The sequence below is a fragment of the Lampetra fluviatilis genome, chromosome 38 (genome assembly GCF_964198595.1).
Source record: "Lampetra fluviatilis chromosome 38, kcLamFluv1.1, whole genome shotgun sequence".
Taxonomy (NCBI): Eukaryota; Metazoa; Chordata; class Hyperoartia; order Petromyzontiformes; family Petromyzontidae; genus Lampetra; species Lampetra fluviatilis.
The window spans coordinates 5,522,589-5,641,165 of record NC_136312.1 but is presented as its reverse complement, the minus strand read 5'-3'; the positions used below and the strand labels follow the sequence as shown (position 1 = coordinate 5,641,165).

The 118,577-nt window shown below is 51.0% G+C and overlaps 2 protein-coding genes across 2 annotated transcripts; both read left to right on the top strand.

Moving 5' to 3' along the window:
* The first annotated feature begins 6,409 nt into the window (after positions 1-6,409).
* LOC144945685 (SRSF protein kinase 3-like) lies at positions 6,410-62,887 on the top strand. Its single transcript, XM_078874252.1, has 14 exons — positions 6,410-6,621; positions 25,637-25,863; positions 31,996-32,104; positions 34,870-34,957; positions 36,077-36,164; positions 36,871-36,977; positions 38,445-38,597; positions 39,284-39,547; positions 39,950-40,028; positions 41,352-41,452; positions 43,225-43,332; positions 44,013-44,082; positions 46,659-46,751; positions 57,164-62,887. Exons 1-14 carry the CDS (start codon positions 6,575-6,577, stop codon positions 57,349-57,351), a joined length of 1,722 nt encoding a protein of 573 aa, XP_078730378.1. The 5' UTR covers positions 6,410-6,574; the 3' UTR covers positions 57,352-62,887.
* On the top strand, positions 27,128-29,174 carry LOC144945718 (uncharacterized). The gene has a single exon (XM_078874287.1). The coding sequence runs from the start codon at positions 27,300-27,302 to the stop codon at positions 29,145-29,147; it is 1,848 nt and encodes a 615-aa protein (XP_078730413.1). The 5' UTR covers positions 27,128-27,299; the 3' UTR covers positions 29,148-29,174.
* Positions 62,888-118,577: the final 55,690 nt, after the last annotated feature.

The window sequence follows — 118,577 nt, the reverse complement described above, 5'->3', positions numbered from 1 at the left end:
AAACACATTTTAGGTTTCGCGTCTTTGACAACGGTGACAATCTTACCGGGTGGGAGCGGGTGGGGGGAGCGGGGGGGGGTTTATTGACCGAGAAATTTTGGTCGCCATTAGTTTTTGTATGCTGCTCCGGTTTCGGGGTCTTCACGACTCTTCGCTTCACTCGGCCGGACTTTTACACATTTACCAACAGCTTCGTCCATCGCGGATCATCTTCATGAGAATCACGGTGACCTTGTATAATTCACCCCCTCTCCCCCCGTCATCTTCTAGCCCGGCACCTGAGCCCCCTCTCCGGTCCTTAGTACCTTAGCCTGGCTCTCTCAGTCAGGCTAAGGTGGTATTCTTCGAGAGTGTAAGGTAGCCCTCTCAGTCAGGCTCAGAGGTCGCAACCGGATACCCGTACCCTACCCGATACCCGGCTACCCGTACCCGGCCTGGTATGGGTACGGGTAGCCGTTTGCGACCCTGGTGAGGCCGGGTACGGGTATGGGTAGGCCGTGAGTCACTGGTGAGTCACCGTTTGTCACTCATTTCGGGTAGGGTACGGGTAGGGAATGGCTACCCGTACCCGGCCGGGTACGGGTAGCCATTTGCGACCCTGGTGCGGCCGGGTACGGGTAAGGAATCAAAACCCGTTTGCGACCTCTGGTCAGGCTTAGTTGCGCCGCCTGCACGATCGATAGCTACGCACGACATCGATTTCACGTGGCCCGCCAACACGTGCATTATTTTGGCTTGACGCTTTGCCGAACGGACACATTCCGAGGTCGCACTCGTCGCGCGCGCAGTGCTTGGCCACAGATGAAACACCAATGGCCTCGCTGCTGATCACGTCAAGTAGCATAAACCATCATCACGCGAACTCTGGTCATCCTCGGAGCAGCGGATGTTGGCTGACCATCGATTAAAGACGGCGGCCGCCGCTTTGCACGCTTTCGGATGCCCTTCTGCGGCCGTCTGGAACGCCCTTCCTTCTGATGTTAGGAAGCCACTGGAGCTATGCACTTTTATACGTAGCTTGAAAAGTCTTTTCTTTAGAACTCCTTTTTGTGTTTAGTTCGCTGTCCTTCCCCCGCACCTCCGATTAGCGCGGTTGGCTACGTACGGTGCGAAAGACGTTCAACATACGTACATACATACGTAGCTGAAGAACCCTGCATTGCATCACGTGTAGTGAGGTTGATGACCAGGGTGTTTTATCTTTGTACTATTTTATAACGTCTGTCGCTGGTTAATTTGCCACGTTGCTGGGCAATTTACCCGGCTATTGCCTTGCATGGTTTTTTATTTTATAACGCTCGCAAATTTTTTTTTTAAACAACGAATTTTATCGCACCCGTTCACTATGAGATAACCTCGGTTTTGTACGATACGCGCGACGGTGCATGATCACGGCCCTTTTTTGCCATTCCACTGGTGGATGATTGTGCGGTGGGGGGTGAGGGCTTACGTGAGCGTACTTTGTCGCGCCGTTCAGTGTGGGGCGGTAGAGGCGGTGGGAGCGTGGAAGTTGACGACGAGGGTGGATTTTAGATTTGAAGCTTTCGTGACTGCAAGGATTCATATTCTTAGGGTTTTTTCGGTAAAGTCACGTAGGTAAAAATTTAAATTAATAAAAATAAAATAATAATAAAATACATTTTTCTTACTTTTTTTTTACTTTTAAAACATTAAAATTAATAAAAGTAAAATTAAATAATAAAATACATTTATTTTATTTTTATTTTACTTTTAAAAAATTAAAATTAATAAAAGTTAAATAAAAATTAAATAATAAAATTATTTTATTTTACTTTTATGAATTTAAATTTTTTACCTACGTGACTTTACCGAAAAAATCCTAAGAATATGAGGGTGGATTTCTTTTGCCGCCGGTGCCTTCTGCCAGCCGCGGCGTTTGCTCCGCGCCAGGGGGCAGGCAACCTAAAACAACAAGGAGAGACATGTTTTTCTTTCGAGTTCGGTAAACAACAACAACAACAATATTTCAAGGGCACGTGGTTAATATGAGACGGTCCTTAAAGAATAACATGACGAATCAGTCCTTATTGACCCTCGTGTTTGCTTCGGAGCAGCAGGCTTTGCCGACCCCTGGCCAAGTTCAATTTGAACTTCATTGGTGAACTGGACTCCCACTATTAATAGGGTTTTTCCACTTTTTTCTGGCAACCAAACTGACACCTTTTGCAAGGAATCATGTTTACATTAACCTACAATACTTGCAGTCAAATGCAAACAAAAAACAATGCTCTGATAATTTATGCATTGTCCTTGGACCAATCAGTTTCAAGGACAATGCATAAATTATCAGAGTATTGTTTTTTGTTTGCATTTGACTGCAAGTATTGTAGGTTAATGTAAACATGATTCCTCGCAAAAGGTGTCAGTTTTGTTGCCAGAAAAAAGGGGAAACCCCTATTAGTATATTTTGGTACTGGCAAAGGAGGTCCCATGATGGACTCCCACTAGTAAACTGGACTTTCGAGAAGGGGAATTTTTTGTTTACGAATTTCAAGAGCCGCCACCGCCCCGCGGGTTGGCTGACCCCTGCCCCATAACAACGGAGTCCGTCCGACCTCATCGGATCTTGGAAGCTGGGCAGGATTGAGCTTTGCCGGGCGACCGGCCGCGCATCATAACCTGGCGTTGTGGGCCACGGCGGGTCTACGTAGGGAGCATGCGGAGGGGCAGGACTGTGCTCCCAGATCCACGCTTCCCGCCTTTACCAACCCGCACTGCAGAGGTCGCGAACGGGTTTTGATTCCTTACCCGTACCCTGCAGAGGTGGGAAACGGGTTTTGATTCCTTACCCGTACCCGGCCGCACCAGGGTCGCAAATGGGTACCCGTACCCTACCCGAAATGAGTGACAAACGGTTACTCACCAGTGACTCACGGCCTACCCGTACCCGTACCTGGCTGCACCAGGGTTGCAAACGGGTACGGGTAGCCGGGTATCGGGTAGGGTACGGGTATCGGGTACCCGGTTGCGACCTCTGACGCACTGAAGCAGTGTGTAGGGCTGAACGATTTGGGGAAAATATCCAATTGCGATTTTTCTGACAGATATTGTGATTTGATTTGCGATTGCATTTTTTAAAAGTCAAGCCTTCAGTTCAAAATTCACTGTGTAATAGATTTTAAACACGTGATGGAGCATTACCACGTGATACCATCAAAATATGAACTGCTCTATATATTATAATGCAAGGATGAGGACTTTAAAGATATGAATTGCTTCCAACATGTTTTTATTACAATGTTTTAATTGAAATAGAATAAGTTGAATAAATGAAGTTATTATAATAATAAAATAATAAATCAATTCCAATAAGAAAGTCAAAGGACTTTTCAAATCTCAAAAAATCGCAGCCTTTGTTTAAAATTTTAAATCGATGAATTGGTCAGGCCTACCAGTGTGGTCATGACATACGGTCGGATTACCCCCCGCGCCCTCATCCAGCAGGGCAATAATAATTAGTAATAAAACATTTACAATAACGGGTGTTTTTTTTTTTATCTTTCGTGCAACTGTCTGTGAGAGATCGGATTTGTTTAATTTAACATGCGGACTCCAAATGTACAGCAGGCGTCGGGGTCGGGGATCGAACCCCCGACCTTCTGCGTACCAGCCGAGGAGGGTAACGTCACATCCACCATGTCGCTTGTGGGAGCTGCAATTTGAAACGCATTCCTGCGGAGGGAGCTGGTAGGAACGTTGGACTGCTCGGTCAATGGCCTGCAGGGTCAACGGCGGCGTGGTGTATTCCGCAAATATGGCCGACTGTGAGAGCGAGCACAAGCCGGCGTGAGTAGGTTAAACGTTGAGTTTTATAAGGGCACCACGGGGTGACCAGCCCCTCACCACCCAGCCCCACCCAGCCCACCCAGCCCCTCCCCATCCTCCCCACCCAGCCCCTCCCTCCCCACCCAGCCCCTCCCTCCACGACGGACGGACGGACACAATAATCCCCTGTGGGATGGTGTAACCAGGAGGTTCCTTCCAGTATAATCAAACAGCCAAGAAGCAGCAGAAGACGCTCAGTCTCTGAGAAAGTGAAAGCAAAATTAAACGGCCAATTCTGAACGTAACGTTACATCCAAGAGAAAGGATTAAAGATGAAATGTCCCCGTGAGAGTACGGACCTCTTATCTAGCGGAACACGCAGTAACAACCGTTCCGTCCCTCGTCTCATTAACATACGGAGTATGATGATGATGGTGATGATTTGTGTGCTGCCCACGGTATGGGAACTGACAGCTAAAGGTGCAGCCCTGCAATTCCTCGCCCACGTAACTGCCGGCGAAAGGGGCTGTCCACTCGATGGTGTTCGTGGGCCGACTTCTCCACGCCAGTCAGACGCGTTGGGAAGAAGTCGGAGTGCTGCCCACACACTACCGCAACCATCACGCGGCCTTGCCCATTGACTCAACGTGGTTGTGCAGTAGCTCATTTACACCGCTCGGGGGACACTGCCGTACCGGGAGATCGAACCGGGGCGACCTGGCGATTAAACAACGGCAGCATAGAGGCAACAGTACAACATCGGGGGGATCCGCTGCACTGCTCACAACAGCTCCGCAAGAGTCGATAACAGTCGGTCACACGCCACATCAAGCAAACTAAACTCAACACTATCAAAGCTATTGTTTTATGTTACCAGGTAAAGGCCTGCTGAGCTTAAATAGCTCTTTTTCAGAAGCGACCTGGCCACAAATGATAGCTCAGCCAAGTGCCTTGTCACGCGGACATGTATTATAGCAACCAAATATTCTGAACGCGTAGTGATGTTGATTCTGAATGCGGAGGGAAAAAAACCCGAGGACCCGGAGAAAAAGCTACGCGGCCATCACGAAGAGAGAGAGAGACACGCAAACTCCAAATATACAGCAGGCGTCATCTAGCCACCGTGATGATGATGAGACAGAGACGCAAACTCCAAATATACAGCAGCAGGCGTCAGGGTCGGAGTCGAACCCACGACCTGCACACCAGGCGAGGTAGTTAATATCTAGCCACCGTGACGATGATGAGAGAGAGACGCAAACTCAAAATATACAGCAGCAGGCGTCAAGTTCGGGATCGAACCCAAGACTTCCTGTATACCAGGCGAGGTAGTTAACATCTCCTAGCCACCGTGTTCATGATGAGAGGGAGACACACAAACTCCAATTATACAGTAGGCATCAGGGTCAGGATGGAACCCACGACCTCCTGTACACCAGGCGAGGTAGTTAACATCTCCTAGCCACCGTGTTCATGATGAGAGGGAGACACACAAACTCCAATTATACAGTAGGCATCAGGGTCAGGATGGAACCCACGACCTCCTGTACACCAGGCGAGGTAGTTAACATCTCCTAGCCTCCGCAGCGTCCAGGCTGAGCCGTGCTTAGCTCCCGAGGTGTCACGAGAGAGACGCCTTTGGTGAATTGGATCCCAGGCGGAACAATGTTAGCGGATTAGCGAAATCCTGAGGGGGGTTGGAGGGCACGGGACAGGTGGTGGTGCTGCTGCTGTACGAGCCCCGACTGCGAGAAACCACCCCATCGCCCCCTCCCCCCCCATGTCTGTTCCTCACTTTCTCTCTCCCGAACTCTCTCTTTATTTTACGATCAGAGGAAACAAGAAGATGCTCGGTTTAGTCGGCACTTTGCTTCGTTTATTATTTAGTTGTTGTTTTTCATTGCTCCCCCCCCCCCCCTTTTTAAATGAAAGATTTTACGTGTTTTACCATTGGGCAACAAAATCAATCTGTGCTAATTTCTTTGTCGACACAAACATCAACACGAAGAAGCACGCTCTGATCCTCCCCGTTACCCCTATCCCCTTTCTCTCTACCCCCTCTCTCTCTACCCCCTCTCTCTCTCTACCCCCTCTCGCTCTAACCCCTCTCTCTATCCCCTCTCTCTACCCCCTCTCTCTACCCCCTCAATCTCTACCCCTCTCTCTCTACCCCCTCTCTCTCTACCCCCTCTCTCTCTATCCCCTTTCTCTACCCCCTCTCGCTCTATCCCCTCTCTCTACCCCCTCTCGCTCTACCCCCTCTCTCTCTACCCCCTCTCTCTCTACCCCCTCTCTCTCTCTCTACTCCCTATCTCTACCCCCACTCTCTGTCTACCCCCTCTCTCTTTCTACCCCCCCCCCTCTCTCTCTGTCTACCACCTCTCTCCCTACCACCTCTCCCTCTCTCCCCTTGCCTCTCTCCAAAGCTCTCCACCGACCCACCCACCCACTCCCCCCCGCCCCCCACCCCCCGGCAGGTATTTTTAGCTGTGTGAGTGTCCCCAGGGGGAGGGGGGAGGGGGTGCGAGGCGGGCACCACATCGCCAACTGCGAGGCCAGTAGCACCCCAAAGGCCACAGCGCCAGTCACGAGCCGCCCCCCCCGTTACACCGAGTGTGTTCCCTACTCTCTATCGGTTAGCCCCCCCCACACCTCCCAGGATAAGTTAGAACCTGGGTCCATTAGTCGCCGGGACGGTGCCCACAATCACTAATTTCCTCGGGCTCCCCCTCCCAAAACCTCGCTGGTTGCGACTCACCCCGTCCCCTCCCCCCAGCAAGCGAGACTCATGGAGCTGAACGGCCACTTCTCGTCCTGGTACCGGCTGTCGGCCTGGTGAGTGAGTGGGTGAGTGCGTGGGTGGGTGGGTGGGTGAGTGGGTGGGTGGGTGAGTGGGTGAGTTTGTGGGTGAGTGGGTTAGTTTATTGAGTGAGCGGGTGAGTACGTGAGTAGGTGAGTTTGTTGAGTGAGCGGGTGAGTATGTGGGTGGGTGGGTGAGTGGATGGGTGGGTGAGTTTGTTGAGTGAGCAGGTGAGTACGTGGGTGAGTGGATGGGTGAGTGGGTGAATGGGTGAGTAGGTGGGTGAGTTTGTTGAGTGAGTGGGTGTGTGTTTGTATGACTGAGTGAGTGGGTGGTTAAATAAGTGGGTGAGTCATCGAGTGAGTAAATGGTCGAGTGAGTGGGTGGTTGAGGGAGTGAGCGGCAAGGGGGCGAGTGAGTGAATAAGCAGTTAAATGGGTGAGTGGTTAAGTAGGTGAGTGGTTAAACGAGTGAGTGGTTAAGTAGGTGAGTGGGTCGGTGAGTGGTTAAATGAGTGAGTGGTTAAACGAACGGATTAGAGACCAGTGAGTGAGATAGTGAGTGGGTGAGTGAGTGAGTGGGTGAGTGGATGCTTTACTGGGTGAGTGAGTGGATGCGTTATTGGGTGAGGGAGTGGGTGAGTGGATACGTTACTGGGTGAGTGAGTGGGTGATTGAGTGGGTGAGTGAGTGGGTGAGTTAGTGGGTGAGTGAGTGAGTGAGTGGATGCGTTATTGGGTGAGGGAGTGGGTGGGTGGATGCGTTATTTGGTGAGTGAGTGGTTGAGTGGATGCGTTAGTGAGTGAGTGAGTGGGTGAGTGGATGCGTTATTTGGTGAGTGAGTGGGTGAGTGGATACGTTACTGAGTGAGTGAGTGGGTGAGTGGATGCGTTATTGGGTGAGTGAGTGGGTGAGTGGATACGTTACTGAGTGAGTGAGTGGGTGAGCGGATGCGTTAGTGGGTGAGTGGATGCGTCATTGGGTGAGTGAGTGGGTGAGTGGATGCGTTACTGGGTGAGTGGTTGAGTGGATGCGTCATTGGGTGAGTGGTTGAGTGGATGCGTCATTGGGTGAGTGAGTGGGTGAGTGGATGCGTGAGTGTTTGAGTGGGTGGGTGAGTGGATGCGTCATTGGGTGAGTGAGTGGATGCGTTAGTGGGTGAGTGAGTGGGTGAGTGGATGCGTCATTGGGTGAGTGAGTGTGTGAGTGAGTGTGTGAGTGGGTGAGTGGATGCGTTACTGGGTGAGTGAGTGGGTGAGTACATGCATTATTGGGTGAGTGGGTGGGTGGGTGGTTGAGTGGGCAAGCAAGCGAGTAAGCTGGTGAGTGAGTTCACAAGCAGTGGATTAAGCGACGAGTCAGTATTCGCGTTCGTTCCGATCAACAGCTCCCTTTCTTGCGACGCAGCTTTAGCCGCGCTAAATGACAAAATAAATAAGCGGGCAAAGTCGCCGTCAAATATCTCCATCTCTGCACATGCCTTACATAACCCCAATTAGCCGTTCGGCCGCACTTCTGAGACCGCACACCATCAGAGGAATTTTTGATTTGAAGCTTTCGTGACTGCAGGAATCCATTCTCTCTGGTTCTTTGGGTAAAGTCACGTTGGTAAAAAAATACAAATTGTGATATATTATTATATTTTTTTATTTGAAGCTTTCGTGACTGCAGGAATCCATACTCTTTGGTTCTTTCGGTAAAGTCACGTTGGTAGAAAAATACAAAATAAATATTGTGATATATTATTTTCTTTTTCGATTTAAAGCTTTCGTGACTGCAGGAATTCACATTTTTGGTTCTTTCGATAAGGTCACGTAGAAGGGAAATAATGAAATAAAAAATAAAATAAATAAGAATTAAATAAAAATATATAAAACAATAAAATAAATTATTTCCCTTCTACGTGACTTCACCGAAAGAACCAAGAATATATATATATTATTTTTTGTTTTATTTTACCTTTCTGCCTACGTGACTTTACCGAAAGAACCACAGAGTATCGGAGGGAATTGAATCAGGACCAGCAGAAACGTCTGTCCCTGTTGTGTAAACGAACGCGGCGTGGTCGTCCCATCAGCGCGATGTTGACGACTGGGCGATCTTCCAGGGCGAGGAACCATCTCGGGACGACATGGGGACAGAGTTGAGCAACAGAACGACGTAAACGCATCACTCGAAGACAGAAAGTATGAAGAGGGTCACTGTCTGCGACTTATATTTTACACACACACACTGCTCGAGGATTAGGAGGGGGTAGATGCGGCCATCCAGGGCGGTGCGGGCACATCATTGATAGCCCACGGGGTACGGGAGTTTCACAAGGACATCTGTGTGTGATCCACCAATCCTAACTGCCGCTGCACCGGATGCACTACAGGCAGCCCGCGTGCAGCAGCAGCAGTAGTAGCCACCATCATCATCAGCAGCAGCATCATCATCAGCACCATCATCAGCAGCATCATCACCACCATCATTATCACAATCATCATCACCATCAGCAGCAGCAGCACCCTCATCATCACCACCATCATCACCATCATCACCACCCCCACCATCACCACCCCCATCATCACCATCATCACCACCATCATCACCACCATCATCATCACCACCATCATCACCATCATCACCACCATCATCATCATCATCACCATCATCACCATCATCATCACCACCATCATCATCACCACCATCATCACCATCATCACCACCCCCACCATCACCACCACCATCATCACAATCATCATCATCACCATCATCATCACCACCATCATCACCATCATCACCACCATCATCATCATCACCATCATCACCACCATCATCATCATCACCATCATCACCACCATCATCGCCACAATCACCACCACCATCACCACCATCACCACCACCACCACCACCACCATCATCACCACCGCCACCATCAACACCATAACCACCATCATCACCATCACCACAATCACCACCACCATCACCACCACCATCACCACCATAATCATCAGCACCATCATCAGCACCATCATCATCATCACCATCATCATCACTACCATCATCACCATCACCACCACCATCACCACCATCACCACCACCACCATCACCACCATCACCACCACCATCACCACCATCACCACCCCACCACCATCACCATCACCACCACCATCACCCCCCCCCCCCACCACGCGAGGCAAATTCATTTAGTTCCCCAAATCGGTTCTTCCCGTGCGCCTTCACGATGTCGCTGCCGGCGCCGTGAGCCACTGTGGGCGATGGTGACACCACGCAGATCGCCCCCGTCTCTCAAGTCGCCCTGGGTACAGGGGAGGGTGGACCTTCTTCAGTCCACCCACAGTTGCAGCGACGCGCAGGGAGAGATTTCGGATGGCCTAGTCATAGGAGGAAGTCGAGAAGAAAAGTGTTGACGAATGACCGGCGAATTCACAATTGACCGCACGCACGAGCCAGGCACGAGCCAGGCACGCACCAAGGCCACAAAGGCAAAGATCCCCCCCACACAGTGTAGCACTGAACAGACTTTTGGGGCAAGTGCTGTTCACGAGTAAGCACCGTATGAAGGCCGGCACTGTGTCACATGATGGGGTGGGGGGGGCAGCACCACGCCCGGCCACCTTTGTCTCCCCAGTGGCGATGCTTACACACGCACACCGAAACCGGATGCTCCATTTGAGGCTGAGCCGACCTAGTGGAGGGCCCAGGACCGATTTTAAATAATCGTGATTGGTGTTGGTGGCCGTGAACGGGAGTCGAACTCGGGACGCCGCGTTCGTAGCGCAGTCCCGCTAACAACCGCTGCACCACCGCTCCTCTCACGATGGTCACACAGGCGCGCACACAGGTACACACACAGGTACACACAGGCACACACACACACAGGCACACACACACAGGCACTCACAGGCACACACAGGCACACACACACAGGCACACGCACACAGGCACACACACACAGGCACACACACAGGTACGCACACAGGCACACACACACAGGCACACAAGCACAGACACACAGACACACACACAGGCACAGACACAGGCACACACACAGGCACACACAAACAGACACACACACACACAATCACACATACAATCACACACACACACAGGCACATACACACAAAGGCACACAGACACACAATCACACACACAATCACACACACACAGGCACACACACACACACAATCACACAGACACAGGCACACACACAGGCATACACAGGCACACACACACATACAGGCACACACACAGGCGTGTGACCCCTCTCCCCGGTCAACACCCGCCCGATGGGAGGTCACTCCTTCTCTGCTGCTGCTCTCCCCACCCCTCCCGCGTCTCGCCGTGACGTAGATTCAAGTCTCGACAACAAACGCTATCACGGGCTCGTGACTCTGTTGTAAAAACACGCGCACACGCATCTCAAAAACAGTGAGCAGCAAACTCTTCTTCAACCGAGCAAGGCTACGGGAGGCTTGGGAACTTTAAAGACAACATATAGAGCCGTCAACCCACACGGTTTACCACGTGTTCTCGTGCAGGGAAATTGAGTTTTCAGGTCCATACGGCAACAGCCGTTTCAATACGGGCAACACATTTTTTTGTGTCTATTTGTTCGTGTTTCTGCCGTGTGATGGGGCTTTGCAGGATGAATCTTGAGATAGATAAGGGCACGACGGGTGACCAATACTGTCTGAACGGGTCTGTAACGTGGTAGGGCACTGATAAGGGGTTGACAGGTGAGTGTGTGGGTTAGTGGGTGGGTGGGTGTGTGTGTGGGTGAGTGAGTGAATGATTGGGTGAGTGTGTGGGTGAGTGAGTGGGTGAGTGTGTGGGTGAGTGTGTGGGTGAGTGAGTGGGTGAATGTGTGGGTGAGTGAGTGTGTGTGTGGATGAGTAAGTGGGTGGGTGTGTGGGTGAGTGTGTGAGTGGGTGGGCGTGTGGGTGAGTGTGTGGGTGAGTGAGTTGGTGAGTGAGTGGGTGAGTGAGTGTGTGAGTGAGTGTGTGAGTGTGTGTGTGAGTGAGTGTGTGAGTGAGTGTGTGGGTGAGTGTGTGGGTGAGTGAGTTGGTGAGTGAGAGGGTGAGTGTGTGGGTGGGTGAGTGTGTGAGTGGATGAGTGATTGGTGAGTGAGTGAGTGTGTGGGTGAGTGAGTGGGTGAGTTTGTGGGCGAGTGTGTGTGTGATTGGGTGAGTGTGGAAGAGGTCACACCCTGTGAGTGGCTGGCTGAGGTACCAGCTGTTGAGGAAGTACTGAGGGCGATCCGGAGTCTGAGACCAGGGAAGGCACCGGGCAGAGATGATCTCCCAAGCGAAATGCTGAGGGAGGGTGGCGTTTGTGCACAGACTGCCCTATATGACATCATAACAACAGTCTGGACCACTGGACGGGTTCCGCAGGACTGGAAGGATGCCCTGGTGGTCCCCCTCTTTAAGAAGGGGGACCGTACCGACTGTAACAACTACAGGGGCATCTCACTCCTCAGTGTGCCGGGTAAGGTCCTGGCAAGGATTATTCAACATCGCCTTGCTAGGCACGCTGAGGAGAGGCTTGCGGAGCCCCAATGCGGTTTCAGGAAAGGGCGGTCCTGCACAGATGCCATATTTTCTGTCCGTCTGCTACAGCAGAGGTGTAGGGAATTCCAAAAAGACCTACATCTCTGCTTTATTGACCTGGTCAAGGCCTATGATACCATCAGTAGGACTGGGCTCTGGGTTGTTCTTCGTGCTTTCGGAGTCCCTGACCCTCTGCTCGCGATCATTAAGGACCTTCATGATGGTGAGCGGGCCCGCGTAAAACTACGTGGCCGGGAGTCGGAGCCTTTCCCTGTACACCTTGGGGTGCGACAGGGATGTCCTCTGGCTCCCACATTATTTAACATCTATTTCGAGAGCGTAGTTCGTGAAGCCTTCAATAGCTGTACCGGGGGAATTACCATTTGGTACAGATATAATGGGAGGCTGATCGACGCCCGGGTGCGATCAAGGGATGGCTCCCTATTGGTCAACCACGTTATGTATGCCGATGATTTGGTAATAGCTGCTCATTCAGAAGAGGAGTTGGAGACGCTGCTGCTGAGACTGGAGCGTGCCACTAAGAGGTGGGGCCTTACCATCAGCCCCACCAAAACTAAGCACCTGCCTGGGTATTTTGTACCATCGGGCACTTCACCCCCACAACTCCCAATCGGTGATGGGGCAGTTGTGGAGAGAGTGGAGAGTTTCCCATACCTGGGCAGTGTGCTTATGACCGGCTCCAGTTTATCAGCAGAGGTCTCACTCCGAATCAGTCGAGCGGCAATATCTTTTCATCGGTTGCGTAACGCTGTGTGGAAGCTACCTGGTCTGTCGCTCCGCACGAAGCTTCAGGTCTTCTCGGCCACGGTCATTCCCTCCCTTCTCTACGCTTGCGAAACGTGGACCCCCCTAGTGGAGCACCTTCGCCGGTTGGAAACATTTAGGCTAGCCTGCCTACGATCCATCCTGGGTTTAACCAGGCTGGATTGTGTGAGGAGCTCACAAGTCCTTGAAAGATCTGGGCAAAGTCCCATCAGTGAGCTCCTCCGGCAGGCAAGGCTGCGTTGGCTGGGTCATGTAGCCCGCATGCCCAGCCACCGCATGCCTAAACAGCTTTTGTTCGGCCGGATCGAGGGGGCTAAACGGGCGCGGCACGGGCTAGAGAAGAGATGGAGTGATGTGGTACAGGAGGACGTGGAGCTGAGTGGACTTGCCGATGACTGGTACCAGCGGTGTCAAGATCGACCTCAGTGGAGGAGGCTCGTGAAGGACGCTACTGGGCAGTTGGAGGCAGTCGCCCTCCAACAACAACGGAGGGCGGAGGAGCGACGCTCACAACAACGAGCGGAGCGCCGGGTGGCTAAAGCACAGCAAGTTGGCACAGTAGGGGGCACAGGTGGTGCATCAGCCAGTCATCTCGGTCATCTCCGTCAGTCGACCCGTGGCACTTGGGTCTGCCCCGTGACCTCCTGCCAGCGGGCGTTCGACACTTCACGTGGCCTCAGGGTGCACATGGCCTGGCACAAGCGTCGTGGTGACGTCACCGCCACTTAGTGGCGAATGGCGGTTGTTGTGTTGTTGTTGTTGTTGTTGTGTGAGTGAGTGAGTGTGTGGATGAGTGATTGGTGAGTGAGTGTGTGGGTGAGTGTGTGGGTGAGGGATTGGTGAGTGAGTGTGTGAGTGTGTGAGTGAGTTTGTGAGTGAGTGGGTGAGTGAGTGAGTGTGTGAGTGAGTGTGTGAGTGAGTGAGTGGGTGGGTGAGTGTGTGGGTGAGTGAGTGGGTGAGTGTGTGGGTGAGTGTGTGAGTGAGTGGGTGAGTGAGTGAGTGTGTGAGTGGGTGAGTGAGTGTGTGGGTGAGTGAGTGTGTGGATGAGTGTGTGAGTGAGTGAGTGTGTGAGTGTGTCGGTGAGTAAGTGGGTGAGTGAGTGGGTGAGTGTGTGAGTGAGTGGGTGAGTGTGTGAGTGAGTGGGTGAGTGTGTGAGTGTGTGAGTCAGTGTGTGAGTGTGTGTGAGTGAGTGGGTGAGTGGGTGAGTGAGTGAATGTGTGAGTGAGTGAGTGGGTGAGTGTGTGTGTGAGTGAGTGAGTGTGTGAGTCTGTGAGTGAGTGAGTGTGTGGATGAGTGAGTGTGTGGGTGAGTGTGTGAGTCAGTGTGTGAGTGTGTGTGTGTGTGTGAGTGAGTGTGTTAGTGAGTGTGTGAGTGAGTGAGTGTGTGAGTGAGTGTGTGTGAGTGAGTGTGTTAGTGAGTGTGTGAGTCAGTGTGTGAGTGTGTGTGTGTGAGTGAGTGTGTGAGTGAGTGTGTGAGTGTGTGAGTGAGTGAGTGTGTGAGTGAGTGGGTGAGTGTGTGAGTCAGTGTGTGAGTGTGTGTGAGTGTGTGTGAGTGAGTGAGTGTGTGAGTCTGTGAGTGAGTGAGTGAGTGTGTGGATGAGTGAGTGTGTGGGTGAGTGGGTGAGTGTGTGAGTCAGTGTGTGAGTGTGTTAGTGAGTGTGTGAGTGAGTGAGTGTGTGAGTGAGTGGGTGAGTGAGTGTGTGAGTGTGTGAGTGAGTGAGTGTGTGAGTGAGTGGGTGAGTGTGTGAGTCAGTGTGTGAGTCAGTGTGTGAGTGTGTGAGTGGGTGAGTGGGTGAGTGTGTGAGTGAGTGTGTGAGTGTTAGTGAGTGTGTGAGTGTGTGAGTGGGTGAGTGGGTCAGTGTGTGAGTCAGTGTGTGAGTGTGTGAGTGGGTGAGTGGGTGAGTGTGTGAGTGAGTGTGTGAGTGTTAGTGAGTGTGTGAGTGTGTGAGTGGGTGAGTGAGTGAGTGTGTGGGTGAGTTCGCGGGGGGCGACGCGAAACCGCGCGGGGGACGTTCTACGCTTCCCGTGTGCAGGCGAACTTCACGCCACGGAACTCGTCGTGAGCAGTTCGCCCCCCCACCCTCCCCCCCTTACATCCACTTCCCCGGCGGAACGAACAAGAGGTCCCATTGGGGATGGATTCGGTGCCGACGACGATGTCCCCGGCTGGGCATCTACGACCCGAGCTGACGTTGCCAATGTTTTCGCGATTGACTTTGCGATGGACAAAGTGCCTGAAGTCAACAGCCCCCATCTCTCTCTCTCTCTCGAGTCTCTTCCACTCTCGAACATCGCCACATACCAGGACGCAGCTGCCACCTGCAGTGCCGGATTATCCTTAGGAGCAAAAGTAGCTCCATGTGTAGTAGCTACACGTGTAGTAGCTACACAAGTAGCTACTACACATGTAGCTACTACACGTGTAGTAGCTACACGTGTAGTAGCTACTACACGTGCAGCTACTACACGTGTAGTAGCTACTACACATGTAGCTACTACACGTGTAGTAGCTGCACGTGTAGTAGCTACTGCACGTGTAGTAGCTACTACACGTGCAGCTACTACACGTGTAGTAGCTGCACGTGTAGTAGCTACTACACGTGTAGTAGCTACACGTGTAGTAGCTACACGTGTAGTAGCTACACGTGTAGTAGCTGCACGTGCAGTAGCTACACGTGTAGTAGCTACACGTGTAGTAGCTGCACGTGTAGTAGCTACTACACGTGTAGTAGCTGCACGTGTAGTAGCTACTACACGTGTAGTAGCTACACGTGTAGTAGCTACACGTGTAGTAGCTGCACGTGTAGTAGCTACTACATGTGTAGTAGCTGCACGTGTAGTAGCTACTACATTTGTAGTAGCTGCACGTGTAGTAGCTACACGTGTAGTAGCTACGTGTAGTAGCTACACGTGTAGTAGCTACACGTGTAGTAGATACATGTGTAGTCGCTACATGTATAGTAGCTACATGTGTAGTAGCTGCACGTGTAGTAGCTACGGGCCCCGCACTTTCAAGGGCCCCGCGCTAAATGCTTTCACGCTATCAATTCCGGTTCAGTGATTCTACACTTGCTCTATTACTATAGTACTATACCGCCTTCAACTTTTACGAGCGACTGGGTATTTAAGGTTAGCGATTTGTCGTATTACCGACTGTATAGCAAATTCAAAAATACAATTACTTTACCAACGAACTCGTTTTGTTTTATTGCAGCATTGCTATTAATTACGATGCCACCTTAAACGACTGTGTCATCAAAGTTCGGTGACTACTTTTTGTAATCCCTTGCTAGGGGCCGTCCATAAATGACGTCACGCACCTAGGGGAGAAGGGGGGTTAGACATTTGTGACGATGTGTGACGAGAGGGGGATGAGAAATGTGACCTCACGTCAAAATGCGCAACTTTAAATAAATATATAATAGTTATAACAACACTAATTGCTATAGCAACACTCCTACAACATCAGAGTGCAGCGCCACATTAAATATGCACTACAATGACAATAGTTTAAAGCGATTTGAAGCATGTTTAATTTTAAAAATGGAAATATGGTTTTGGGGGGGGGGGGGGGCAGAGCTTTGTGACGTCATATTTGAGAGGGGAGGTCTGACTTTTTGTGACGCCGTGTGACGAGGGGGGGGGATCAAAAATAGTCCAAAATCGCGTGACGTCATTTATGGAAGGCACCTTATTAAATATTTTCCAACGTCAAATTGGCATTACCTGAACGGGGAAGTTTATAGCGAGATTACACAATATTGTGCAAATGTGGCACTCATGCGGTTTACATATTACGCGAGTCTGGTTGACACGTTAAGTGACTTTATTAAATCCTTCATCAGTCCCTCCAGAAAAACGCGATTATGCGATCGCAAGATTTCACGCAAAATCAGCCAAAGTCCGCATATTTATGCGGGGGGCGCGTTTTTTCAAATACGCCGCACTTTCGCCGCATAAATTGCAGATTTCCGCGCGCAAAATATGCGGGCTTGCATGATTTCATAATCCCCGCATTTTCGTTGCAAAAAGTCACATATATCTTAGCAGAAAGTTGAAAAATGTTGCGTTTACTTCACACAAGCGCAGCCATTTCCCCTGTTGCCATGGGAACGTTATGAAGTGACGTCACTCATTACGCGACATCATTGAAAAGCTGCAAACCCCGCGATGCCAATGAAACCATGATGAAGCCCGCAAATCTTTCTCATTTGCCAACAAACATAAGCGCAAAAGACCGCGCAAAGCAGTTTCCCAGTGTGTTACATGACAGTGGGGGCAAATTATTTTGCATAGCTACCTCTGTAAAACAGGAAGCACACATTTTATTTTATAATATTTTATTTATTCATTTTTACAGAAGTTGTAGCATATTCATTTTGTAAAGCTACAGAACTTGTTCGACTCAATGTTTTGTAAGTTTGAGCCATCTGTTTGTTAAGGTCTGAAATAAAACAAGATGAGAACTTAAATATTCCCAGCACTTTCTGTGATGTAGTATGCTTGCTTATCATAGGAAGTAATAAGAAATGACTCTTTACATTAAAGTAGTAGCCTAGTGAATAGGGTGTTGGGGGAATCACTTTTTTTCTCTTTTTCATCAAACCGCAGTTTTTGCAAGTTCCCGCAATTTTTGCAAGTTCCCGCAATTTAATCGCATAAAATTGCATAAATATCCCGCATATTCCATCGCATTTTTTAAGAAAACGTGCCGCATAATCAACGATTTTTGCCCGCAACAATCACCAAAAAACTCCGCGTTTTTCTGGAGGGACTGCTTTATATTAAGTTCGCTTGCTTGCTGCTTGCGTGCTTGCGTGCTTGCTTACGACCGTGCAAATTTTTCGGTCGTTTTTTAACCCACTTCCCGTGATCCAATCGAGCTGACATTTTTCACACAGACTCGTTGTCCGTGACAATTAATTTTCATGAAAATTTTTTTCAAAATTTTACACTGTTTAGGGAAATTTTTTTAAATATTTAATTACCAATTGCTTAATGCTGGCAGACAATCATCTGACCCATAGGTGGCAGCCATCTCAAGCCAGAGGACGAGAGGACTCTAGCCGCCACGCATATAAAGGATTTAGAGTGAAAAACTTTGTTTTTACGGGTTAATTTTTTAAGCTATTGAAGATTGCATGCCTGAGGTTGATGTCAGTTGTGGTGAAAGTGGCAGTCTCACAAGATACAATTGAAGCCTTGCGAATGATTCACAACCGCACAATGATTCGTGAAAGCTGACCGGCTCGTGACGTTCTTGTTGTTGAATCTTTTATTTGACCATTCACAGTTTCATGAGCACAAGAAGCAGGTAACGGTTCCGTAGCGCCGTTCCATGGCGAGCAATGTTTGTTGGACAGTATGTTGGACGTACTGCGCTTGGGGGGCGGGGGGGGGAATAATAAAAAAAAATAAAGTTAAGACGTGGACTGGAAAAGAGAGAGAGTAGGGAGAGAGGGGGTAGAGAGAGAGGGGGGGGGTAGAGACTTTTGACTTTTAAACAACTTTTATTGCCGCCAGCAGCAAGAGCACTGGAGGCGATTCCGATATGAAATACACAAAGTCACAGGCAAACAAATGAAAACAAACGCTGTAAATCCACGCGCTGTGGCGCTAAATGCACCGCGCGAGAGGGAAGGGGGTAAGAAGGAGGAGAGCGGAGCGTGAAATATGTTGTGAAATATTTCATTTAAAAAGGGGGGGGGACGTAAAGCAGAGCATTGAAAAACTAACGAGACGATGAACGAAGCAAAGTGCCGGCTACACCGATAATGTTCTTGTTTCTAGATTTGAAGCTTTCGTGACTGCAAGGATTCATATTCTTAGGTTTTTTTCGGTAAAGTCACGTAGGTATAAAATTAAAATTCATAAAAGCAAAATAAAAATAAAATAAAAATCACGACGTTTCGGAGGCAACACAAGCTGTATCAAGTGATACAGCAAGCGTGCTGTGACCGTTCCACCTGAAGACGGAAGCTTGTGTTGCCTCCGAAACGTCGTGATTTTTATTTTACTTTTATTAATTTAAATGTTTTACCTACGTGACTTTACCGAAAAAACCTAAGAATATGAACTCTTGTTTCCTCTGATCGTAAACAAAGAGAGAGAAAGAGAGTTGACCCCACTCCCTCGACGTGACCGACACGTGGGAGCGTCGCCATTGGCCGGTGCCGGCGCCACGTGACCGTGACGCTGCTTTATACTGAGACGGGAACAATGGTGGCGTGGGGGAGGAGAAACCCGGAGTGGCACGTGGGGAGGGGAGGGGTGGGGTGGGGAGGGGAGGGGTGGGGAGAGGGGAGGGGTGGGACAAACAGCTGCGGGAAGAGACTCCCTCGTACGGGAATCAGACCAACCTGCCAACCCCCCCCCCCCCCCCACTTTACCCCCCCGCACTCTTTCCCCCACCTCACATCACCTCCCCCCACTGTGACCCCCCAGCCCCACTTCAGACCCCCCTCCCCCACGCTGTCCCCCCACCCTTACTTCATCCCCACTCATCTCCCCCCTATTTCACCCCTCCCATTCACCTCCCTCCCACTTCACCCCCCCACCCTGTCCCCCCCTTCACCTCCCCCCCACTTAGCCCCCCCCCACCCTGTCCCCCCCCTTCACCTCCCCCCCCCCACTTCACCCCCCCACCCTGTCCCCCCCTTCACCTCCCCCCCACTTAGCCCCCCCCCCCCACCCTGTCCCCCCCTTCACCTCCCCCCCACTTTACCCCCCCACCCTGTCGCCCCCTTCACCTCCCCCCCCCCACTTCACCCCCCCACCCTGTCCCCCCCCTTCACCTCCCCCCCCACTTAGCCCCCCCCCCCACCCTGTCCCCCCCCTTCACCTCCCCCCCCCACTTCACCCCCCCACCCTGTCCCCCCCTTCACCTCCCCCCCACTTCACCCCACCCCCTGTCCTCCCCTTCACCTCCCCCCCCCTTCACCTCCCCCCCACTTTACCCCCCCACCCTGTCCCCCCCTTCACCTCCCCCCCACTTCACCCTCCCACCCTGTCCCCCCCTTCACCTCCCCCCCACTTCACCCCACCCCCTGTCCCCCCCTTCACCTCCCCCCCACTTCACCCCACCCCCTGTCCCCCCCTTCACCTCCCCCCCACTTCACCCCACCCCCTGTCCTCCCCTTCACCTCCCCCCCACTTCACCCCCCCATCCTGTCCCCCCCCTTCACCCCACCCCCTGTCCCCCCCTTCACCTCCCCCCCACTTACCCCCCCCACCCTGTCCCCCCCACCCTGTCCCCCCCTTCACCTCCCCCCCCACTTACCCCCCCCCCCACCCTGTCCCCCCCCACCCTGTCTCCCCCTTCACCTCCCCCCCACTTCACCCCCCCCACCACCACCACACACGGCAGAGTTGAGCTAAAACAACACAGAGGGGCGGGGGTGCTGCTGAACCTCGGGCGAGGGCAACTTGAATGAAGCGGGCAATGTCTCTTCCTGGCCCTCCACGCAAAATACAAACCATAATATACAAACTGTAGCAAAGCGTTCCCAAGCACAACCCCATCGCGGCGAGCGTGGCGTTTCAGCGTAAAAAAACAACACAGACAATTTTTTTTTTCGATTTAAAGCTTTCGTGACAGCAGGGATACATCTTCTTGGTTCTTTCGGTAAAGTCACGTAGAAGGGAAATAATAAAATAAGAAAAATTAAAACATTAAATAATTATCACGACGTTTCGGCCACAACGCAAGCAGCCGTCCTCAGGTGAAGAACAGGTCTGTCGGGAAGACAGCGTCTGAATGAAACACCACCAGGCTTGGAGCGTATATTTAAGCTGGGTTGGAGGTGGAAGAGCGCCTTGACAAAAGAATTTGCATATCAAGAGGAATTTAGCATATTTATGGGAAATGCAGATATGGGATTAGTCACTACTTGTGAAATGCGTAGGAGGTGGGCGGGGGGTTTCACACAGACAACAACAAAGACATTGAATCAACGCTGGTGGCCTGCCAGATGTTTATATCGTCAAAGATATGGGGTTGGTCCTAGATTGACGGACAATTACACTGCGTGACGATGTGAAAACGGGATCGAGTGTTTCCCCCTCGACCCGCGTCGGTTTTTCTCCGGGCGCTCCGGTCCCTTCTACCAAGTTGAACGCCCCATTAATTGAGCCGTCGACACCTTCATATGTAGGGGACCGCCAGAGCTTGGGGCAATCGTTGGTTACCGCCGGCTCATCGGCGGCCGCTGCCGCTGCCCGACTCTTCCCACCTCCACGCAACGAGCCCAGAGCGGAAAACCGCGTGCGCGCGTTACAAGTTGAAGTCATCATCATCGTCACTATCATCACCGTCACTATCATCGTCATCATCATCGTTACTATCATCATCGTTACTATCATCATCGTCACTATCATCATCGTCATCATCACCATCCTTCACCACCGTCACCATCGTCATCATGATCATTGTCATCATCATCGTCACTATCGTCACCATCATCATCGTCATCATCATCGTCACTATCGTCACCATCATCATCATCGTCCGTGACTCCGCAAAAATCTGTTGTGGGTTATTTTTTGTGCTCAGTTCCGTTCCGTTCCCGCACCCCGCGGGCTCGCAGTGCCACCCGCACACCCACATACACACACACACACCCACATACACCCACATACACATACATACACACACCCACACACACACACCTACATACATACACCCCCACACACACACACCACCACACACATATACCCCCACACACACACCACCACCACACACACACCACCACACACATACACACACCCATACACACACCCCCACACACACACCCACATACCCCCAACATACACACACCCACACACACCCCCACATACACACCTACACACACACCCCGCACACCCCCACACACTCACACACACACTCCCACACACCCCCACACACTCACACACACACTCCCACACACCCCCACACACTCCCACACACACACACCCACACACACACACACCCCCACACACACACACCCCCACATACACACACCCCCACATACACACACACCCCCCCACACACACACACCCCTACTCCCCCCACAAACCCCACCCCATCCACGGCTATTTGTGGATAGCGGCGGCGGGCAATGGGAGTAGCAAGCTGGGCCTGCCAGGTCGTTAAGTGAGCTGCTCCCCACCCCCTCCCCACTCCCCCTTCGTGGTGGTTGTGTATGTGGTGGTGTGTATGTGTGTATGTTCATATACTGTCGGACCGTATGTAACCAACCGTGAGTGTGTGGGTGAGTGAGTGGGTGTGTGGGTTAGTGAGTGGGTGAGTGTGTGGGTGAGTGAGTGGGTGAGTGAGTGGGTGAGTGAGTGGGTGAGTGTGTGAGTGAGTGTGTGGGTGAGTGAGTGGGTGGGTGAGTGAGTGGGTGAGTGAGTGTGTGAGTGTGTGGGTGAGTGATCGGGTGAGTGGGTGAGTGAGTGTGTGGGTGAGTGAGTAGGTGGGTGAGTGGGTGGGTGAGGGTGTGAGTGGGTGAGTGGGTTAATGTGTGGGTCAGTGGGTCAATGCGTGGGTGGGTGAGTGTATGTGTGTATGTTGAACTTATTTCGGACTGTACGTAGCCAACCGTGAGTGGGTGGGTGAGTGAGTGAGTGGGTGAGTCAGTGGGTGAGTGAGTGGGTGAGTCAGTGGGTGAGTGTGTGGGTGAGTGTGTGAGTGGGTGAGTGGGTGGGTGAGTGTATGTATTTTGAACTTCTTTTGCACCCTACATAGCCAACCGCGCTAATCAAAGTTGCGGGGGACTGACAATTAAACTAAACATAAAATGTTATGTAGTTCTAAACAATCAGTGGTGTCTGACTGGGTTCGAACACCGCGTGTCTGGGGCCGTCCATAAATGACGTCAATCACCGGGGGGGGGGGGGTCAGACATTTGTGACAATCTGTGACGAGGGGGGGGGTTCAGAAATGTGACGTCACATCAAAATGCGCCACTTTAAATAAATATAGACAACACGTTCTACTTAATTAAATAGACTTTTTAATAAATGTTTTCTCCTACAACATCAGAGTGCAGCGCCACATTAAATACGCACTACAATGACAATAGTTTAAAGCGATTTGAAGCATGTTTTATTTTTGGGGGGGCGGGGGGACAGAGCTTTGTGACGTCATATTTGAGGGGGGGGGTTTGACTTTTGTGACGCCGTGTGACGAAAGGGGGGGGGAGGGCAAAAATCGTCCAAAATCGCGTGACGTCATTTATGGACGGCCCTCTCTCGCGCCCGTGACTGTGATGACGACACATGATTCAACTCGGGTGGTCAGAGTCAGGTGACTCATCATCTTCGTACGTGCGCACGTTGAATTTCTTTCGCACCGTACGTAGCCGAGCGTGCTCATCAGATGGTGCGAGGGTTGGACGTCAGGCTACACGCAAAAAGCACTTCTCAATAAACGAATTCTCAATGTCTAGTGGTGTCGCGGTGTACGGTAGTGTCGTGTGTAGTGCGCTATATAGCGTAGTGTAAAGAAGTGGAGCGTGTGTAGTAGTTCATAGTGTAGTCGTTTAATGTATCGGAGTGCATTGTAAGGTCGTGTGTTGTGTAGTAGTTTGTTCTGTACGTTGAACTTCTTTCGCACCGTACGTAGCCGAGCGTGCTAATCGGAGGTGCGGGGGAAGGACAGCAAACTAAACTACAAACAGCAGTTCTAAAGAAATGAGTTGGTCAATCTGGACGATGATTTACAAGTGCATCGCTCCAGTGGCTTCCTAATACCGGAAGCAAGAGCGTTCCAGACGGCCATGGAAGAGGCGCATCTCAGAGGTCGCAACCGGGTACCTGATACCCGTACCCTACCCGATACCCGGCTACCCGTACCCGGCCGGGTACGGGTACGGATAGCCGTTTGCGACCCTGGTGCGGCCAGGTACGGGTACGGATCGGCCGTGAGTCACTGGTGAGTCACCGTTTGTCACTCATTTCGGGTAAGGTACGGGTAGGGAACGTACCCGGCCGGGTACGGGTATCCGTTTGCGCCCCTTGTGCGGCCGGGTACGGGTAAGGAATCAAAACCCGTTTGCGACCTCTGGCGCATCTGAGAAATTAAAAAGGACCACGACCTGAACACCAAACGCAGTTCTATGGAAATGAGTTTTCCTCGGGATCCATAGGCGTACATAGAGACGCAGATATAGAACGGCAACACATTTTAACCTCTTCTTGGTTCTTTCGGTAAAGTCACGTAGAATGGAAATAATAAAATAATACAAATAAAACATAATAAAATAATTCTCACGACGTTTCGGCCATAACGCAAGCAGCCGTCCTCAGGTGAAGAATAGGTCTGTCGAGAAGACAGAGTCTTTACTTAATGGAGCTTTATGCCCCGCTTATGAGAAATTAATACGTATCGGGGGGGGGGGGGGGTTGATTGCCATGTGATGAATACCTCCCACACGACAGGGCATGTGAGAAGATGGCTCTGGTCCCGTGGTGAGGATTAGGGGTGATTTAAGGGACCTTGGAAGAATGTCCATCACCTCATTAGTAGAGTTTGTACTGCCCTTAAATGAGCTCAATTCCCACTCTGATGCTGGCGAATGGCACGTGACCCAGCGCTGTGCGGGCAGTAGCGAGGGTTGGTGGGTCACCGCAAACTCAGATGTTTGTCGTAGGAGAAGGCAGTGACCACAATGCCTTGCCAGCTGGTAAAATACTAAATAGTTTACTTTAAGTTTCGATTTAAAGCTTTCGTGACTGCAGGGATTCATCTTCTTGGTTCTTTCGGTAAAGTCACGTAGAATGGAAATAATAAAATAATAAAAATAAAATATGACAAAAATTATTCTCACAACGTTTCGGCCACAACGCAAGCAACCATCCTCAGGTGGAGAACAGGTCTGTCGGAAAGACAGAGTCTGAATGACACACCCCAGGCTTGGAGCGACTACCACCTGAGGACGGCTGCTTGCGTTGTGGCCGAAACGTCGTGAGAATTATTTTATTATATTTTATTTTTATTATTTTATTATGTTTTGTTTTTATTATTTTATCATTTCCATTCTACGTAGTTTAGTTGAAGTTTAGAACCACGATTCGCCGCTTTATTGAGCTTATCCAATTGTGGCCGGTCGCTTCTGAAAGAATAAGAGCTACAGTACGTAGCTCGGTGGTGGAATTTCAAGTAGTTTAGTTTTAGTTTAGAACGACGATAAGCCACTTTGGGTCTTTCGGTAAAGTCACGTAGATAGGTTCAATCGAAACATCGTGAGAATTGTATTGTTTTATATTTTCTTATTTCCCTTCTACGTGACTTTACCGAAAGAACCAAGAATATGAATTTATGCAGTCACGAAAGCTTTAAGTCAAGAGATAAGCCATTTAGTTGAGCTATTATCTGTTGACAGGTGGCTTAAAAAAAAAACTTTCCAGCTCAGTAGGGTCATGCCTGGTAAGTTAAAAACAACGGTGAAATGATAATTGGTTTTTTACCCTTCTATCTGGCAACAAAACTGACACCTTTTTTACAAGGAGTCATGTTTGCATAGACCACAATACCTGCAGTCATAATGCAAACAAAAAACATAACTCTGATAATGTGCACTGTCCTTGAAGTTGATTGGTCCACACCCGAGACAGCTTTCCTTAGAGCCTAGCCTCACATGGGTTGGACCAGATGACGCCAAAAGGCGGTGAAATGGTCAAGAGTTTAACAAACATTTGCGCCCCCCCCCCCCACCCCCGGCGTTGCAGGCCGGAGCTGGAGAGCGGCGACGGCTCGCCGGGCCCCACCGCAGAAGAGGAGTGCGGCCACAACGGCGGCGGCGGCAAGGAGCAGGAGAAGGATGACTCCGAGGGGCGTCACGGTGGCAAGGAGGAGCAGGAGGAGGAGGACCCACGCCGCCGGCCCAAGGACTCGAGCGGCCACGGCGACTCGGACTTTGGAGACGGCCAAGAAGATCCGCAGGATTACTGTCCCGGTGAGGGATCCGCTGCCCGTCTGCCAGAGGTCGCAAACGGGTTTTGATTCCTTACCCGTACCCGGCTGCACCAGGGTCGCAAACGGCTACCCGTACCCATACCCAGCCGGGTACGGGTAGCCCGGTTTCGGGTAGGGTACGGGTATCGGGTACCCGGTTGCGACCTCTGCCATCCGCAGGATTCAATGGGAGGAGGGACAAATCGTCGTCGTCGTGAATTGTTAGAACAGACCGTGGCGCGCGTAACACGTTCCCTTCGGAGTGTGCAGGTAGGAACTTGATTAGACAGCGCATTCGTGCGATCCGTGTCACGCGGCGCAAGCTGCGTGGCAAAACTCGAGGGCGTGGCTCTATGCACGACAGACAGACAAATCATCCCTGGTGGGCAGTGTGGAACTGTTGTTCCTGCCTGTATAACGACGCAATTGCCCGATCCACAAACGCAAAGGAGAAACAACGCGGCGGTCACACCGCCCCGCGCTGTCTCCTGACGCGGCTGTCTGATGGGCTTCACCGCCTGGATGTGGAGTTGTCGTCGCTGCTCTGCGTCTACACCAGCAGCAGTCGTACGAAAGATGAAGATCGTTCGAAAGAAGTTTTGCTGGCTGGCTGGCTGGTTTGTTGGCTCATTGGATGTTACGCCCGGAGGGAGGGAGGGAGGGAGAGAGACGCGTTCACCCAGAGCTCCGGCCTTTACCTCTAAAAACTTTATTTTTCTCACCCTTTTTTCGGGATTTATTTTCACCAACAGTAAGTGTCTTGCTTTATACACATCTGTGATCAGTTTGTTTGTTAATTTAGACTTCCTTTCTCTTTCTTTCTTTGTTCTTTTCTGTTGTTTTCACTGTTCAGTGCGCGGCTGCGCTCACTGCAGTGGAAAGGTGTGTTTGTTTGTTTTTCCGCACAATCCTCTACTTTTATTTTGATAGTTGATTTCATAATCACGCTTTTCTTTGCTTTCTTTTCGATCTTGAGTTCCTTTAGTAATCTTTGAGTTTTGTGATTCTTTTTCGTGTCTTTTTTCGTTCCTTTGTCTGGTGTGCTCCCACGTGTTTCACACCCGTGTTCGCACTGTACCACACCGGCCGGTGTGGGTGCAGGGCAGACATCCCCTTTAGAATCCCCTCTTGTTTATTGCTGCGAGCGTGTTTACATTATTTTATTTTTATTGGTGTGCTTTTTTTCCTACGTTTTCGTTTTTTTTCTTCCGCTTGTAAAAAAAAAAACCAAGGACTTAAAATAATTGTACTCTCTCCAGGGGAGCTTTGGGTGGGCAGCAGTAACAATAATCAGCAGAAGGTGGTCATAACACAGATTTGACCATCTTTATATGGAATTTTTGTTACGTTTCTTGTTTTTTTGGTAATTTTTTCCTGACTTTAGAAAGTAGAGAGGTTTGCTTTCGTAGTTGTGTGTGACATCTCACACACGTGAAGATGTCCACCCGACCCGCAACAACGTACGCGAAAGCTACCGCACCAACGCAAGACCCGTCTCTGGGGTCTGCAAGGCGCCTGCAGCAGCACCCAGAGCCTCCACGGGAGGCTGGGATCCGCTGCCCGGCTTCTCACGATGTTCCGATTGAAGTTTACGTGGATGCGCTGTGCGCCATCGTGCCAGGGGGCTCGATAAGGTACGCCTCCAAGGTGAGCGGAAGAGTGGTTTTCTTCATGGAGTCTGAAAAGGTGGCAAATGCCGCCATGGAGGAGGGGATGACGGTTGGCGATTGGCACCTTACCTTGGAGCCAATGTCATCACCGTCGGTACGCGTGATCGTATCCAACGTCCCCCCCTACATTCCCGATAAAGACATCCAAGATCACCTGGCTAAGTTGGGCACGCTGACTTCCAACCTTCAGCGTGTGCCTCTGGGCCTCAAAAATCCTGCCTTGAGGCATGTCTTGTCTTTTAGAAGGCAGGTCTACATGCTGGTGCCCAATGGGCAGCTTGAAGAGGGCTCCTTTGTGGTCATGAATGGAGGAAGGGCCCATAGGCTGTTTTACTGCAAGGACGTGCTAAAATGCAACCTTTGCAAAGCAGAGGGGCATGTTAAAAAACACTGCCCGATGACAGCAAATGCCCAATCTACCAGCGAGACAACGGTGGAAAAGGGTGATAAAGAGGCACACCCAACAAGTGACTCAGGAGAGGGTCCCTCACCACGGAGATCACACGAGGTGGCGGTAGACCCCGCTCCAACCCCAGCTACTGCCATGGAGACTGAGGCTCAGCCAGCCACCCAGTCATCATCGACAGCCGGACCTCTGAAGAGGAAATTTACGGAAGACTCGGCTTCATTATCTCCAGAGACCAGTGGGGATGAGGTCAGTCCCTTTAAAGATCTCCCAGAGTTGGAGTCGGACATCGCACCGACGCCTGGGGGAGATGCGGAGAGCACTGGTGGCAAGGACGGGGTCTTCGCCATCCCAGATGCCCCTAAAAGTGGGATACGCAGAGGGAAGAAGCCCCGTGCAAGAACCAAGCTCAAGCGCAAGACGCCTGATGAAAATATGGAGCCTGAGATGGAAGCGGAGGAAACCGCAATCTGCGAAGTGGCGAAGGACACAAGTGAAGAGGGTCGCACTTCAGACCTCGACGACGCGCCCAGCAAGGGGGCCGAGGCCTCCCAGGAAACGCGAGCAGCCAAGAGCGCGGAGGAGCCCAAACAGGACCCCGGCGAGGCAGCAGCGGGGACCAGGAAGAAGAATGAAGCAGCAGCACAGGAGGATAAAGGCAAGCTGTTTGCAGGCGACATTTGCGACGTTTGCAGACAGCGGTACAAGAACCGCCCTGGGCCGGGCTGTCATTACACGCACAGCCGCTTAGTGGATGAGGAGGGCGAGGACAAGGACTCGCGGCCCGCCACACCTGTCACGCGCCGCTCGGAGGACCTCAAAGCCAAAAAAGGTCCTGATGGGCTGGCAAACCCTAGCAACTACTGCGATTTGGAGAACAAGGAGACGGGACAACCGGAAGAATTGGTTTCCTGCTCCGACTGTGGACGTCCTGCACACCCGTCCTGTTTGGAGTACACTTCAAACATGATCACCGCCATCAAGACTTACCGTTGGCAGTGCATTGAGTGCAAGCGCTGCAACATTTGCGGCGCCGATGAGAATGACGACCAGCTGCTGTTTTGCAATGACTGCGACCGTGTTTATCACATGTATTGTTTCAGCCCTGCCATGTCTGAGTACCCAGGGAAAGGCTGGAGTTGCCACCTTTGCCTGGACTTACTCAAAGTAAAGGCATCTAAACCAACCAGTCATAAGATGGGATCCTAGATGCCAACATCCTTGAATGATGACTTAATTCTCAAGGGCATACCCAATTAGTAAACTCAAGTTTGAGCTACGGTTGTCTCCTGTTGCAATTGGTATATTAGTGGAGTATTTTATATCACAGAGGACAATATAATCTGAGTAGACCTAATGTACAACAACCAGATCCTATGTAATTTGTGTGCGTATGCGCCGAATTTTGAGAATGTTTGTAGATTTTATTTTTATGCTGTGTACCTGCTTGTGGAAAAGAGAGAGCAGTACTTTCCGCGGGGTTTTTCTTTTGTTAGTTTTTTTTACTGTTTGGCGTCGGGTTGGCTCCCCATGAGGGTGTGCTCACTGCCATTGCTTACCTAGGTACTACATGTTTTGGGTACCGACCATCCCCGTGTGCTGGCTGTTTACTCAGTGCTGTGTTTGGTCACCTGATATGCTACACGGTCTGCAGTAAGTAGTTACTGTGTACTGCAGCTGATGTTCTTTTTAATTATTGTAATGTTCAAGCTTGCTTAGGGATTTAGAAGACATTTAATAAAAGAATGGTAAAAAGAGGAGGGGAGGGGGGGGAGGGGAGGGGAGGGAGGGGAGGGGAGGGATGGGAGGGAGGTCAGGCAGGTGCCTTCGCCGCTATGGTGCTGCTAGCGCAGCAGCAGCAGGGGATCTGGTGATGGGTATTTTGAGGGTGAATTGTTTTCTTATTGGTGTCAATGAACACCGTAACACATAATGGGACTAATGTTACACGGGAAACTCGCATTAAATCATTGATTAAAAAAAATACAAACAAACGACATGATGAACGAAGTAAAGTGCCGAAAGACTGAGCATCTTTCTCGTCTGATCGTTTAAAAAAAAAGGAGGGAGGGGAGGGAGGGGAGGCAGTTGCCTTCGCCGCTATGGTGCTGGTAGCGCAGCAGCAGGTGATCTAATGATAGGTTTTTGAGGGTGATTTGTGTTTCTTGTTGGTGTCTATGAACACAGTAACACACAACGGGACTAATGTCACACGGGACACCCGCGTTAAATCTTTGATTAAAAAAGGGAGCACATAAGCAAACAAAAAAATACAAAAAAACGACAAGACGAACGAAGTAAAGTGCCGAAAGACCGAGCATCTTTCTCGTCTGATGGTTTTAAAAAAGAAGGAGGGAGGGATGTGCTCGTTCATATAATGTACGGTACCATCATGCTAGATGAGGAAAAAAGTATTCCTGGCTGGCTTTCTGGCTGGATATCACATCCGGAGGGAGGAAGGGAACGAGAGACGGACAGACGGTGACATCCAAAGGACGTGGCGCGCTGATGTCATATTCTACATTAGATTAGGACAAAAAGTTTTGCTGCCTGGCTGGACGTCACGTCCAATAGACGTGCTGGTTGCTAGCTGTTGTTGTTGTTGTTCCTATTGTTGTTGTGCTTGTTTACACGGGGAAGCCTCGCACCGAGTCACGTGATTCACTTTCAGGAGGGTCCTGCCAAGTTTTGCGTTTGCAGGATGGGGAGGGGAGCAATGCTCGTTATGTGTGCGTGTGTGCGCGTGTATGTGCGTGTGTTCTTTCGGTAAAGTCCTGTAGGTAAAAAATGAAATTAAAATTAATAAAACAATAAAATCAAGTGATGCAGCAAATCTGGCTGTGACGGTCCCACCTGATGACGGAGACTTGTGTTGCCTCCGAAACGTCGTGATTTTATTGTTTTATTTTTATTAATTTTAATTTAATTTTTTACCTACGTGACTTTACCGAAAGAACTAAGAGTATCTCTCTCATCTCTCTCCCCTCTGTCTCTCTCATCTGTCTCTCATCTCTCTCTCCTCTGTCTCTCTCCTCTGTCTCTCTCCTCTGTCTCTCTCCTCTGTCTCTCCTCTGTCTCTCTCATCTGTCTCTCATCTCTCTCTCCTCTGTCTCTCATCTCTCTCCTCTGTCTCTCCTCTGTCTCTCTCCTCTGTCTCTCCTCTGTCTCTCTCATCTGTCTCTCATGTCTCTCTCATCTGTCTCTCATCTCTCTCTCCTCTGTCTCTCATCTCTCTCCTCTGTCTCTCCTCTGTCTCTCTCCTCTGTCTCTCCTCTGTCTCTCTCCACTGTCTCTCTCCTCTGTCTCTCCTCTGTCTCTCTCATCTGTCTGTCATGTCTCTCTCATCTGTCTCTCATCTCTCTCTCCTCTGTCTCTCATCTCTCTCCTCTGTCTCTCCTCTGTCTCTCTCCTCTGTCTCTCTCCACTGTCTCTCTCCTCTGTCTCTCTCCTCTGTCTCTCCTCTGTCTCTCTCCACTGTCTCTCTCCTCTGTCTCTCCTCTGTCTCTCTCCACTGTCTCTCTCCTCTGTCTCTCATCTCTCTCCTCTGTCTCTCCTCTGTCTCTCCACTGTCTCTCTCCTCTGTCTCTCCTCTGTCTCTCTCCTCTGTCTCTCTCCTCTGTCTCTCCTCTGTCTCTCTCCTCTGTCTCTCCTCTGTCTCTCCTCTGTCTCTCTCATCTCTCTCTCCTCTGTCTCTCCTCTGTCTCTCCTCTGTCTGTCTCCTCTGTCTCTCCTCTGTCTCTCTCCACTGTCTCTCTCCTCTGTCTCTCCTCTGTCTCTCCTCTGTCTCTCTCCTCTGTCTCTCCTCTGTCTCTCTCATCTCTCTCTCCTCTGTCTCTCCTCTGTCTCTCCTCTGTCTGTCTCCTCTGTCTCTCCTCTGTCTCTCTCCACTGTCTCTCTCCTCTGTCTCTCCTCTGTCTCTCCTCTGTCTCTCCTCTGTCTCTCCTCTGTCTCTCTCCTCTGTCTCTCCTCTGTCTCTCCTCTGTCTCTCTCCACTGTCTCTCTCCACTGTCTCTCTCCTCTGTCTGTCTCCTCTGTCTCTCCTCTGTCTGTCTCACAGGCGGCTACCACCCCGTGCGGAAGGGGGACCTCTTTGACAGCCGCTACCACGTGGTCCGCAAACTCGGCTGGGGACACTTCTCCACCGTGTGGCTCTGCTGGGACACGCGGTGAGTGCCCCGAGATGTCAACCACCTCGCCCGGTGCGCAGGAGGTCGTGGGGGGTTCGATCCGGACCCTGGTGACGCCTGCTGTATACAGGCTGTTTAAAAGAGATGGACCCAATTTCAAAGCAGTATATTTTCACGATGGCAACATGGTACAATTACACGAAAAGTTACAAACGGTTTAATGAGTTATCAAGTTTTACTAACCATTTTATAAATGCTCTATGTGCCCTCCGCCGGCTGTACGGACAACATCGAGACGATAGTTGAATTCGTCCCAAACGCCTCTCAAAGTGTCTTCTTCCACTGAGGTCACCGCTGCCGTGATTCTGTTTTTGAAGTCATCCAGATTATTCGCTAATGGTGGCACAAAAAAACCACAATCTTTTGTGCGACCACGCTCTTTGACATTGTAGGATCAATGCCAAAACGCCGTTGAAACGCACGCTGCAACGCAATTACGGATTCAGTCTTGCTGAACTGCAGAAAGCAAAACGCCCCTTGTGTGTTGCGGGGTCACCGTCTTGCGAATGACTGAGGCGAGGGGCTGTTTGTGCGCTGGGAGAGGCATCGAGCGGTAATCATTTGAAACTCTATGCCCCTCCCACTCTATGCCCCTCCCACTCTATGCCCCTCCCACTCTATGCCCTGCCCTCTATAAGCCCCTCCCTCTCTGTGCCCCTCCCTCTCTGTGCCCCTCCCTCTCTATGCCCCTTCCCCTCTACGCCCCTCCCTCTCCATGCCTCACCCTCTCCATGCCCCTCCCTCTCTGTGCTCCTCCCTCTCTATGCCCCTCCCCCTTTACGCCCCTCCCTCTCTAAGCCCCTCCCTCTCCATGCCCCGCCCTCTCTACGCCCCTCCCTCTCTATGCCCCGCCCTTTCAAGTGGTAAGAGTTTCATTAATGGGCGGTTCGTGGTTGCAGAGATATAGCGATTTCAAATCGGGTCCATCTTTTTCAAACACCCAGTATTTGGAGTTTGAATGTTATGTACGCACGTTGAACTTCTTTCACACCCCGTTACGTAGCCAACCCCGCTGATTTCAGGTGCGGGGGAAGGACAACAAACTGAACACAAACAGAAGTTCTAAATAAATTAGTCTTCGTGTCTCTCTCTCTCTCTCCCCGTAGTCGCGTGGATTTTTCTCCAGGTCCTCCGGTTTTTCCCTCCGCGTTTAGAATCAACGTCACGCCTTTAGAGTATTTGGCTGCTGTACATTTCCACATCACGAGCCACTTCGTCGAGCTAAGATTGACGATGGCCAGGTCACTTCTGAAAAGAGCCTCACCTGGTCAAATTAAACATCGTTTAGTTTTCGTTATCATCCCCGTCATCTTTAAATCTCTCCCTCCTTGCACCCAACCACCGCAAATAAACTTCCCCTGTGCATTAATCAGTCCTTCACCTCCTTCACTTTCCTCTCTCAAAGTCCTTATCACCTCTTCATCATCGCCCATTCCCTTCCCTCTCCCCTCGCCCCTCCACCCCTTCCCGTCCCTCCCCTACAGCCAGAGGTCGCAACCGGGTACCCTATACCCGTACCCTACCCGATACCCGGCTACCCGTACTCGGCCAGGTACGGGTACGGGTACCCGTTTGCGACCCTGGTGCGGCCGGGTACAGGTACGGGTAGACCGTGAGTCCACTGGTGAGTAACCGTTTGTCACTCATTTCCCAACGTCTTGTCTCTTCTCACAATTCAAGTTCCTAGAATCAACCCACCCGCGCCTGCAAGATGGCTTCATCCCAGAGGTCGCAATCAGGTACCCGATACCCGTACCCTACCCGTACCCGGCCGGGTATGGGTAGGGTACGGGTACGGCCGGGTACGGGTACCCGTTTGCGACCCTGGTGCGGCCGGGTACGGGTACGGGTACGGAATCAAAACCCGTTTGCGACCTCTGCCTACAGCCCATCCGTGACCCCCACGTGCCCTCACGGTCACCGATTCCTCGGCCCTTGCACCGGCCCTGCCATCTAAATCGCTCGATATTTGGTCTCACGCTTTTTAGACTCTGCACGGAGCTCCTTGAGCTTAGGCGCTCTGCGTTGCAGAAAGAACAAGATCACGATCAGGGTCATCATCATCCTCACGGTCTTCTTGTCGTCGCAGGCGTCATCATCGTCACCGTCGGAACGTTGTTACCATCATCACAATCGTCATCATCAACGTCATAATCATTGTCATCATCATCGTCGCAATCACGTCACCGTCATCATCGTCATCATCGCCGTCGCCAACAATCGTCGCCATAGTCAACACCATCGTCATCATCATCGTCGTCATCATCATAAGTGTTGTCATCATCGCGATCGTCATCATTGTTGTATCGTCATTGGCATCATCATCATTACCGTCATCATCATCACCGTCGTCAGCATCATCATCATCATCGCGATCGTCATCATTGTTGTATCGTCACTGGCATCATCATCATCATCATTGCCCTCATCGTCGTCATCATCGTGGTCATAATCATCGTCGTCATCGTTGTCATCACCATGACGACTTCTCTGCCTCTCACCCTCAACTGCGATGGTTGCTCACGTCGCGCTGATGAGTGGTGATGAGCGGCGATGAGCGGCGATGAGCGGCGATGAGCGGCGATGAGCGGCGATGAGCGGCGATGAGCGGCGATGAGCGGCGATGAGCGGCGATGAGCGGCGATGAGCGGCGATGAGCGGCGATGAGCGGCGATGAGCGGCGATGAGCGGCGATGAGCGGCGATGAGCGGTGCCGAGCGGTGCGTTGCGTTTGCCGCGTCCAGGGCCAAGCGCTTCGTGGCGCTCAAGGTGGTGAAGAGCGCCCTGCACTACGCGCAGGCAGCTCAGGACGAGGTCAGCATCCTGCAGCGGGTGAGTGGCGGCGACACTCCGGCACCCGGCGCGGTCTGTGTCGCGCGGAAAGCGTTCCACCTCGCGGAGGGTGAACAGGAACCGCTGAACGAGGACACCCCAGCCACCCCCATCCACACCCCCATCAACACCCACTCCCACCCTCCCCTACCCACCCACCAACATGCACCCCCCACCCACCCACTCCCACCGACCCCCACCCACCCCCCGACCACCCCTACCCACCCACCCCAATACACCCCCCCCCACACCCACCCCCCCCACCCACCCACCAACCACCCACCCACCACCCCAACCCACCCCCCCACCCACCCCCACGCACCCCACCCACCCCCACCCCCCCACCCACCAACCACCCACCAACCACCCACCAACCACCCCTACCCACCAACCCCAACCCACCCCCCCCCTACCAACACCCACCCACCCCCACCCCCCCACCCACCCCCACCCTACCCACCCCCACGCACCCCACCCACCCCCACCCCCCCACCCACCAACCACCCACCAACCACCCACCCACCACCCCTACCCACCAACCCCAACCCACCCCCCCCTACCAACACCCACCCACCCCCACCCCCACCCTCCAACCATCCACCACCCCTACCCACGCACCCCAATACACCCCCCCACACCCACCCCCCACACCCACCAACCACCCACCAACCACCCCTACCCACCCACCCCAACCCACCCCCACCCACCCTCCCCTACCCCCACCTACATGCACCCACCCCCCCCCCACACCTACCCCCACCCACCCACCCAACCCACCAACCACCCACCCACCACCCCTACCCACCCACCCCAATACACCCCCCCACACCCACCCCACCCACCCCATCCACCCCCACCCACCCCATCCACCCCCACCCACCCAACCCACCAACCACCCACCCACCACCCCTACCCACCCACCCCAATACACCCCCCCACACCCCCCTACCAACACCCACTCACCCCCACCCCCCCACCCACCACCCACCCACCACCCCTACCCACCCCAATACACCCCCCCACACCCACCCCCCACCCACCCCGACCCACCAACCACCCACCACCCCTACCCACCCCCCCCCACCCACCCCCTCCCATTCACCGGCGTGTCGCTCACAGATACGGGAGGCGGACTTCGAAGATCCGTACCGGGAACGAGTCGTCGCTCTGCTCGACAACTTCAAAGTGTCCGGGCCGAACGGAATCCGTATCCCTCCGCAGGGTGGGGCGGTGGTGGGGTCGGGGTCTCTACTTTAGGTTGATGTGCCTGGCGCCCTCAGGTCCAGCAGTTCGTGAAATGGCACGTCAGATGGGAGTGGTGGGGTTGTTGTTGTTTGTATTAAAGTGGTGGAGTAGTTATGGTGACAGTTAAGAGGACAGGTGGGAGTGGTTAAGGATGGGATGGGGTAGGGGTGGTGATGAGGGCAGGTGAGTGAGTGGGTAAGTGAAGGGGTGAGTGAGTGGGTCAGCGAGCGGGTGGGTGAGTGAGTGGGTGAGTGAGTGAGTGAGTGGGTCAGCGAGCGGGTGAGTGAGTGGGTGAGTGAGTGGGTCAGCGAGCGAGTGAGTGAGTGGGTGAGTGAGCGGGTCAGCGAGCGGGTGACTGGGTGAGTGAGTGAGTAAGTGAGTGGGTGAGTGAGTAGGTGTGTGAGTGAGTGTGTGAGTGAGTGAGCGGGTGAATGGGTGAGTGAGTGAGTGGGTGAGTGAGTGGTTAAGTGAGTGGGTCAGCGAGTGAGTGAGTCAGCGAGCGAGCGAGTGAGTGAGCGATCGAGGCTGGGCGCAGGTTCGAGGGAGGCATAGAGACGGACGACTGCGAGCGTAGCGCACGGGATGGCACAGAGCTAGTGACGTGGCGATTGGTGCGAGGATCAGAGGGTAGGTGCAAAACCGTCGGGCTTCCCTTGACGTCACGGTGGACATGTGCATGGTGTTCGAGGCGTTGGGGCAGCAGCTGCTGCTGTGGATCGTCAGGGCCAATTACAGCGGCATCCCCATCCCCTGCGTCAAGACCATTATCCGCCAGGTGGGGCCCGTCGTCACCATCGTCACGCAATATTTTCATCGTCAGCGTCATCCATTAAGGGGCCGTCCGTAAATGACGTCACGCGATTTTGGACGATTTTTCACCTTCCCCCCCCCTCGTCACACGGCGTCACAAAAAGTCAGACCCCCCCCCTCTCAAATATGACGTCACAAAGCTCTGCCCCCCCCCCCCCCCCGCCAAAACCATATTGAATTATTTTAATAAAAACATGCTTCAAATCGCTTTAAACTATTGTCATTGTGGTGCGTATTTAATGTGGCGCTGCACTCTGATGTTGTAGGAGTGTTGTTATAACAATTAGTGTTGTTATAACAATTATATATTCATTTAAAGTTGCGCATTTTGACGTGACGTCACATTTCTCAACCCCCCCCCCCCTCGTCACACATCGTCACAAATGTCTGAACCCCCCCCTAGGTACGTGACGTCATTTATGGACGGCCCCTTTGAGTTGCAAAAGAACTAAACGCGTTCGTCAATGACACCGCGGCGCCTTGAAGCGGATGAACATGTGGAGCACAGCTGACGGATTTCAGGCAATGGGGGCCTTCTTCGTAGCGTGCGTGCAATGAAGAAGGGTCATTGCCCGAAACGTCGCCTATATATTTTTTAGTAATATTTTGTGAACAGAAAAGGCTTATGTCACAGATGTCCCGTCGGGGCAGGTCAGAACGTCGCAACAACAAATACTAAATCGCAAACACGGCGGGAGTGCAAAGTCTCGTTCAAGTAAACAAATCACTTTTTTTTTAAATACAAATAAAACTAAAACAATGTTTATATCTCGGCAGGCAAAACCCCACCATCGATTCGTTTTCACAAGCGACGACTCGACGGAAGCGGGCGGCTTTCCGTCGAACCCGTTTAATTTTATTTTGCGAAAGAGACGCGCAATTTGCGGTGTGTGAGCGACAGTCTGCCGTCATCCCTGTCACGTGTCCCCCACGTGTCCCCCACGTGTCCCACCGCGTGTCCCCCCGCGTGTCCCTCCGCGTGTCCCCCACGTGACCCCCCACGTGTCCCCCACGTGTCCCTCCGCGTGTCCCCCCACGTGTCCCATCACGTGACCCCCCACGTGTCCCCCACGTGTACCCTCACGTGTCCCACCACGTGTCCCCCACGTGTCCCACCACGTGTCCCCCACGTGTCCCACCACGTGTCCCCCGCGTGTCCCCCACGTGTCCCCTCACGTGTCCCCCCACGTGTCCCCCCACGTGTCCCCCGCGTGTCCCCCCACGTGTCCCCCACGTGTCCCCCCACGTGTCCCCCACGTGTCCCACCACGTGTCCCCCACGTGTCCCCTCACGTGTCCCCCCACGTGTCCCCCCACGTGTCCCCCGCGTGTCCCCCCACGTGTCCCCCACGTGTCCCCCCACGTGTCCCCCACGTGTCCCACCACGTGTCCCCCCACTTGTCCCCCACGTGTCCCCCCACGTGTCCCCGCAGGTGCTGCAGGCCCTGGAGTACCTGCACGCGCGCTGCGGGGTCATCCACACGGACATCAAGCCCGAGAACGTGCTGCTGTGCGTCGGGGACGACTACCTGAGCAGGCTGGCCGCTCACGCCACGGCAGGCCGGCGCGCAGCTGTGCCGCTGCAGGTGTGCGCGCACCTCCACCGCCCCCCCCACCAACCCCCCACCAACCAACCCACCCACCAAACCCACCCACTACCCCCCCCCCTCAACTACCACCTACCCCCAGGCTGAGTCGATCTAGGGGAGGCCCGGGACCGGTTCAGATAATCGTCACCGATCTCGGCCGTGAGCGGGAATGGAATTCGGGTCGCCGGATTTGTAGCGCAGCGTAGCGCTAAGCCGCTACACTCCCACCCCACCCGCCTCCCCACCAACCCCCAACAACAACAACCGGCATTCGCCGCTAAGTGGCGGTGACGTCACCACTGCGCTTGTGCCAGGCTATGTGCACCTTGAGGCCACGTGAAGTGTCCCAGGTGCCATGGGTCGACTGACTGAGATGAGTGGCCGATGCACCACCTGTGCCCCCTACTGTGCCAACTCGCTGTGCTATAGCCACCCGGCGCTCCGCTCGTTGTTGTGAACGTCGCTCCTCCGCCCCACCCGCCTCCCCGACCATCCACACACTCACCTCCCCACCCACCCCGCCTTCCCATCATCCGCCTTCCCATCGTCTAAGCAGGATGACCGCGAATCGCAAAATCACCGCTAGATCCACCGGGCACTGGATCGCGAGCGCGCACCGGAGCGTCGTCTCCCCAGCCGTAACAGACGGCGCCCGTCGTTCCGCTCCTCGCAATCATCCGCAGGAACCTCCGCGCAGGTGGAGGGAGCAATCGTACGGCAGGAGGGAAGAGGAGGAAGAGGAGAAACGCAGAGCGGCGATGGCGACGACGACGACGAGCGAAGGAGCCCCGCGACCCCAGCGACGACTCCGCCCGGCGAGGAGCGACGAGGAGGAGGAGGAGGAAGAAGGGGGGGCGATGAGCAGCGGCGATGATGGCGAGGGATGGGGAGCGACGGGAGGGGGCGAGGGTGGGCAGGAGGGCATCGAGTTTGGGGAAGAATGGGGGGTGATGGGGAGGGAAGACGAGGAGGAGGGGGGGGCAGGCGGCAGCGACGATGGCGGGGATTGGGAGGTGATAGGGGGCGGTCACGGCGAGGACGGGGGAGCATTGGCGAGGGAGTACGGGGAGGATGGGGACTTGATGAGGATTGAGTATTGGGAGGCAGAGTTGGTAGGGAGGAGTGAGGATGAGGAGGGTGGGGGAGCAGGGGGGAGTGAGCATGGGGGAGAAGGGGTGAGTGAGAACGGGGTGGATGGGGGAGCAGGGGGGAGTGAGGATGGGGTGGATGGGGGAGCAGCGGGGAGGGAGGATGGGGTGGATGGGGGAGTAGTGGGGAGTGAGGATGGGGGAGAAGGGGTGGGTGAGAACGGGGTGGATGGGGGAGCAGGGGGGAGGGAGGATGGGGTGGATGGGGGAGCAGGGGGGAGGGAGGAGGGGGGAGCGGTGACCTTGGATGAACTCTCTTCGCCAGCCACTCCGCTGCACGGTGGGTCCCACGTTCGTCTGCCGCGGTGTCAACGCGGAATTTGAACGTTCCCCTTCCACAGAAATGTTTCGTTCTGCCCAGGAACGGACGCAGAGAATAAACTATAAAACTTAACGATGAAATAAAATATGTTTAATATGCCAGGTAAGGCCCGCTGAGCTGTGTAGCTGTTTTTTCAGAAGCGAGCTGGTCGTCACGAATGAGTGCTCAACAAAGTGGCTTGTCATCATCACGTGGACATTTACAGCGGCCAAACACTCTAAACGCGTGACGTTGTTGATTTTAAATGTGGAGGGGGAAACCGGAGGACCCCAGAGAAAAATCCACGCGACCACGGAGAGAGAGAGAGAGACGCAAACTCAAAATATACAGCAGGCATCAGGGTTGGGATCGAATGCACGACCTCCTGTACACCAGGCGAGGTAGTTAACATCTCCTAGCCACCGTGATGATGATGAGAGAGAGACACGCACAAACTCCAAATATACAGCAGCAGGCGTTAGGGTCGGGATCGAACCCACGACCTCCTGTATACCAGGCGAGGTAGCTAACATCTCCTAGCCACCGTGGCACTCAATGCTGGCTTCCGTCCCATCTCTTGGCACCCACCAAACAGCTTTGCAACAAATGAGCCACAATACCTCGCTGTTCTCGTCAAGGATCATAAACCATCACCACGCAAACTCCATTCATCCTCGCAGCAGCGGCTTTTGACTAACCGTCAAACAAAGACGGTGTTCACCGCATCGCGCGCCTACAAATGCTCTTCTGCGGCCGTCTGGAACGCTCTTCCTTTTGAAATTAGGAAACCGCTGGATATATATGCGTGCTTTTAAATCATCATCTGGATTGACAAACTCATTTCTACAGAACCGCTTTTTATGTTTAGTTTGTTGTCCTTACACCCGCACCTCCGATTAGCACGGTTGGCTACGTACGGTGCGAAAGAAGTTCAACATACATACACACATAGGTCGATTGTGACAAATGAACGTTGCTTTTTGCACATAAGTCGAAAGCATGGATATCAAACCACAAACTAAAGTTGCGTTTGTGTGGTTTAAAAAAAAATAAGATTTAGGAATATTGAGGAAAAGTCGATGTACTAATAGGGGTTTTTCCCCTTTTGTCTGGAAACAAAACTGACACCTTTTGCAAGGAATCATGCTTACATTAACCACAATACTTGCAGTCAAATGCCAGAAAAAAGGGGAAAAACCCTAGTAGTATATTTTGGTACTGGAAAAGGAGGTCCCATGATGAAAAGTCGATGATTACAAAGAGTGAACCGACAAGTTGCGTGGTGTCGGTGATTGGCCGCAGTCGTGCCGAGCGCTGCGGATCTGCTGCCAGACATCCTGGACCCGGCAAGCGCCGAACATCTCCTCGTGAAGGTCGTCGACCTGGGCAACGCCTGCTGGGTGGTACGACCTCCTCCACCTCCTCCACCTCCTCCTTCACCTCCTCCTCCACTTCCTCCTTCACCTCCTCCACCTCCTCCTCCACCTCCTCCTCCACCTCCTCCTCCACCTCCTCCACCTACTCCATCTCCCCCTCCACCTCCTCCATTTCCCCCTCCACCTCCTCCTCCACATCCTCCTACTCCATCTCCCCCTCCACCTCCTCCACCTCATCCATCTCCCTCTCCACCTCCTCCACCTCCTCCTCCACCTCCTCCGCCTCCTCCAACTCCTCCACCTCCACATCCTCCTCCACCTCCTCCTCCAGCTCCTCCACCTCCTCCTCCACCTCCTCTTTCTCCACCGGCCTCATCCATCACCTTCTCCATTACCGCCACCGCCGCCACCATCACCACCGCCTCACCCAAAAACACCAACGAAATCTAATTCACCACCACCATTTACATCTTCCATCACCACCACAACAAATGTCACCTCGCCACTTACACCATCACCACCAGCACCTCCACCAGTGTCACCTCCACCTCGCCACTTACACCATCACCACCGTCTCTCCGCCTTGACAAAGATTCACGCACAGTCACACCTCACCACCGCTACATCCATCAATATGACCACCACCACCACATCTGCTCCCACCATCATCTCACCACCTCATCACATCGATCACCACTATCGCCTCCACCACCACCACCCACCACCATGACGACCACCTCAGATCTTCCAAGATCATTGTCATCACCTCCTCCACCTTAATTACGACACCACTACCTCACCACCGCTATCACCACCACCAATCACCATCTCATCGACAGTATTCCACCACTATGATCACCTCCAAAGACAAATATCCCCCGTATAGCCTTAACAGACTGTCGGGGCAAGTGCTGTTAGCGAGCACCTATGAAGGCCGGTACAGCACACGAGAGGGTGGGTGACCACCACCACGCCCGGTCACCTTTGTCTCCCCAGTGGCGATGTTTACACATTGCACCAGGTACTCATTTCAGGCTGATTCGACTTAGAGGAGGCCCAGGACCAGGTTTGCCGGGTTCGTAGTGCCCCATGCTAACCGCTGCACTCCCCGCTCCCCTATTACCACCACCACCACCATCACCACCACCACCACCATCACCACCACCACCACCATCACCACCACCACCACCATCACCACCACCACTCAGATCTACAAGTCACCACCACAGCCATCACCACCACTATCACAACCATCACAACCACTCAGGTCCACAAATAACCACCACCATCACCACCACCACCACTCAGGTCCACAAGTAACCACCACGACCATCACCACCACCATCACCACCATCACCACAACCATCACTCAGATCCACAAGTAACCACCACAGCTATCACTATCACCATCGATTATGTTTGTGGGCAAGTGCTGGTCGAGAACACATCAATGCAGGCCAGGACCAACGCTCAGCCGCCTTTGTCTCCCCAGTGCTGATGTTTCACAGCAACACCAGGTACTGTCTTCAATTAAGGCTGAGTCGACCTAGCGGCGGCCCATGACCTATGCCGTGACCACAACGCATTGACCTCTGTGCCGTGACCTCTGTGCCGTGACCCCTGTGCCGTGACCTCTGCTGTGACCTCTGTGCTGTGACCCCCGTGACCCCTGTGCCGTGCCCTCTGTGCCGTTATCCCTGTGACCCCTGTGCCGTGACCTCTGTGCCGTGACCTCTGTGCCGTGACCTCTGTGACCTCTGTGCCGTGACCTCTGCCGTGACCCCCGTGACCCCTGCCAGGACAAGCACTTCTCGGACGACATCCAGACGCGGCAGTACCGCGCCCTGGAGGTGCTGCTGGGGGCCGAGTACGGAACGTCGGCCGACATCTGGAGCACCGCCTGCATGGTCCGCAGCTAGTACCACTCCACTAGTACCACTAGTACCACTAGTTCCACACCACTAGTACCACACCACTAGTACTGCTAGAACCACACCACTAGTACCACACCACTAGTACCACACCACTAGTACCACACCACTAGTACCACACCACTAGAACCACACCACTAGTACCACACCACTAGTACCACACCACTAGAACCACACCACTAGTACCACACCACTAGTACCACACCACTAGTACCACACCACTAGAACCACACCACTAGTACCACACCACTAGTACCACACCACTAGTACCACTAGTACCACTAGAACCACTAGTACCACTAGAACCACTAGTACCGCTAGAACCACACCACTAGTACTGCTAGAACCACACCACTAGTACCACTAGAACCACTAGAACCACTAGTACCGCTAGTACCATACCACTAGTACCACACCACTAGTACCACACCACTAGTACCACACCACTAGTACCAAACCACTAGCACCGCTAGAACCACTAGTACCAGACCACTAGTACCACACCACTAGTACCACACCACTAGTACCACACCACTAGCACCGCTAGTACTACACCGCTAGTACCACTAGTACCACACTACTAGAACCACACCACTAGTACCACCCCACTCGTCTCATATCGCGGTGTCCATGTGTCCCTCTGTCTCACATCCCAGGCCTTCGAGTTGGCCACAGGAGGATATCTCTTTGAGCCGCACTCGGGGGAGGGATACTCCAGAGACGAGGGTTCGTGAACAGTCGCACTCACAACCACACTCACAGTCACACACTCACAACCACACACTCATAACCAGTCTCACAACCACACTCACAACCACACTCACAACAACAGTCTCACAACCACACTCACAGTCACACACTCACAACCACAGTCACACACTCACAGTCACAACCACACACTCACAACCACAGTCACACACTCACAGTCACACACAATCACACTCACAACCACACTCACACACTCACAGTCACACACTCACAACCACAGTCTCACACTCACAACCACAGTCACAACCACACTCACAACCACACTCACAGTCACACACTCACAACCACAGTCTCACAACCACACTCACAACCACAGTCACACACTCACAACCACACTCACAGTCACACACTCACAACCACAGTCTCACAACCACACTCACACACTCACAACCACAGTCACACAACCACACTCACAACCACACTCACAGTCACACACTCACAACCACACACTCACAACCACACTCACACACTCACAACCACAGTCTCACAACCACACTCACACTAACAACCACAGTCTCACAACCACAGTCACACTCACAACCACACACTCACAACCACAGTCTCACACACTCACAATCACACTCACAACCACAGTCTCACACACTCACAATCACACTCACAATCACACTCACAACCACAGTCTCACAACCACACTCACACACTCACAACCACACTCACAACCACACTCACAACCACACTCACACTCACAACCACACTCACACACTCACAACCACACTCACAAACACACTCACACTCACAACCACACTCACAACCACACACCCACAACTACACACTCACAACCACACACTCACAACCACAGTCTCACAACCACACTCACACAATCACAACCACACTCACACACTCACAGTCACACACTCACAACCACAGTCTCACACTCACAACCACAGTCTCACGACCACACACTCACAACCACACTCACACACTCACAACCACACTCACAACCACACTCACAGTCACACTCACAGTCACACTCACAGTCACACTCACAACCAGTTATACACTCACAACCACAGTCACACACTCACAATCACACTCAGAACCACAGTCACAGTCACACACACAGTCACACACAGTCACACACACACACAGTCACACACACAGTCACACACACAGTCACACACACACAGCCACACACAGCACACACACAGTCACACACAGTCACACACAGACACACAGACACACACAGTCACACACAGTCACACAGACACACATAGTCACACATAGTCACACACAGACACACACAGTCACACACAGTCACACACAGTCACACACAGACACACACAGTCACACACAGCCACACACACAATCACACACAGACACACAGACACACACAGTCACACATAGTCACACACAGAGACACACAGTCACACACACAGTCACACACAGTCACACACAGCCACACACACAGTCACACACAGCCACACACAGTCACACACAGTCACTCACAGACACACACAGCACACACAGTCACACACACACAGTCACACTCACAGTCACACACAACACGCACAAAACACACAGTCACACACACAGTCACACACACAGTCACACACGCACAGTCACACACAGTCACTCATACACACACAGTCACACACAGACATACACAGTCACACAGTCACACACAGTCACACACAGTCACACACACAGTCACACACAGACATACAAAGTCACACAGTCATACACAGTCACACACAGTCACACACAGTCACACACAGTCACAGTCACACACACAGTCACACACACAGTCACACACACAGTCACACACAGACATACAAAGTCACACAGTCATACACAGTCACACACAGTCACACACAGTCACACACACAATCACACACAGTCACACACAGTCACACACAGTCTCACACACACACAGACACACACAGTCACACACAGCCACACACACAGTCACACACAGACACACAGACACACACAGTCACACATAGTCACACACAGAGACACACAGTCACACACAGTCACACACACAGTCACACAGTCACACACAGTCACACACACACAGGCACACACAGTCACACACAGACACACACAGTCACACGCAGTCACACAGTCACACACAGTCACACACAGTCACACACACACACAGACACACAGTCACACTCACAGTCACACACAACTCACACAACACACACAGTCACACAAACACAGTCACTCACAGACACAGTCACACAGTCACACACAGTCACACACAGTCACACACAGTCACGCAATTGATCTGCAATTGCTCCAGGAATGGATTAGAGCATTTGAGTGTGTACACACGTGTGTGTTGACATGTGTGTATGTGTGTGTGCGTCTCGACTCAGCCTGAAATGACTACCTTGCGCGGTGTGTAAACATCGCCACTGGGGAGACAAAGGCGGCCGGGCGCGGTGCTGGCCACCCACCCCCTCGTGTGCCGTGCCGGCCTTCACGAGCGCTCCCTAACAGCACTTGCCCCAACAGTCTGTTAAGAGGCTATACGGGGGACCTTTGTCTGTCTGTGTGTGCGTGCGCAGACCACATTGCGCACATCATCGAGCTGCTTGGAAACCTCCCAAAGAGCTTTGCGATGTCCGGACGATACTCTCGGGAAATATTCAACAGCAAAGGTCGGTGCACCGCGCAGAGTGACACCCATCGATAACTCACGCGACCTCCCCCCCCCCCACCCTCAGCCCTTTCGCAAAACATCTTAATATGTAGAGGAGTCCAGAGCTTGGGAAATGTGTTGCCAGCGTCGGCTCACACCCCCGCCTGCACGGCTGCCGCACTGCAGCTTGTTAGTGGCTCCTCGGCGATTGTGTGAGATGCAGATTTGCACGGACTGAACGATGCTACACAAAAGCAAACGTGATTGTTTGTTTTTATTATTATCGGGGAGTGGGGGCAACCGTGGAGTTGGCGAACGAATAATGATCAACGCTTGAGAAATGTGTGACGCACGCAGTTTTACCGTTCGCTCTCAGAGAGAGTAGAGGGGAGTGATCCAGAGGCATGGGAAACCACACGTTCACGGCGCTGTCAATGATTGCCCAAGCTCTGTCATCCTACATTGGGGATGTTTGGCCACCTCCGTAAACGAGTGAGAAAAACCCACGCTAAGTGAGAGGGGGCAACCCTCGATCCCCCGCAACGCTGAATGGCCTTTCCTCTCGCACGTCCAATACTCGATTCTTTGCGGTGGGTAAACAATGTCTTTCAAAAAGCGCCGACGCTACTACTACTACTACTACGCCTCGCGAAATAAAAAAACTTTACGCTGAGCCGGTCGCGCGTTCCGAGGTTCAGCGGTAAACATGGACCCGCCTTGCGGAGATCTCGGAACAGGAAAGGGTTAATTGGCCAAATACAACTTTTATACAGTAGACTCTGGATTATCCGCGTGCGATTTATCCGATTCGCGGATGGACCACGCACACTGAGATTTTGACATAAATTAATCACTTGTGGATTTTCCCCTTAAGCCCCAAATTATTAATCTGAAAACTGTTTTACATTGTTATTCTTGGAAATGTCTATCGCAAGCCACGTGCTTAAACCGAAAAAATAGGGTGCTCTGGCTAAATCCGAAATCCACGTGATCGCCACTACAGTACAGTAGTTGCATATCTTCACAACAGTGGGCGGGGTTTTATTGACGTCGATAGGCGTGACTCCGCTGCTATACACTCCGTGGTCCGAATCTTCTTCTGGGCGGGAGCAGGAAAGTGTCATCACCGATGGCGCGCATCGATCGGTCGATCGGTAGTTTTTGGCATAGAGATCCGCACATTATATGGCTAGAGTAGAACCCCTCTTAACGACGGTAATTGGTTCCACGAAACCGGTCAAATTATTTGGTCGTTAAGCGAGTATATGTTTCCACTTCAAAGCGCAGCAGACACTGAACGTAAATAATGCCCCAACGCTCATGAATGGACGTCGCTGATTGGCCGATGCCCAGTCAGACGATTTTGGAGCTCGCCGATTGGCCGAAAATTGGCAGTCGCATGCTCGTCGTAAGCCCGTCAGTAAGCGAACACATTGGGCTCTATGGAGGCACTACACTACTATACACTACACTATACACTACTATACACTACACTATACACTACACTATACACTACACTATACACTACACTACTATACACTACACTATACACTACTATACACTACACTATACACTACACTACTATACACTACCATACACTACACTATACACTACTATACACTACACTATACACTACACTATACACTACACTACTATACACTACACTATACACTACCATACACTACACTATACACTACACTACTATACACTACCATACACTACACTATACACTACTATACACTACACTATACACTACACTATACACTACACTACTATACACTACACTATACACTACACTATACACTACACTACTATACACTACACTATACACTACTATACACTACACTATACACTACACTACTATACACTACACTATACACTACACTACTATACACTACACTATACACTACACTACTATACACTACACTATATACTACACTACTATACACTACTATACACTACACTATACACTACACTATACTCTACACTATACACTACAATACTATACACTACACTATACACTACACTACTATACACTACACTACTATACACTACACTATACACTACACTACTATACACTACACTATACACTACACTACTATACACTACTATACACTACACTATACACTACACTATACACTACACTACTATACACTACTATACACTACACTATACACTACACTACTATACACTACTATACACTACACTATACACTACCATACACTACACTATACACTACACTACTATACACTACTATACACTACACTATACACTACCATACACTACACTATACACTACACTACTATACACTACACTATACACTACACTACTATACACTACACTATACACTACACTATACACTACACTATACACTACTATACACTACACTATACACTACACTACTATACACTACTATACACTACACTATACACTACACTATACACTACACTATACACTACACTACTGTAGGGTTGTTACGGGAGGGCTGTAGGTGCATGGGATCCAACGGGGAATAAACACAGTGGGCGGAGCTCCGGGAGTACACGGGGGGGGTGCCCGCAGCGACGTCCGCATCAGGCAGCCTGGGGGGTTGTGATCCTGACGGGGGGTATAAAGGGGGAGGACAGAGAGAGCTCGTGGCTGAGTCTGGGAACGAAGGAGGAAGAAGGAAGATCTGCTAGTTAGAAGCCCTGGACTCCCCTCGACGCCGCCCTTGTAAGGGCTGCGGAGGATCGAGCCAGAGGCGTGGTTCCGTGAACCAGGGTCAGTACCCTGGGACTCCGGAGACCGTAGCCCGACTCACCAGTGTCGGGCCAGTTAGCCTCCCCTAGCCCGTTAGTGGAGGACTTGGGGTTAGGTCAGGATTAGCTAGGGTGTATCCCCAGTTATCCGGGTGAGGGGGCCGCTACCCCCTCTAGTGCTGTCCTGTACCGACAACTTGTAATAAAGATACGTGTGCCTCAACCTGGGTGTCCAGCGTACTTACCGGTACTTCATCTGGTGTCAGAAGTATTACGAACATGGAAACACGTCAGACAGCTCGAGCCAGAGTGCCGGACGAGGACACTGCTGAAATCGTTGAGCCCGAGACGGCTCACCAAGACATGGTACAGCCGGGGCCTGACGCGTTCCTGCCGGGGCATCGGCATGAAGAGGGGCCGCAGCCAGACGCGCTACGGCTGGCTCACGAGAGGCTGGCGGAGCTGCTGTATGCCGTTGCCGCCACGCTGGAAAACATCACGCGGCTGGGGGCTGGTGGTCCACCACGGGGCGAGGGGAGTCGACGACCGGAGCGCCTTCCCGCCATTTCGGAAGACTCCAACTTTGAATTTCCCGCCATCGCCACGGCAGCTGCAGAGGGCGTGGCCGGGCTAAACCTTGGGTCCGACACCGCTCTCGCTGGGACAGCCGCATCATCGCCAGCGGCGGGAACGTCATCACGGCTGTGACAGGCGATTCCATCTGCCATTCGCGCCGACGCACAGCCGAGTCCTGGGGATAGCAGCCTGCAGACTTCCAAGGCGAACGCTGCGCTGCAACAACGGCTACCTCCGCTGAAGGAATTTGTTGGCGCGGAGGGCGACTGGGGCGGCTTCCAGCGTCGCTTCATCGCCCACCAAGAAATGGCTAGGTGGTCGGACAACGAAGCCCTCTGCGCGCTGCCGGCGCTCCTCGACGCCGACGCGCTCGCCGCCCTCACATCGGCGCCAAGAGAGAAGCGTTCTACTCTGCCGAGGGCGCTACAACTGCTGGCTGGGGTCTATGGACCATCTGCAGAATGCAGACAGCAGTTCTACGACCGCAAGCGGGGTGAAAAAGAGTCGCCCCTGGCATACAGGACGAGCCTCCTGGCGCTGGCCAAAACGGCTTTTCCCCGTATGGACGACGACGGCGTGGACGCGATGGTCACGGAGAAAATCCTCCTCCTGGCAGACGACCTGGACATCGCTGTCCTCGCACAGGAGGACGCCGAGATGACCTCTCTTCAGGCGGCGCGCCTCCTTCACGCCAACCTTCTGTCCCTGCGGCGGAAAGCCAGCAGGGCATCGGCCGGGCGTGCGGTGGCTGCAGCCACCCTTCAGACGGAGGAGCTCTACGCCGTCGACCACCGACGGCAACAGGCGCAAGGAGCACGGGCGGGCCGGGACGGCTCAAGCCGGTTCGACCGTCCATCGTCTCCACCGGGGGGTCCGCGGTGTTTCAACTGCGGCGTTCGGGGCCACGTCGCCTTGGGGTGCCGCTCGCCTCGACAGCGCGGGACGACGCCTCGACGGGACGCCGGGCCTCCTCCTCCCAAGCTCCAGCAACATGATCCGGCGAGTCGCGGCACCACACATGTTTGGCCAAAGCACCCACCCGTTGCACACTCTCGCACCACAACGAACGGGGGGCCGATGTTGCGTTGCGACGGCCCAACGCGGATCACTGCGGGGACTCGAATCGAGCCCAAACAGTGGTCCGTGTTGGCCCATCGCGTGGTAGCCGCGTCGTCAGGGTCGTCGGCCGTGGTCGGACACATTGACGGGGTAGAGGTACGCATCCTGGTCGATACGGGGGCATCGGCGACAATCATTTCGGAGTTAATTTACAATATTCTGCCTGTACAAAGCCGGCCCTTACTGCCGGTTAACGTCCCATTCTATGCCGCTAACGGGGGCTCTCTGGGCATCATGGGACAGATTCGCGCGCAAATTTGTATCGGGGACATCAAATTGTCGGGGCCGATTTTCGTTTCCTCCTCGCTGGCGGTTCCGTGCCTGCTGGGGACGGATTTCTTAGGCAAAATGCCAATTCGTATTTTGATCGACCAAGGATGCATTGAGCTTCCGTCAGGGCGACGCATGGCCTTCCTGCCTTCCCCTGCGGCGGCTCGGACGGCGTTCGCGACGGTACCGGCGTTCGTCGTCAGAACAGTTAGTGTGCCGCCGGGAGCTCAAATGCTAGTGCCTCTGAAACTTCGTAAGCCCTTCGCTAAGGGCGTAGGGGATCAGGGTGTTTTGCTGGGACCGTCTAGGGCCGGGGTTAATGCACCTCATTTGATTCCGGCCCAGACCGTTGTAAGAGGGGACGAGGACCCTTTCATCGCGGTCCTCAATGTGGGGTCGCAGACAGTGGTGGTTCCTCAAGGGACGGTGCTCGCTCACGCGACGCCGGTACCCTGCGAGGAACCTGTCGCGAACCATGTTGGCACTGCTTCCCGAATGCTCCCACATTCGGACAGCGATGAAGGGTGGCTCGACGCGCTTTGTGCGGGATCGACGGACCTGACAAATTCAGAGCGCCAACAGCTTAGAACGCTACTGAGGGAATTTTCCGACGTTTTCAGTCGGGATAAATATGATTTGGGTTGCACTCACCTGCTGCGTCACCATATTGACACGGGTGACAGCGCGCCAATTCGCCAAAATCCGTTTCGGTTAAGTCCCGCCGAAAAGGACCATGTCAAATCGGCTGTTGATGACATGTTAGCCGCCGACATCATTTCTCCCTCCACCAGCCCTTGGGGAGCGCCGATCGTCCTGGTTAAAAAGCAGGACGGCTCGTTGCGGTTTTGCGTGGATTTTCGGCGCCTTAATAAAATTTCGGTTGCCGACGCATACCCGCTCCCACGGATGGACGAATCGCTGGACGCCTTGGCGGGAGCGCGATTCTTCTCCACACTAGATTTACTTTCGGGATTCTGGCAGCTTCCTCTGGACGATGATTCTAAGCCTAAAACTGCTTTCCGTACACCGCACGGCCTGTTCCAATTCAACCGGTTGCCGATGGGCTTACACTCAGCGCCGGCAACTTTCCAGCGATTGATGGAATTGGTTTTGGCTGGATTGCAATGGGAATCGTGCCTGATTTATTTGGATGACGTTATTGTCTTTGGTAAAACTTTTGATGAACATCTCCAGAGGTTGCGGGCGGTTTTCCTAAAGATGCGGGCTGCTAATTTGAAATTTAAGCCCCAGAAATGCCATTTGTTACGCGAGTCGGTGCGTTATTTGGGGCACATCGTAGGGCGCTCGGGTATTGCTACCGATCCCGCCAAAACGCAGTGTGTCAGCTCCTGGCCGACTCCCACCTCGGTGGGAGAGGTCAGGAGTTTTATTGGCTTCGCATCATATTACCGACGCTTCGTCGCTAATTTTGCAACGATTGCCAAACCCCTACACGCGTTAACATCTAAAGGGGTTCGGTTCCACTGGGGTCAGGAGGAGGAAGCTGCTTTCTGCTCCCTTCGGGACGCCCTGGTAAAGGCTCCTCCCCTGATTTACCCAGATTTTTCTAGGCCGTTTTTGCTCGACACCGACGCGAGCAACACGGGTATTGGAGGTGTGCTTTCCCAGGTGGTTGACGGCGTGGAACGGGTGGTTGCGTACGGCAGTCGGGTGTTGTCTCCAGCGGAGCAAAGATATTGTGTCACCCGTAGGGAACTGTTGGCAATTGTCTATTTCATCCAACAGTATCGCCCATATCTGTACGGTCGGCATTTCACCGTCCGCACAGATCATGCGGCACTGCAGTACGCCCTGAAGGTTCAACAGCCATCGGGACAATTGTCCCGATGGTTGGAGGTCCTCCAGGATTTCGATTTCGAAACCACCTACCGTAAGGGCGTTCGCCACACCAACGCTGATGCTCTGTCATGGATGCCAACCACCTCCGAATGCGCATGCCTCCTGGGGTCTGGGCGTTGCAAGCCGGCAGGGGACATGATGGTTCCGGTCCTGGCGGCCGCCGCCAATGACGAAACATTGGTCACCAATGATATCGCGGAACAGGGGAAAGATTCCCTGCTTGGGTTGCCCGATAATGAATGGGGGCGCCTCCAAATGGAGGATACCTCCCTCCTCGCGTTGCGTCGTCGCGCCGGGGAGAGGGGGCGGGGGACGGGTGAGGCCGACGCTTGGGGCATGCACGCAGGGTTGCTCATGCATTGGGACAGCAAATCCCACCGTCACCGGCTGGTGGTCCCTTCGGGATTACGAGGTAAGGTGGTGTGGGCTGCGCATGAGCGCCTCCTCCACCTGGGGACCCAGAAAACTCTCGCCTTGCTCCAGCTGAATTTTTTTTGGCCAGGCATGACAAGGGATGTCACTGATCTGTTGGCAGCATGCCCTCGGTGTGCGCAGTGCAAACCACCGGCACGGGAGTCGAACCCGCCCTTGCAGTCCATCCAGGTTTCCCGAGTAAATGAACTGGTCGCACTGGACATTCTGGGGCCATTCCCCGCCACCCCCAGGGGTAACAGATATTTGCTTACTGGGGTCGAATATTTTACGCGCTGGCCTATGGCCTGGCCCCTGCCAAATCAGTCGGCAGCAGCCATCGTCGACGCCTTTGTCCAGGGTTATGTCATGGACAAAGGTGCTCCGGAGCGGTTGCTGACCGACCAGGGTAGAAATTTTTCCGGGAAACTCCTAAAACAAGTCTGTGATCTCCTAGGAACGAAAAAAATTCGAACCTCTCCTTATCACCCGCAAACGGACGGGATGGTTGAGCGTCTGCATCGCACCATCTCGTCTATGTTGTCGCAGCAAGTCTCGGACTCACAGACTGATTGGGACTTACAAATTCAAGGGGTTCTAGCGGCATACAGATTGGCTCCCCATGCTGCGACGGGATTTTCACCATTCTTTCTTATGTATGGCCGCGAACCCGAGCCACCTGTTCCGGCACAGCTGCAGATCCCCGCGCCGCTGGGTAAAATTAAATTGGATGAACACGTTAAATTTAACCTTGACAAACTGACTGAGGCGCGGGATGCTGCGAGGCTAAATTCTGACAGGCGTCAAAAGGCGAACGAGCGCCTCAGGCTGGCTCGCGCGCACGTGCTGCAGTGGAAGCCGGGGGACAGGGCATGGCTGCACTGTCCCCAGGTACCACTCGCGACCTCCTCTAAACTCGTGCGCCCGTGGCGGGGCCCCGTCGAGGTTGTCGAGGTTTTGAGGCCTCAGTGCGTTCGAATCAAATGGGGCAGGCGCCGGTGGTTTGTACACCCCTCTAGGCTAAAACCGTTTGTTGCGGTGCGAGGGCCCACTCCACACGCGCGGGGCCAAGCATGTGGGGGGTCGACCGACTCGGAGGGTCCGTCGCTGCTCTCGCCTGATGTGTTGCCGGCTGTCCCACCCACAGGTGCACCGGGAATGACGGGCTCATGCCCTACAACCCACACGGGTGATGCCGACGGTCGCGCCACTTCAATCGCGACCTCATCTCGAAAGGGACAGCCGCCACCGGATGGTCCGCCGTCCGGGGTTGCCCCGTGTGACGGGCCTGCGGCAAGGACGCGCGCTAAGATGCGCAGACTCTTATAATATACAAAAAGAAGAATTTTTTTTTATTTCACGTGTCATGGTTACTGTATGCTGCGTCGGTGGTGCGCTCCTGCCACATTGTGTGTGTTGTGTTGTGTGTGTGGGCGGGGTGTGTGTGTTGTGGGTGCGTTGTGTGTCGTGGGTGTGCTGTGTGTGTTGGGGGAGTTCCTGGCTAGTTGTATATACGCGCTTTTACGGATTTCGTATTTATACGGGGGGGGGGGGTGCGTCGGACATTCCCTTCGGGGGTGTGCTTGTTCTTCTTGTTGTTCTTGTTGTTGTTTGTTGTTCAATTTGCATTTTGTTGAAAAAAAATGAGGCACACACGGGGTTGAGGGGTAAATGTTCCTTTATTGGAATTGTTGCAGCCGGGACGGCTGCGAGCTGTAATGGGGGGAGTGATGTAGGGTTGTTACGGGAGGGCTGTAGGTGCATGGGATCCAACGGGGAATAAACACAGTGGGCGGAGCTCCGGGAGTACACGGGGGGGGTGCCCGCAGCGACGTCCGCATCAGGCAGCCTGGGGGGTTGTGATCCTGACGGGGGGTATAAAGGGGGAGGACAGAGAGAGCTCGTGGCTGAGTCTGGGAACGAAGGAGGAAGAAGGAAGATCTGCTAGTTAGAAGCCCTGGACTCCCCTCGACGCCGCCCTTGTAAGGGCTGCGGAGGATCGAGCCAGAGGCGTGGTTCCGTGAACCAGGGTCAGTACCCTGGGACTCCGGAGACCGTAGCCCGACTCACCAGTGTCGGGCCAGTTAGCCTCCCCTAGCCCGTTAGTGGAGGACTTGGGGTTAGGTCAGGATTAGCTAGGGTGTATCCCCAGTTATCCGGGTGAGGGGGCCGCTACCCCCTCTAGTGCTGTCCTGTACCGACAACTTGTAATAAAGATACGTGTGCCTCAACCTGGGTGTCCAGCGTACTTACCGGTACTTCACTACTATACACTACACTACACTACTATACACTACACTATACACTACACTATACACTACACTATACACTACACTACTATACACTACACTATACACTACACTACTATACACTACACTATACACTACACTATACACTACACTACTATACACTACACTATACACTACACTATACACTACTATATACTACACTATACACTACACTACTATACACTACTATACACTACACTATACACTACGCTACTATACACTACACTATACACTACCATACACTACACTATACACTACACTACTATACACTACTATACACTACACTATACACTACACTATACACTACACTATACACTACACATTGGGCTCTATGGAGGCCCGTCGTTAAGCTATTAGTCGTTAACAGGGGTGATCGTTAAGAGGGGTTCTACTGTATTTTTGTATTCTCCGAGATTTTGAATTATTCGCGACTGTCCTCCCCGTCATGAGCGCAGATAATCTCGAGCCTACGCTATATGTAGAGGATCGCAGAGCTTGGGTGGGATATGTGTTGCCGGCTCACCGCATTGCTGCCTTCCCCGCTTGTCTGCTGTTCCCGTGTCGCTGTCTGCCAGTCATCTCAGTGAACTCATGACACCTGTGCCTTCATGTGACCTTCTGCCAGCAGCGAACCTTCCGCACTTCACGTGACGGCCTTAACGAGCACATAGCCTGGTACAAAACTAAAAACGATTTTGTTATTTTACCAGGTAAGGCCCACTGAGCTATACAGCTGTTTTTCAGAAGCGACCTGGCCACAAATGATAGCTCAGCAAAGGTGCTTATCATTACGTGGAAATTTATAGCAGCCAAATACTCTAAACGCGTGATGTTGATTCTAAATGTGGAGGAGAAAACCGGAGAACCCGGAGAAAAATCCACACGACCACGGGAAGAGAGTCATGCAAACTCCAAATATACACCAGGCGTAAGGGTCGGGATCGAACCCACAACCTCCTGTATACCAAGCGAGGTAGTTAACATCTCGCCAGTGTGGCACAAGCTAGGCTCTATGTACGTTAAGGCCGTCACTTCGCAACGAACGATGGCTGTTGCTGTTTTTTGTTGCTGCTCTTGTGGTGGTGGTGAGCGCGCGTGTGGGGAGCGGTTGTGCAGCATGGTCACGGCAGTTCACCGCATTTCGTGACCCCCGTGACCCCCCGCAGGAGAGATGAGGCACATCGACGAGCTCACGCCATGGGCGCTGCCCGACATGCTGCTGGAGAAGTACGGCTGGAGCGCGGACGAGGCGAACGCCTTCGCTTCCTTCCTGCTGCCCATGCTGGCGCCCCGTCCCTGGCGCAGAGCCACGGCCGCACAGAGCCTCGACCACGAATGGCTGCAGCAGGCCTAGCGGGGCCCAGGCTATAGCCCATGCCATCGTCATGACGATGAGCGGTGGCGGGGGCGGCCCTGTATAGATGGGGTGAGTGGACCTGGAGACACCAAGAGAGAGATACGCAGAGAGAGAGACACACACACAGAGCCTGAGCCACTCCTGGCTGCAGCCGGCCTAGGCAAGGCCCACGCTGAGGCGATCGTGGTCAAACCTATGATGGCTGCGCAGATGGGAGTCGGGCAGGGCGATGGGACATGGAGACGTGGAGAGAGACAGATGCCGATAGACAAAGACAAATCTTTTTGGGATGCCTGAAGATGCGGGGTCCCTGTGCACTTGTGGTGTAGAGCTAACTCTAGACGTGGGCTCTAGGCCTGCCGGATTCAGGCCTGGCGAGGGCTTGCCTACTAGGCCTCCAAGTAGAATGGCCACAAACGCTCCTCAAACTGTTCTAATCGGCGTGCAATTTCTAACGCGCACAATATGCCACAGACATAAATGACCGTGACTCTGAGGCGCGGAGTCGAGTCCAGTGTCCCGTGAAAACGGGGCGAATCTAAGAGGCGGGGCCTTTAAGTGTCTGTGAAATGCCCGTGTAGATTGAGGGCTGTGAATGTGACGCAGGATGGCGTTCCAGACGGCAGGGCCTGCCACGAAGAGACGACAACTGGCAGTGACGGCCCTGATCTTTGCAATAGCGGGTAGGAGGCCGTGAGTCACGCTCGCTGCTGCAGAGACTTCTGCCGTGCGCTGCGTTGCAGGGTGACGGTAGGGTGAGCGAAGAAAGATACGGTGGACGACCGAAAGCGGTGGTAGAGACAGCAGGTGATCTTGTAGCTGGCCCTGCTGGTGATGGTGGGAAGCCAGTGGAGGAGGGAGTGTAGGCAGGAGATCTTGTAGTTTGTTATGGAGGGAGGCGAGGGAATTTCGCCGATGATGACAGGTGCAGAGGATGTTTTGCAGCCGCTGTAGTTTCTTGAGGTTACTCGATGAGAAATAAAGACAGACGGAGATTGCAACAGTCGGCCATGCCACGGGCGAGGGTGTCGGCGATGTGGGTGGTGATGAGAGAACGTAAATGACGGAGGGCCCTGAGGTGCTCGTTGCCACATCTCATGATGCGGTAGGTGTAGTAAGTAAACATGGAAGGATACGACACAGCTGAGAGTGACGTCGAGGAACGAGATGGATAGTGGAGCCAGCGACTAATATTCCGGAAAGCTGGTGGGCAGGGGGGAGCGCAGATGTGGTGCTTGGGATTCGGAAGAGAATTCAAGGAGAGAATCTCGGTGCCCAGCACCACTCCCTCCGGAGAGCCTCTCTAAGTCGAGAGGTGGCGGTTGCTGTGCCTGGTGCCCGGTAGGATGCAGGAATGGCCGTGTTGACACCCGGAAAGCCTTGCAAAGAGACAAATCACAATATTTTGGGGGGGGCCCACCTCGACTGATAATGTAGCTACTACGACACTCATTATAATTAATGAAGTCACTACGTCACTGATGTCGCTACTACGACACTGATAATGTCGCTACTACGCCACTAATAATTCCGCTACTACGACACTTATAATGTCGCTACTACACCACTGATAATGTCGCTACTACGCCACTAATAATGTCGCTACTACGACACTGATAATGTCGCTACTACACCACTGATAATGTCGCTACTACACCACTGATAATGTCGCTACTACGACACTGATAATGTAGTTACTACGACATTGATAATGTCGCTACTACGACACTGATAATGTCGCTACTACGACACTGATAATGTAGTTACTACGACATTGATAATGTCGCTACTACGACACTGATAATGTCGCTACTACACCACTGATAATGTCGCTACTACACCACTGATAATGTCGCTACTACGACACTGATAATGTAGTTACTACGACACTGATAATGTAGTTACTACGACACTGATAATGTCGCTACTACACCACTGATAATGTCGCTACTACGACACTGATAATGTCGCTACTACGACATTGATAATGTCGCTACTACGACACTGATAATGTCGCTACTACGACACTGATAATGTCGCTACTACACCACTGATAATGTCGCTACTACACCACTGATAATGTCGCTACTACACCACTGATAATGTAGTTACTGCGCCACTAATAATGCCGCTACTACTCCACTAATAATGTCGCTACTACGACACTGATAATGAAGTCACTACGCCACTGATAATGTAGTTACTACACTACTGATAATGTCGCTAGTACACCACTGATAATGTAGTTACTACACCAGTGATAATGTAGTTACTACACCAGTGATAATGTAGTTACTACACCACTGATGATGTAGTTACTACACCACTGATAATGTAGTTACTACAACACTGATAATGAAGTCACTACGCCACTGATAATGTAGTTACTACACTACTGATAATGTCGCTAGTACACCACTGATAATGTAGTTACTACACCAGTGATAATGTAGTTACTACACCAGTGATAATGTAGTTACTACACCACTGATGATGTAGTTACTACACCACTGATAATGTAGTCACTACACCACTGATAATGTAGTTACTACACCAGTGATAATGTAGTTACTACACCAGTGATAATGTAGTTACTACACCACTGATGATGTAGTTACTACACCACTGATAATGTAGTTACTACACCACTGATAATGTAGTTACTACACCAGTGATAATGTAGTCACTACACCACTGATAATGCAGTTACTACACCACTGATAATGTAGTTACTACACCACTGATGATGTAGTTACTACGCCACTGATAATGTAGTTACTACACCACTGATAATGTAGTTACTACACCACTGATAATGTAGTTACTACGCCACTGATAATGTAGTGACTACGCCACTGATAATGTAGTCACTACGCCACTGAAAATGTAGTTACTACGCCACTAATAATGTCGCTACTACACCACTGATAATGAAGTTACTACGCCACTGATAATGTCGCTACTACACCACTGATAATGTAGTTACTACGCCACTGAAAATGTAGTTACTACGCCACTAATAATGTCGCTACTACACCACTGATAATGTAGTCACTACGCCACTGAAAATGTAGTTACTACGCCACTAATAATGTCGCTACTACACCACTGATAATGTAGTTACTACGCCACTGATAATGTCGCTACTACACCACTGATAATGTAGTTACTACGCCGCTGATAATGTAGCTACTACAACACTGATAATGAAGTTACTACGCCACTAATAATGTCGCTACTACACCACTGATAATGTAGTTACTACGCCACTGATAATGTCGCTACTACACCACTGATAATGAAGTTACTACGCCGCTGATAATGTAGCTACTACAACACTGATAATGTCGCTACTACAACACTGATAATGTCGCTACTACACCACTGATAATGTCGTTACTACGCCGCTGATAATGTAGCTACTACAACACTGATAATGTCGCTACTACACCACTGATAATGTCGTTACTACGCCGCTGATAATGTAGCTACTACAACACTGATAATGAAGTTACTACGCCGCTGATAATGTAGCTACTACAACACTGATAATGTAGTTACTACGCCACTGATAATGTCGCTACTACGCCGCTGATAATGTAGCTACTACAACACTGATAATGTCGTTACTACACCACTGATAATGAAGTTACTACAACACTGATAATGTAGCTACTACAACACTGATAATGTCGTTACTACGCCGCTGATAATGTAGCTACTACAACACTGATAATGTCGCTACTACACCACTGATAATGAAGTTACTACGCCGCTGATAATGTAGCTACTACACCACTGATAATGTAGTTACTACGCCACTGATAATGTCGCTACTACACCACTGATAATGAAGTTACTACGCCGCTGATAATGTAGTTACTACAACACTGATAATGTCGCTACTACAACACTGATAATGTCGCTACTACACCACTGATAATGTCGTTACTACACCACTGATAATGTAGTTACTACACCACTGATAATGTAGTTACTACACCACTGATAATGTAGTTACTACACCACTGATAATGTCGTTACTACACCACTGATAATGTAGTTACTACACCACTGATAATGTAGTTACTACACCACTGATAATGTAGTTACTACACCACTGATAATGTCGTTACTACACCACTGATAATGTAGTTACTACACCACTGATAATGTAGTTACTACACCACTGATAATGTAGTTACTACACCACTGATAATGTAGTTACTACGCCACTGATAATGTAGTTACTACACGACTGATAATGTAGTTACTACACCACTGATAATGTCGTTACTACAACACTGATAATGTAGTTACTACGCCACCTTCACATGCGAAGGGCTCGCAAGTGACGTCATCACATCTACACCTCTATTTAAGAGAACGAAACAGGCGGATTTCCCCACAAATCTGGCTGTCCGCCTGATGATGCTAGTTGTAATTACTGGCGAAACGTCGTACTCAGATTGTAAATGTTGTGGCTTGGCTCTCCCACACACCGGTGTGCTGTACTAGTATACTACACTATATACAACATGATACATTACACACTACACTATACACTACACTATACAATATACTACTATACACTACACTATACACTATACTACTATACACAATACACTACACTACTATACACAATACACTACACTATACACTACACTACTATACACTACTATACACAATACACTACATTATACACTAGTGCTGTACTAGTGAGGAATTGGCGACGTTCCGTTCACTTGACAACCCTGACCAGTTGGCTGTGTCGGGTGGTGGTGGGTTTCACGACACATTTATATATTTACGCGATCTAACCCCAAAATAAATAACTAACCTCTGTTATGGTTGGGAGAGCCGTCTTGCACTGCGCGTGGCTTCCGAGACGAAGTGTCACCGCAATAACGTGAAATTTGTATTTATATATTGCACATCAGAGCTGCCTCCACAGCGCTCACGGATACGGCTCGTGGAGATGTATCGATCTATTAGATGCTTTAGATTTAAAGCTTTCGTGACTGCAGGGATTCATCTTCTTGGTTATTTCGGTAAAGTCACGTAGAAGGGAAAAAATAAAATAATAAAAATGAAACATAATACAATTTCGATTTAAAGCTTTCGTGACTGCAGGGATTCATCTTCTTGGTTATTTCGGTAAAGTCACGTAGAAGGGAAATAATGAAAGAATAAAAATAAAACATAATAAAATAATTCTCACGACGTTTCGGCCACAACGCAAGCAGCCGTCCTCAGGTGAAGAACAGGTCTCATTCAGACGCCGTCTTTCCGACAGACCTGTTCTTTACCTGAGGACGGCTGCTTGCGTTGTGGCCGAAACGTCGTGAGAATTATTGTATTGTTTTATTTTTTATTATTTCCCTTCTACGTGACTTTACCGAAAGAACCAAGAAGACTATTAGATGCTGTACATATATTGACGACGACGACGATGATTACACCGCACTGTTCGGCATGTTGTTAATTCGCTGTTCGGATGAAGGCTGCGTCGGTGATGGGGGAAGAGGGGTTTTGGGGGGGGGGGGGAGTTTGTCTGACCATACTTCACCACGTTGGTACAATGGTGGTGGTGGTGGTGGGGAGGGCAGGCGAAGGACCTCTTTAGATGTCGCTTGGCCTGCTGACGTTAGCCGTGGCCGAGAAACCGAACTCCGATCGCCGTTCGTTGCGCGCTGTCGCTAACCGCTGCGCCACCGCTCATTCCGCCCACCGATGATGATTCTGATTCCGTATTGTTCAGCACATCGGACCCGGCGCGGCAATTCAAACTAACGCACGCCTCTGTGCGCCCAGGAGGGTGAATTGGGTAAGGGGCCGTCCATAAATGACGTCACGCACCTGGGGGGGGGGTGGGGGTCAGACATTTGTGACGATGTGTGACGAGGGGGGGGGGGGGTGTTTGAGAAATGTGACGTCACATCAAAATGCGCAACTTTAAAAAATTATAGACAACACGTTCTACTTAATTAAATTTACTTTTTAATAGATGTGTTTTCCTACAACATCAGAGTGTAGCGCCACATTAAATACGCACTACAAACAATAGTTTAAAGCGATTTGAAGCATGTTTTATTTTGGGGGGGGGCAGAGCTTTGTGACGTAATATTTGAGGGGGGGGGGGGTCTGACTTTTTGTGACGCCGTGTGACGAAGGGGGGAGGTCAAAAATCGTCCAAAATCGCGTGACGTCATTTATGGACGGCCCCTAACGCGCTCATGGTCGATCCTGCAGGTCGCGTGCTGTGGGGTGGTGAAGTGTGGGGTGACTCCATCCATTATATTTTGCTGCTGGCAAAGGAGGTCTCATAATGTAAATGCTCAGCCCGAGCTCTCAATACTCTGATGGTGCGTTGTCTTTGAGTTGTGCGCCTTTTGGCGTCTTCTGGTCCAACACCGTATAAGACTAGGCTCCATTTCGTGGCCAGTTCGTTCGGGTAGAACCCCACCATGCATTGGCATCGTTTATCCACCGCAGCCCGAGTCTACAGACGCCTTACAAATGCAATTTTGACCGCAAGTGTTGTGGTTAATGCAAACATAATCCCTTGTATAAAGGTGTCAGTTTTGTTGTCAGGAAAAAGGGTACAAACCTATTACTATATATTGCTACTGGCAAAGGAGGTATCATAATTGTAAATGCTAACCCCGAGCTCTCAATACTCTGATGGTGCGTTGTCTTTGAGTTGTGCGCCTTTTGGCGTCATCTGGTCCAACACCGTATGAGACTAGGCTCTAAGAAAAGCTGTCTCGGGTGTGGACCAATCAATTTCAAGGACAATGCATACATTATCAGAGTGTGTTTTTTTATTTGCATTCTGACTGCAGGTATTGTGGTCTATATAAACATGATTCCTCGTAAAAAAAGGTTTCAGTTTTGTTGCCAGAAAAAAGGGTAAGAAAACCTAAATTTCGATGTAAAGCTTTCGTGACTGCAGGGATTCATCTTCTTGGTTCTTTCTGTAAAGTCACGTAGAATGGAAATAATAAAATAATAAAAATAAAACATAATAAAATAATTCTCACGACGTTTCGGCCACAACGCAAGCAGCCGTCCTCAGGTGAAGAATTATTTTATTATGTTTTATTTTTATTATTTTATTATTTCCATTCTACGTGACTTTACCGAAAGAACCAAGAAGGTAGTAAACCTATTATTACTATCATAATTAACTCCATCCTCTTCCAGGACGCACTCGGCAGGGTGGAAGAGGAGGCCAAAGACCCCCTAGAGTGACCGCTGCATTGTAACTTTAAGATGTTTTCTTGTTCATGTTTTTGTTTTTTGTTTGTTGCGGTTGCACCCGATTCAAGAGCCGAATGGCTCACAGGGCTATACCTGATAAATGAACTTGAACTTGAACTTAAGCCGGGAGTGAACGCTGCACCCCCTGACGGTGCGAGATGTCCTTTCTGGGGGGCAGCGAGACGTGGCCAGATTCTATGTTTGGAAAGTCACATCATCGAAAACACAAATTTAGCACGGGGCACTTGAGTTACGACTACTAAAACTTGATTTGAAGCTTTCGTCACTGCAGGAAAAGTCACGTAGAAAGAACAATAAATGAAATAGAATACGACGTTTCAATTGCAACACACAACATAGACACACTCTGTGTGTCTATGTTGTGTGTCTCTCTCTCTCTGTGTCTCTGTGTCTGTCTGTGTGTCTATGTTGTGTCTCTGTGTGTCTGTGTTGTGTCTCTCTCTCTGTGTCTCTATCTGCTTGTGTATCTGTCTGTGTGTCTATGTTGTGTGTCTCTCTGTGTGTCTGTGTGTTGTCTCTCTCTGTTTGTGTGTCTGTCTGTGTGTCTATGTTGTGTGTCTCTCTCTGTGTCTCTGTGTCTATGTTGTGTGTCTTTCTGTGTGTCTGTCTCTATGTTGTCTCTCTCTGCTTGTGTGTCTGTCTGTGTGTCTATGTTGTGTGTCTCTCTCTGTCTCTTTGTCTGTCTGTGTGTCTCTGTGTCGTATGTCTCTCTCTGTGTGCCTCTGTGTTGTCTCTCTCTGCTTGTGTGTCCGTCTGTGTGTCTATGTTGTGTGTCTCTCTCTGTCTCTTTGTCTGTCTGTGTGTCTCTGTGTCGTATGTCTCTCTCTGTGTGTCTCTGTGTTGTCTCTCTCTGCTTGTGTGTCTGTCTGTGTGTCTATGTTGTGTGTCTCTCTCTGTCTCTTTGTCTGTCTGTGTGTCTCTGTGTCGTATGTCTCTCTCTGTGTGTCTCTGTGTTGTCTCTCTCTCTGCTTGTGTGTCCGTCTGTGTGTCTCCGTGTCTGTGTTTTGTCTCTCCCTCAAATTTAGTTCTACCTGATGACGACTGCTTGTGTTGCAATCGAAACGTCGTATTCTATTATTCAATTTATTTTCTTTCTACGTGACTTTACCCAAAGAACCAAAGAGTTACAACTACTACTTCAGAGTATTTGGGTCTTTCGGCAAAGTCGCGTCGATGGGTTAAAAAAAATCCCCAAAAACTACGACGTGACCGAAAGACCCAAAGAATATGAATTCCTGCAGTCACGAAAGCTTTAAGAGAACAACGACTTCGTTTAATCAAACCCGCCTACGTTTTTGTTAACATTAAACTTTTATGTTCTTGGTTCTTTCGGTAAAGTCACGTAGAATGGAAATAATAAAATAATAAAAATAAAACATAATAAAATAATTCTCACGACGTTTCGGCCACAACGCAAGCAGCCGCCCTCAGGTGAAGAACAGGTCTGTCGAGAAGACAGAGTCTGAATGACTCACCCCAGACGCTGTCTTCTCGACAGACCTGTTTTTCACCTGAGGACGGCTGCTTGCGTTGTGGCCGAAACGTCGTGAGAATTATTTTATTAATTATTTTCTTATGTTTTAATTTTATTATTTCCATTCTACGTGACTTTACCGAAAGAACCAAGACGATGAATCCCTGCAGTCACGAAAGCTTTAAATCGAAAATTAAACTTTTAGTTTTAAACTATTGATAATCAAAAGGGCGTAAATGTTAATAAGGAACCACTGCTTTCGAGAAAGCTCTCTGGAGCCGAACCACCCTATTAGTCGAGAACCTTCCGCCAGCAGTGCCGCGAGCAGGCACTTGCAGGGCCGCGCCTTTACCTCCTTGATTGACCCTCGTGTCGAAGTGAGCTGCGCGATCGCCTCGTTCTCGCCGGGATCCTTCAATGTCCTGACTTTTTTTTGGCTTTCACATTGAAAACAAGCGCCGAGGGAAGTTCCCCGACGAGGGATTGTTGGTTAAAATTCAAGTTCATGTATTAGGTGTAGCCCTGTGAGCCATTCGGCTCTTGAATCTGGTGCAACCGCAACAAACAGAAAACAAAAACATGAACAAGAAAACATCTTAAAGTGAATATGTGACTATGTGCAAACAGAAAATCCAAGAATTGACAGCAAAATATTGCAGAAAAAGCACTGTACACCAACGCTGTGTGCAAAAATCCCAGTGGGATGCAAGTCAAACAACAACAACAACCACAAGACAACTTAGATTACGGCCATCAGTCTAACTCCGTACTACAACAAACAAACATGGCCAAACCTAAAAACTTTTCGAAAATCACCAAAATAAAGCCATAAAAGCAATGAAACAGTGATCATAGGAACTGCATTGTTGGTGCAACAAGCTCGACTGTACGTACTGTATGTTGAACTTCTTTCGCACCGTACGTAGCCTAGCGTGCTCATCGATGTTTTGTTAGTGTACAGGCCAGACCTTCATTTGTTACTCGATACTTTCCGGAACGCTGCGAGGCCGCCTTAGAAGTAGAGATCGTCGGCGTAAGGCACTACCACTAGAGTACAAATTTCGCCTATCCGTAATATTCCTGTAAATTACTTTAGTGGTGGTGATACTGCTGCGTTGGCAGTGTTGCACAAGCACAAATAATAACAACAACAACAATTCTCAACGCGTTTGCCAATGGCACTGTGGCACTCACAAAATTTATACGTGCCGTGAATAAGGCCCATTGCGCGAACCGTCGCCTCCCGTACACGTGTAGAGGAGTAAAATGGGGACGTGACGTCAGGTGTGCCGTTCAGTGCGATGACGTCACGTCTCCTAGGGTACTCAAGGGATACCCCGTGACGTAAGCGGGGTCACTGTGGGAACGGGTAGAGTAAGCAGGGTGAAGAGGGAACCAGTGGGTAGAGAGAGAGGGATCGAATAGGGAGTCTGGGGAGAAGCCGGTGGTAGCCGTAGAGGTGCTTCTCTCTCCGGCGGTCGGTGGAGTCGGCAGAGTCCACGATCCGACACGAGAGAGAGAGACTGGAGCTAGCCGGCAGGGACCCGCAACTCAGAGTAGGACCCCCCTAGCCCCTGGGAGTTGTGTACCCTGCTGTGTAATATTGTAACAGCTTAAATAAACCCTGGCGAAAGCCCTTAACTTACCTCCGTCTCCGAGTACGTCCGTCGGCACATCTCTACACATGTATCTTGTGGAGGCCCACGCAGTGTTCTTGGTGAACGAGTCGTCGTCTTCCATGACCCTGTGGTCATTTTGCCCTTTGTAATCCCTACGTTCGTGGCACGACGAACAGGTTCGCAAAGGCGAGAGATGGCTGGCGGTCGTGACACATGCCACAGTGGCCGTCTGGAGTTGTCGGCGAGCCGTCGGCGCGCGATTTGGCCAACCGCCTTGCGGAAGGGGGCCGATGTGATGCACCGAAGTTTACTCGGCGGTGGCGCACGCCGAGATGGAGAGACGGTTGCACGGCGAGCGAACCTGCGGGATGGTGATCTGGTGATCGCCGAAAGTTGGCCGCAACTGTAAGGACGCAAAACCCCCGGATAGACGGAGTCGGCTTCTTCGCTGGTGATGGACAAGAGGTTCGTGATATTTGTTGACCCCTTTGGTTGACCCTTGTCTGGAAATCCCCGCTGGTAGCCTGTTCTGGTGAAATAAAAGTCAACGAATATCTCTCTCTCCCTGGTCGTGGTGTTGATGGTGGTGATGATGATGATGATGGTGGTGGTGGTTACACGCTGCATCAGGTACACATTTAGGTACGAAGAATCGACCTACTACAGGGGAGGTCCGGCAGCGCTTCGGACATCGCTAATCGTGAATCGTGTTTGGTCGCGAAGGGAAGGCTACGTACACACACAATGTGATGTTGTCTACCAGTCAAGTCGCGCCCTGGAAAACCGGCGTCTTAGCTCAATGGGCTTTGCAGTAGAGTGACGAACAAACCTGTCCGTATGTCAAGTTGCCTGTTCGGAGCAACAGTCGTAAGGGGCCGTCCATAAATGACGTCACGCGAATTTGGACGATTTTTGACCCCCTCCGCCCTTAGTCACACAGCGTCGCAAAAAGTCAGACCCCCCCCGTCAAATATGACGTCACAAAGCTCTGCCCCCCCCCCCCCAAAAAAAAAAAAATGCTTCAAATCGCTTTAAACTATTGTCATTGTAGTGCGTATTTAATGTGGCGCTGCACTCTGATGTTGTAGAAGAAACATTTATTAAAAAGTCTATTTAATTAAGTATAACGTGTTGTCTATATTTATTTAAAGTTGCGCATTTTGATGTGACGTCACATTTCTCAAACCCCCACCCCCCCCGTCACACATCGTCACAAATGTCTGACCCCCCCCCCCCCTCCCCTAGGTGCGTGACGTCATTTATGGACGGCCCCTAAGTTCATACCGCCGCATAATAGATGGGGGTGGTGGCATCTACATCTGCAGAACGTGAAGAACCAGTGGCATCTACATCTGCAGAACGTGAAGAACGAGTGGCATCTACATCTGTAGAATATGAAGAACCAGTGGCATCTACATCTGCAGAACGTGAAGGACCAGTGGCATCTATATCTGCAGAACGTGAAGAACGAGTGGCATCTACATCTGTAGAATATGAACAACCAGTGGCATCTACATCTACAGAACATGAAGAACCAGTGGCATCTACATCTGCAGAACATGAAGAACCAGTGGCATCTACATCTGCAGAACGTGAAGGACCAGTGGCATCTACATCTGCAGAACGTGAAGAACCAGTAGCATCTACATCTGCAGAACGTGAAGAACCAGTGGCATCTACATCTGCAGAACGTGAAGAACCAGTGGCATCTACAGAACGTGAAGAACCAGTGGCATCTACATCTGCAGAACGTGAAGGACCAGTGGCATCTACATCTGCAGAACGTGAAGAACCAGTGGCATCTACAGAACGTGAAGAACCAGTGGCATCTACATCTGCAGAACGTGAAGGACCAGTGGCATCTACATCTGCAGAACGTGAAGAACCAGTGGCATCTACATCTGCAGAACGTGAAGAACCAGTGGCATCTACATCTGCAGAACATGAAGAACCAGTGGCATCTACATCTGCAGAACGTGAAGAACCAGTGGCATCTACATCTGCAGAACGTGAAGGACCAGTGGCATCTACATCTGCAGAACGTGAAGAACCAGTAGCATCTACATCTGCAGAACGTGAAGAACCAGTGGCATCTACATCTGCAGAACGTGAAGAACCAGTGGCATCTACAGAACGTGAAGAACCAGTGGCATCTACATCTGCAGAACGTGAAGGACCAGTGGCATCTACATCTGCAGAACGTGAAGAACCAGTGGCATCTACAGAACGTGAAGAACCAGTGGCATCTACATCTGCAGAACGTGAAGGACCAGTGGCATCTACATCTGCAGAACGTGAAGAACCAGTGGCATCTACAGAACGTGAAGAACCAGTGGCATCTACATCTGCAGAACGTGAAGGACCAGTGGCATCTACATCTGCAGAACGTGAAGAACCAGTGGCATCTACATCTGCAGAACGTAAAGAACCAGTGGCATCTACATCTGCAGAACATGAAGAACCAGTGGCATCTACATCTGCAGAACGTGAAGAACCAGTGGCATCTACATCTGCAGAACGTGAAGGACCAGTGGCATCTACATCTGCAGAACATGAAGAACCAGTGGCATCTACATCTGCAGAACGTGAAGAACCAGTGGCATCTACATCTGCAGAACGTGAAGGACCAGTGGCATCTACATCTGCAGAACATGAAGAACCAGTGGCATCTACATCTGCAGAACGTGAAGAACCAGTGGCATCTACATCTGCAGAACGTGAAGAACCAGTGGCATCTACATCTGCAGAACGTGAAGGACCAGTGGCATCTACATGTACAGGAGATTATACAACTTTTAGAGCCATTCCCCGTGTTTAGTGGACATGCCAAGCAACGTGTTTGGTATCGACAGGAGTAAAGTTGGACTTACGAACAAATCGACTTTGGAACGGACCTCTGGAACCTAACTCGTTCGTTAACAGAGGAGTCCGTGTACTCGGGGAAAAATAAACTTCCGAACTTCTAACACAATCTGCGGTTAACCCCAGTCTCCAGCAGAGGGCAGTGTGGGGTCACTGTACATCCTGCCCATAAACAAACATAAGTTGGGTCTCATTCCATCACCAAGTCGACAGGCCAGTTCGTCCGGTTCTCGTGACCTGATACGGGTCACGGAACATCAGTCACTGAGCACATGCCATGAGTGAGACGGAATTATCCAAGCGCTTCGGTTTTTTAGAACAAGTGTACGGACATTGCCATTCCATAAGAGGTTGTTTTTGGGTTAGATCGAGAAAATATGAATGTGTCGTTAAACCCGCCACCACCCGACGCAGCCAATTAGTTAAGGTTTGTCACGTAAACAGAACGTGGCCAATTCGTTACTAGTACAGCACTAGTGTGTAGTGTAGTATACTAGGACAGCACTAGTGTATAATGTAGTGTATTGTGTATAGTAGTGTAGTGTATAGTGTAGTATATAGTGTAGTGTATCGTGTTGTGTATAGTAATATAATGCATAGTGTAGTGTATAGTGTAGTGTATAGTGTAGTGTATAGTGTAGTATACTAGTACAGCACACCGGTGTGTTGGCGAGTAAGCACGCAACATTTACAATTCCACCACGACGTTTCGCCAGTAACTACAACTAGCATCATCAGATGACAGCCAGATTGTTGGTGAAATCCTCCTCCTGTGTCGTTCTTAAATAGAGCGATAAATGTGATTCGTCACTTGTGAGCAAATCAGGTGCGAGATTGGCAATGCAGCAGTAGATTCTTGAATGCATCTGTGCGGACCTTTGAGTGTTACTCCGGACAGCCCCGTCTCCGTCTCACGCGAATTCAAACGTCCCCGTTCTATATCCATTCTGCTCTGTACATGTACTTACAGCCCCTTTCTATATCTACTAGTGGATGAAGGAAAGCTTCATCCAGTTGTTTGACCATACTTCCCCACGTTGGTCGGTGCAGGTCAGTTGACGGAAGGTGAAGGGGGGGGGGCTACCCAGGATTGGTTCAGATGTTGGCCGTGGATGGGAATCGAACTCAGCTCGCTGGTTCCATAGCCTCCCCCACCCCCCGTTACAGGCACGGGCGGGCACGGAAGACCTTCCACCAGCAGCGGCACGAGCGAGGAAATTGCAGGCCCGCGCCTTTGTCTTTTACATATCGCGAGCGGTGGCGGCTGCGATGCTGCGTGTCTCTTGCCTGCGGTAGATCCAGCAGCAGCGAGGGTTGGTGGGCCACGCAGTGACCGCACAAGCGACAAACGTTGCGAGGAGCTCCCTTCCCCGTGCGCATCATCCAGGAGGTGCCCCGTACCCTGCCCGGCTCGCCACCAGCAGGATGCAGGAGGGCAAAGTGTGGACTGGTAGCCAGTGCCGCAATTATCCCAGTAATAAAAGTAGCCGCACGTGTAGTAGCTGCACGTGTAGTAGATGCACGTGTAGTAGCTGCACGTGTAGTAGCTGCACGTGTAGAATAGTTATTTTGATATTTTTTATTATTTTATTATTTCCCTTCTACGTGCCTTTACCGAAAGAACCAAGAAGATGAATCCCTGCAGTCAGGAAAGCTTTAAATCGGAATTTAACATAATATTATAATTATTAAATGTGTACACGGAAAAGAAGAAGAAAAGGAATAATCCCATGATATGTACTCTGGCAAGTTGGCATACTTCAAATCCATGCTCACCAAACACAAAATCCCCAAGACGGCCCTCTCATATATTTGTTAATTTATTTTTAGTATTTCCTCCCGTATAAGTGGGAAGGAAGTTTTAAGTCAAATAAAATTACTCTGCGTGGTAGGACGGCAACTGCCCTGCCACCAATTGCTTTGTCCACGTATCCCGCGTCCGTCCCTGGCGGGTGTTAGCGATGTGTTTATGTGTGTGTGTCGATATATGCACGTTGAACTTCTTTTACACCGTACGTAGCCAACCGTGCTCATCGAAAGTGCGGCGATGGTGGTGGTGGAAAAATGTGGAGCGTTTGCGGGAGTTCGCGTGATGATGGTTTTTTGCTCCGAGACGAGATCGGCCGACGGTCTACGTGGGTGCATTTGTTGTGGGGAGCGCTTTGCGCGTAACGAGTTGCGATTTGGCCCTTGCACTGAGGATCTGTCGCGGGAGAAGAAAACTTCAAATCTCCCACTCGGCGTCTCAGGAAGCCACTGCACGTTGCAGTTGAGAGCGCATCGACAAACACAGACGGTCCCATTCATTGCGGAACTCTGCCCGTCGTTACTAACGAAGAAAGATTGACTGCTAAAAAAATGAAACAAAAAGTGGGACCTTTCACAGGGCACATCACGGTGCAAAGAGACTGGCGACGGAATGGAAGTCAAAGGAGGGAGAGAAACGCGCCAGACATCACCGCCACCGGCAGAGTCATTACAAGCCCCTATGCTCAATTCAGGAAACGTATCAACGCTTATCAATGCTTAAACATCTTCCAACGTGGCTATTTGTTGCTGGACGCTTGGAAGGGAGTAATTGTTCTTTTGACCCCTTTTCCCGGCAACCGTGTGAGGTGAGCTGAGCGCTCGTCAGCATCGCAGCGATATGGAATCGTGCAAAAAACATCCTCCAGGCAGAAGGGAATTGATTGCGACTGCGTGGGTGGAGGTCTCCACCCACGCAGTGGATAGACCATGACCAATGACGATGCTGCTGGTAAAACTCAACTATTTTTGTTTCAAATTCTTGGTTCTTTCGGTAAAGTCACGTAGAAGGGAAATAATAAAATAATAAACTAATAAACCTATTAAATTCTCATGACGTTTCGACTGCAACACAAGCAATCATCATCAGGTGTGAAATCCACAGCACGAAAATTTGAAAAAGTGACTTTACCGAAAGAGTCACGTAGGTAAAACATTAAAATTAATAAAAGTAAAATAAAAATAAAATAAAATCACGACGTTTCGGAGGCAACACAAGCTTCCGTCTTCAGGTGGAACCGTCACAGCACGATAGCTGTATCAAGTGACGGTTCCACCTGAAGACGGAAGCTTGTGTTGCCTCCGAAACGTCGTGATTTTTATTTTTATTTTACTTTTATTAATTTTAATTTTTTACCTACGTGTCTTTACCGAAAAAAACTAAGAATATGAATCCTTACAGTCACGAAAGCTTCAAATCTAGAATTTACCGAAAGAACCAAGAATATGAATCCCTGCAGTCACGAAAGTTTTACATCAAAATATTTGTGTTTTATTCTATCAACGAAGGCTCACCTAGCTGTCAAGCTCTTTTTCAGAAGCGGCCTGGCCACAATTGATAGCTCAGCGAATTTGGCGGCTTATCGTGTGGAAAAAAAAGTACAGCAGCCAAACACTCTGAAACGCGTGACCTTGATTCTAAATGCGGAGGAGGAAAAAACCCCCGAGAACCCGGAGCAAACATCCACTCGACCACGGTGTCGGATTCGAACCCACGACCTCGTGTATACCAGGCGAGGTAGTTAACATCTCCTAGCCATCGTGATGATGGTGAGAGAGAGACACGCAAACTCCAAATATAGACATCAGGGGTGGGTTCGAACCCACGACCTCCTGTGTACCAGGCGAGGTAGTTAACATATCCTAGCCATCGTGATGATGGTGAGAGAGAGAGAGACACGCAAACTCCAAATATACAGACATCAGGGGTGGGTTCGAACCCACGACCTCCTGTGTACCAGGCGAGGTAGTTAACATCTCCTAGCCATCGTGATGATGGTGAGAGAGAGAGAGACACGCAAACTCTAAATATACAGACATCAGGGGTGGGTTCGAACCCACGACCTCCTGTGTACCAGGCGAGGTAGTTAACATCTCCTAGCCATCGTGATGATGGTGAGAGAGAGAGACACGCAAACTCCAAATATACAGCCATCAGGGGTGGGTTCGAACCCACGACCTCCTGTGTACCAGGCGAGGTAGTTAACATCTCCTAGCCATCGTGATGATGGTGAGGGAGAGAGAAACACGCAAACTCCAAATATACAGACATCAGGGGTGGGTTCGAACCCACGACCTCCTGTATACCAGGCGAGGTAGTTAACATCTCCTAGCCACCGTGGCGTCCACAACGCACTGTGCCGTGAACCCAGCCACCTGAGTTAGATTCCTGGCCTCGGCTATGGGCATCGGTGGTGCGTGATTTGCTTCGACAGCTCGCAGTGACCGGCGCGGTGAAGTATGGTCAAACAACCCCCTTAACTGACGCGCCACGGGGAGAGAGGCCTTCATCCAGCACGGATATCCCTTTAACAGCGGCTAAAAGGTGGAGTGCATTAGGGCGCAACTGTCCAATGTTGATACCCCTCTAACTTAGAGAGAGAGAGAAAGAGACGGCCCCATATATTTCTTTGTCAAATGTGTTTGTGCGTGTGCGCGCGTGCGTGCGTGAGTGTGCGCGTGTGTGTCCCTACAGAGGTGGGGACTTTAACAATCGTGTAAGTGCTTAGGCGTTTAAGACCCGGGGCTAAACATCCATTGCCATTTGGGTGAATGCACTCCAGGCATCCTCGCCCCATTGCCCGTCTGACTGACATCTCGCATAAAAGGGACACACACGGCCATATATACATGAAGGAGGGAGTGAGTCAGTGTTAGGGCGGGGGGGCGGGGGTTAGGGGAGTGTGTGCGGGGAGGGGGGGGAAACACAGGTGAGGCAGCTGAGACAGGATCATTTGTATAAACATACAAAGACAAAGATCCCCCGTATAGCCTTACCAGCATTTTGGTGCAAGTGCTGTTAGCGAGCGGCACCTGTGAAGGCCGACACGGCGCACGAGGGGGGGGCAGGGTGGCCAACACCGAGCCCTGGCCGCCTTTGTCTCCCCAGTGCTGATCTTTTCACACACCGCACTGGCAACTCATTTGAGGCTGGGTCGACCTAGGGGAGGCTCGGGACCGGTTCAGTTAATCCGTCCCCGGTGTTGGCCGTGAGCTGGATTCGAACTTGGCTCGCCGGGTTCGTAACGAAGCGCGCTAACCGCTGCGCCACCGCTCTCCACACATACCAACATAGCTGTATGCATAAACACACGCACACATAGACACACACACATACCAACATGCCTGGCTAATACCCAACGAACTTGCATACTTACTTGACATGCATCTCCTCGCATGGCCTACACGGACTGTTGGGAGCAAGCCAACACCACTCCCGGCCGCCTTTGTCTCCCCAATTCTGATGTTTCACAAGAGGGGGGTGGGGGTGGTGTGGTGTGTGCACCCCACGATCATCACCTCGCTGCTGACCTAGTCAAGCAGAGTAGACCACCACGCGAACTGCGGCCGACACCTTCACAGCGGTCGCAACTTAAACATCACGGGGCGCTTTCAGACGCGCTTCTGCGGCCGTCTGGAACGCTCTTCCTTCCGATGTTAGCAAGCCACTGGGAGCTGTGCACTTTAAAAATCGTCATCTAGATTGAGAAACTCGTTTATTTGGAACTGCTCTTTAGTGTTTAGTTTGTGTGTCCTTCCATCCGCGACTCCGATTAGCGCGGTTGGATACGTACGGTGCGAAAGAAGTTCAACAACTCACTTGATGCAGCAAATCTGGCTGTGACGATCCCACCTGATGACGGAGACTTGTGTTGCCTCCGAAACGTCGTGATTTTTTATTTTTTATTATTTTATTTTTTATTAATTTTAATTTCATTTTTTACCTACGTGACTTTACCGAAAGAACTAAGAGTATGAATCCTTGCAGTCACGAAAGCCTCAAATCTAGAATTAAGTAGTTCAGCAACATACAGTGCATGCAAGTGTGGCAATGCACACCTATGTGGGTATGGTACCGTAGCCAACACACATCATGCCCCGACCACCTTTGTATCCCCCAGTTGCTTGACGTTCAGCCAAAAGCCGCGAGCATCAGTGGAGTGGGCTTGATGATTCACATTATTGGTTATTTCGGTAAAGTCACGTAGAATAAAAATTCACGTAAAATAAAAATTCTCACGACGTTTCGGCCACAACGCAAGCAGCCGTTCTCAGGTGAAGAACACAGCATTCGAGAACATTAGGACGCTGTCTTTCCGACAGCTCTGTTCTTCGCCTGAGGACGGCTGCTTGCGTTGTGGCCGAAACGTCGTGAGAATTTTTTTATTTTATTATGTTATATTTTTATTATTTTATTATTTCCCTTCTACGTGACTTTACCGAAAGAACCAAGAATATGAATCCCTGCAGTCACGAAAGCTTTCAATCGAAATTTGACGATTGAATGTTGCCTTGCCATTCTTCGTCGGTGCACCACGTGAGCGACACTTGTCCCAACACCCTGTCGAGGCTACACGGGGTGAAGGGGGGTCTTTGTCTTTGTCGCGTGTTTTTTATTCTGCCGACTCGTGATAACAACGCGAACTTACGAACGTCTCGAACTGAAATTGTCCCAAATCTTTGCTCGTGTTTCCTATTTTTTTTTACAAAAATTATTAAATAGACACAAGTTCCCTAGGCGTGTAGATCATCAAAGTTATCTTTTGTCATTTCCTCTCAAAATGTTTTTGTTATTTTTTTTCAGTGTGTGTGTGGGGCGTGTGGGGAGTGGGAGGTGAGGGTGGTGAGTGTTGTTGTGAGTTGAGTGCTGGTGTGAGTGGGGAGCGGTGGTGCAGCAGTTAGCGCTACGCTGCGCTACGAACCCGGCGACCCGGGTTCGATTCCCGCTCACGGCCACCACCGGTGACGGTTATCTGAATTGGTCCTGGGCCTCCCCTAGGTCGATTCAGCCTCAAATGAGTACCCGTGAGGCGTGTAAACATCGCCACTGGGGGAGACAAAGGCGGTCGGGCGTGGTGTTGGCCACCCCACCCCCTCGTGTGCCGTGCCGGCCTTCATAGGTGCTCGCTAACAGCACTTACCCCAACAGTCTGTTCAGGCTACACGGGGGGTCTTTGTCTTTGTGTATGAGTGTCTGTGCATGTCACTATGTGTGTGTGTATGAGTGTCTGTGCGTGTCACTGTGTGTGTGTGTCACTATGTGTGTGTGTGAGTGTTTGTGCGTGTGTGTCACTATGTGTGTGAGTGTGAGTGTCTGTGCATGTCACTGTGTGTCTGTGCGTATCACTTTGTATGTGTGTGTGTGTGTTACTGTGTGTGTCACTATGTGTGTGTGTCTGTGTGTGTCACTATGTCTGTGTGTGTGTCACTATGTGTGTGTATATGAGTGTCTGTGTGTGTGTCACTATGTGTGTGTGTGTATGAGTGTGTGTCACTATGTGTGTCTGTGTGTGTATGAGTGTGTGTCACTGTGTGGGTGTGTATGAGTGTGTGTTACTGTGTGTGTGTATGAGTGTGTGTCACTATGTGTGTGTGAGTGTCACTATGTGTGTGTGTCACTGTGTCTGTGTGTGTCACTATGTGTGTGTGAGTGTCACTATGTGTGTGTGATTATCTGAACCGGTCCTGGGCCTCCCCTAGGGCGACTCAGCCTTAAATGAGTACCTGGTGCGGTGTGTAAACATCGCCACTGGGGAGACAAAGGCGGTCGGGCGTGGTGCTGGCCACCCACCCCCTCGTGTACCGTTCCGGCCTTCATAGGTGCTCGCTAACAGCACTTGCCCCTACAGTCTGTTAAGGCTATACGGGGGATCTTTGTGTGTGTGTGTCACTGTGTGTGTGTATATGATTGTCTGTGTGTGTGTATAAGAGGCTGTCGTGACTGCTGCGTCTCTCCACGCGTGCCTCTCTATGTGTGTTTGTGTGTCACTGTGTGTGTGTGTCAGTCTGTGTGTGTGTCACTGTGTCTGTGTGTGTGTAGAAGAGGCTGTCGTGACTGCTGCGTCTCTCTCCATGCGTGCCTCACTATGGGTGTGTGTGTCAGAGTGTGTGTCACTATGTGTGTGTCACTATGTCTGTGTGTGTCTGTGTGTGTGTATAAGAGGCTGTCGTGACTGCTGCGTCTCTCTCCACGCGTGCCTCTCCGCTTCCTGGCAGCGCCCCGAGCCTGACCCGCCTTTGTTTGCTGTTTTTAGTGAAATTCCCCTCCCCCCCCTCCATCCCCATCACCCCCCTCATCATCGCCTCGTCACCATCCGCGTATTTACCTCGTCAGACAAACATCACCATCACTCTCCTCATCACACACCCACCACCATCACCATCACTCTCCTCATCACACACCCATTACTATCACTCTCCTCATCACACACACTTCACCATCACTCTCCTCGTCAGACACACATCACCATCACCATCACTCTCCTCACCACACACACATCACCATCACTCTCCTCATCACACACACATCACCACCACCATCACTCTCCTCATCACACACACATCACCACCACCATCACTCTCCTCATCAAACACACATCACCACCACCATCACTCTCCTCATCACACACACATCACCATCACTCTCCTCATCACACACACATCACCATCACTCTCCTCATCACACACACTTCACCATCACTCTCCTCGTCAGACACACATCACCATCACCATCACTCTCCTCACCACACACACATCACCATCACTCTCCTCATCACAAACACATCACCATCACTCTCCTCATCAAACACACATCACCACCACCATCACTCTCCTCATCAAACACACATCACCATCACTCTCCTCATCAAACACACATCACCATCACTCTCCTCATCAAACACACATCACCATCACTCTCCTCATCACACACACATCATCATCACTCTCCTCATCAAACACACATCACCATCACTCTCCTCATCAAACACACATCATCATCACCATCACTCTCCTCATCACACATACATCACCATCACTCTCCTCATCACACACACATCACCACCACCATCACTCTCCTCATCACACACACATCACCACCACCATCACTCTCCTCATCAAACACACATCACCACCACCATCACTCTCCTCATCACACACACATCACCATCACTCTCCTCATCACACACACATCACCATCACTCTCCTCATCACACACACATCACTATCACCATCACTCACCTCATCACACACACATCACCATCACTCTCCTCATCACACACATCACATTCACTCTCCTCATCACACACACATCACCATTACCATCACTCTCCTCATCACACAAACATCACCACCACCATCACTCTCCTCATCAAACACACATCACCACCACCATCACCCTCCTCATCAAACACACATCATCATCACCATCACTCTCCTCATCACACATACATCACCATCACTCTCCTCATCACACACACATCACCACCACCATCACTCTCCTCATCACACACACATCATCATCACCATCACTCTCCTCATCACACACACATCACCATCACTCTCCTCATCACACACACATCACCATCACCATCACTCTCCTCATCAAATATCACCATCACTCTCTTCATCACACACACATCACTATCACCATCACTCTCCTCATCAAACACACATCACCATCACTCTCCTCATCACACACACATCACCATCACTCTCCTCATCAAACACACATCACCACCACCATCACTCTCCTCATCACACACACATCACCACCACCATCACTCTCCTCATCACACATACATCACTATCACCATCGCTCAAGCACATCACCCTCCCTCACCTCATCAAACACAAATCACTATCACTCATTCACCTCATCGAACACCTCAACACAACCACGCCATCATTTACCTCGCCGTGCCATGTCGAGTTACAAGGGTTGTGGTGGGATGCCCAAGTGGGTAAATTAGCAACCCGCTAACTTGACTGACCATCTGCATGACTAGTTAACTACCCTGCCTAACTCACTCACTTACTGATGGCCCCAATGTTCGAATTGACTTCCTAGCAGGCTGACTGCCTAACTGACAGGCAGTTTTAATTAATCCATAATAGAGGTTAGTTTGGGTTAGATCGCGTAAATATATAAATGTGTCGTTAAACCCGCCACCACCCGACACAGCCAATTAGTAAGGGTTGTCACGTGAACAGAACGTGGCCAATTCGTCACTAGTACAGCACTAGTGTATAGTGTATAGTAGTGTAGTGTATTGTGTATAGTAGTGTAGTGTATAGTGTAGTGTATAGTGTAGTGTGTAGTGTAGTGTATAGTGTAGTGTATAGTGTAGTGTATAGTAGTGTAGTGTATAGTGTAGTGTGTAGTGTATGGCGTTGTGTAGTGTTTAGTGTAGTGTATAGTGTAGTGTTTAGTGTAGTGTATAGTGTTGTGTATAGTGTAGTGTATAGTGTAGTATACTAGTACAGCACACCGGTGTGTTGGAGAGCCAAGCCACAACATTTACAAGGACAATGCATATATTATCATAGTGTGTTTTTTTTTGTTTGCATTTTGACTGCAAGTATTGTGGTTAATGGAGACATGGATACTCGTAAAGAGGTTTCAGCTTTGTTGCCAGAAAAAGGGGAAAACCCCTATTATTATATTTTGGTACTGGCAAAGGAGGTCTCATGATGTAGATGCTCACCCCGAGCCCTCGTTACTTTGATAGTGCAGCATTGTCTTTGAGCTGTACGCCTTTTGGCGTCCTCTGGTCGAGCACCAATTGGGTCGAGGCTCAAAAGAAAGCCGTCTCTGGTGTGGACCAATCAGTTTCAAGGACAATGCATTATATTTCGATTTAAAGCTTTCGTGACTGCAGGGATTCATCTTCTTGGTTCTTTCGGTAAAGTCACGTAAAAGGGAAATAATAAAATAATAAAAATAAAACATAATAAAATAATTCTCACGACGTTTCGGCCACAACGCAAGCAGCCGTCCTCAGGTGAAGAACAGAGCATTCGAGAACATGAGGACGCTGTCTTTCCGACAGCTCTGTTCTTTGCCTGAGGACGGCTGCTTGCGTTGTGGCCAAAACGTCGTGAGAATTGTATTTTATTATGTTTTATTTTTATTATTTTATTATTTCCCTTCTACGTGACTTTACCGATAGAACCAAGAAGATGAATGCATTATATATTATCATAGTGTGTTTTTTTTGTTTCCATTTTGACTGCAAGTATTGTGTTAATGCAGACATGAATCCTTGTGCAAAGGTTTAAGTTTTGTTGCCAGATAAAGGGTGAAAACCCCTATTATTATATTTTGGTTCTGGCAAAGGAGGTCTCATGATGAAACAGCTTAGGCCTTAAGGGGGGAAGGCCTTCGTCCAGCAGTGGACGAAGGCTGCTGATGGTGATGTATGTATGCTGAACTTCTTTCGCACCGTACGTAGCCAACCGTGTCCATCGGAGGCTGCGGGGGAAGGACAACAAACTTAAGCACAAAAAGCGGTTCTCAAGAAATGAGCTTGTCAATCGAGATGATGATGATGATGATTTAAAGGGGCCACAGCTCTCCCAATGACTTCCTTTAATATCGGAAAGGAAGGAAGGAAAGGCAGAGCGTTCCAGACGGCCACGGAAGCGCATCCGAAAACGTGCGACGCGGTTGACCGTCTTTGTTCGATGGCAGATGATGGTGGTGGTGGTGGTGGTGATGATGATGGTGGTGGTGGTGGTGGTGATGATGATGGTGGTGGTGGTGGTGGTGATGATGATGATGGTGGTGGTGGTGGTGGTGATGATGATGATGATGATGGTGGTGGTGGTGATGATGATGGTGGTGGTGGTGGTGATGATGATGATGGTGGTGGTGATGATGATGAACCGCTAAACAAGACGTGACAACGATTCCTATCCGCTCTTGCTTACCGTGCAGCAGAGGTCGCAAACGGGTTTTGATTCCTTACCCGTACCCGTACCCTACCCGTATACGGCCGGGTACGGGTAGGGTACGGGTATCGGGTAACCGATTGCGACCTCTGGGATGAAGCCATGTTGCAGGCGCGGGTGGGTTGATTCTAGGAACTTGAATTGTGAGAAGAGACAAGACGTTGGGAAATGAGTGACAAACGGTTACTCACCAGTGACTCACGGCCTACCCGTACCCGTACCCGTACCCGGCCGCACCAGGGTCGCAAACGGGTACCCGTATCCGGCCGGGTACGGGTAGCCGGGTATCGGGTAGGGTACGGGTATCGGGTACCCGGTTGCGACCTCTGCCGTGCAGTCTGGTCTCGCTTCCCCCCCCCCACCCCCTTCCGAAGGCCCGTGCCAAACACTGTCCCACCAAAGTGTTGAGCTGCCTCTGAGAATTGACATCTGTTCGCGGATTGGCGGTGGCTTTGGGTGGTCTTCGTCCAGCAGTGGATCGTACATAGCTGACGATGACGATGATGATGATACGAGTTTCAGAGTAAGTCTGGACATTTTTTTTATCACGCGTTCGTGTAAGTCCGCAAGAACGCGCTCTGAATGGATATTTTTTTCTTAATTAGAAACACGCCTTTAGACTCTTCAGATTATTTTGCCGGTACAAATGCCCAAATGATGGGCCACTTTGTTGAGCTATCATTTGTGGCCAGGTCGCTTTTGAAAAACAAGTTAATACCCCAGTGGGCTTTGTATGGTAGGATGGGGATGATTTAGTGTTGTGTTTGTCTGTGTTTGGGTGAGTCGCTTACCTCTCGTGTACTTTGCACTGCTATCGTGTTGCATTGTATTTTTTTTCGATTTAAAGCTTTCGTGACTGCAGGGATTCATCTTCTTGGTTCTTTCGGTAAAGTCACGTAGAAGGGAAGTAATAAAATAATAAAAATAAAACATAATAAAACTTGTTTTATTATGTTTTATTTTTATTATTTTATTTCTTTATTATTTTATTACTTCCCTTCTACGTGACTTTACCGAAAGAACCAAGAAGATGCATTGTATTTGTTGTTGTAACGATTTTTACCCGTCCCGACTGGACATCTATCAAAAAAATAGCATATTAGCTCATCAGATTCCTCCAGTATCAGCACATTTTCTGATTCTGTATGTATGCTGAACTTCTTTCGCACCGTACGTAGCCAACCGCACTGTTCGGATGGTTTGGGAGGGCGGGTAACAACAAACTAAGCAGCTCTGAAGAAATGAGTTTTCAATCAAGAAACTCAACACGCCGTGTGTGTGTGTGTCTTTAAAAAGGAACTAAATTATATATATGACTAGCTTTACTACCCGGCTTCGCCCGGGGACTTGGATTCACCACGCCCGGCCGCCTTTGTCTCCCCAGTGGCGATGTTCACACAGCACACCAGTTCCTCATTTGAGACTGAGTCGACCTAGGGGAGGCCCAGGAACCGGTTCAGATAATGGTGGTGGCCGTGAGCGGGAATCGAACTCGGGTCGCCGGGTTCGTAGCGCGGCGCGTTTAACCACTCCACTACAACGCGTGACGCTTCCACGTGCGCGGGTCACGTGACAGATGTGACGTCACAGCTCACTTGCCGTGCAAAAAGTTAATGCATCATTGAGCTCCCCCGCCCCCCCCCCCCCAAAAAAAACCACACAAAAGTGTGTTTTCATAATGTTTGCATGGTGTACAGTCTGGAAAGTACCCACATGGCAAATTTAAAGTTTGTTGCATGTCCGGAAGTACGCTAAACATTTTGAACAGACACACATACTCACAACTTTGCCTTTTAATATATGGAGATAGGTGACGTTTCGGGCAACGACCCTTCTTTATAGAGCATATATATAGAAAGGGCGTTCGAGAGACAGAGTGGATGGTAAGACAGTTTAACATGTAGGCGTTGGCGACCAATAGTATCCACAATAGAGGTTGTTTAGGGTCACATTGCGTCGTACAACTCTGGATGTAGCCCGATGTTGCGTCACGGTACTCGAATTGTCAGTGCTGTGGGTTTATTCTCAAACACACCGGCGTGGTGAACGAGTAACTAATTCATCTTCTTGGTTCTTTCGGTAAAGTCACGTAGACGGGAAGTAATAAAATAATAAAAATAAAACATAATAAATTTATTCTCACGACGTTTCGGCCACAACGCAAACAGCCGTCCTCAGGTGGAGAACAGGTCTGTCAAGTAGACAGAGTCTGAATGTCGTGAGAATTATTTTATTATGTTTTATTTTTATTATTTTATTACTTCCCTTCTACGTGACTTTACCGAAAGAACCAAGAAGATGAATCCCTGCAGTCACGAAAGCTTTAAATCGAAAGATTAACTAATTGACAACGTTTTGTTTACGTGACGAACCTTAACTAACTGGTTTAACGACACATTTCTATTTACGCGATATAACGTAAAAAACAAAACCTCTGTTATGGATGGAAAGAGTTGGGAGCCTGCATTTGTTGACACCACAGGGGCCTGATAAACATAAACACATTTTTTTTTAAAACAACACCAGGAACTTTAAGCACGATACCACCCAGCAGATCCTTCGTAGCAACGGCTCACATTTCCACACAGGGCCATTATCATTATTGATCGCGTTTAGGGGCCGTCCATAAATGACGTCACGCGATTTTGGACGATTTTTGACCCCCCCCCCCCTCGTCACACGGCGTCACAAAAAGTCAGTCCCCCCCTCAAATATGACGTCACAAAGCTCTGCCCCCCCCCCCCAAAACCATATTTCCATTTTGAAAATAAGACATGCTTCAAATCGCTTTCACTATTGTCATTGTAGCGCGTATTTAATGTGGCGCTGCACTCTGATGTTGTAGGAGAAAACATTTATTAAAAAGTCTATTTAATTAAGTCGAACGTGTTGTCTATATTTATTTAAAGTTGCGCATTTTGATGTGACGTCCCATTTCTCAAACACCCCCCCCCCTCGTCACACATCGTCACAAATGTCTGACCCCACCCCCCCCCCCCAGGTGCGTGACGTCATTTATGGACGGCCCCTTAGCTGACTGTACTTTGAACCTGGCGGGTCCCGAGTTCGAATCCCGGCCACGGCGAACGTTCATCCTTGAGGTCCCACCACTCTGCCCGTGGTGTGGAGAGGTTTGGTCAATTCAGTTTCAGTTACATTCATTAGGTATAGCCCTGTGAGCCATTCGGCTCTTGAATCGGGTGCAACCGCAACAAACAAAAAAACAAAAACATGAACAAGAAAACATCTTAAAGTGACTAAGTGCAAACATAAAATCCAGGAAAAAACGGCAAAAATTCCAGAAAAAGCACCGTACACCAACACTGTGTGCAAAAATCCCAGTAGGATGCAAGTCAAACAACAACAACAACAACCACACGACAACTTAGATTTAGGCCATCATTCTAACTCCGTACTACAACAAACAAACATGGCCAAACCAAAAAACTTTTCGAAATCACCAAAATAAAGCCATAAAAAGCAATGTAACAGTGATCATAGGAACCGTGACCGAATTTTCACCAAAAACGACATAAACAACATGTACCACCAAACCCTGCAGCCATAACCTGTCACGAACGTGACTCAGCGAGGCCTTAAGTGGAGGCTGTAAATTCAAGCCCAGCGGAAAAACCAAAATCGCACGATTCATCCACCCTGCTTCATGCTGAAGTTCACTATGGATAACGTACGGCCCTTTCTCAAGCTCCACCGCTGGATGAAGGCCTCTCTCCCTGTGGCGCGTCAGTTAAGGGGGTTGTTTGACCATACTTCACCGCGCCGGTCGATGCGAGCTGACGAAGCTATCACGCACCACCGATGCCCATAGCCGAGGCCAGGAATCTAACTCAGGTGGCTGGGTTCACGGCACAGTGCGCTGTGGGCGCCACGGTGGCTAGGAGATGTTAACTACCTCGCCTGGTATACAGGAGGTCGTGGGTTCGAAACCACCCCTGATGTCTGTTTATTTGGAGTTTGCGTGTATCTCTCTCTCTCACCATCATCACGATGGCTAGGAGATGTTAACTACCTCGCCTGGTATACAGGAGGTCGTGGGTTCGAACCCGCCCCTGACGCCTGTTGTATATTTGGAGTTTGCGTGTCTCTCTCTCTCTGTGGCCACGTAGATTTTTCTCCGGATCCTCCGGTTTTTCCCTCCACATTGAGAATCGACATCACGCATTTCAGAGTATTTGGCGGCTATAAATGTGCACGTGATGATGGTTAGTAACTCCGTTGGTCTGCAATTTGTGAAAGCCAGGTCGCTTCTGAAAAAGAGCGATTAGAGTAGATCAGTGGGGCCTTACCAGGTAATATAAAAAATAGTTTAATAAAAAAAATGGCTACATCTTCTTGGTTCTTTCGGTAAAGTCACATAGAAGGGAAATAATAAAATAATAAAAATAAAACATAATAAAATACAATTGTATTTTATTAAATAATAAAAAAATAAAACATAATAAAATACTATTGTATTTTATCATTTTTTATTATTTTATTATTTCCCTTCTACGTGACTTTACCGAAAGAACCAAGAAGATGAATCCGTGCAGTCACGAAAGCTTTAAATCGAAAATGGCTACATGTAACTCTATGCGTCTCTATGTAACTTTCTGGATCTCTATGTGACTCTTTGGCTCTATGTGTCACTCTATGTAGCTTGCAATGTCCTGGAACCACCACCGCTGCCCACGATGCTGGGCTGTGGACGTCCTTCTAACAGAGCTTCAACTGTCAATAAATGTCCACGTGATGTGAAGCCAATCCGTTGGGCCATCATTTGCGATTGGTCGCTTATGAAAAAAGATCTATATTGTAGCTGAGTGGGCCTTACCTGGTCAAATAAAATTCTAGATTATTCTAAATTTGAAGATTTAGTGACTGCAATGATCCATACTCTTTGGTTCTTTCGGTAAAGTCACGTAGATGAAAAATAAAAAAAATAATAAAAAATAATAAAATAGTTTTAGTTATAGTAACCGCTGCACCACCACTCAATCAACAGCTCCCCCCACCTCCTCCTCCTCCTACTGCCTCCTCCACCAACCTGGTGGCCATAACCCAGGCCGATATTTCAAGCCGCTAACGACCCCAAATCGCTCTTTGAAAGAGAGACGCCCCAATCGTGGAAGGGATCGGGTTTACGGGGTCGTTGTTTTTTAGGAGGGACGCGGTCGTTAAAGCGGCCCACGCACGAGTCCCCTCTGCCCAGAGGTCGGGGTTAACAGCGGGGGGGGGGAGGGGAGTGCGGAGGGGTTGTGGACAGGACCCCTGTTGGGGGAGCCACGGGGGTCCTCCCGTGGCCGACCAGCCGAGCGTGCGTCGTGAATCGTGAAGTCGTTGGGGCCATTAGGACGATCCGACTGTAAAAGCCTCTAACACGGAAACCGCGCAGTGGATGGTGGTGGTGATGGTGGCGGATAGTGGTAGTGATGGTGTATGGTGGTGGTGGATGGTGGTGGCGGATGGTGGTGGTGATGGTGGTGGTTGGTGGTGGTGGTGATGGTGGTGGTTGGTGGTGGTGGTGATGGTGGTGGTTGGTGGTGGTGATGGTGGATGGTGGTGGTGGATGGTGGTGATGGTGGTGGTCGGTGGTGGATTGTGGTGGTGGATGGTGGTGGTTAGTGGTGGTGCTGGATGGTGGTGGTGGATGGTGGTGGTGATGGTGGTGCTGGATGGTGGTGGTGATGGTGGTGGTGATGGTTGGTGGTAGTGATGGTGGTGATGATGGTGGTGGTTGGTGGTGGTGCTGGATGGTGGTGGTTGGTGGTGGATGGTGGATGGTGGTGATGCTGGATGGTGTTGGTGCTGGATGGTGGTGATTGTGGTGATGGTGGTGGATGGTGGTGGTGATGGTGGATGGTGGTGATGGTGGTGGATGGTGGTGGTTGGTGGTGGATGGTGGTGGTGGTGATGGTGGTGGTTGGTGGTGGTGCTGGATGGTGGTGGTGGTGATGGTGGTGGTGCTGGATGGTGGTGGTGGTGGTGGTGGTGGTGCTGGATGGTGGTGGTGGTGGTGGTGCTGGATGGTGGTGGTGCTGGATGGTGGTGGATGGTGGTGATGGTGGTGGTTGGTGGTGGTGCTGGATGGTGGTGGTTGGTGGTGGATGGTGGATGGTGGTGATGCTGGATGGTGTTGGTGCTGGATGGTGGTGATTGTGGTGATGGTGGTGGATGGTGGTGGTGATGGTGGATGGTGGTGATGGTGGTGGATGGTGGTGGTTGGTGGTGGATGGTGGTGGTGGTGATGGTGGTGGTTGGTGGTGGTGCTGGATGGTGGTGGTGGTGATGGTGGTGGTTGGTGGTGGTGCTGGATGTGGTGGTGGTGGTGGTGGTGGTGTGGTGGTGCTGGATGGTGGTGGTGGTGGTGGTGCTGGATGGTGGTGGTGCTGGATGGTGGTGGATGGTGGTGATGGTGGTGGTTGGTGGTGGTGCTGGATGGTGGTGGTTGGTGGTGGATGGTGGATGGTGGTGATGCTGGATGGTGTTGGTGCTGGATGGTGGTGATTGTGGTGATGGTGGTGGATGGTGGTGGTGATGGTGGATGGTGGTGATGGTGGTGGATGGTGGTGGTTGGTGGTGGATGGTGGTGGTGGTGATGGTGGTGGTTGGTGGTGGTGCTGGATGGTGGTGATGGTGGTGGTTGGTGGTGGTGCTGGATGGTGGTGGTGGTGGTGGTGGTGCTGGATGGTGGTGGTGCTGGATGGTGGTGGTGGTGGTGCTGGATGGTGGTGGTGCTGGATGGTGGTGGATGGTGGTGATGGTATTGGATGGTTCTCCCGATCGCGTAAATGTGTCGTTAGGCCCGCCACCATCCGACACAGCGGATGGTGGCCGTCCATGAATGACGTCACGCGATTTAGGGCGATTTTGGACCCCCCCCCCTCGTCACACGGCGTCACAAAAAGTCAGACCCCCCCTCAAATATGACGTCACAAAGCTTTGCCCCCCCCACCAAAAAAATATATATAAAACATGCTTCAAATCGCTTTAAACTATTGTCATTGTAGTGCGTATTTAATGTGGCGCTGCACTCTGATGTTGTAGGAGAAAACATTTATTAAAAGTCTATTTAATTAAGTAGAACGTGTTGTCTATATTTATTTAAAGTTGCGCATTTTGATGTGACGTCACATTTCTCAACCCCCCCCCCACCCTCCTCGTCACACATCGTCACAAATGTCTGACCCCCCCCTCCCCCCCAGGTGCGTGACGTCATTTATGGACGGCCCCAGACACGCGGAATGTTCTTTACCCCCCTCCCCACCCCAACATTACAGATTAATTAATCACAACGCGGTTTCCCCATAACTCGCTGTTCTGCAGGAACGCGACTGCTACGACCACCACGTGACAGGAGAACGTGACGGACGGTACTCGGCACGTGTCGCGTTTTGTTGTCCAGGCAACACAAATCCTCACATCTGGACTGCAAGCCAGAGGTCGCAAACGGGTTTTGATTCCTTACCCGTACCCGGCCGCACCAGGGTCGCAAACGGGTACCCGTACCCTACCCGTACCCGGTCGGGTACGGGTAGGGTACGGGTATCGGGTACCTGATTGCGACCTCTGGGATGAAGCCATGTTGCAGGCGCGAGTGGGTTGATTCTAGGAACTTGAATTGTGAGAAGAGACAAGACGTTGGGAAATGAGTGACAAACGGTTACTCAACAGTGACTCACGGCCTACCCGTACCCGTACCCGGCCGCATCAGGGTCGCAAACAGGTACCCGTACCCGGCCGGGTACGGGTAGCCGGGTATCGGGTAGGGTACGGGTATCGGGTACCCGGTTGCGACCTCTGCTGCAAGCCCAGCGTGTCGCTTGAAGCCGTGACCCACGTCGTGACCGGGCAGGGCCGGCCCGGGCCGGGCTGCCCGGCTTCGTGCCGAGGGTTTAATTCCCACGATTGCACCCAAGGGGGAACCCCGGTGCGTGTCCGACGTTTCGCTCCACGTGCTGGGAGCTTCTTCAGGAACCAAGTTCAATGGCGCGGCTCCAGTGCAGTGAATCGTAGAGCTTCGGGTGGTCCAGTAATTGCCGAAAACGATGACAGTGGGAGAACGATTCAGATGATCACCTGATTCACAAATAACCGCACGCGCCACTCGCACACACACAACAAAGATAAAGATCCCCCGTATAGCCTTCGACAGACTGTTGGGGCAAGTGCTGTTAGCGAGCACCTATGAAGGCCGGCACACGATGGAGTGGGTGGACAGCGCCACGCCCGGCCGCCTTTGTCTCCCCAGTGGCGATGTGTTTACACACCGCACCAGGTACTCATTTGAGGCTAAGTTAACCTTGGGCCAGACGTCCCAGAACCGTGAGCGGGTTCGTCACCACGGCGCTTGTGCCAGGCTAGGTGCACGTTAAGGCCACGTGAAGTGTCGAACGCCCGATGGCAAGAGATCACGGGACAGACTCAGGTGCCACGGGTTGACTGACTGTGACGACTTGGGTTGACTAACCACTACACTATCGCTCACACACACACTCGCAACACACACATACTGCCAACACACACACACAGTCACAACCAACACACACACACAGCCCCAACCAACACACACACACACATTCCCAACCAACACACACACAATCCCAACACACACACACAATCCCAACACACACACACAATCCCAACACACACACACACAATCCCAACATACACACACAATCCCAACACACACACAGTCCCAACCAACACACACACAGTCCTAACCAACACACACACACAATCCCAACACACACACACAATCCCAACACACACACAGTCCCAACCAACACACACACAGTCCTAACCAACACACACACAATCCCAACACACACACAGTCCCCACCAACACACACACACAGCCCCAACCAACACACACACACAGCCCCAACCAACACACACACCCCAACCATTCCCGCACGCCGCGTTGAAGTTCGTTTTCGGGAAAAGGGGAAGAGCGGGGAGCCTTCGACACGGCTGGCGCTCGCTCGCTCGCTCGCAGCAGCAGCTGCCAAGCTCGGCTTCACATTTCGCCCTCGCTCACCACGACCACCACCACCAACCACCACCACGTGTCGCTTCAACGCCACGTGTCGCTTCAACGCCACGTGTCGCTTCAACGCCACGTGTCGCTTCAACGCCACGTGTCGCTTCAACGCCACGTGTCGCTTCAACGCCACGTGCCGCTCACCACCAAGCACAACAACAACAACAACTATTTATGAATGTGTACACCCCCCCCCCTCTCGCCACCCCCCCCCCCCCCCCCGTTATTGTGTCAGCCCTCTGCCGGGAGGAATCTTCATCTTGTCACGCGGGTCGGACTTAGGGGATGGGGGCCGACGATGGAGATATTTGTAATAGTGAATTAATATCGTAATTGATATAGAAATATAATAATGAATTCATATCGTAATTGATATACTAATATGATGATTAATTAATATCGTAATTTATATAGTGATATAATAATTAATTAATAGCGAAATTCGTATACTAATAGAATAATTGATATCGTTATTAATATAGTAATATAATGAATTAACATCGTAATTATTATAGCAATAACACAATTATTTATATAATTATTATTGTAAGCACATTTTTTTCTTTATATCGTAATTTATATATAATTATTAATGCGTTTTGTAATTTATATAATAATGTAAGAATGTATTCATATCGTTATCAATATAGTAATATCACAATGAATTCATATGGTAATTAATTTCGTAATATAATAATGAATTAATATCGTCATTTGTATAGTAATAAAATGAATTAATATCGTAATTAATATTGTAATATAATGAATTCATATCGTGATTTTTATAGTTATATAATAATGAATTAATATTGTTATTAATATAGTAATATCATTAATTCATATTGTAATGTATATAATAATGTATTAATTTATTCATATCGTTATTAATATAGTAATGAAATCATATCGTAATTAACATAGTATTAAATTCACATCGTAATTAATATAGTATTCAATTCACATCGTAATTAATATATTAATACCATAACGAATTAACATCGTAATTAATATAGTAACATATAATAAACATTAACACTCCTCCTTATTCACAATTGGTATCTCATTTGCCAGTAAAAAATATGATAATTGGTTTAACACCCTTTTATCTGTCAACAAAACTGACACCTTTTTTACGAGGAGTCATGTTGGCATAGACCACAATACCTGCAGTCATAATGGAAAGCTGTCTCGGGTGCGGACCAATAAACTTCAAGGACAGTGCATACATTATCAGAGTTATGTGTTTTGTTTGCATTATGACTGCAGGTATTGTGGTCTATGCCAACATGACTCCTCGTAACAAAAGGTGTCAGTTTTGTTTACAGATAAAAGGGTAAAAAAACTATTATCACTCCTCCTTCTTCCCTACGGCTTGCAAGCCACAGGTTTTCTGGACGATTTCGATTTAAAGCTTTCGTAACTGCAGGGATTCATCTTCTTGGTTCTTTCGGTAAAGTCACGTAGAAGGGAAATAATAAAATAATTAAAATAAAACATGATCAAATAATTCTCACGACGTTTCGGCCACAACGCAAGCAGCCGTCCTCAGGTGAAGACGCTGTCTCACCGACAGACCTGGTCTTCACCTGAGGACGGCTACTTGCGTTGTGGCCGAAACGTCGTGAGAATTATTTTATTATGTTTTATTTTTATTATTTTATTATTATTTCCATTCTACGTGACTTTACCGAAAGAACCAAGAAGATGAGTCCCTGCAGTCACGAAAGCTTTAAATCGAAATTTAACCACCCCTCTGATCTTCGCACATGGTAGGCTCGCAGTGATGACATTACCTTGCATCAGAAGCAGGAAGACTTCTTTACAATTGTCGGCAAATTTCCTGATGAAGTTGGTTGTAATCATCAGCGAAACGTCAAACTCATGTTGTTAATGTTGTGGGTTTCCTCTCCAGCACACTGGTGTGCTAAAGTAGTCACTAATTTAGCGCATTTTTCTTCTTGGTTCTTTCGGTAAAGTCACGTAGAAGGAAAATAATGAAACAATAAAAATAAAACATTATAAAAAACAATTCTCTATTTTATTATGTTTTATTTTAATTATTTTATTATTTCCCTTCTACGTGACTTTACCGAAAGAACCAAGAAGATGAATCCCTGCAGTCACGAAAGCTTTAAATAGAAATATCAAGCTGATGTTTATATAATTATCAGAGCTGTAATGTAGCCAGATTAAATGCGGAATCGGAATGAATGCATTGGGGGTTTGGGATTTCTTGCAGTCATTGGTCACCGGGTTAAGACCATCAACTCTTGACTTGAAGCTTTCGTGACTGCAGGAATTCATATTCTTTGGATCTTTCGGTAAAGTCACGTAGATAGGTTCAAAGAAAAAAATAAAAAAATTACAAAAAACTAAGACGTTTCGATTGCAACACCAGCGCTCGTTCTTACAAGAATATAACATCACATCTGTGCACTAGACAACCCGGTTCGATCACAACTCAATGTGTGGGAGCTTATGAATATCTATGTAAGTCTGTGGGTCTCTGTGTAAGTCTGAGGGTCTCTGTGTAAGTCTGTGGATCTCTGTGTAAGTCTGTGGGTCTCTGTGTAAGTCTGAGGGTCTCTGTGTAATTCTGTGGATCTCTGTGTAAGTCTGTGGGTCTCTGTGTAAGTCTGTAGGTCTCTGTGTAAGTCTGTAGGTCTCTGTGTAAGTCTATGGGTCTCTGTGTAAGTCTGTGGGTTTCTGTGTAAGTCTGTGGGTCTCTATACATCTATGGGATTCTGTGTAAGTCTTTGGGTATCTGTGTAAGTTTGTGGGTCTCTGTGTAAGTCTGTGGGTCTCTGTGTAAGTCTATGGGTCTCTGTGTAAGTCTTTGGATCTCTGTGTGCGTCTGTGGGTCTCTGTGTAAGTCTGTGGGTCTCTGTGTAAGTCTTTGGATCTCTGTGTGCGTCTGTGGGTCTCTGTGTAAGTCTGTGGGTCTCTGTGTAAGTATATGGGTCTCTGTGTAAGTCTGTGGATCTCTGTGTAAGTCTGTCGGTCTCTGTGTAAGTCTGTAGGTCTCTGTGTAAGTCTGTAGGTCTCTGTGTAAGTCTTTGGGTCTCTGTGTAAGTCTGTGGGTTTCTGTGTAAGTCTGTGGGACTCTATACATCTATGGGATTATGTGTAAGTCTTTGGGTATCTGTGTAAGTCTGTGGGTCTCTGTGTAAGTCTATGTGTCTCTGTGTAAGTCTTTGGATCTCTGTGTGCGTCTGTGGGTCTCTGTGTAAGTCTGTGGGTCTCTGTGTAAGTCTTTGGATCTCTGTGTGCGTCTGTGGGTCTCTGTGTAAGTCTGTGGGTCTCTGTGTAAGTCTATGGGTCTCTGTGTAAGTCTATGGGTCTCTGTGTAAGTATGTGGGTCTCTGTGTAAGTCTATGGGTCTCTGTGTAAGTCTGTAGGTCTCTGTGTAAGTCTATGGGTCTCTGTGTAAGTCTGTGGGTTTCTGTGTAAGTCTGTGGGTCTCTATACATCTATGGGATTCTGTGTAAGTCTTTGGGTATCTGTGTAAGTTTGTGGGTCTCTGTGTAAGTCTGTGGGTCTCTGTGTAAGTCTATGGGTCTCTGTGTAAGTCTTTGGATCTCTGTGTGCGTCTGTGGGTCTCTGTGTAAGTCTGTGGGTCTCTGTGTAAGTCTTTGGATCTCTGTGTGCGTCTGTGGGTCTCTGTGTAAGTCTGTGGGTCTCTGTGTAAGTATATGGGTCTCTGTGTAAGTCTGTGGATCTCTGTGTAAGTCTGTCGGTCTCTGTGTAAGTCTGTAGGTCTCTGTGTAAGTCTGTAGGTCTCTGTGTAAGTCTATGGGTCTCTGTGTAAGTCTGTGGGTTTCTGTGTAAGTCTGTGGGTCTCTATACATCTATGGGATTATGTGCAAGTCTTTGGGTATCTGTGTAAGTCTGTGGGTCTCTGTGTAAGTCTGTGGGTCTCTGTGTAAGTCTATGTGTCTCTGTGTAAGTCTTTGGATCTCTGTGTGCGTCTGTGGGTCTCTGTGTAAGTCTGTGGGTCTCTGTGTAAGTCTTTGGATCTCTGTGTGCGTCTGTGGGTCTCTGTGTAAGTCTGTGGGTCTCTGTGTAAGTCTATGGGTCTCTGTGTAAGTCTATGGGTCTTTGTGTAAGTATGTGGGTCTCTGTGTAAGTCTATGGGTCTCTGTGTAAGTCTGTAGGTCTCTGTGTAAGTCTATGGGTCTCTGTGTAAGTCTGTGGGTTTCTGTGTAAGTCTGTGGGTCTCTATACATCTATGGGATTCTGTGTAAGTCTTTGGGTATCTGTGTAAGTTTGTGGGTCTCTGTGTAAGTCTGTGGGTCTCTGTGTAAGTCTATGGGTCTCTGTGTAAGTCTTTGGATCTCTGTGTGCGTCTGTGGGTCTCTGTGTAAGTCTGTGGGTCTCTGTGTAAGTCTTTGGATCTCTGTGTGCGTCTGTGGGTCTCTGTGTAAGTCTGTGGGTCTCTGTGTAAGTCTATGGGTCTCTGTGTAAGTCTGTGGATCTCTGTGTAAGTCTGTCGGTCTCTGTGTAAGTCTGTAGGTCTCTGTGTAAGTCTGTAGGTCTCTGTGTAAGTCTATGGGTCTCTGTGTAAGTCTGTGGGTTTCTGTGTAAGTATGTGGGTCTCTATACATCTATGGGATTATGTGTAAGTCTTTGGGTATCTGTGTAAGTCTGTGGGTCTCTGTGTAAGTCTGTGGGTCTCTGTGTAAGTCTATGGGTCTCTGTGTAAGTCTTTGGATCTCTGTGTGCGTCTGTGGGTCTCTGTGTAAGTCTGTGGGTCTCTGTGTAAGTCTTTGGATCTCTGTGTGCGTCTGTGGGTCTCTGTGTAAGTCTGTGGGTCTCTGTGTAAGTCTATGGGTCTCTGTGTAAGTCTATGGGTCTCTGTGTAAGTATGTGGGTCTCTGTGTAAGTCTATGGGTCTCTGTGTAAGTCTATGGCTCTCTGTGTAAGTCTATGAGTCTCTGTGTAAGTCTATTGGTCTCTGTGTAAGTCTATGGGTCTCTGTGTAAGTCTATGGCTCTCTGTGTAAGTCTGTGGGTCTCTGTGTAAGTCTGTGAGTCTTTGTGTGAGTCTGTGGGTCTCTGTGTGAGTCTGTGGGTCTCTGTGTGAGTCTGTGGGTCTCTGTGTAAGTCTGTGGGTCTCTGTGTAAGTCTGTGGGTCTCTGTGTAAGTCTATGGGTCTCTGTGTAAGTCTGTGGGTCTCTGTGTAAGTCTATGGCTCTCTGTGTAAGTCTGTGGGTCTCCGTGTAAGTCTGTGAGTCTTTGTGTGAGTCTGTGGGTCTCTGTGTGAGTCTGTGGGTCTCCGTGTAAGTCTGTGAGTCTTTGTGTGAGTCTGTGGGTCTCTGTGTGAGTCTGTGGGTCTCTGTGTAAGTCTGTGGGTCTCTGTGTAAGTCTGTGGGTCTCTGTGTAAGTCTGTGGGTCTCTGTGTAAGTCTGTGGGTCTCTGTGTAAGTCTGTGGATCTCTGTGTAAGTCTACTGGTCTCTGTGTAAGTCTGTGGGTCTCTGTGTAAGTCTGTGGATCTCTGTGTAAGTCTACTGGTCTCTGTGTAAGTCTATGGGTATCTGTGTAAGTCTGTGGGTCTGCGTATAAGTCTATGGTGCTCTGTGTAAGTCTGTGGGTCTCTGTGTAAGTCTTTGGGTCTCTATGTAAGTCTGTGGGTCTCCGTGTAAGTCTGTGAGTCTTTGTGTGAGTCTGTGGGTCTCTGTGTGAGTCTGTCGGTCTCTGTGTAAGTCTATGGCTCTCTGTGTAAGTCTGTGGGTCTCTGTGCAAGTCAATCATGCCCGGGCTTAGACAATCGACTCACTGCAATTGAGGTTCGCGGTTTAATCACGGCGAGGTCGTTGAAACCCGGACTCGAACCCATGAGCCTCAGCTCTGCGTCCCGGCTCGATGCCTCTGGTCTCCGAGCAGCCGAGTGGGGGGGGGGGCGGACGGTGGGAGGGAGGCGCCTTTTGTGCCAGAATGTCGCCAGCGAGTGTAAAGGTGGTTAGTAACTTTATTTACGATACCCGGGGACAATCCTTTTTCTCCCTTTGTTTTGCGCGCAGATTTGAATGTAAATGCCACCCCAACTGCTGCCAGCCCAGGCGTGGTGTCTGCCACCAATTAGCCTCCAGCCGCCCACCTCCAATTCATCCCAGAGCAGTGGGTTGACGACCTTCTGTCTGACGACCCCGACGACTGGCAGTCCAGACCGGCCTGGCACAGACTGGCACAGACTTGCACAGACTTGCCCCCTCCAAAGACAAAAGATCCCACCGCCCCAGCCGCAGTAGCCTGCGGCAGAGTGTCGGGGCAAGTGCTGCTAGCGAGCGCCTATCGAAGGCCGGCACGGCACACGAGGGGGTCAGCACCACACCCGGCCGCCTTTGTCTCCCGAGTGGTGATGTTTACGCACTGCACCAGGTACTCATTTGAGGCTGAGTCGACCTAGGGGAAGAGAAGGCCCAGGACGGGTTCAGATATAATCGTCACCGATGCTGGCCGTGAGCGGGAATCGAACTCTGGTCGCCGGGTTCGTAGCGCAGCGTAGCGCTAACCACTACACTACCGCACCCCACATTGTCTCACACACACACACAGATACACACACACAGACAGATACACACAGACAGACACACACACACCCACACTGCCACACACACACACAGACAGATACACACACACCCACAAAGATACACACACACCCACACAGATACACACACACCCACACATATACACACACACAAACAGATACACACACACAAACAGATACACACAGACAGACACACACACACCCACACTGCCACACACACAGACAGATACACACACACCCACAAAGATACACACACACCCACACAGATACACACACCCACACAGATACACACAGACAGATACACACACACACCCACAAAGATACACACACACCCACACAGATACACACACACAAACAGATACACACACACAGACAGATACACACAGACAGACACACACACACCCACACTGCCACACACACACACACAGATACACACACACACAAACAGATACACACACACAGACAAATACGCACACACCCACACTGTCACACACACACAAACAGATACACACACGCAAAGATACACACACACCTACACAGATACACACACACCCACACATATACACACACACAAACAGATACACACAGACAGATACACTGTCACACACACACAGACAGATACACACACCCACACAGATACACACAGACAGACACACGCACACCCACACTGTCGCACACACACAGACACACACACACACCCACACTGTCACACACACACAGACAGACACACGCACACCCACGCCGCCCCTAGCCCATCGGACACCCCCAGCTGGGAGATAAGAGCGAGGCACGCAACACTGCGATGTTTGCTCAAGAAAGTGGATATCAGCTGCTCATCCCTGTAGCTCACTCTTGTGTCTCACAGCGAGGGGCAAATGCCTGCTGAGCGCGAGTGTGTGTGTGAATCTGTGTGTGTGTGAATCTGTGTGTGTGTGTATCTGTCTGTGTGTGTGTGTGTGTTTGAGACTGTGTGTGTGTGTATCTGTCTGTGTGTGTGTGTGTTCGAGTCTGTGTGTGTGTGTGTGAATCTGTGTGTGTGTGTGTTCGAGTCTGTGTGTGTGTGAATCTGTGTGTGTGTGTGTGTGTGAATCTGTGTGTGTGAATCTGTGTGTGTGTATTTGTCTGTGTGTGTGTGTGTGTTCGAGTCTGTGTGCGTGTGTGTGAATCTGTGTGTGTGTATCTGTCTGTGTGTGTGAATCTGTGTGTGTGTGTGTGTGAATCTGTGTGTGTGTGTGTATCTGTCTGTGTGTGTGTTCGAGTCTGTGTGTGTGTTCGAGTCTGTGTGTGTGTTTGTGTGTGTGTGTGTGAATCTGTGTGTGTGTGTGAGTCTGTGTGTGTGTGTTTGAGTCTGTGTGTGTGTGTTTGAGACTATGTGTGTGTGTGTGAATCTGTGTGTGTGTTCGAGTCTGTGTGTGTGTTTGTGTGTATGAATCTGTGTGTGTGTTCGAGTCTGTGTGTGTGTGTGTGTGTTTGAGTCTGTGTGTGTGTGTTCGAATCTGTGTGTGTTTAAGCCTGTGTGTGTGTGTGTTTGAGACTGTGTGTGCGTGTGTTCGAGTCTGTTTGTGTGTTTGTGTGTATGAATCTGTGTGTGTGTTCGAGTCTGTGTGTGTGTGTCCGAGTCTGTATGTGTGTGTTTGAGTCTGTGTGTGTGTATGAATCTGTGTGTGTGTGTGTTTGAGTCTGTGTGTATGAATCTGTGTGTGTGTGTCCGAGTCTGTGTGTGTGTGTTTGAGTATGTGTGTGTGTATGAATCTGTGTGTGTGTGTGTTCGAGTCTGTGTGTGTGTGTTTGAGTCTGTGTGTATGTTTGAGTCTGTGTGTATATATGAATCTGTGTGTGTGTTCGAATCTGTGTGTGTATGTTTGAGTCTGTGTGTGTGTGTTCGAGTCTGTGTATATGAATCTGTGTGTGTGTTCGAGTCCGTGTGTGTGTGTATGAATCTGTGTGTGTGTATGAGTCTGTGTGTGTGAATCTGTGTGTGTGTTTGAGTCTGTGTGTGTGTGTGTTTGAGTGTGTGTTTGAGTCTGTGTGTGTGTGTGTTCGAGTCTGTTTGTGTTTGAGTCTGTGTGTGTGTGTTTGAGTCTGTGTGTGTGTTTGAGTCTGTGTGTATATGAATCTGTGTGTGTGTTCGAGTCTGTGTGTGTGTGTGTGTTTGAGTCTGTGTGTGTGTGTTCGAATCTGTGTGTGTTTAAGCCTGTGTGTGTGTGTGTTTGAGACTGTGTGTGCGTGTGTTCGAGTCTGTGTGTGTGTGTTTGAGTCTGTGTGTGTGTTTGAGTCTTTGTGTGTGTATGAGTCTGTGTGTGTGTTTGAGTCTGTGTGTGTGTGTGTTTGAGTCTGTGTGTGTGTGTTCGAGTCTGTGTGTGTGTGTGTTTGAGTCTGTGTGTGTGTGTTTGAGTCTGTGTGTGTGTGTGTTCGAGTCTGTGTGTGTGTGTGTTTGAGTCTGTGTGTGTGTGTGTTTGAGTCTGTGTATGTGTGTGTATGAGTCTGTGTGTGTGTGTTTGAGTCTGTGTGTGTGTGTTCGAGTCTGTGTGTGTGTGTGTGTGAGTCTGTGTGTGTGTGTGTGTGAGTCTGTGTGTGTGTGTGTGTTAATAGGGGAGCGGTAGTGTCGCGGCTAGCGGCGCGCTGCGCTACAAACCCGGCGACCCGAGTTCGATTCCCGATACCCGCTCACGGCAAACACCGCCGACGATTATCCGAACCGACTCAGCCTTAAATAAGTGCAGTGCCTGGTACGGTTTGTAGTAAACATCACCACTGGGGAGACAAAGGTGGCCGGGCGTAGTGCTGGCCACCCACCCCCTCGTGTGCCGTGCCGGCCTTTATTGGTGCTCGCTAACAGCACTTGCCCCTACAGTCCGTTATACACAAACACACACAAACAAACACACACACACACACAAACACACACACACAAACACACACACACACAAACACACAAACACACCTCCTGCGAGCGGCGATGTCAGCCCCAGCTGACTTGCTCGGCCCCCATTAATGTGTCACAGACAAAGCGTCAAGGTTTCGTTGTGTGTGATTACGGGGGGGGTGCGTGTGGGGGGGTGGTGATGAGGGTGGATGTGTGTGTGTGTATGTGGGGGGTGATGAGGGTGGATGTGTGTGTGTGTGTGGGGGGAGGGGTGATGAGGGTGGATGTGTGTGTGGGGGGGGGGTGATGAGGGTGGATATGTGTGTGGGGGGGGGGGTGATGAGGGTGGATGTGTGTGTGTGTGTGGGGGGGGGGTCATGAGGGTGGATGTGTGTGTGTGTATGTGGGGGGTGATGAGGGTGGATGTGTGTGTGTGTGTGGGGGGGGGGGGTGATGAGGGTGGATATGTGTGGGGGGGGGGGTGATGAGGGTGGATGTGTGTGTGTGGGGGGGGGGTGATGAGGGTGGATGTGTGTGTATGTGGGGGGTGATGAGGGTGGATGTGTGTGTGTGGGGGGGGGGGGGTGATGAGGGTGGATATGTGTGGGGGGGGGGGTGATGAGGGTGGATGTGTGTGTGTGGGGGGGGGTGATGAGGGTGGATGTGTGTGTATGTGGGGGGTGATGAGGGTGGATGTGTGTGTGTGGGGGGGGGGTGATGAGGGTGGATATGTGTGGGGGGGGGGGGTGATGAGGGTGGATGTGTGTGTGTGGGGGGGGGTGATGAGGGTGGATGTGTGTGTGGGGAGGGGTGATGGTGGATGTGTGTGTGTATGTGGGGGGTGATGAGGGTGGATGTGTGTGTGGGGGGGGGGGGGTGATGAGGGTGGATGTGTGTGTGGGGGGGGGGGGTCATGAGGGTGGATGTGTGTGTATGTGGGGGGTGATGAGGGTGGATGTGTGTGTGTGGGGGGGGGTGATGAGGGTGGATATGTGTGGGGGGGGGGGGTGATGAGGGTGGATGTGTGTGTGTGGGGGGGGGGTGATGAGGGTGGATGTGTGTGTGGGGAGGGGTGATGGTGGATGTGTGTGTGTATGTGGGGGGTGATGAGGGTGGATGTGTGTGTGGGGGGGGGGGGGTGATGAGGGTGGATGTGTGTGTGGGGGGGGGGGGGTCATGAGGGTGGATGTGTGTGTATGTGGGGGGTGATGAGCGTGGATGTGTGTGTGTGGGGGGGGGGTGATGAGGGTGGATATGTGTGGGGGGGGGGGGTGATGAGGGTGGGATGTGTGTGTGTGGGGGGGGGTGATGAGGGTGGATGTGTGTGTGGGGAGGGGTGATGGTGGATGTGTGTGTGTATGTGGGGGGTGATGAGGGTGGATGTGTGTGTGGGGGGGGGGGGTGATGAGGGTGGATGTGTGTGTGGGGGGGGGGGGGTCATGAGGGTGGATGTGTGTGTATGTGGGGGGTGATGAGGGTGGATGTGTGTGTGGGGGGGGGGGGGTGATGAGGGTGGATGTGTGTGTGTGGGGGGGGGGTGATGAGGGTGGATGTGTGTGTGGGGGGGGGGGGGGGTGATGAGGGTGGATGTGTGTGTGAGGGGGTGATGAGGGTGGATGTGTGTGTGTGTGTGGGGGGGGGGGGGGTGATGAGGGTGGATGTGTGTGTGTGTGGGGGGGGTGATGAGGGTGGATGTGTGTGTGGGGGGGTGATGAGGGTGGATGTGTGTGTGGGGGGGGGGGTGATGAGGGTGGATGTGTGTGTGGGGGGGGGGGGTGATGAGGGTGGATGTGTGTGTGTGTGGGGGGGGAGGGGTGATGAGGGTGGATGTGTGTGTGTGGGGGAGGTGATGAGGGTGGATGTGTGTGTGTGTGGGGGGGGGGGGGTGATGAGGGTGGATGTGTGTGTGGGGGGGGGGTGATGAGGTGAGGGTGGATGTGTGTGTGTGTGTGGGGGGGGGGAGGGGTGATGAGGGTGGATGTGTGTGTGTGGGGGGGGGTGATGAGGGTGGATGTGTGTGTGTGTGTGGGGGGGGGGGGTGATGAGGGTGGATGTGTGTGTGGGGGGGGGGGGTGATGAGGGTGGATGTGTGTGTGTGTGGGGGGGTGATGAGGGTGGATGTGGGTGTGTGTGTGAGGGGGGGGTGATGAGGGTGGATGTGTGTGTGTGTGGGGGGGGAGGGGTGATGAGGGTGGATGTGTGTGTGTGGGGGGGGGGTGATGAGGGTGGATGTGTGTGTGGGGGGGGGGTGATGAGGGTGGATGTGGGTGTTTGTGTGGGGGGGGTGATGAGGGTGGATGTGTGTGTGTGTGGGGGGGGGTGATGAGGGTGGATGTGTGTGTGTGTGGGGTGGGGGTGATGAGGGTGGATGTGTGTGTGGGAGGGGGGTGATGAGGGTGGATGTGTGTGTGTGTGGGGGGGGAGGGGTGATGAGGGTGGATGTGTGTGTGTGGGGGAGGTGATGAGGGTGGATGTGTGTGTGGGGGGGGGGGGGGGTGGTGAGGGTGGATGTGTGTGTGTGTGGGGGGGGAGGGGTGATGAGGGTGGATGTGTGTGTGTTGGGGGGGTGATGAGGGTGGATGTGTGTGTGTGTGTGTGGGGGGGGGGGTGATGAGGGTGGATGTGTGTGTGTGTGGGGGGGGTGATGAGGGTGGATGTGGGTGTGTATGTGGGGGTGATGTGGGTGGATGTGTGTGTGTGTGGGGGGGGAGGGGTGATGAGGGTGGATGTGTGTGTGTGGGGGGGGTGATGAGGGTGGATGTGTGGGTGTGTGGGGGGGGGGTGATGAGGGTGGATGTGAGTGTGTGTGTGGGGGGGGTGATGAGGGTGGATGTGTGTGTGTGTGGGGGGGGGTGATGAGGGTGGATGTGTGTGTGTGTGGGGTGGGTGATGAGGGTGGATGTGTGTGTGTGTGGGGGGGGGTGATGGTGGATGTGTGTGTGTGGGGGGGTGATGGTGGATGTGTGTATGTGTGGGGGGGGGGGGGTGATGAGGGTGGATGTGTGTGGGGGTGGTGGGTGGATGGGCGATGGATGTGTGTGTGTGTGGGGGGGGGGGTGATGGTAGATGTGTGGGGGGGGGGGGTGATGAGGGTGGATGAGAATTACAGAGGGTGGCAGAGAATGAGTGAGCGAGCGAGCGGGCGAAGGAGTGAGCGATTGATCGTGGGGGGGAGGGGGGGAGGGGCTCCTTCTTCCGTACTGCTGCTGCTGCTGCAATTTCACGTTCACGTCGGCCGAGTCAACAGATGAAGCCGCGTCGTGGATCAGAGGGGGGGCGGGGGTCGGGGGGGTGGGGGGGCATTATGTCGCAAGGCGTTGACACGATCTCTGTCCTGGAAGACCACCACAGTGGCACCACCGCAACTACTACTACTGCTGGTGCTGCCGGAGAGTGGTTTAATTTTCCCCACGTGTTCATCAGCTACCCCACGTGCGCATCAGCTACCCCACGTGATCATCAGCTACCCCACGTGTGCATCAGCTACCCCACGTGTGCATCAGCTACCCCACGTGATCATCAGCTACCCCACGTGTGCATCAGCTACCCCACGTGTGCATCAGCTACCCCACGTGTGCATCAGCTACCCCACGTGATCATCAGCTACCCCACGTGTGCATCAGCTACCCCACGTGCTCATCAGCTACCCCACGTGTGCATCAGCTACCCCACGTGTATCCCACGTGTGCATCAGCTACCCCACGTGTGCATCAGCTACCCCACGTGTGCATCAGCTACCCCACGTGTGCATCAGCTACCCCACGTGTGCATCAGCTACCCCACGTGACCATCAGCTACCCCACGTGTGCATCAGCTACCCCACGTGTGCATCAGCTACCCCACGTGTGCATCAGCTACCCCACGTGTGCATCAGCTACCCCACGTGTGCATCAGCTACCCCACGTGTATCCCACGTGTTCATCAGCTACCCCACGTGTGCATCAGCTACCCCACGTGTTCATCAGCTACCCCACGTGTGCATCAGCTACCCCACGTGCTCATCAGCTACCCCACGTGACCATCAGCTACCCCACGTGATCATCAGCTACCCGACGTGTGCATCAGCTACCCCACGTGATCATCAGCTACCCCACGTGATCATCAGCTACCCCACGTGTTCATCAGCTACCCCACGTGATCATCAGCTACCCCACGTGTGCATCAGCTACCCCACGTGTGCATCAGCTACCCCACGTGTGCATCAGCTACCCCACGTGATCATCAGCTACCCCACGTGTGCATCAGCTACCCCACGTGTGCATCAGCTACCCCACGTGTGCATCAGCTACCCCACGTGTGCATCAGCTACCCCACGTGTTCATCAGCTACCCCACGTGATCATCAGCTACCCCACGTGTGCATCAGCTACCCCACGTGATCATCAGCTACCCCACGTGTTCATCAGCTACCCCACGTGTTCATCAGCTACCCCACGTGTGCATCAGCTACCCCACGTGTTCATCAGCTACCCCACGTGTTCATCAGCTACCCCACGTGTGCATCAGCTACCCCACGTGTGCATCAGCTACCCCACGTGATCATCAGCTACCCCACGTGATTGTAATTGCCCCGTGCGTGCATCGGGGCATCGTCCGCAACTCCTGCCATGGTTGGTGCAGTGGCTGCGGTTGAGGGTGGATCGTAATGTTCGTGGAGCATCAAAGATCAAACCCAGAGGGCATCTTGTGCCGTCGTTTTGAAGCTTTCGTGACTGCAGGGATTCACCGTCTTGGTTCTTTCGGTAAAGTCACGTAGAAGGGAAATAAAAAAATAATAAAAAAAAAATTCAACATTATAAAATAATTCTCACGACGTTTCGGCCACAACGCAAGCAGCCGTCCTCAGGTGAAGAATGAAACACCACGAAGCTTGGAGCGTATATTTAATCTGGGTTAGACGGCTGCTTGCGTTGTGGCCGAAACGTCGTGAGAATTATTTTATTGCTTTATTTTTATTATTTTATTATTTCCCTTCTACGTGACTTTACCGAAAGAACCAAGAAGATGACCCTCCCTGTTCGTTTGCCTGCCGACGCCTGGAACTGTGGTGGACATCGAGACGATTGGGATATATTGTATATTACGTGTATATGTATACAACGATTTTGTCTTACGTGTGTGTATATATAAAACGCTTTTATCCAAGGCGCTTGACAAGGTTTTTGAGTGGCGCAATTATCCGCATTCATGTTTAGATGTTCATATATACATGGTGCTTAAAACAATGTTAACACTTAGATGGGACTATCGTTTTTAATGGAAAAGATCATACTACGCAGTAACGTGATAACGAATGTAATGTTAATAGTCAAAGAGAATCTCCACTCGCTCGCCATCGTTGTCAACACGTGGCCTAGAATCTTCTCCAGGTGGTCTCCAGAGGCTGGAGGTTTTGTGGTTTTGTTGCAAATTATCAGAATTATAAAAAATAAAATTGAAGCACCCTGTATAGATATATATGTGTGGCTGAGACACCCACACATATCTGAGACACCCACACATATCTGGGACAGGCCTAGTTCCGTTCATTCACTCAATCCCGATTCAATTTGTAACGCTGCACAAATTGAACTTTAAAATAAAAAAATTACGATCGGAGGTGCGGGACAATGAACGAAAGAGACGAGGCGAGAGAGAGAGAGAAAGGGGGAGGGTGGGGGGTGGAGGAGGAGGATGACGAGAGGATGAGGAGGAGGAGAGGAGGTGGAGGAGGAGGTGGAGGAGGTGGAGGATGATAAAGAGGAGGATGACGAGAGGATGAAGAGGAGGAGGTGGAGGAGGTGGATGATAAAGAGGTGGAGGATGAAGAGGTGGAGGATGAAGAGGAGGAGGTGGAGGATGGCGAGAGGATGAGGAGAAGGATGAAGAGGAGGAGGGGGAGTTTGAAGAGGTGGAGGAGGGGGAGGAGGAGGAGGTGGAGGAGGAGGTGGAGGAGGAGGTGGAGGAGGATGAAAAGGAGGAGGTTGAAGAGGTAGAGGAGGGGGAGGAGGAGGAGGTGGAGGAGGAGGTGGAGGAGGAGGTGGAGGAGGATGAAAAGGAGGAGGTTGAAGAGGTGGAGGAGGGGGAGGAGGAGGTGGAGGAGGAGGTGGAGGAGGAGGTGGAGGAGGAGGATGAAAAGGAGGAGGTTGAAGAGGTAGAGGAGGGGGAGGAGGAGGAGGTGGAGGAGGAGGTGGAGGAGGAGGTGGAGGAGGATGAAAAGGAGGAGGTGGGGGAGGAGGATGACGATGAGGAGGAAGAAGAGGAGGATGAAGATGGGGAGGTGGAGGAGGAGGAGGATGAAAAGGAGGAGGTTGAAGAGGTGGAGGAGGGGGAGGAGGAGGAAGAGGAGGAGGAGGAAGAGGAGGAGGCCACTCGACGTCAGACCGGAGGCTGCCAAGTGTCCTCGTGGTGGTTCTGAGTCGTCAGTCGCCGCCCGCCGATGACGCTGATAGCGGCACCTTGGCCCAGCGCAACAACGACCTCCAGCCAGCCACGTCCGACGTTTCGCTCCACGTGCCGAGAGCTTCTTGGGGAACTCGCGCAAGTTGCTTCGCTGGGCCTGCCCCTCCCCCCTCCCCCCCACCTCCTCCTTCCCGGGGGCACGTGGAGCGAAACGTCCAGGGACGACGTTGCCGAACGAGCGCGCAGTCTGGCTGGGAAATACTACGGGGGAACCATCAGCTCGGGGAGGGCACCCACCTCACCTCATCATCCTCCTCACCCTCCTCCTCATCACCCTCACCTCCTCCTCATCATCACCCTCATCACCCTCACCTCATCCTCCTCCTCACCTCCTCACCTCCTCCCCATCACCCTCACCTCATCACCCTCACCTCATCACCCTCACCTCATCCTCCTCATCACCCTCACCTCCTCCTCGCCTCCTCCTCATCATCACCCTCATCACCCTCACCTCATCTTCCTCCTCACCTCCTCACCTCCTCCCCATCACCCTCACCTCATCACCCTCACCTTATCACCCTCACCTCCTCCTCATCACCCTCATCACCCTCACCTCATCACCCTCACCTCATCACCCTCACCTCATCCTCCTCATCACCCTCACCTCCTCCTCGCCTCCTCCTCATCATCACCCTCATCACCCTCACCTCATCACCCTCACCTCATCACCCTCACCTCATCCTCCTCATCACCTCCTCCTCGCCTCCTCCTCACTCTCACCTCATCACCCTCACCTCATCACCCTCACCTCATCCTCCTCATCACCCTCACCTCCTCCTCGCCTCCTCCTCATCATCACCCTCATCACCCTCACCTCATCATCACCCTCATCACCCTCACCTCATCCTCCTCATCACCCTCACCTCCTCATCCTCCTCCTCACCGCCTCCAGCAGCCTGCCGTACGCGGCCTGCGAGCGAGTGGAGGGATGACTAGATGGAGGGAGATGAAGGGGAGGGAATGGATATGGTGGAGATAGGGAGGGAAGGAGGGAGGGAGGCAGGGATGAATAAATGGATGGAGGTTAGGGGAGGGAGGGGTGGATGGATGAGGGGAGGGAAGGGGAGGGAGACGGGGAGGAAGGGACGGACGGATGGAGGGAGGGATTGTAAGGAGCGAGCGAGGGATTCATATATTGAGAGAGGGAACGGCAATGAATAGATGGAGATAGGGAGGGAAGGAGTGTGGGATCAATAGATCGAGGGAGGGAGATAATGAGGGAGGCATGAATAGATATAGGGAGGGAGGAATGGATGGATGGAGGGTGAGGTTCAGGCCGAGGTGCTAGCGGGTGACTGCTATTTCGTTTTTGTATTCCTGGAGAGCGGCTCCCAATGTTCAACCACCTGTGCCAACACGCGCACAATGGGAGCACGAAGAGAGAGGTTTCTGTGGCGTTGTGTGCGCGTCTCCGACTCGCGCGGCGGCCATCAATCGTGGTGGTGGCGGCGGTGGCGGTGTTGTTGGGATGAACTCTCCATCCGTCTCCTCCGTGCCTCTCGCAGCCGCGCTGCACAACAACAACACGAGGAGCAGGAGGAGGACGAGAAAGAGAATGACCGCCAAATATAAAGGCTAACGACGCTCACAAAACACAAAACAAACACCACACCCACCCCCCCGTTAGACAAGGCGATCGCGAGCGAGACGCGCTGCAGCCACCCGCGTTATTTACGCGAATGCAAATGTGCTTCTTTGGCCGTGAGCGCGGCGAGTTGACGTTAAAAGCCGCTGATCGCTTCGTGTCGGTGTGCGTGCATCGGAGATGCCCCCTCCGGCACCCCCTCCCATGCTCCATCCCCCCTCCCTCACCCCTCCCCCCCTTTCGTCATAGTCATCCGTGATCTATCCACAGCTGGAATAGGGCCTCCCCGAAGCTGACATCCCCATCTCTCCCGGTCTTCCGATTGCCATGATCCACGAGTGTAACACTGGTCAACACACTATTTCTGGCATAAGGTATTCCAACGGTTTTAATGTAATTTGGGGTGCTGATTCCAAATCTGGCATCAGTTTTTGTCTATCACATCGTTTTTGACATATCAAATATTGCATTTTCAATAAAAACTGCATAAGAAAAATTTTAAATAAATGTGGATATCTACATAAAATGATATTATAAACACACTATCCTAAAAATACAGCACCATATTTTAACACTAAAGCAGTCACTGACTCGCAACAACTTGCAATCATAAGTGACGGAGTTAATTTCGGGCTAAATCAATGAAAATGGGGTATGCCGATAGCATAAAAATGAGATGTGATAGAGCAAATCTGAGATCAGATTTGGAATCAGCACCCTGCAATTAGTCTAAAGCAGCTGCAAAAGTCCAGGCCAGAAAAAAATGTTTTTTTTAGTTGACCAGTGTTTAATCCAATCAATGCGTTGAACTTCTTTCACGCCGTACGTAGCCAACCGTGATTAATCGGCGGAGGACAACAGACACAACAACAACAACACAGCAGATGTAAATTTCCATTTAAAGCTTTCGTGACCTGCAGGGATTCATATTCTTGGTTCTTTCGGTAAAGTCACGTAGAAGGGAAATAATAAAATAATAAAAATAAAACAATAAAATTCTCACGACGTTTCGATTGCAACGCAAGCAATCATCATCAGGTGTGAAAACCACAGAAATTGTTTTTTTTTTATTTGCTGATGATGATTGCTTGCCAGTATCGGAGCATGAAAAACGAGAAAAGGTTTGTACCCTTTCTGTGAAGATGTTCAACAAAACACCAGATGCCCTTTGCAAGGAATCGCGTCTGCATCAACCACACGCACCTATCGTGCACATGCAAACCAAACATGCTCTGATAATGATGATGATAATGATAATAATACGTGGCATTGTATTTGAAACTGAATGGCCTGCACGAGAGAGAACAGCCTTTTTCACGGCCCAGTCTCACCACCAGTGTCAGATCAGAGAACGCCACAAGGCGACCAAGAAAACACATTGGAGTTGGCGTGTCTCTTTCTATCCCCCGTGGTCGCGTGGCCGCCTTTGTCTCCCCAGTGGCGATGTTCACACACGGCACCAGGTACTCATTTGAGGCTGAGTCGTCCTAGGGGAGGCCCAGGAACGGTTAAGATAATCGTCACTGGGTGTTGGCCGTGAGCGGGAATCGAACCGGGGTCGCCAGGTTCGTAGCGTAGCGTAGCGCTAACTTCTACACCACCGCTCCCCACACACACACAGTGACACACACACACAGTGACACACACAGTGACATACACACAGTGACACACACAGTGACACATAAACAGAATCACACACACAGTGACACACACACAGTGACACACACATCTGCACACACACGTGCACGCACACCCACACACAACCACAAAGACACGTGCACACGCAACCACCACATCCACATCGACACAAACACACGTGTACACAAACATCCACACACACAACCACATACCCACGTGCACACAGACACACACACCATCCACATGGGGTGTGTGTGTGTGTACGCGCACACAGACAGACCCATCCCCACTCGCCTCCCCAACCACACGTCCCACACATCTTCCTTAATCTCACCGCGTGTCTTTCCACTCGCACACGTGCGTCGTGTGCGAGTGGACCAACAGACTCACACAGAGACCCATAGACTCACACACAGACCCATAGACTCACACACAGACCCATAGACTCACACACAGACCCATAGACTCACACACAGACCCATCGACTCACACAGAGACCCATAGACTCACACAGACCCATAGACTCACACACAGACCCATAGACTCACACAGAGACCCATAGACTCACACAGAGACCCATAGACTCACACAGAGACCCATAGACTCACACACAGACCCATAGACTCACACAGAGACCCATAGACTCACACACAGACCCATAGACTCGCACAGCGACCCATAGACTCACACAGAGAGCCATAGACTCACACAGAGAGCCATAGACTCACACAGAGAGCCATAGACTCACACAGAGAGCCATAGACTCACACAGACCCATAGACTCACACAGAGACCCATAGACTCACACACAGACCCATAGACTCACACAGACCCATAGACCCACACAGAGACCCATAGACGCACACACAGACCCATAGACTCACACAGACCCATAGACCCACACAGAGACCCATAGACTCACACACAGACCCATAGACTCACACACAGACCCATAGACTCACACACAGACCCATAGACTCACACAGAGAGCCATAGACTCACACAGAGAGCCATAGACTCACACAGAGACCAACAGACTCACACAGAGACCCATAGACTCACACAGAGACCCATAGACTCACACAGAGACCCATAGACTCACACAGAGACCCATAGACTCACACACAGACCCATAGACTCACACACAGACCCATAGACTCACACAGAGACCCATAGACTCACACAGACCCATAGACTCACACAGACACCCATAGACTCACACACAGACCCATAGACTCACACAGAGACCCATAGACTCACACAGACCCATAGACTCACACAGACCCATAGACTCACACACAGACCCATAGACTCACACAGACCCATAGACTCACACAGACCCATAGACTCACACACAGACCCATAGACTCACACAGACCCATAGACTCACACAGAGACCCATAGACTCACACACCGACCAACAGACTCACACACAGACCCATAGACTCACACACAGACCCTTAGACTCACACACAGACCCATAGACTCACACAGAGACCCATAGACTCACACAGAGACCCATAGACTCACACAGACCCATAGACTCACACAGAGACCCATAGACTCACACACAGACCCATAGACTCACACAGAGACCCATAGACTCACACAGAGACCCATAGACTCACACAGACCCATAGACTCACACAGACCCATAGACTCACACACAGACCCATAGACTCACACACAGACCAACAGACTCATACACAGACCCATAGACTCACACAGAGACCCATAGACTCACACAGAGACCCATAGACTCACACAGAGACCCATAGACTCACACAGAGACCCATAGACTCACACAGAGACCCATAGACTCACACAGAAACCCATAGACTCACACAGAGACCCATAGACTCACACAGAGACCCATAGACTCACAAAGACCCATAGACTCACACAGACCCATAGACTCACACAGACCCATAGACTCACACACAGACCCATAGACTCACACACAGACCAACAGACTCACACAGAGACCCATAGACTCACACAGAGACCCATAGACTCACACAGAGACCCATAGACTCACACAGAAACCCATAGACTCACACAGAGACCCATAGACTCACACAGAGACCCATAGACTCACAAAGACCCATAGACTCACACAGAGACACATAGACTCACACACAGACCCATAGACTCACACAGAGACCCATAGACTCACACAGACCCATAGACTCACACACAGACCCATAGACTCACACACAGACCCATCGACTCACACAGAGACCCATAGACTCACACAGAGACCCATAGACTCACACACAGACCCATAGACTCACACAGAGACCCATAGACTCACACAGAGACCCATAGACTCACACAGAGACCCATAGACTCACACACAGACCCATAGACTCACACAGAGACCCATAGACTCACACACAGACCCATAGACTCACACAGAGACCCATAGACTCACACAGAGAGCCATAGACTCACACAGAGAGCCATAGACTCACACAGAGAGCCATAGACTCACACAGAGAGCCATAGACTCACACAGACCCATAGACTCACACAGAGACCCATAGACTCACACACAGACCCATAGACTCACACAGACCCATAGACCCACACAGAGACCCATAGACGCACACACAGACCCATAGACTCACACAGACCCATAGACCCACACAGAGACCCATAGACTCACACACAGACCCATAGACTCACACAGACCCATAGACTCACACAGAGACCCATAGACTCACACACAGACCCATAGACTCACACAGACCCATAGACCCACACAGAGACCCATAGACGCACACACAGACCCATAGACTCACACAGACCCATAGACTCACACAGAGACCAATCAGACTCACACACAGAGACCCATAGACTCACACAGACCCATAGACTCACACAGAGACCCATAGACTCACACACAGACCCATAGACTCACACACAGACCCATAGACTCACACAGAGAGCCATAGACTCACACAGAGAGCCATAGACTCACACAGAGACCAACAGACTCACACAGAGACCCATAGACTCACACAGAGACCCATAGACTCACACAGAGACCCATAAACTCACACAGAGACCCATAGACTCACACACAGACCCATAGACTCACACACAGACCCATAGACTCACACAGAGACCCATAGACTCACACAGACCCATAGACTCACACAGAGACCCATAGACTCACACACAGACCCATAGACTCACACAGACCCATAGACCCACACAGAGACCCATAGACGCACACACAGACCCATAGACTCACACAGACCCATAGACCCACACAGAGACCCATAGACTCACACACAGACCCATAGACTCACACAGACCCATAGACTCACACAGAGACCCATAGACTCACACACAGACCCATAGACTCACACAGACCCATAGACCCACACAGAGACCCATAGACGCACACACAGACCCATAGACTCACACAGACCCATAGACTCACACAGAGACCAACAGACTCACACACAGAGACCCATAGACTCACACAGACCCATAGACTCACACAGAGACCCATAGACTCACACACAGACCCATAGACTCACACACAGACCCATAGACTCACACAGAGAGCCATAGACTCACACAGAGAGCCATAGACTCACACAGAGACCAACAGACTCACACAGAGACCCATAGACTCACACAAAGACCCATAGACTCACACAGAGACCCATAGACTCACACAGAGACCCATAGACTCACACACAGACCCATAGACTCACACACAGACCCATAGACTCACACAGAGACCCATAGACTCACACAGACCCATAGACTCACACAGACCCATAGACTCACACAGAGACGCATAGACTCACACAGACCCATAGACTCACACACACCCATAGACTCACAAATACCCATAGACTCACACAGACCCATAGACTCACACAGACCCATAGACTCACACAGAGACCCATAGACTCACACAGACCCATAGACTCACACAGAGACCCATAGACTCACACAGAGACCCATAGACTCACACAGACACCCATAGACTCACAAAGAGACCCATTGACTCACAGATAGAACCCTAGACTCACACAGAGACCCATAGACTCACACAGAGACCCATAGACTCACACAGACCCATAGACTCACAAAGACCCATAGACTCACACAGACCCAAAGACTCACACAGACCCATAGACTCACACAGACCCATAGACTCACACAGACCCATAGACTCACACAGACCCATAGACTCACACAGACCCAAAGACTCACACAGACCCATAGACTCACACAGACCCATAGACTCACACAGACCCATAGACTCACACAGACCAATAGACTCACACAGACCCATAGACTCACACAGACACACGGAGACCCACGGACTCGCAGAGACCCACAGACACACACAGAGACCCACAGACACACACAGAGACCCATAGACTCACACACAGACCCATAGACTCACACAGAGACCCATAGACTCACACAGAGACCCACATACACACACAGAGACCCACAGACACACACAGAGACCCACAGACACACACAGAGACCCATAGACTCACACAGAGACCCATAGACTCACACAGAGACCCACATACACACACAGAGACCCATAGACTCACACAGAGACCCACAGACACACACAGAGACCCATAGACACACACAGAGACCCATAGACTCACACAGAGACCCACAGACACACACAGAGACCCACAGACACACACAGAGACCCACAGACACACACAGAGACCCATAGACTCACACAGAGACCCACAGACACACACAGAGACCCATAGACACAGACAGAGACCCACAGACACACACAGAGACCCACAGACACACACAGAGACCCACAGACACACACAGAGACCCACAGACACACACAGAGACCCACAGACTCACACAGAGACCCACAGACACACACAGAGACCCACAGACACATAGAGACCCACAGACACACACAGAGACCCACAGACACACATAGAGACCCACAGACACACACAGAGACCCACAGACACACAGAGACCCACAGACACACAGAGACCCACAGACACACAGAGACTCACAGACAGACACAGAACGACACACACACAGACACACAGAACTATACACAGACACACAGAACGACACACACACAGACACACAGATACAGAACGACACAGATACAGACACACACAGACACACAGAACGACACACATACAGACACACACAGACACACACATACAACAACAACCGCCATTCGCCACTAAGTGGCGGTGACGTCATCACAACGCTTGCGCCAGGCCATGTGCACCTTGAGGCAACGTGAGGTGTCGAACGCCCGCTGGCAGGAGGTCACGGGGCAGACCCAGGTGCCACGGGTTGACTGACTGAGATGACCGAGATGACTGGCTGATGCACCACCTGTTCCCCCTACTGTGCCAACTTTCTGTGCTTTAGCCACCCGGCACTCCGCTCGGTGTTGTGAGCGTCGCTCCTCCGCCCTCCGTTGTTGTTGGAGGGTGACTGCCTCCAACTGCCCAGTAGCGTCCTTGACGAGCCTCCTCCACAGAGGCCGATCTTGACACCGCGGGTACCAGTCATCGGCAAGTCCACTCAGCTCCACGTCCTCCTGCACTACATCACTCCATCTCTTCTCTAGCCTGTGCCGCGCCCGTTTAGCCCCCTCGATCCGGCCGAAAAAAAGCTGTTTAGGCATGCGGTGGCTGGGCATGCGGGCTACATGACCCAGCCAACGCAGCCTTGCCTGCTGGGGGAGCTCACAGATGGGACTTTGCCCAGATCTTTCAAGGATTTGTGAGCTCCTCACACAATCCAGCCTGGTTAAACCCAGGATGGATCGTAGGCAGGCCAGCCTAAATGCTTTTAACTGGCGAAGATGCTCCATTAGGGGGGTCCACGTTTCGCAAGCGTAGAGAAGGAAGGGAATGACCGTGGCCGAGAAGACCTGAAGCTTCGTGTGGAGCGACAGACCAGGTAGCTTCCACACAGCGTTACGCAACCGATGAAAAGATATTGCCGCTCGACTGATTCGGAGTGAGACCTCTGCTGTTAAACTGGAGCCGGTCATAAGCACACTGCCCAGGCATCGGAAACTCTCCACTCTCTCCACTACTGCCCCATCACCGATTGGGAGTTGTGTGGGTGGAGTGTCCGATGGTACAAAATACCCAGGCAGGTGCTTAGTTTTGGTGGGGCTGATGGTAAGGCCCCACCTCTTAGTGGCACGCTCCAGTCTCAGCAGCAGCGTCTCCAACTCCTCCTCTGAATGAGCAGCTATTACCAAATCATCGGCATACATAACGTGGTTGACCAATAGGGAGCCATCCCTTGATCGCACCCGGGCATCGATCAGCCTCCCATTATATCTGTACCAAATGGAAATTCCCTCGGTACAGCTATTGAAGGCTTCACGAACTACGTGGTCAAAATAGATGTTAAATAATGTGGGAGCCAAAGGACATCCCTGTCGCACCCCAAGATGTACAGGGAAAGGCTCTGACTCCCAGCCACGTAGTTTTACCATGACCCGCTCACTATCATGAAGGTCCTTAATGATCATGAGCAGAGTGTCAGGGACTCCGAAAGCACGAAGAACAACCCAGAGCCCAGGCCTACTGATGGTATCATAGGCCTTGACCAGGTCAATAAAGCAGAGATGTAGGTTTTGTAGGAATTCCCTACACCTTTGCTGTAGCAGACGGACAGAAAATATGGCATCTGTGCAGGGCTGCCCTTTCCTGTTACCGCATTGGGGCTCCACAAGCCTCTCCTCAGCGTGCCTAGCAAGGCGATGTTGAATAATCCTTGCCAGGACCTTTCGCGGCACACTGAGGAGTGAGATGCCCCTGTAGTTGTTACAGTCTGTGCGGTCCCCCTTCTTAAAGATGGGGACCAACAGGGCATCCTTCCAATCCTGCGGAACCCGTCCAGTGGTCCAGACTGTTGTTATGATGTCATATAGGGCAGTCTGTGCACAAACGCCACCCTCCCTCAGCATTTCGCTTGGGAGATCATCTCTGCCCGGTGCCTTTCCTGGTCTCAGACTCCGGATCGCCTTCAGTACTTCCTCATCAGATGGCACCTCAGCCATCCACTCACAGGGGGTGACTTCTTCCAATATTTGAGGCACCGCAGCCTCAGCAGGGTCATCCTCACTTTGTGCCATGATGTTTTCCTGGCTGAGGCATTTCCCCGCCCCCAGGACCTCACAGAAATGCTCAGCAAATCTGCAAACCTGTTCCTGGGGGTCGGAGATTGGATCACCGTTTTTTCCCCTAATGATGGTAATAGGTGTGGTGCTGCAGGTTACTTTTTTGATGGAGTTAAATAGTGATTTGTGACCGCGGGCCACTGAGGCAGACTCCATCTCCTCAGCAACCCGCGACCACCACTCATCCTTGCAGCGCCTTACGGCTCTCTGAACCTCCGAGCGAAGGCTGCGGTAAGCCTCCTCATTCTCTGACGTGGGATGCTGTAGCCGATGAGAGTGGGCCTGTCGCTTTTTCTCAACTATCCTGAACACCTCCTCTGTCAGCCAGGGTCTCTGGGGAGGTCTGGACCGCGTACCCAAAGCAGCCATTGCAGCTGCATGAGCCACAGTCCTAAACATCGCCCATTTACCCTCGACATCATGAGGAGTGGGGTACGATGCCAACCCCAGCCGCAAGCGATGATGAAATTCTCGCTTGCATCTTTCATCAGCTAACTAAGACCAGGCCACTTTAGGTTGGAATGGGGTCCTGGGTGTACACCCACCACCGGAGTGAAAGAATGGCAGGCGCATCTTACAGATGACTAGTCGATGGTCAGAGGGCAGATCAGCTCCACGGTAGGTCCTGGTGTCAAGAACATGGGCTCGCATCCGCTGGTCCGTCACTATGTAGTCCAGCAGATGGTCTTGCTTGGACCCGGCATGCATCCATGATGTTGTGTGGATGCGCCGATGTCGGAAGAGCGTGTTGGTAATTACAAGCCCATGGGCTGCACAAAAATCTAGCAGCCTCCTACCGTTGTTATTGAGCTGATCTGGCCCATGCCCTCCAATAACTCCAGACCAGGTGCCAGCGTCATGACCAACTCAGGCATTGAAGTCACCCCACAGGATGACTCTGTCCCGAGTGGCCACTTTAGCC

Coding starts and splice junctions, on each gene's coding strand:
- LOC144945718 (XM_078874287.1), top strand. CDS start 27,300: ATGTCCACCCGACCCGCAACAACGTACGCGAAAGCTACCGCACCAACG.
- LOC144945685 (XM_078874252.1), top strand. CDS start 6,575: ATGGAGCTGAACGGCCACTTCTCGTCCTGGTACCGGCTGTCGGCCTG. Junction 6,622..25,636: donor TGGTACCGGCTGTCGGCCTG/GTGAGTGAGTGG, acceptor CCGGCGTTGCAG/GCCGGAGCTGGAGAGCGGCG. Junction 44,083..46,658: donor GGGATACTCCAGAGACGAGG/GTTCGTGAACAG, acceptor GTGCGTGCGCAG/ACCACATTGCGCACATCATC.